Below are 113,877 nucleotides of genomic sequence, written 5' to 3'. Positions count from 1 at the left end.
CCACAACTCCTACCCATAATTGTTCATGCACACCCACGACTCCTTAGTCACCAAATCTACACCCACCCAAGCATGCCACCCCTACGAACTCTACCTGGCACCTGCACAGACTCACTCACACTAAGAGGGAAAGCAGCGACCACCTTCTCCCAGCTCCCCTTGCCACTGACCTGGAGTGGCGGGCTTACTGGCCAGACCATCTATAATTCAGAGGTTTGGCTCAAAATAGTTCAATTCAGGTTCAGCCTGTTGGGTAGGAGAGCAGGAGTAGCAAGAGTTAAGAAAGGGGTGGAGACAATGACCCCGAGGAAGAGTCTGGAGTCTGCCTCCCATCCTGGGCAGAGCCTCCTGGAGAGAGCGGGGAGCTTCAAGGGCTGCCTGTAATTTCCCTTCCCAAGGTGAGGGGCCCCTCTTCTCCCTTCCCCTCTCATACCCCCAAATCCTCCAACCTGGGGAGACAAGGTCCCCTGAGGGCCAGCAGAGAGCTTCACTGTCCACATCAGGCCATTCATACCTGCTGGGCCCTGGAGTCTCCACCTGTATGTCTCCCGCTCCCTGACACTGGGCCCAGGGTGAGAGGGACACTTCTTAGTTCTCAGGCATCTTTGTCCCAGGCCTCCTGTCTGACCACACCAATCAATCAGTTGATAAGTCCACAAATATTTACTGAGTCCTCAAGCAGGCAAGGCTGGGCCCTAGGACATCAGAGGGTATGTAGGCTGTGCACAGACAGGCTCACAACTTGCAGAGAAGGCAGGACATTCACAGAAGGAACAAGGGCAGGTCAGAGAGGGACAGGCCATTGGGATCAGGGGCAGGGCTACAGGAAGGTGACCGGCTGAAGGGCTGACATGAATCAAGGCCTCCTGGATGAAGGGTCAGATCTGCGGAGACAGGAAGGCAGAAGGCAGTAGTGTGAGCGGGATGAGGGGGTGGAAGGTACGAGGCTGTCTGGATGTTAATAAGAGGATTGGCTGATGGAACCGGGGTCTTGTGAGGACATCACAAGGCCAGCCTGGCGTGTCCTTCACCCTTCCGTAGTTCAGCAAGGACAGGGACCACACCAAGTACAATTTCTTGAGATTTTCGCCCAACATTCTGTCACATGGCATTAACCACTTTGCTCTGGAGTCAGCCTGCTTGCATTCAAATCCTGACACAGCTACTTCAGTGCCCCATGACCTTGAGTGAATGGCATAAATGTGCTTGTTTTCTCACCAGCGACAAGGGTAATAATAGGACTCACCTCCTGGCCTTGTTGAAGAGATAAATCAGAGATGCACAGATGGGACTTCCCTGGTGGCTCAGTGGTATGGAATCCGCCTGCCAATGCAGGGAACACAGGTTCAATCCCTGGTCCAAGAAGATTCCACATGCCGCGGAGCAACTAAGCCAATGGCCCACCATGATTGAGCCCGAGCTCTAGAGTCCATGCTCCACAACAAGAGAAGCCACTGTAATGAGAAGCCCAGGCACCACAACTAGAGAGGAGCCCCTACTTGCTACATCTAGAGAAAGCCAGCGCAGCAACAAAGACCCAGTGCAGCCAAAAGAAAACAAATAAATAAAAAATATTTTTTTAAAAAAGAAGAAATGTACAAATGGTGGTCATCTCCCATGCTTCCCCACCTGTCCAGAGTAGTGGTACAGAGTGCCTCCAGTACCCAAGTAGTTGACCAGGGGAGGGCACTATTACCCAAAGGTAAAGAGATGGTGAAAGTCAGTCGTGTGTGCGACTCTTTGTGACCCCATGGACTATGTACAGTCCATGGAATTCTCCAGGCCAGAATGCTGGAGTGGGTAGCCTTTCCCTTCTCCTGGGGATCTGGAAAGAAATGATGCTGCTGGACAGAAACCAAGAGGGCTTCCTGGCAGAGGAGGCCTTCACACTGTGATTTGATTTGAAGCGTCTGACTCCAGAACTCCTCTAGGCAAAGTGGAACTTTGAGACTTCACAGAAAAGATGGTGAAGAAATAAGGCCTCAAGCGCTCAGGAGCCATCTGTCTCAAGAGGACAAAGCCAGGTGGACTTCTGGCAGGAAGGGGGTCTGAACCCATCTGGCCATGGGGAGGTTGGTGGTCTTTCTGAAGGACCACACAGCTGAGATGCACGGGGAGGAGAGGCAGAAAGAGAAAGAAGGGAACCGGCACGTTCATGTTCACATCTTGTGTCTTACAACACTCCTTGGACAAGTGGGCTTAGCATTCTGGGGGTCCTGTTTTCCTTGGGACACAATGCTCTCCATGGCACAGTGAGAATCTTATGCAGCTCTGCATTGGATTTGCTGTGTTTTCTCCCAGAGGAAAGTCGAAGTGTGCGCTTTGGCCCTGGGTTCCAGAAGGCCCCTCCCTCCTCTCCACCTCAGTCTCCATCCATCTCTTGGGGCCTCTGGCTTGGTCTCTCCATCACTCTCTGCCCCTGCATCTCTGAGTCTCACTAATTTTGTCTTTCCTCCCGTCTCACCCTCCCTCCCTCGTGCCAAGTCTCTTCCATCTTCTCTACCTCTCCTCTGCTCTCCAGGGGCCTCCCCAAACTCCACACCCTCTCTCTGGGACTGGAGGCAGCTAGGGAGTGGGGAGGGGGGTTGCCTACCTCTGAGGGGCCCACCCCACGGCCAGCCCTATCGATTAGGGGTTTCTTCAGAGGAGGGGAGACATCAATGACTCCGCGACAAGCCTCGCTAGCGCTGCTAATATTAGCCCGGGAAGGCAGCTCACTGATGGATTAGGAGAAATTAAGAATTCAAATTCTGTAATTTGAATTGGAGGCCGCTGCTTGCTGACAGCTCATACTTCCCCAGAAATTAATGAGTGAAGGAGGGATGGCAGCGCCGGTTTTCCTCTTTGACAATATAATTTTCCCCTGTGATCTGCGCCTTTGAAACTCCATTCCTGAGCAGGAGGGTGGAGACCTGTTTGTCTCAGATCTCATTCCTTCAGCCTCCTGGATCCCAGAAGCTTCCGGGAGCCAGGTTTCTGATTTCCAACAGAGCGCTGGGCTTCTGCCTGCTGGTGCTCTCAGTGTGAGGGCAGCCCAGGGCACCACAGATAGACAGGCTGTGGGGCACAGGCAGACCTTGCTTCCTGTCCCTCATAGCTTTGCATGACCCCGGAAGTGTTTGAACCTGTTTTTCAGCTCAGGACCCTAGTCTGTAAAATGGAAATCATAAAATTCACCCCCTCCCCTGGGGTAGGGAGTTGTGAGGCACAAAATGCGAACATGAACATGATGCCTACCTTCTTTCTCTCTCTGCCCCTTCTCCCAGTGTGTCTCAGCTGGGTGGTCCCTCAGAAAGCCCACCAACCTCCCCACAGCCAAACCACACCCAAATGCATTTCCTGCAGGAAGTCCACCTGGCTTCATCCTGTTGAGACTGATGGCTCCTGAGTACCTGGGGCCTTTTTTCCCCACCATCTTCTCTGTGAAGTCGCAAAGCTCCAGGTTATTCTGGGAAGGGATGTCCTGCTCTCAGAAGCCTGTCAGCTTCCCCCAGGAGAACTGGTCCCACACCTAATAGCCAGTAGGTGATTAATAACTGGTGAACGAATTTAATGGACAGTTTCTATATCCTCTGCACCTGCCTCACCGTTCCTCCGCCTGTGCCCACCAAGTGCCCGGAGAATGCTTACTGATGACTGGCAGGTGTTGGGTTCCACCATGGCCTGGCCAGTCCTCACTGCATCCCAGGTGCCCACGTCTTGGGGGTGATGTGCAGGGGGGCACATTCACTCCTGCTGTGAGTAGCTCCCCAGGGCGCAGTCTCCAAAATGGCAGCTTGGAAGCAGTTTTTTTTAAAGTACCAACCTGTTGTTTGTTAAGGCAATGGGTAAAAGTTCCTCCTTGATACACATGGAGATGGAGTCAAAGGTGGACCTTCAGACTTCCCTGCTGGTCCAGTGACTGAGCATTTACCTGCCTGGCTTCCCTGGTGGCTCACCGATAAAGAATCTGCCGGCTAATGCGGGAGACCCGGGTTTCGTCACTGGTCTGGGAAGATCCCACAGTGCCATAGGCCAACAAAACACTACAACTGCTGAGCCTGCGCTCTAGAGCCCGTGAGCTGTAACTACTGAACCCACGTGCCACGACTACTGAAGCCCACAAGCCCTGGAGCCTGTGCTCCACAACCTGAGAGGCCACCACAGTGAGAAGCCTGCACACCAAAACTAGAGAGTGGCCCCTGCTCAGCACAACCAGAGAAAGCCTGCACACAGCACAAGACCCAGCACAGCAAGAATAAATAATAAATAAATCACTTTTTAACACGTGGACCTTCCCATGTCCCTCCTCGAGACCCCTCAACTGTGGGCACACCCATCCCTGTCCCCTGCTCTGACCCCAGGCTCCATCTCTCCCCTGGCACCTGGCTGAGCTCTGGCCCAGGGATGGAGAGGGACCTTATAGCTTCTGGGGAAGAAGGGCTCTGCAAAGCTTAGAGGAGCCCACATGTCCCCTTGGAATTGGCCGCCGAGTGTCTAGGGTTGGACTTCCCCAGCCTCATGGATGACACACACAGGGAATTAGTTGAAAGGGCTTCCCAGGTGGCGCTAGTGGTAAGAACCAACTTGCCAATGCAGGTAGACCTCAGAGATGCCAGTTCAATCCCTGGGTCAGGAAGAGCCCCTGGAGAAGGGCACGGCAGCGCATTCCAGTACTCCTGCTTGCAGAATCCCATGGACAGAGGAGCCTGGTGGGCTACAGTCCATGGGGTCGCAAAGAGTTGGACATAACTGAAGCGACTTAGCATAGCACACAACTTCAAGCTTCAGAGCTGGGAAGGCCACCTGGGACCAACTGTCTCTTTGACAAGCTGGGGAAATTGAGGCTCAGAAGGATTAGCTGGTAGTCAAATCTCAACTATTTAATAGGCGGAAAATCGGCCGAGTGATCCCTGGAGCAGATAATTCCAAATCCCACTAGAAGGCTCTGCAGGCTTCTGAAGAATCAGGTGTTCTTTCCAATTCTGCTTCCTCAGGGCTAGTACTGGAGCAAAAGTTTATCCCCAGGTGGACTGGAGCTGGAGGCAGAGAAAGAAGTTTGGCAGAAAAGCAGTTTTCTAAGAGACTCGGGGGGGGGGGGGGGGGGGGGGGGGTGGGGGGGGGGGGGTGGTGCTTTGAGCAGGAGATGGGGATGTGGGATCCTGTCTGCTCCCCCAGCATGCTTGCCTGGGAAGCCCCCCACTAACACTAGCACCAATGTCCCCTTTCCCGCTGAGGCTAACCCAGGATGCAGGGTGAGCATCAGGGAGAGGGTGGGGTCTGGGCACTGGCTGAGAAGCTGCTATGGCCACTCAAGGCTCAGGGGCAGGTGGGCTTGCTGCCTGACACCCCCAGTCTGCCGCTGCGTCCTTGCCTGCTCTCACATGGCCCCTCCGGTGCCCAAATCGCCTTTTCCCAGAACCAATTAAAACAGTGTTTGGAGCAAGGTTGAAATAATCACATAATCATTTTCTCCAGTAAAGTTACCGGCTGGAGGCCGATTTGAAAGGTGAACTGGTAACTGAACCTGAGGAGCGGCAACTGCAGAGGGGCTGGGGGCAGTGGAGGGGAGGGGCGCTCTTCCTGGGGATCAAAGGCTCCTGGTGGCGACCACCCCTCCCACCGCAGCAGCCGGGGTGTCACAAACCCCGCTCCTGTTGTCCCCCGCCATCTCACTCACTTCCTCTGGCCACTGATGTCTCTTGAGGCCCCAGGGCTCCCAGCCCACAACAAGAGGACAACAGGTCCGGAGACCACGTCATCAGACTTTCTCAGTTCACAGGCCACGTGGCCAAAAGCTACCAAGCGGCTTAGCAAAGCTAGGACTCCAACCAGGTCTTACTCTCCAGCCAGTGCTGTGTCTCCCCGCTAGGTCTCCTGTCTCCTCTGAAGGAGCCTCAGGACCCCAGAGCTGCATCCTCCCCACCCTCTCCTGCCCCGGCCCACCCCATCTCCCATGATTCCCTGGGCCAGTCCCGCCATATTCTCCCTGCAGAGGGAAGGGGAGGAGCTTACGCCTTTGCTCTCCAGTCCAATGGGCCATGCACACGGCGGATTGTCTGTTCACTCACCGCTGGAACTCCCACACTGGTCGCCTTGCTCTGTCCTTCCTCCCAGCCCTAGAATGGGGACCAGACTATCTCCCACTTGTCGTGGTTCATTCCTTTCTTTCTTCTTTCCTTCCTTCTGCACATGCTTATTATGTCCTTGCTGGGTGTGAAACCCTGAGCAGGACGCTGGGATGAGCAGCGATGGAGAGGGTGGCGCTGCCCTCATGGCCCAATGGCAAATATGAACAACTTAACACCAGTGACATGAGAGGAGGGCCCTTCCCTACAGCTGGGGAGGCAAGGGACTTCCTGGCTGAAGGGACCTCTAAGCGGAGGCCTCAAAGCTCCAAGAGGAAGTGTTTTCCCAAGATGAATTCAATGGCTGAGAAGCAAGGAAAAAAACCCAGTTGTCATGCAGGGCAAGCTGAAGTCTCCGTTTCCTCATTTCTAGGAATGAGTCCTGGCTCTGCCTTTCAAGATTCTGGAGAATATGGATATGGATGTACTTTATGAGATTCTGTTCCACTAATTATCATTATTAACGGAGGGCATTTGTCCCCGACACCAGACAAGGGGATAGAGTCTGGAGGAGGGGTGAGTCAGTGGTCAGGGTTGGTGGCAGAGGCTGGCAGTAGGGGGAACTGGTATTCTGCGGAGCCCTGTGGTTATTTGGGATTGAGAGCCAGCAACCAGGTCCAGGGGTAGTGCCTGGACCACATTCCTGGCTAGGAGTTCTGTGGGTGGGAGAAACCTCAGAATTGGCACTGCTGGGAAGGCTAAGCCTGGTTCCTATGGTCAGGTCTGGCTTCCACACAGCCTGCTGGGTCTTGGCAGGCCAAGGCCTGGGAGTCACAGTGAGACTCTGAGGGGGTCTAGTCCCTTTCCTGCACCTCTCAGCCAATCAATACCTCCTGCCCCCTACCCCCACCTTCAGCAGGTCAATGCTGTGTCATTCTGGAACTGACCCCCTGGCCCAGGGAGCCCCCGGGACATCCCTCACCCACCAGGGCTCTGGAGGAGACCTAGCCCTGGGCAAGGTTTGTGCCTCCCTTACCAGGGGCACCAAACACTGAGCTTCCTACCCCCTGGGCCCTCTTAAGCCCCTGCCCGTGGCCCTAGTACCTTTCCTGACACGACTGGCCTCCTGGTCAGCAGCTGCAGGGGTGAGTCACAGCTCTCATTAGAGCTTAATTAATCAATTGAGTTAATCAGACAGCTGAGATGTGCTGTGGTTGCAGATGGGAGCAGGCAGGAGAAAGAGCCAGAGCATGAAGGGCCGGGTCGGGTGAGCCGGGCTGGTAGGGCCAGGGTTGGCAGCGGAGGGAGCCTGGCCGGTTGGCAAGGGAGAAGGACGCGGCCACATCTGCACCTGAGGTCCCAGGGAAGGAGGATGAATGGGCTTAGGATGGGTGGCTCTGAAAGCTGCCCTTTGCTGGGTGCCAGAGGGTGTGCCTGGGGAAGGAGAAAGCAAGATTCTTCCATCCCCACTTCCTCTCTCATTGTGTATCTTGTCACGTGTGTCTCTGAGAGCTATTTGAAATCCTTATTTGAATGGAATGGGGAGAGAAAAGTAAGAAAAAAAAAAGAAAAAACAGAAAAGGTAGGTCCTCCCATTCTCAGTCAGATGGGGGAGGCTAGATGTCTACCGGGAACACAGACAAGATCCAGACTCAGAGACAGAGAGACACATGTCTCTCCCATCGAGCCACTCAGGCTCTGGACATCTGGACCTGGGGGGATGGGGAGGGAGCAGACAGATCAGAGCCAAGGTCGGGCGGGAGTCCAGGAAGAGTCTTAGGAGGAGGGGAGCACTTGAGCAGAGTATACATCGTGATTTGCAAAATGTGGCTTCATCTGTTTTTCTCTCTCACCCGACCTTGGTATTACCTTGGGGGCTGGGGGGAGGTGAGTGGGACGGGAAGTGTGATGGTGGGAGATGGATTCAGAGAGAATTCTCGGACACCACCCTGTAGGCCCCGCCCTCCAGGGGCTTACAGTTTTCACTGGGTGACAAGCTAAGTGCAGTCTGGTGACCCAGAGTCTGAGGTTGAGAGATGAGGGTCCAGGGCCCAAGACACACAAAAGACTATAGGAGATGGACTAGAGGAAGGTAGACACTCTAATGAGGCTGAGAAAGTCTTCATGAAGGAGGTGGCAATGTGAGCCAGGTCCTATAGGCCTTGAGATTCCAGTAAATGAGGGGGTGGGGAGCAGGGTGGAGAAGAAGGATGTCCCAGGAGGAGAAATGGCCAGGGCAGAGACGGGGGTGGGGGTGGGGTCAACTGTATATGGCCGTTTACTTGGAGCCATAAACTGGGCTGGAAACAAGATTCCTCTTTGTGGCAGGAAGAGAGGTCTAGATCATAGTGGAGCTCTTTGAATGTCAAAGCCAGGAGTCCACAGTTGAATTTGGTAGGCACTGGGCGTCATTGCTAGTCTCTAACTGGGAAGAATGGGCTAATAACAGTTGGGTTTTTGGGTTTTTTTTTTTTTCGGCCATACTGCATAGCATGCAGGATCTTAGTTCCCTAACCAGGGATAGAACCCGCACCCCTGCATTGACAGCGTGGAGTCCCAAGCACTGAACTATCAGAGAAGTCACTATAGCACTTTTGGAGAGAGGATGTCCATGGAGGGAGAACTGCACAGGATGGAGCCAAGGTGGAGGAGACCTGAAACAAGAAGAAGGAGTGTGTGTGTATGTGGGTATATATGTGTACATGTATGCATGTATGCATGTGTAGTTGTGTGTGTGCTTAGTCAGTCATGTCTGACTCTGCAACCCCATGGACTATAGACTGCCAGGCTCCTCTGTCCATGGGGATTCTCCAGGCAAGAATACTGGAGTGGGTTGCCATGCCCTCCTCCAGAGGATCTTCCCAACCCAGGGATCAAACCCAGGTCTCTTGCATTGCTGGTGGATTCTTTACCATCTAAGCCACCAGGGAAGCCTGTACATGTGGTATGTATATACATATTTGTGTGTATTTGAGTGTGTGTGTCTAGAGCAGTGGTTCTTACTCTTTCAGGAGTCACAGATGCCTCTAACCTTTGACAAAAGCTTAGACCCTTAGATTAGAAAAAAGCATAGACTCAAAGTTTTGCCTTCAGTAATGGGGACAGGAGATGTGTCCATACATCTCCTGAAGCTCGTTTGCTGGACCTCCTAGGATTCAGATCTGAAATCCCACCTCTTCCATTTGGTTGCAGAGTCTGCAAAAGCTGTCACTGAAGGCTCACTGCAGCACTTGGTCCCGGGGAGCCTGGCGCCTCTCCCCACATCTCTCCCCCGGCAGGACATTCTGCAGCCAGGACTTTGGGAATCGGTGGGTAATAGGGGCTGGGGCCACTTGGGCACAGGCTCTGGTGAGAGCTCCAGGCTGCCAGGCTCCCTTCTCCGGCTCCCAGCATCAGCAGACCCAGGAAGGCTGCCTCCCTGCCAGTGTTTGAGTTGCCCTGAAACATTCCTGTTCATTCAGTTCAGTTCAGTCGCTCAGTTGTGTCCGACTCTTTGCGACCCCATGAACCGCAGCGCGCCAGACCTCCCTGTCCATCACCAACCCCTGGAGTTCACCCAAACCCACGTCCATTGAGTCAGTGATGTCATCCAACCGTCTCATCCTCTGTCGTCCCCTTCTCCTCCTGCCCTCAATCTTTCCCAGCATCGGGGTCTTCTCCAGTGAGTCAGCTCTTCACATCAGGTGGCCAAAGTATTGGAGTTTCAGCTTCAACATCAGTCCTTCTAATGAACACCCAGGACTGATCTCCTTTAAGATGGACTGGTTGGATCTCCTTGCAGTCCAAGGGACTCTCAAGAGTCTTCTCCAACACCACAGTTCAAAAGCATCAATTCTTCGGCATTCAGCTATCTTTATGGTCCAACTCTCACATCCATACGTGACCACTGGAAAAACCATAGCCTTGACTAGATGGATCTTTGTTAGCAAAGTACTGTCACTGCTTTTTAATAGGCTGTCTAGGTTGGTCATAACTTTCCTTCCAAGGAGTAAGTGTCTTTTAATTTCATTGCTGCAATCACCATCTGCAGTGATTTTGGAGCCCAGAAAAAGTCAGCCATTGTTTCCACTGTTTCCCCATCTATTTGCCATGAAGTGATGGGACTGGATGCCATGATCTTAGTTTTCTGAATGTTGAGTTTTAAGCCAACTATTCCACTCTCCTCTTTCACTTTCATTGAGAGACTCTTTAGTTCTTCTTCACTTTCTGCCATAAGGGTGGTGTCATCTGCATATCTGAGGTTATTGTTATTTCTCCCAGCAATCTTGATTCCAGCTTGTGCTTCCTCCAGCCCAGCATTTCTCATGATGTACTATGCATATAAATTAAGTAAGCAGGGTGACAATACACAGCCTTATTGTACTCCTTTTCCTATTTGGAACCAGTCTGTTGTTCCATGTCCAGTTCTAACTGTTGCTTCCTGACCTGCATGCAGGTTTCTCAAGAGGCAGGTCAGGTGGTCTGGTATGCCCATCGCTTTCAGAATTTTCCACAGTTTATTGTGATCCACACAGTCAAAGGCTTTGGCATAGTCAATAAAGCAGAAATAGATGTTTTCCTGGAACACTCTTGCTTTTTCGATGATCAAGTGGATGTTGGCAATTTGATCCCTGGTTCCTCTGCCTTTTCTAAAACCAGCTTGAACATCTGGAAGTTCATGGTTCACGTATTGCTGAATCCTGGCTTGGAGAATTTTTAAGCATTAATTTACTAGCATGTGAGATGAGGGCAATTGTGCGGTAGTTTGAGCATTCTTTGACATTAACTTTCTTTGGAATTGGAATGAAAACTGACCTTTTCCAGTCCTGTGGCCACTGCTGAGTTTTCCAAATTTGCTGGCATATTGAGTGCAGCACTTTCACAGCATCGTCTTTCAGGATTTGAAATAGCTCAACTGGAATTCCATCACCTCTACTCCCTTTGTTCGTAGTGACGCTTCCTAAGGCCCACTTGACTTCACATTCCAGGATGTCTGGCTCTAGGTGAGAGATCACACAATCATGATTATCTGGGTCGTGAAGATCTTTTTTGTACAGTTCTTCTGTGTATTCTTGCCACCTCTTCTTAATATCTTCTGCTTCTGTTAGGTCCATACCATTTCTGTCCTTTACTGAGCCCATCTTTGCATGAAATGTTCCCTTGGTATCTCTAATTTTCTTGAAGAGATCGCTAGTCTTTCCCATTCTATTGTTTTCCTCTATTTCTTTGCATTGATCGCTGAGGAAGGCTTTCTTATCTCTCCTTGCCTGTTCATCCCTTTCCACAAATCCTAGTGCTGAGAGCAGCTGAGAAGCGGGACCCAGGTGTACTGGCCCCAAAGCAGGAAGCTCCCAGCTAAGCTGTTTCTGGGTTTGCTGGGTGACTCCTGGAGAATCACACCTTTCCTGGGCCTCCATCCTGACCATCTTCCTGCAGCAGAAGTTGGTCTCCCCCAGGAGTTAGGGTGGGCCCTGCAGACTCTGCGAACACACCCAGCAAAAGCCACCCAGGGTGGGGTGGCCTTGGAAGGGACTCCCCTGTCCTCCCTCCTTACATTCTCTTTCCCACACCCCATGCACACAGCTTCGGAAGCATTATGTAAGAAATTATCTTTCCACCCCTGATAAAATGACGTTGATCAAGACCATCCCTTTGCCTTAGATCTCACAGTCAGGAAGCAGAAGCACCAGGACTGAAGAGTTTCCAAGTCCAGCTGGCAGGTTCTTCCCTTCACCCCAGGCTGCTCCAAGGGCTGGGGTCGGGGTGGGGGGGTGGCCAGACAGGGAGTTCAGCATCCAGCCCAGCCCCGTCCTATCCAGGTCTGGGGACCTGCGGTGGGCTTACTGAGGGGAGGACCACTGCTGCCACTCTGCCTCCCCCAGGGAGCCTCCTGTGGGGGCCCATTTGCAGCCACAAAATTGCCTTTCTAAAAAGGGGTACTCTACCTTGCACTTCACAGGGCCTCTCTCCCCACCGTTAAGGAGACAGAAGCCCCTTGCCTGTGGGGTTTTTGTTCTAAATCTATGCTGGTCCAATATGTGGCCAGTGAAGGACAGGGAAGCCTGGCACGCTGCAATCTGTGCGTGCGTGCTAAGTCACTTCCATTGTGTCTCTTTGCAACACTATGGACTGTAGCCCATCAGGCTCTTCTGTCCATGGGATTCCCCAGGCAAGAATACTGGAGTCAGTTGCTGTGCCCTCCTCCAGGGGATCTTCCCAACCCAGGGATTGAACCTGTGTCTCTTTTGTCTACCTGAATTGGCAGGCAAGTTCTTTACCACTAGCGCCACCTAAGAAGTCCAGAAAGAACTCATTCGCGCCTGACTCTTTTCAACCCTATGGACTGCAGCCCACCAGGCCCCTCCATCCATGGGATTTTCCAGGCAAGAATACTGGAGTGGGTTGCCATTTTCTTTCTTTTCTTTTTTTTTGGGGGGGTTGCCATTTTCTTCTCCAGGGGATCTTCCCAACCCAGGGATCGAACTCAGGTTTCCTGCATTGCAGGCAGACTCTTTACTCTCTGAGCCACCAGAGAATCCCAAGAAGGCCATAGGGGTCACAAAGAGTTGGACACGATTTAGCGACTGAACAACAGTATGTGGCCACCCCTCACCTGTGGCCATTGAGCACTTGGAATGTAACTAGCATCACTTGTTGAAACAACAATGGTTTAGATAGACTGGGTTGATTTTTTAAAATATGGTTTAAATTAATTCCACCCATTTCTTTTTACTTTAAAAAATATTTATTTGGCTGCATCAGGTCTTGTGTTACGAGGAATCCTTTAGTTGCTCCATGGCAAGTGGAATCTTAGTTCCCTGACCAGGGATCAAACCCATGTCCCCTGCATTGCAAGGCAGATTCTTAACCATGGGACCACCAGGGATGTCCATCTTTGTACCCTTTTAATTTGGCTACTAGAATCTTCCCAACCATGTACATGCCTTATATTTCTATTGCACAGAGTTGCTCTAGGTAGTAATAACTCCTTACCACTTCAGGGTTGTGTAAAATCACATTAAAAATTCTGTGAAATGAGAAGAGCAGAGCCTACCTGCCTCATTTTACTGATAAGACAGGTGGGTCTCGGTGAGGTCGAATGACTTAGTCAAGGTCATATAGCCAGGAGGAGGTGGAGGCCAGATACAAAGGGGTGGAGGCCAGGTTTTCCTGTCTGTAGAACAGAGACCTGCTTTCCAAGACAATCCAGATTGGACTCATTGGAAAAGACCCTGATGCTGGGAAAGACTGAAGGCAGGAGGAGAAAGGGGATGACAAAGGTTGGGATGGTTGGATGGCATCACCGACTCAATGGACATGAGTTTGAGCAAATCCCGGGAGATGATGAAGGGCAGGGAAGCCTAGCATGCTGCAGTCCATGGGGTCGCAAAGAATCGGACAGGACTGAGCAACTGAACAACAACCAGAAAGATGCCTCTTTCTCTCCATGTTGGCGCTGACCACTCCTGGGCCACTTGCTCCTCCCATCCCCCACCGAAGCCACTCTCCCCTTCCATGCTCTGGAAAGCTCCTGCTAGAAATATCCCCCTGACAACCCCATTAAGACTAATGCCTCTTAGCCCTTCGTTGAAGCCAGAGTCTGATCTCATGTTAGACTCCATGGCCTATGATTCCCCCATCAAAGCTGGTGCCTTTGCCCTGTCATTAACGGGCTGACTCCTTTGTACCTGCTGCCACTCACATAAGTGCCCCAGGGTGAGAGAAGCAATGGCCACACCCCCTGGGATGCACCCACTGATGTTCCCCTCGCCCTCCCCACCTGGCTTCCACCCCTTTCGCCGCCTCCTTGGAGATGAGCATAGTCAATGAGGCTAGGGGACTGTTTCTTTAATTTCCCTCCCTGTCCGTCCTGGAACGTGATAAAAATACCCAGCATTGATCTTTTTTTCTTCTCCTTCTGCCGGGGATAATGTTTACCCAGGTGTCAATCAGGAGAAGAATTTGGCTTCCTAATTTCTCTTCTCCTCCCTGGGGGCCACGCGTCTCCCCGCCTCACATGGACACGGAGCTGGAATCAAGGTTACTAATAATCCCCCAGCACACACAGACGCCGAGAGCACATATATTAAAGTCACATATTGATTTATATTTTCGGGTCCCTCTGCCTTGCTGCCCAGCCTCAGCCTTTCTCTCTGCCAAGGAGGAAAAAGAATTACACAGCTATATTTATCGCCAAGATGTTTAGTGTAAAGAGCATTGTGTCCGAAGGTAATTCCCACCCCACACCCTCTTTGGAGGTATTTTTTAAAAAATAGTGTGGCATCACCTCTCCATGAGCATTTATCTTTTGTTGTTCGTTCTTTAACTTTTCCCTGAAGGAAGCAGTGAGACATTTAAGGTAGACCATCAGATGGACTTCCTGACTTGACAAATGGTGGTGGCCATCCCCAAGGAGGCTGGTGGGGTTCTTGCCAGCGGAGATAATCTTGTTGCAGGTGTGGGAAAGGAGCGGGTAGGAGGTGTGTGGACGGTAGGACAATGGATTCAGACGCTTTTAGAAGTCCCCTACCAGTCCAAAAGCCGCCTTGTAATTAATGGCTCACCATCTGTGGTCCATTTCACAGTTGGGAAAATTGAGAAGGTGAGGAGTGAGTTTACTTACCATGGGGGCTTTAGCCTTGACTTCCATCAGGACTTGATAGGAGAAAATTTTCCTCTAGGCATGGGTGACCCCAGTCCTGCGGTGGAGACATAGGTCTCTAGCTGAGGGGAAGTGGAGGTGGGAAGGAGGGACAGACAGCCCGGAGATTCTTTCTTTAAGGTGAGATGGGTGAAGGAAGGGCTCTCAGAGCAAGAAACCTGAGACTCATGCCCCCCCGCCCCCATTCCACTCAGAGCGCCTGTCACTTTGTTTGACTGGGCAGCCATTTAAAAATGCCAAACCATTTAACTCCAATTCCCTTAAGGAAGTTCTTGGAATGGAAGTGAGGCTGAGCATGGGAACTCGCACAGACTCAGCACCATTCCCTCCAAGTCCATCTGGGAGTTTCCTTGTCTCTCCCAGATATCATCTCCTTTATTCTTCACAAAGGCTCTGGGAGGGAGAGGGTGTCAACCCCATTTTACACATGGGAAAGCTGAGGTTAAATAACTGGCACAGGGTCACACAGCAAGAAAAAGGCAAGCCTCAACTGCAGCCCAGTTTTCCAATTCCCCTGTAGGGCTCGCCCCCATGCCCCCACCATGGGCACGGCCTCCTGGTACAGTTTTTGGTGCCCTTCCATCAGATTCCTCCAGCCTCCTTCTGAAACCATTTACCTCAGATTGGGACTCTAACCCACAGGTCTAGGACTCGAACCCCCAGCCAAAGCCCACAGTAATGAAGCGCAGGTTCTTGATGTCTCATTGCAGGAAGAATCCAGTGAGAGACAAAGGGATAGGTAAGAAGTGGATTGACTCACAGAGACGCACACTCCATAGCGTGGGCCGTTGCAGAGGGCAAGTGCAGCCCTGTGACGGTGTGGTCAGCTTTTATGGGCTGGATTACTTCATAGGTTAATGAGTGGGCGGATTACTTCAACAATTTGGGGAAGGGGTGGAGATTTCCAGGAACTGGGCCACTGCCCAATTTTTGGCCTTTTGATGGTGCCTTGGAACTGTCATGGTGCCTCTGGGTGTGTCATTTAGCTTGCTGATTGAGGATCAAGAGCTAGTTGAAGTTGGTTTGTCTGCCATCTTGGACCCATTTGATTCTAATCAGTTTATGCTGTGTCCCTGGGCTATGTCAGTTTTTCAAAAGTTGTGCCCTGCGCCCTTCCCTCCTGTTTCACTTCCTGGCCCACCTCTGAGGTCACGGCTCACCTTCAGGCCCAGTTAACTCTCAGTCCTTGGTACTGGAGAAGCACTTTCTCTTCTGATTGTGCCCTGATGCACCCGGGCTGTTGGTTAAAGCCTTCCCTGATGGAACCTGCCTCCACATGTCCTGGCCTGCCCAGCTTCTGCCAGGGACTCCAGGGGGCTGGCCGCCCCCCGCTCTCCCTTGGGTATTCACCAGTAGTTTGGTTGAAGTGCTTACAAACCCAAGGTCCCTCATTTCATTCTAGAAGAATGTTCACCCCCTAACAGAGCTAAGAAGTAGAGCCACGAAGTGCCAGCCCCGAGCCGGGCAAGGTCCCTCTGCAGTGTTGGCCCCCTCACAACAACTCCACGAGGTGAAGGTTGAGCCCCATATTACAGGTGGTGAAACTGAGGTTCAAGGAGCATAAGGCATCCTCCTGAGTCACTCAGAAGATACGAGGACTTACTAAGGTTGGGTCAATCCACGTGACCCAAAGTCCTTGCCTCGGACCTCCCTCTTTATCTCACTCTTCCCTCCCCGGCTGTTCCCATCTAATCTGACAGGCCGGCTGAGGGCGGGAGGGGTGGAGGGCAGACAGCACAGGGCGCGGCGGGAATCAGCAACGAGGACCCTCCCGGGGAACTTTCCCCATTGAAAATCTGTTCCCCTCGCGGCCACGGGTGATGTATGGCTGGAGCTGATGAGAAACGTGTAGCGGGATGGAGGCGGGCGGCGCGGGGGGCAGGGGGGGGGCAGCCCGGCATTGAGATTCCGCGGGGCGCTGGGGGCGGCACAGGCCCTGACACGGGCCGGGCAATTGATCTGGAGGTGCCAATTTGCAGCAACTAAATATTTGGTTTCTGCCTCTGCCCGCTCTGCACTCTGCTCAAACAAACTTCAATTAAAAGCGAAAAGCGAGGGGTGGAGGGGCGGTGCGCCCGGGTCCCCGAGGCCCGGTCGATGGCGCGGAGCCTGTGGGCGGCGGAGCGCTGCGCGCCCTGCCGGGGGCATCGAGGACGAGGGCGGGAGGGAGGGCGGGAGGGCCGCCCTCTTCCGGATCGCCGAGTACTGGGCCGTGGGCCCGCGAAAGGTAGCGCCCGAGGGAGGGCCCGCGAAGGGCGACTCTTCCAGGTCCGAGCCGCGGCTTGATCTCAATCTCGCAGAGCCGAGGGCGCCTGCCTTGTACAATCGGGCCAGTCCTGACACCCCCATTCCGGACGTCCAAGCCTGTGGACTCGGGCAGGGATCCTGGGGTAGGAGTGGCCCCAGGCCCCTGACCCTCCCTCTCAATGCACCCACCACTTTGATGCCGGCCTTGTCAGTCAACTGCATTCATTCAGCGTTTTTCCTGAGCACAGCTGCGTGCCTGGTGCACGGGGCGCAGAGATCTATCTTCTCTCCGGGGTGTCTGCCTGGCTGTGTACCCTGGCTGTGTACCTGGGATGACCAAGGTGGGGTGCGGGGTGGGGGGGGGGGGGAGCGGGAGGCGATGAATCTAACCCAGGCCCCACCTTTGATGGAGGTTTGAAGGAGAGAGTTTAGAATGCGGAGAAGGAGCAGAAAGATGCTGAGGGGAAGGGGGCTTCCGGGAGGTGGCTACAGCCTGGAGCAGGGGAAGGGATCACTGGGTCACCCCTAACTCATTTTGGGGTTCAAGACAAACAGAGCAACAGTAGTCAGTCGCTGGGTGGAGTTAGTCCCTGGAGAAATTCCTGTAAGTCAAGGATTTTTCACTACTTTGGCATAGAGCCCCAGCACCACTCAAGGGAGCTAATCATTGGTGCTGGGAATCAGGGGACCTCAGGGTCTGCTGGGTGGCAAGGCCAGGGGGTAGTTAAGGCAGTTCTGGGAAAGATGTGGTTAGGGATGCAGGTGGGAGCTGGGGGGGGGGGTGGGGACAAACAGCAACTGGCTCATCAAGGGAGGTAGGGATAGATTCAGATGGATGGAGAGAGGAGGGGAGGAGGGCCCTTTGAGAGGAGTAAAAGTTTCTTGAAGGCCAGGCAGAGGTGCTGGGAAGGTAAGCGGGGAAGACTTTGTCCCCTCCCATGTTTCTGTGTCCCACCTTCTGGAGTCTTGAAGGATGCTTCCAGACTTATGTGAGACTGTTGCTGGACCACTCAGCTGCAACCTGCAGCACCTTTCCTCCCTGCCTCTTCTTTAAACTCCTTCTCCTTGTCCCCCCAGGATCCCCTTGGGGGGATCTGGACCCCTTGGTCCCCATGGACCCTTTGGTCCATGGCTGGATGTGAAGCACAGGTCCTGCCCTTGTGAGCCCCACTTCCGGGTATTGGGATGATCCTTCAGAGTTCTGGGCCAGGGAGGCCTGGGTACCAACCTCATTCCCAAACACCGGACTCTGAAGGAGACTGATCTCACTATCTGCCCTTCTGCCCCCTTCTACTCCAATCAGACACTTTTCCTCCTGGCGCTCATCTTTGTGGCTTGGGGCATGAGAGCTCTGATGAGGAAGAACCCATGCTGGCCCACACCCCCCAGCCCCAGAAGCTTCCCTATCCACCCCAGCTCTGCTACCCCAGTCCCTCCCTGGGGACTGCATGCCCCACCTGAATCCAGAGCCCCTTCCCAGCCTGCAAACTGGGTGCCTGCTCCCTCACATCCCCTCCCTTCCTCCCTCTCCCTGGGCGCTGAGCTGTGGAGCAGAATGATTTCCTGTAATTGGCCAGCAATCCGGCTGCCCGACTTGTTCTATCGACATGCTGGTTAGTTGGAAATTGTATTGGAATCCGAGTGATGGGGAGGGGATGGTGGGGAGCAAAGGGAGGAGGCTCTTTGGGCCCCAGCTGGGTGCAGACTCAGTTCTGCCCGTGGGATGGAGGAGCTACCAGCCGTCTCCCCTTTCCAGGAAGGAGTCGGAGGGCCAGCCCACAGTGCTTCAGCACCTCCTGCGTTCTCCTCCGTTCTCATCCGCCATCTCTGGGGCCTCTCCTGTCCACCCCATGTGGCCTCGGGTCATCACTGCCACCCAGCTCCCTCTAGGACACCCAGAAGCCTCTAGGACAGGTTCCTCTTCATCTGGAGTGCCTTTGTCACAGCCGCCCTGGCTGTCCCCCTCCCATCCAATTTCTAGCCCTGGTGGCTCCTTAATGGAGGATCCTAAACCTTCCCCTGCCCCTCTCCAAGGACAGAGAGACTGAACATCTGAAGAAGAGTTGACAACTCCTATCTAAAGACCCGAGGCGTCATTAACCGAGACACTGCAAGTAGTGGGAAGGGCATTGAACTAGGGGTCCAGAGCGTGGGATTATGCCTGTTGGTTACGTGGGCCTCCGGGGCTCAATCTCTGAGCCTCAAATTCTAGCTCTGCCTCCTGTACTCTTTCTCAGAGTTGGGAGATTTCAGGAGAGAGCTGCGGGAGGTGCTTTGGACAGTAAGGCTCTGCGAAGCACCCTAGGGCCGGCTTGGGCCTGGGAATGGTTTTAGGGGCCTGCCTGTCCCCTTCATCCCGCGCCTTGAGACCGATATGCCTGCAGCCCTCGCCGGCGTCTTTATTGCTCCGCGCCGGGGTGGTGAGGCCGCAAGTGGGTTAACGGAGAGCAGCAGGGCCCGAGCGCACGACTGGAGGGTGGGAGGCCGGTCACCCTGGCACGGGGGTGGAATGGGGACACGTCCCTCCGCCCCGCGGCGCCCGGGTCCCGCAGCTCCAGCAGAGGACGCTGCGAGCCGCACGGCTTGTTAATTAGCGCCCCGGGCCCGACCGCGCGCCCGCGCCTCCGCTGCTGCCGGGGAATCTGACGCCGGCCGCGGCCCAGGAGGAGAGAAGGGAACGCCACCGGGAGAAAGTTAGTGATCGCTTGGCTAGCGCTGGCCGCCAAAGCCCGACCCCAATCCGGGCGGGTGCTGCCACCTGCCGGCCGGAACGGAGGGTGCCGCCGGGTCGCGGGACCAGGGCTTGTGAGGGCGGGGGACATGCTCTTGCTTTATGCAAGGGGCTCGGGAGCGACCTAGACACGCAGTGATGCCCCAGAGGAAGCAGGACTCCTGTAAGGCCGCCTTGGGCTACCAAGCCTGGGAAGAGGAGGCCGGGATGGCGTTTTCTCCACACCTTCCCGACTGGCCATCCTCTGACATTCTTGCATCCAATTCGGTATACTGGGGCAGGAAAGAAAATAACTCGAGCTTTACGGTTTGCAAAGGGTTTCTGTGGTCCTCCATATATTAGATTCCTTGACATAAACATCATGAAGACAGGAGGTCACACGGATAGGAGACAGAGCATAATGGGCCACAGGGATCCCAGGGTCTGCTCCCTCCCGGCAGGCCCTGAGACACAGCAGGCAGAGTTCTGAACCTTGGCTCTGACCCAAACCAGCTCATCCCACTGGGCCGAGAATCAGAATAATCACTATGTTACCTCCGGGTGTTACAATGCAGTGGTGTCAGCATGTCACAGGTCTTCACGAGGAGCCATCTTCTCCATGACTGGGGTAATGGTGCTGGGAGGGGTCCATACCTTCCCTTCTTTCCCTCCTCTTGCCGGGTCTCAAAGCGCAGAAGCAGCCACCCTCTGCCGTTCTCATCCAGCCCTGGACCCACTCTGCAGCTTCCTTGACGAGCCTCAGCCCCTTCTGGGTTTGCAGTGAGTTAATGAGCTGGTCTCTAAAGTGTGAGCAGCTCGGGGAAAGGGGGCACTGAATGTGGCCACCACAGCAGTCGCATTTGTCACACTCATTTCTGGCTTTAATAGGCTGCTGGCCGCAGGAGCAACACATCAGCAGGTCTGCTGGCTCGGGCAAGAGGAAGCTGATGTCCACACTGGTCTAATTGGGCTGGGGAAGGAAGATGGAGTACGTGGATGGGAGGCTGCCCCAGCACCTCCACTCCTCTCACAGGTACGTCTGGACCTGGCTGAGTCCTCCTGGATGAAGTCAAGAGGGCAACTGTACCTTCTGGGGCTGGGGGAGTGAGGGGCCCAGGTCTTGGTGTGGGAGGAGGCCACGCTTAAGCCCAAATGGTCTGAGCGGAGTCTGGGAACCTCAGTTGCTCAGTGATGCTGGGGGTACACTGGCAGCATGGGGCATTTCAGATCAACACACTTTATTCAGCACCAGCGGCAACTCAGGCTCTGCACCAGGAACAGAAATGAATAAGACACAGTTTCTGCCTACAAGGGGCTTACAGTCTAGGAGGAGAGACCAACCAGCTTTTGGTTGATTATACTGTGGATTCAGGTAAAACATGATGGTGGTGGCAGGGTGGTAACCCAGAGCACCTAACCCCACCTGGAGCTTCAGGTGGTGCCTGAGTTAGAAGGTAACCAGTTGTGGGGGGGGGGGGGGGCAGAAGGGTTATTTGAGATTGGGGAGCAACAAGGCAAAGGCACAGAGGCAAGAAACATCCAGGTGCACGGGGACCACCAAGAGCTCAGGGAGGTAGAGTGGTAGGGGGCAGGGAGCGGGCTGCAGGGAGTGCTGGGCAAATGCCACGGGGGGACGGTGGGTCATCTCAGAAGAGGCCTGGCCTCTGCCCGGATACAGCATCACCCACAAGGGAATCCTTCCTGTATCCTGGCTGAGGGCTTCAGTCTATGGGGGAATCCTGCATGAAGGTGGCAGCCTTTGGTCCAAACTGATTCCCCGATGTCCACTAAAAGGACACTTTGGCCATGATGGGGCACATGCTTGGAGATGGTTCAGGCCCAGGGACCCTCCCAGCTTTAAACACTGGTGACGGCCCCTGAGAGTGCTCCTCACCCCCACCCACAAGAAATTAACAACAGTCTCTCACTGTTACTGCCACACCCTCTCATGGACACTGTTCTGTGGGGGGTTCCAGAGGGAGGGGCTCTGGGGGAGGTGGAAAGGATCATCTGCTGACAGAGGGCTGTTTCCCTGCCTCGGACAGAATGCAGTATATGCTCAGATGAAAGGTAGGCCCAGGGCAGAGCTCCAGCCCAGATTCAGAGTGCGTGTGTTGAGGGGTTGGGAGGAAACCCGATGCATTTGTGACCTGGTTCCAGCCTCTGAGAAGACGGAGACCCAGCAGTTCCTGCCTTGGAGGGTCCAGCTAGGGGGCAGGCAGGAGGTAGTGGGTCAGCAGGTAGAGCAGACCGACGATGCCGGCCAGCCCCGTGAGGACCCCGAGCCGCAGTGGCAGGTACTCCAGGGAGTGCTCCAGCTCCGCGTGCAGCAGGACCACCTGGCGCCGGGTGACGCTCCACTCGCCCGAGTTGTCTAGAACGTGGCAGGCCATGTGCACCTTGTCTTTCAGGGGCAGCTGGGCCCTGATCCGGGCCTCCGCGTCCTCGTGGCTCAGACTGTTCCGCCGCCTCAGCCGGGCCAGCTGCGTGTCGTGGTCACTAAGGACCAGGCAGAGGGATGCTCAGGTGCTGCAGGCTCCGGCCTCCCTCGCCCCTCGTTATAGGGGTGGGCAGCCCTGGAAGCTTGGGCTCCCTCCACCTTACCCCACTTCGTGAGCACCCTAGCACCGCTGTGGGCTACCTAAGCCCCTTAGTATAAATGGGGAGAGGAAAGGGGGGCAGCAGCTGTTTTCTGCCACCTGGGGTCTCTCTGCTTGGCTACCAGGCCCGAGATTCCTTGGTTTTTAAGATGGGAGGATTTGGTCACCTGGAATCAGAGACATCCTGCATCCCTGAATGGATGACCTTTACTGAAAGGCCTGGGTCTGCAAGCTAAATGCTTCCTGCAGTTCCCCTGGGGACCAGGGCCTGCGGCATAAAAATCAGCTTCCTGGGCTTCCACAAAGAGCCCTCTCCTGGTCTCCCCACACCCACCCCGGCACATTCAGAGTACAAGGGCTGTGCTGAGACGGTGGCCGCTGGGCTGGATGCCACGGAGGAAGCGAGATGCCCCAACGTGCTTCCAACAGGAGCAAGGACTTGAGAACCAGATCCCCTTGGCCCTTGGGACAGGACTGAGCACTGCACAGGAGGCCGAGCAGCACCCAGTCTCCCAGCTCCAGAGGAACTAGAAAGAATGCCTCTCTTGCCTGCTCTGATGTTACCACCTGGGCCTTCCTCAGCTCCCTGTCCTGCTTTGGCTACACAGGCACTGTCTGGCTGTCCTCTGGAGCAGGAGCATCTCTAGCAGCCCCCTAGGTCTCTGACTGCCTAAGACCCTAGATGGGAACAAGGCGGGAAAAGGCTGCTGCAGCTGTTTTCTGCCATCTGGGGGTCTCTCTGCTTTGCCACTAGGCCAGTTTTTCCAGTTATAAGATGGGAAGATCTGATGACTACAGTTTAGTCCCTTTAGTCTACTTGTGGCCAAGACCTGAGGACCTCCTGGGATGTGAAGACAGAAAGGACAGATATAACCTGAACACTAGCCAGTTCCAAAACCACTGAGGACCAAATGCAGCAGAAAGTCATTTCTGGCTGACCAATCAGGGAAGACCTTATATAAAGATGGCGTTTGTACTGGCCTTGAAAAGTTGGTAGGACTTCTGACTTCCTTTGTTAGGAGGATAGCATGCTCTCAAGGTCATGGGGCCAGTTCCCACCTGGCTGAGAACAAGGACTATATGCAATCCTTGTCAGGGACTCTGCAGATCTGTGGCTGGTAAAGTCTGGCTGAGAGAATGGAGATGGCTTGGGGCCACCAGTGAGCACTCATCCTTCAGAGGGTGAGGCTGAGACCAGTGGGCCTCCCAGGATGTGAATGCGGAACTCGCCAACGGCCCTTCTGGAAGCTCAGCGAGAGTCCCATGTGATTAGTTTAAGGACTGATGTTGTTTGGGGTAAGGGAACTTTTGCCCAAACATTGACCCCACAATTGGCAAGCTCCTCAAAAAAGTGAATAATCACTTTTTGGTATAATCACACTTTGGTAAATCCCCCATATTAGCTCAAATGCCCAAGGGGTAGTTTGCCAGTTAAAGGAGTCCATGTGGGGATGGACTTATTTTTGTTGAGTGTAGATTTCTTTTATGAAAGACAAATAATCCTTCATTTATCTCCTGGGTATCTCTCAAGAGTCATACAACCACATGTGATAACAGTGGGGGATGTATGGTACCCAGGACCCTGGGAAGGCTCTGGCCAGTGAGTGGGCTGGAGGATCTCCCGGGAAGCTGGCAAATCCACAAAGCCCCATCTATCTGCCAGGAGCCACAGCTATCTCTGTTCTTGGCAAGAGGAAAGCACGGGAGGAGGAAGGTGGGAAACGTAGGCCTGAGTCACCTGGTGACTGCAGATGCAACCGGGTTTTAATTTGTTTACTCAGGACAAAGAATCTGCCTGCAAAGCAGGAGACCTGGGTTCAATCCCTGAGTTAGGAAGATACCCTGGAGGAGGGAATGGCAACCCACTCCAGTATTCTTGCCTGTAAAATGGAGAGAGGAGCCTGGCAGGCTGCAGTCCATGGAGTCACAAAGAGTCAGACACGACTAAGCGACTAACACTTTCACTTAAACATTATACTCTGAGGTGGTTTTTTTTCCCGATCCCTTGGTACGAAGTTTGGAATTATATTAAAACTCCAAGGCAAAGAGAACTCTGTCTTCATGGAGTCTGCTTGGCCTCAGTTGACAGTCTTTCCCAAACAGGGAACAAAGAACCCAGAGGCTACAGGTTTACATGGGTAGACACAGGCCAGCGGGGGAGAGAAGAGGATGCCCGAGTCCCTGCTCCAGGCTCAGTAGATTCAGGCTGCCTTTAAGTGACAGCCCAGGGCTGGGAGCTGGGAGGGCAGGGTGGTGCTGGGGGTGCTGAGTACTCCAGGCCCTGCCTCTGGTGTTCCAGAAGCCTCCCCTGCATTGGTCTCGAGAGCCACCCTGTGCCCAAAATACCTGCAGAGCCAAGGGCCCACCTCTGTGTCTGCTGTATCTGTGGGTGGCATCCCGGAAGTTTCTGGAAGGCAGAGACACCCTGAAGCCTCATCTACACTCACACCCCAGTGAGACTATGACTCATTTTCTCTGACAGTTTGATCCTCTTGTTTGCCAAACCTGGATACTGGTCTGCTCCATGTCCCGAGGGATTCTGAGAACAAAGCACCTTCTTTAGCTGAGTTCTGACAGCTCCCTCTCTGCAACTTTCAGTTCATACATATTGCCAGTGGGTGACCCTAGACAAATTCTGTAACTCCTGCCTTGAGTTTCCTATACCCCAGAAATATCAACTCCTGTCCTGACTACATTATGTTGAGAGGTAAACTGATGTGGGAGCTGTTTGGAAAATTGAGAAGCGTTACAGGAGGGAAAAGGAAACCACTGAATAAGAACACTGTCCCCCAGGGCAGGGCCCAGTATCTGGGCTGAAATGCCTCCAAGAGCCAGCAGGGGGAGCCCTTCCCAAGCACTAGAGAGACACCTGGGGGCCATCACTTCCCACATCCACCCCCAGGCATGTCTGGGCCTGGCTCTACAGAGGTCAGTTTCTACAGGCTCTGGACTCTGCTACCCAAACCCCCTGGCTCTCCTGGTCACCATGTGGGGAAAGGGTAAAATGCAATGGGCCATTTCACAGGTATGCGCCTTACCCAGGGGTGCTCCTTTCCAGCCTCAGTTAGGCCAGGCTGTGCCACACACTCACCAGTATACCACCACCGTGTGCTTCATGTACTTGAGCAGTTTCTTGGTCTCAAAAAGCAGGGGGATGTCCAGAATCACGTAGCGGTATCCTGGGGAGAAGCCAGGAAATGCACAAATTCAATTCTGTAAGCACACACAGGACTATGTGCTCAGCGTGGGAATGAGCCAAAAACAATGTCCCCCACCATCAGGAGCTCCCCGGCAGAGCGGGGAGACCTTCTAAGGAAAGGCATAACTTGAATGCTGCTGCTAAGTCGCTTCAGTCGTGTCTGATTCTGTGCGACCCCATAGATGGCAGGCCACCAGGCTCCCCTGTCCCTGGGATTCTCCAGACAAGAATACTGGAGTGGCTTGCCAATTCCTTCTCCAATAACCTGAATGTTAGCTGGTTCCAATGCCACTCAGGACAAAATGTTGCAGAAAGTCATTTTGGGGTGGATGATCCAGGAAGATCTCATAGAAGGGATGGCGTTTGTAGTGGCCTTGAAAAGCAGGTTGGACCTTCGAGACTTGAAAATGAGGTGGGCGGAGGTGAGGGTTCCAGGAATGGGAGTGGCTCTGGCTGAAGTGGGGGCCTGGAGCAGAGTGAGGCAAAGCTGACAGAGCAGTCACAAAGGGTTGAGTTCCCCTGATCTGAAACCCAAAGAGTTGCCATTTCTGAACAGGGAGATGACACAGCTGAATTATAGGAGACTGGAGAGAGTTCCTGGGAGTAGCTGGGTCCTTTCTGCCCTATTTCACCCACCTTTCCTCAAAAAAAGAGGAAAAAGGGCTTCCCTGGTGGCTCAGTGGTAAAGAACCCGCCTGCCAATGCAGGGGACATGGGTTTGATTCCTAGTCCCGGAAGATCCCACATGCCAAGGGGCAACTAAGCCAGTATGCCACGACTACTGACCGCATGCTCTGGAGCTTGAGAGCTACAGCTACTGAGCCCATGTGCTGCAACCACGGAAGCCCGCGCACCCTAGAGGCTGTGCTTTGCAACAAGAGAAGCCACCACAATGGGAAGCCTGGACACCGCAACTAGAGAGTAGCCCCCACGTGCCACAACTAGAGAAAGCCCAGCGCAAGCAACAACGAAGACCCAGCACAGCCAAACATAAATTAAAAAAAAAAAAAAAAAAAAAGGTTCTCCCCACCAGGAGCCAGGTCCAAGCCTGGCTCCCTGCTGAAGAGTCCTGTAAGGCTATCTATAGATTCTCCCCAAAAAACTCATACGTGGGCAGCAGGAGCTGCTCCAAAGGAAAGAGGCTGCTTCGTGGCATCAGAGGTAGAGCTCCAGCCAGGGAGCACACGTACTGGTTTGGAGGTGGTGGGGTGGTTATGACTGATACTACAGAACCAACTCCCATGGGGTAAAAGATGCTGTCTAGCCCGCCTACTGTTGTGTTGGCCAAAAGGTTCATTTGGGTTTTCCTGCAACATCCTATGAAAAAACCTGAATGAACTTTCTGGACAACCCAATACAAGCCAAGGCCGGTCAAGGGGTCGGCGCCCTCACCCACTGTGAGCAGACACGTCCCTGAGCTACTCACCCAGAAACACTTTGGGCTCCTAGTTCTCAACACCAGTGACCACTGTGTAAGTGTCAACAAGCTGGCACGGGTCCAGGAGCAGTGAGAAAGGGCTGGGCGCTGGCTCTGGCCCAGAGATGCCTGCCTGGCTTGGAAGATGCCCCGCTGCAAACGCTTCCAACCATATGTGGTACCATCTTGGGGGGTCATGGGGAAGCTGCACCCCAGGTGGTACAGGGGACACGGTGACTCAAGCCTCTGGGTTTCCTGTTTCTCAGGGCTCGAGGCTCAGGAAACCCAAGAGACGCCTTCAGATGAAGCCAAGCTTTGAGGGAACAGGCTCTGGGATGCGCCTTGGCGTGTGGCCCCCGCTGTTTCACCTCGGCCCCCTTACCAAGCCTTGCCTGTGTCGGCGGGTGAAAAGATGACCCGCCTCACAGGAAGACGGTAAGGACGAGAACAAGTTTGTAAACCACTCAGCTCCCCTCACCCAGACCCTTGCTTGAGGCTCCACAAATGATAGTTGCTATTACTTCCATTACCAGTGTTCCTAGAGGAAGGAGGCTGGCAGCGCAGGCTCCCCGCTCCTCTCCAGCCCAGAGCAGGAGCCGAGTCCAGATCCTCCCTGGGCCTTTTATCTCCCTTTTCTGCTCCGCTCCCGTCCCCTTCTCTCCTGTCACTGTCCTTTCTCCTCGGCCCCTCTCGGGAGCTCGCGGCCAGCTCTTTGGTTCGCTGGCAAAGGGCTATTCAGCTGTCACATCGTTCCTGCTTGATAAGCTCTGCAAACCATCCTCACTCTATTAAGACGTCCGTCTGCCTACGCGGAGACCTCCCAACAGCTGGTGATCTTATCTGACGTTTGATTATACCAACTCTGACAGTTGTATTTGTTATACTCATCAGGGGAAAACTGGGACTGAGGAAGCCACAGCTGTCGTCTCCATTTTTCACCTTATCGAGCTGAAAAGAGCTTTCTGGCTTTTATTTAAGTGGTGGTGGCTGGGGAGAGGGGAGGCTGAGTAGATGACACAGCAGGAGAACTTTGGAGCAGGTGACATTATCCGATGCGTAATTTCATGAGGGGAGAGTTGGTGCCTCCCTGAAGCCCTGCAGACGTACATACTCATGCCTGGCCTGGGAGAGATCTCAAAAGGGCAGGAATGAAAGGCAGAAGGCCCCACTCCCTGTTGGGAAATGGGGCGGGGGAGGACAGGAGGGGTCCTGGCATAAACACAAGAGGCAGGACAAAGGCAGCAAGAGTCCGGAGACTCTCCGTGAGGGAGGCGGTGGGGAAGGAGGCCTGCGACAAGGAGATGGGGAGCAAAGGCTGGTCTGGCAGGGAGGACACCCAGATCCGCTCCTGCCTGGCCAGGGCTCGGGGGCAGGGAAGGGAGTGTCAATGTCAAGGCTGTCTGTCAATTCATTCCTTCCCTTCGGCAGGGTGGTATTGGCTGGGGCGGTGGGGTCCGACGGGGGAGGTCCCCACTCTGTACATGAGAACCTGATGCATGAGAGAATTTGACCATGACCACAGTGCAAAAGTCTGGAAAAAAGCACGAAGGCTCCTCATAGCCTCCAGGAAGCAAAGTCTCAGCCTCATGACTGGTGACTGATGGCAGACAAGCAGGCAGGCCTTCAACTCAGAGCCTGGGCTGGAGGCTCCACATCCCAGAGACTGGCAGGCAGCTCTGCAGGGCCCCGGGCCAGCCTGTCGCCTGATCCTAAGCCACCGCTCTGGGCTCTCCCCCTTCTCCTGGGGGCTGACCCCATCCCGGACAGTAATGATCAGGCCACCCCTACCCCATGCCGCTCTGAGAACGGTGCCTGGACTGCGGTCTACGGCTTGGGAAAAAGGCTGCCACAGACCCTGCTTTACAAATACGCTCCCCTCCTCCAGACCTGCCCCATCACTTGGCTGGCCCTGCACATGTCCACTTTGCGGAGGAGGAAATAGGCAGAGGGGTGGGCTCACCCTGACAGTCATGCAGCTGGAAACCATGAGGGCTGGGACTTAAACTCTGGTCTTATGACTCCATTATTCGTCAGCTCTTATTATTCCCTGAAGCTTCTCAGGTGGCTCAACAGTAAAGAATCTGCGTGCAGTGTAGGAGATGCTGGTTTGATCCCTCTGTTGGGAAGATCCCCTGGAGAAGGGAATGGCAACCCACTCCAGTATTCTTGCCTGCAGAATTCCATGGACAGAGGAGCCTAACGGGCTACAGTCCATGGGGTCACAAGAGTTATACAGACTTAGTGACTAAACCACAACAACATCATTATTACTCCCACCCCTATGAGAAAAATCAGCTTCCTGGAGTTCAGTGCTCAAAAGCCTCAAGCGCCTCTTCTCGTTAAACTGTCCACTCCCTTAAGAGTTGAGGGACATCACTTCATCTTTCTGAGGCTAGTACCTGGCTGCACAGGGGATGCCAATGAGCAGAGTGAATTTGACAGCCTGCATGAAAACTAGTTCCTCCCTCCATGGACAATCTCTCTGCACAGAAGGGTTCGTGCCTGGAGGAACCGGCTCTGCCCTGCCTGATCCCAGGTCCAGGACTTACCCCGGAGGAAGTACTTGAAGGTCTCTTTCATCATTTTCTTGCAGATCTCAGGGTGGGTGATGCTGTTGAGCAGGTGCCGCCGGTCGGGCTGGTTAAAGATCAAGTCGCCCAGGACCTTGCGATCAATGTCACCGTTCTCCAACAGGACCTCGGTGCCGAAGGCCTCCACAATGCGCCGGTGGGCGGGGTATCCCGGCTGGACAACTGGGGCAGGAAGAGGAACCTGGGTCATTCTCTGGAGCCTCCAGGTCAACAAGGGGGCTCCCAGGGGCTACAAGCAAAATGATGGGGCAACCCAGGGGTGCTTCTTTTAGCTGGAGCAAAAACAACATCAGGGAGACTTCCTTGATGGTCCAGTGGTTAAGAATCCACCTGCCAATGCAGGAGACCTGGGTTCAATCCCTGGTTCGGGAAGATCCTGTATCCTGAGGGGGCCACTAAGCCCACATGCCGAAACTACTGAGCCCGTGTGTCTAGAGCCCGTGCTTCACAACAAGAGGAGTGCCGCAATAAGAAGCCTGTGCACCGCAGCCAGAGAGCAACCTTCTCTCGCTGCAACTAGAGAAAAGCCTGTGCAGCAATGAAGACCGAGTGTAGCCAGAAATAAGCAAATAATGTTTTAAAAATCAGAGGATGGAAAGCAGTTAGGGAGGGGACCAAAGCACCCAGAATCCCCTGTGTTGGTCATGGGGTGAGGGGAGGGGGAGGGACGAGTGAGCAGAAGAGAGGGGGCCACAGGGGGTGGGAGCAGGAGACCAGGCTGATGGGAAAGGCCTGTAAAAAGGTGAGGCCTGATGGAAGGAAGGAAGCAGAGAGGAGCTGCAGGGTACAGCTGTGCCCACAACTCACCGTGCCGGGCAATGACGTCCACATCGATCACCGCGCAGCCCAGCTGCTGGAACACCTGGATCACGGAGCTCTTGCCCGAAGCGATGCCCCCTGTCAGGCCCACCAGGAACATCTTCCCAGGAAGGAGGGCGGTCGGGGAGACCGAGAACCAGGAGCCCGGAGTCACTAGGGGCCAAGCTCCGCAGTGGTGAGGGTCCTCCACAGGAGCGCTGGAAGGACTTCCTGTGGGACAGAGCAGGCCTGGTCAGTGTGGGGCCAAGAGGCTGGGGAAGGTGAGGCAGAGGCAGGCAAAGCCAGGGAGTGCCGCAGCCTGAGCCTCAGGGGCTCCAGATCCACCTGAGACAGAAAACTCTCTAACTGAGGCCTCCAGTATTCTTTTAAAAACATTCACAGAGAAGGCAAACTAACACTATGTAAATTTAGCCATCAAAATGCTGAGCAGGCAGAGCAAGGTCAAGTGCTGTTAGGCAAAGAGAGCTTTCTGGAGGCGGTGATACCCCACTGAGGGCAAACTTCCCACAAGAAAGGGACAGCTGTCCCTCTGGGGTGAACCCAAGGCACCCTTCAGATGCCCCCAGCACGCCGCCAGCCCCACTTCCTCGTCTGGACTGGAGGCTCACGGGAGGAAACGGCCTGCCCGTGTGCCCCAGCGCTAGCACTGGGACAGCCTGGGCAGCTGGTCGGGACTAAGAGGAATAATCTCTCCTCCTCATCGAAGAAGTGACCCAGGTGGGGAGCCCAGCGGCAGGCAGGCTGGGTGGCCACTCAGCCCAAGGTTTGGAGAAGGATGGAGCGTGCCAAGAATAATGAGGAAAGGATGACAGGCTTGATGTGTAGACAGCCTTAAACCTGGCATCGTGACTTGTGGCTCTCAGACGAAGTTGCAATACACCCAGAGGCTAGAAGCATGGGTCCCTTCAAATTCAGCTCTTCCACTTACATGCCATGCAATCCAGGGCAAGTCACTTGCCTCTGAGAACCTCAGTTTTCTCATCCATAAAATGGGGTAAAATGGGGATGACAGAACCTGCCTCCTAAGGCCGTTGTGCAGAAACTCTGCAGATTGAGAAAATGCATCTATAGCCCTTAGCGCACTACCACTCACATGGTAAATGCCCAGGAAAAGAGGTGAGGGTGCTGGTGCAGGGTGGACGCTGGGGGTTATGCTCATGTGGCAAGGCATGGAAAGGAAAAGACTTTCATGAAATTAGGTCTCCATTCCTGCAACTGCAGACTCTCGCAGTGGATTTTAAGCCTATGTTGCATTTTCAGTAAACATGGTTACCATGTTCTGGACTTTGTTCCCAAGCTGGGAGAAATTATATCCAAGGCCAGGTCGCTCTCATCCTTCCTTCAAAAGTGTCAAAGGAAGGGTTTCCAGGACCTTGAAATCTGTCAGAGGACTTTTTTTTTTTTTTGTTAAACAGCAGATTTACTGTCCTGATTACACTTGGCTTGAGCTTATATTCCAGTAGTCATGTACAGATGTGAGAGTTGGACCATAAAGAAGGCTGAGTGCCAAAGAATTGATGCTTTCAAATTGTGGTGCTAGAGAAGACTCTTGAAAGTCCCTTGGACTGCAAGGAGATCAGAGCAGTCAATCCTAAAGGAAATCAACCCTAAATACTCATTGGAAGGACTGAAGCTGCTGAAGTTGAAGCTCTAATACTTAGGCCACCTGACACGAACAGCTAACTCACTGGAAAAGACCCTGATGTTGGGAAAGACTGAGGCAAAAGGAGAAGAGGGTGGCAGAGGATGAGATGGTTGGGTGGCATCACTGATTCAACAGACTTGAACTTGGGCAAACTCCAGAATGGCGAGGGACAGGGAGGCCTGGTGTGCTGCAGTCCATGGGGTCACAAACAGTCAAACACGACTTAGCGACTGAACAACAATACTGAAATGAGCCTGCCTCCCCTGAGGACACACCAATGATGGGGAGGCGGCCGCTCGGATGCGGGCTGGCTGGGTGCCTCGAGGTGACACCAACCTAGACATTGAAATCTGCCCGGGCTCATTCTCATTCAGGGGAGCCTGGGATGGAGAGAGGAAAATATCCACCAGTCACCACCCAAACGGAGTTCTGACTAAATTATTAAACCGTTTACAAAGTCTGTTCCTCAATCTCTGAGACTGGAGTTGCCCTCAGGTAGGTCTCCCCACAGCTTACAAAAGAGGAGTTAAGGATCGGATTCAGCTGTGAAAGAAATTTTTTTTTGCCCACTCAGCTGATGCTTTGAAATGGAATACCCAACAGCGGCATTCTTCATCTCAACTGTCTCCTGTTGTCCCTAAAGCCCTGGGTCTTCTCTTCTGCTGAAGACCTGCCTGGAGGCACGTCTGGAGAACTGGCCGCAGCTGAGGGAAAGGATGGGGCCTGCTTCTCCACAGGGGCCTGACACCTCATCAATGAGAACAAGTTTGCTGGGTTGAGTAAAGGGGCCGGAAGACCATGTGGCCGAGCTGACCTCACCTCCTGCCTGTATACAAGACAGGACCCTTCTGGAGACCTACTGCACCAGACCTCGGGGGAGAGAGGTGGAGGCACCCAGGTGGTTCTGTCGCGTCACAGGGCTTGGGACGGGCTCTTTGTTTACGATGGTTTAGGCTGAGCACCAGAGAAGACGGGACTTGCCCAGGACCACAGCTAAAAGCAGAGTCTGGATGGAAATCGGGGCTCCTAACTCTGTGTCCAGACATCTGCCTTCATGTACTCAGGGAATGGGAAATTAATTTACATTTAGATTAAGACGAAATGAGGAGGGTGGGTCTGTCTGCAGGGGCCAAAGAAAAATGATTTCTTGGCAATCACACTAGTTTTCCCTCTGCAGATCAGGGGCCCGAGTCTAACAGATGACCACTAGGGCACAGGCTCAGGTCTGCCCCTGGCTCCTGGGGTAACCTAGTGAGGATCTCCCTTTCCTGGGGCCCTGACTGACCAATTGTATAAACAGACTCACAGCGGCTTGGCCTCCACTGGGAAGGGCGAAGGGATGGAGGTGTGCATGCCTCAGGAGGCTGTGAGCCCCTGGCTTGAAGGGGCCAGACAAATACCAGCTGTTCCAGTCCCATAAGCCCCTCCATAGCTCGCTCCCTCACAGACTGCTGACTGAGCCCCTGTGGGCTTTGCAGCAACCAAAGCGAAACACAGGTCTTGCCCCTCAGGAAAGCTTGGCGAGACAGACAGTAACAAATGAAACCAGCCAAGAAGGGAACACTGACAGGTGACCGAGAGCTGTCACATGGTACTCACCCTGGGGCTAGGGAGCGCCGGTCTGCCCCCAGGAGCAGCCCTGACCCAAGGGCCCACTGGACCCTCAAGGCTCAGCAAGGAGGAAAGGTTTAGGTTCCAAACTGCCTGGAAGTCAGGCCCCTGGTCCCACCCAGACCTGCCCCATAGCTCCGCCCCAGGCACCTACTGGAGCAGCGACCACCTCCGACATCCTCTTCCTGGTGTGGCTCAAAAATCATCACTTCATAGAATCCACCTCAGTTCCCCTCACTGCACTGCCATCCTAAAGCTGGCTGTGATCTGAATTCCCTGTGAAACTTTAGAGAAAGTGCAGAAGAAACCCAGCCTTCACCCTAGCCCCCGTCTCTGAATCTAGGGCGGAAAATTGCGTCCCAGCCAATCAGACACCAGAACCCCGGTGAAAATGGAAGGCTGTGGACTGGAGTTGAGAGGTCTGGTCCCAGCCTCTGCACTCTGCCAGAAAACTAGTTGTGACTTTGGGAAGCCTCCTCAGCAGCCTGGCCCAAGGTGGGAAGCGCCCCGAAGAAAGAAACGGCGGAGCCCCAAATGCCTGATCTCCGTTGATCCTCTGTCTGATCCTCCATCTCCACACCTGTAAACGTGGGGCTGGACTTCCAGCAGGAAGAACAGCAGCGGCCCCGGGGTAGGCTGTGAGCCACGCTGCACGTCCTTCCTCCCCTCCTGTGGCCCAGAGGTCTTCCCAGAGCGACCAGATGGCACGCCGACTGGTGGCCGGCCGTCTTCCCTCCTGAGCGTTGGCTTAGCTGGAGAAGGAAGGACAACACCGGGGCCCACAACGACAAAGAGAAGCCAGTGAGTAGGAGCTGGATTCCAGAGCTGATCCCGGGCCTGGGATCCTGTGGGGAAGGAGCCACATCCAATCTTCTCTCCTCCCTCTGTCTCCACATCAATAGGAGGCAGCAGGGAGTAAAGAAAGGGTAAGGACTGGGGTCAGAGAGGGGGGTCTTCAGCCCTGCGAGGTGATGATGGAATTCTGTTGTGCGCCACTACCTCTGGGCCCTTTGGTTTTGACTTCTTGGGCCCCCATGATCCGGAGACAACAAAGAAAATACATTTGGGGAAGGTTGATCTCTCTTGGAATCTCCCCTGGCAGCGTTTCTTAGGGAAAAATGAGAGTGGACTGCTTCACGGGCCTCTAGACAACCCCCTGCTGTTTGGGGAATTCTCAGTCCACTATGCCCACCCTGCTAACTTAAGCCACCCGCACCCAGAGCCTAGACCCCTGCAGGAGCCTGAGACCTGGCACCCGCTCCCCCCCAGTCCCTGCCTTGCTCTCTCAAGGCGGCCAAGATCATGGCTTAATGTGAACATCTGCTCCTGTCATTCCCGTCTAAAACCTTCGCTGTGTTTCTCCTCCTCCTCCTCGACTTCAGAGGCCTCTGGGTCCTGTGATACCGCACAGTCCACCCCGCTCCCATCCCCTGCGTCACCCCTCGTCCACGCCTGTGCTCATCACATGCGCCTGATACCTGACCCTGAACACCAGGCTCTTTCCTACCTCGGAGCCTCCACGTCTGCGGTTCCCCTGTCCATTGCCCTCACCTCCAGGCGGACTCCTCAAGTCATCCCTTCACCAATCAGGCACCAGGCACTGTTCAGAACAAGGGGCCTGCCCCCACGGAGCTCACACTCACTGAAGGAGATAGCAGGGGAGGTATGGAAAGAGAAAGCTCACGATATGTGAAGCAGTGCTAAGCAGGGGATGGGATCAAGGATGGGGGTCCTTGCTTTGAGGGACCAGAGTGGTCACTCTGAGTCAGGACCTGACAGCAGGAGGGAGCAGGTCACCTCTCTCAGTGCAGCCTGTCCCCCCCAACCCAAATTGGGCTCCTCACACCTCTCACCACTTCATTTCCTCTCCTTCCCTTGTGCTCACCTGGCTTTGTGCTTCTGTCTGCATGAGGATGTGTTAGATAAAATAAGCTCCACAAGGCCACAAGCCGTGTCCAGCGCTGGACCCTTTTGTCCCTAGCATCTAGCCCAGGGTCCAGGGTCTGTCACTCACCAGGTGAGTGATATTGGTCACCTTATTTAACCTTTGAGTTATTTAACCTTCACCTGTAAAATGGAGCTAAGGAGCCCTACTCTGGTTGCCGTGAAAAGTAAATGAATTAATATATGTAAAGTGCTTAGAACAGTACCTAGCACACATGGAGCTCTCAACCAAAGCTCCCTTTTCATGCTGGTAGTGTTTGATGAGCACCGTAGAATGAATGAATGACCAACTCTATGAGCAGGGAAGGCGACCGGAAACACGTGGGGTCACATTCTCCCTTCATCGGCACAGAGGAGGCTCCCAGCGTGCTCCTCTATCCATGAGAACACACTGCTCACTGCTAGTAAATCCCTCCTGGAGAAAAGCGGAGACAAACAGAACACCCAGCAGCTTCAAGCAGAGTAAGGAACTGATAAGTGAATGGACACCCTCTGCTCCCTCAGGAGAGCTCGGGGCTTGGTTGGGAGCGAGTTCTATTGTTCGTGTCTCCCAACCGACAGCCCCACACCTGCTGGCTGGGGCCAGGAGTCTGCTCCCTCATTAACTTCAGCCTCCTCCCTCCTCTGCAGCCTCTCAGGATTTCACCCTGGGCCAGCCTAATCGGCCGTGAGCCTTTCCTTTGAATTACTTTCCAAAGCGGGTGCATCCACTTTGCTCCAATGATCAATATAATCATTCATGAAAACGAGTTGTTCCCTACCTTGGGACCCAATTAGTTTCTTGTGGAACCAGAGGTTGCAAAAATACATTGTTTTCCAGTTAACTAGTAAGTGCTATTTTTATCTACGCTTTCCCCACTCCTGATCTTTCATTATTGGTAAGAGGCTGCAGTTTAAACCTGAGTCCAAGTTCTCCTTGTCCGCTGGACCTATATTAAGTCAGCACCTCCTCCTCCAGGTTGCCAGGAGCTTGAGGGAGTCCCCAGAGCAGGTGTGGCGCTCAGCCTGCCTCTCCCTCTGCCCTGCCAACACCAAGGAAAGGCAGGTCTCTCTTCTAGAGCCCTTTCCAGGCACACATCACTGCTCCAGGGAGGTTTTATGGGTGGACAGGGAGGTTGTTTGGACCGGACAACTATGCTAGTGTTCACAAAGAAAAATGATCACAGGGAAAGCCAAACCTCAGGGGCTGTGAAGTCACAGGGCCTGGGCTGCGCGGTCATGTGGCCTCGGGCAATATACTTCAGGGCTGTGGGCTTCTGTTTCCTTACGTATAAAATGGGATTAATAATGACTACTTGGGACTTTCCTGGTGGTCCAGCGGTTAAGACTCCAGGCTCCCAATGCAGGGGACCTGGGTTCAATCCCTGAGGGGGAGCTAGGATTCTGAATGCTGCATGGCGCAGTCAATAACTACCCACAGGGGTTTCATCAGGACTGAATGGGGTACCATGCGCCACCATCACCTCATCTTTCCTAACTTAATGTGTGACACGCCGGTGACGGTGGTCTGCTCCGTTTCCCTGAAGGGCACCTCCGTCCCTTCTGTTGCCCACCCCCAAACCCTCAGCATCCTTCCAGTTCCTCTCACAAACATGCCTGGTCCCCCCAGCCTCCCCGCCACCGAGCCCCGCATCTAGCTCCCGGGTCACTGCAGTGACTTCTGAGTGATCTGCTGCCACCTTTGCTCCCTGACGGTCTGCTGGTCACACAGCAGCTAGGGTGATCCTAAGTCAGGTCACATCACCTCTCCGTCTCAGAGTTCCTGTGTGTCTCCGGACAGACTCAGCTCCAGCCTCCCTGGGTCCCTCCTCCCACTCTCCCCATCAAATGAGACCCTCCAGTCACCCTGGCCCCTTGCTGCCCCGTAACTGTTGGGCACCTCCCACCTCAGGCCTATGGACATGCTGGCTGTTCCCTCCACATGCAGGACCCTTTTCCCAAAGGTCACAAGGCCGCTTTCCCCTTCTCTGTCCCACTGCTACCCAATCAGACTGTCCTGAATATATAAAGTAGCACCCCTCCGTTCCCCTCATGTTCCACTTTTCTTCACTGTGCTTATTATCACCCCTCAAATATATCTACGTGATTATTTGATGTAATCTGCCTCTCCCCCTAGAATCTGAACACTTTGTATTTAAGGTGCTTAAAACAGGGCCCAATAAGTAGAAGGGCCTCAAAAAACATCTATTGAATACACAAAATGTAAGTGTTAGTCATTCAGTTTGCGACCCTATAGACTGGAGCCCTCCAGGCTCCTCTGGCCACGGAACTCTCCAGGCAAGAATATTGAAGTGGGTAGCCATTCCCTTCTCCAGAGGATTTTCTCGACCCAGGGATCGAACTTGGGTCTCCCGCATTTTGGGCATTCTTTACCATCTGAGCCACCAGGGAAGCCCCTGAATACACGAAGCACACAGCTAAATGCCCAGCTCATGGGTAAGCAGGCTTAGGGTTAGTTGCTCATTCTAAGGCAGGAGGCAGATGCCCCCACCCCCCAGGGTAAAAAAAATTGGGAGATTCATTCTCTATTGACCAAAAAACTCCAAGATGTTAATAGCGGGACAATTAAGGGAGGAGGCCGCACCCTGCAGAGACCACATATTTCTCATTCCTGAAGTCAGGAGATCTCCCTGAACACACATGGGCAGAAAAGGCTCCTAGGAGGCCAAAGAGGAATCATGTCAAGGGATGATCTACCCAGATGCCTTTTCGGTAGGATCCATCTTGGCTAAAAGATGCATATGCCCACATGGAAGGATCCTAAGATATAATGAATATGGACTGTGAACCAGGCAAATCATAATGACTGGCCAAAGGAAACTGGCCCATAAAAGTAACTCAAACTACCACGAGGGCAAGACTCAGCAACTCAGGGACTCTCCCTTTGAGTCTGCCACATGTACTGTACTCTTTTTCCTCCTAATAAATACTTCACTTGCTTCACTACTTTCCGTCTTTGTGGAAATTCTTTTCTGCAGAGCCCAAGGGCCAGTGCCTTTGTCACTGACCGCTGGTCTAGTGGCTAGGATCCAGTGCTTTCACTGCCGTGACCCAGCCTCAACCTCTGGCCGGGAACCCAAGCCCCACTCCAAGCCATTGCAGGCTGAGGTCACATGAGATCAATTCTAGCAAATATACAGGGATACATATATGAATTAAAAGAAAATGTTCCACTCAGCTTATTAAGAGAAGCATTTCAAAAAAGACTTAGGTTTAACAATGATCAAAACTAGTTGTTTTGGTCAGTTTTGTATTTTCAACTTTGGAACTCAATCTAAAAGAAAATATTTAATAGTATGACAACACAATTTTCAAAAATGTTTTAGTTTTTATACATATTTTGGTAGCACAGCAGAACAACAAAGACTTTCGAGTATAAAACTGATTTGACTAGAAAAAGAAATTCTGTGAAGGAAATTAAGTGGAAATAGGAGTTCAAGGAGGAAAAAGGAACATGTAAAATTTCAATTGTTCAACAAAAGCTGGTTCATGTAATCTCTTCCAAGAATGAAGGAAAATCAAATCACTATGGCATTTAAATTCCTTTGCAGACTTAAGTGCCTTGACAGTTTAATTTTTAAGATGTCAGTATTTACAGTTAACCAGAAATCACAGCCTTTGCAACTATCGAAACTTTCAGAGAAAAATTTTAGCAACCTAAAAATGTGAAGAGTTGGTAGTTTCCGAAAGGAAGCTGAGCTCAATCAATAGCTACTGCTGGCCTGCCTTCAGTCGTAAAGGCACAAGCACAGAGGTTCTGAACCCTTTGAACAGGCTTCCCATGAGAACAGATTCAGACCTTGCTCAAGAGACAGAAGAGGATTTGGTGGGAATTTAAGGCCCTCATAAGGGAAACTACCCCAGCCGGCCTGTCCACTTCCTATCATAGCCGGATCTCCATTATGTTACCGTGTCCCCAGGCTTGTCTGCACCCTGCCAAATCCATCTGACTTATTCAGGCAAACCTGCTCCCCCGGCCCCAAAGAAAAGACATTTCAAAGCCTTCCATTTCCTCAACTTTAAAACTAGGACTTAATGTCAAGGTTCATTCGGGTGAAAATTTCCCCATAACTAAGAGAGAGGAAATTTTTTGCAAACTTCGTAAACAAACTCAGCGCCAGAGGCGCCAACACCTCCATTTAGGAAGCGGGGAGTGGGGAGAGAAGTAGGCTGCCCTTTTCATCAACGCCAAGAGTTGGGAACTCCACGCCACCAATGTTTCGTGTGAGCAAAGAAGAGTCGGAGCGGTACCCACGGTCACACCACTGAAAATGGCAGAGGCTGGATTCAAAAGTCAAACTTAGATCTGACCACAAGGGTCTGAAGTGCAGGGGGTGGTGGTTGAGTCGCTAAGTCGAGTCTACTCTTGCGACTCCATTGACTGTAGCCGCCAAGCTCCTCTGTCCATGGAATTCTTCAAGCAAGAACCCTGGAGTGGGTTGCCATTTCCTTATCCAGGGGATCTTCCCGACCCAGGGATCGAACCCGCGTCTCCTGCACTCTGCAGGCAGATTCTTTACCGAGTGAGCTACGAGGGAAGCGGCTTTGGCCTGAACCTTGGTTTAAATTCCCTATTTCCACTGCTTTCTAGTTGTAAACCTTTCTCAGTTGCCACAGCTCTAAAATTGGTAAAACATCACCTTACTTAGTAAGGTTGTTGTCAAGGCAATGAGCCACGGAGGTAAAAGCGTTTGACCAAGAGCTGCTACATAGTATGTGCTCAATAAACTGTAATCGAGACTCAAAAGAAAGGCGCATATTCTACGCCAGCGCAACACGACTACTGAGCCGAGAATAAGGCGCTGGACACAATGCCTTCAGGCTGGCCGAAGCCCTACAGGCGCGGGGCCTCAATGCCAGAGTACACAAAGCAGCCCAAGGGGCCGCAACCCGGCCAGCCCCCTCCCACGGGTCCGGCCGCTCCCACTCGCCCCTGCGGCGCGCTACGTACCCTAGGACTCTGACCAGGCTAGGGCCGCCGCCGCTCGCCCAATCTCAGAGGCGCTTACTGGGTGGCTCTCCGAAGACAGGCGGGGCCTCGGGAGCGCGCGCACGTGGACCGGACGTCCGGCCAGCTGAAGGGGGGCGGGGCCGGCGACTGGGGGCGGGACCCGGAAGGCGCGCCTCCCTAGAGTGCTGGGCTGGTGGGTATCGCAGGATTACTCCGCCCTGGGCGCTAAAACATTTCCAAGCTGGAAGAAACCCGGGGCAGGGGAGCCTAACTTCAGTTCAGGACTGGCCACCAGTAGCTGTGCAGCCTCTGGCAATGGTAACAATAGCTATGGTAGTGGCTACTGCCAAGTCTTAACAGCACTCTGTAGGCATTCTCATTGAATCTTCACAGTCCTTGAGGTAGATACCATTACCATCCCCATTTTTTATTTATTTTGGCCTGGCTGGGCAGCTTGTGGGATCTTAGTTCCATGACCAGGAATTAAACTCCGCCCTCATCAGTGAAAGTGCAGAATCCTAACCACTGGACTTGTTGCAGGAAGGGAGACCCCTTCCAGGGCCTGAAATTGGGCTCTTGTCTAACACTTGGAAATGAATTGTCCAAGGAGACACATGTGCTGACAAAACAAGAGATTTTATTGGGAAAGGGCTCCCAGCCGGAGAGTAGCAGGGTAAAGGAACCCAGGAGAACTGCCCTGCCATGTGGCTTGCAGTCTCTGGTTTCATGGTGATGCGATTGTGTTGTCTTTAGCCAATCATTCTGACTCAGAAGTCCTTCCTGGTGGTGGACGCCTTGTTCAGCCAAGATGGATGCCAGTGAGAAGGATTCTGGGAGGTGGTCAGACATGTGGTGTCTCCTTTGGACCTTTCCTGAGCTCTTCTGGTTGATGATGGCTTATTAGTTCCGTGTTCCTTACCTGGACCTCCTATAGTAAAACAACTCATGCAAATGGTTACTATGGTGCCTGGCCAGGGTGGGCCGTTTCTGTCAGTGTGCTTCCCCTAACAGACTGCCAGGGAATTCCCAGAAACTGACGTTTTAAAATATATATTTTAATTTATTTGGCTGTGTAGGGTCTTAGTTGTGGCACGTATTATCCTTTGTTGTGGCACATGGCATAGATTCTCTAGTTGTGGTATGCGGGCTCAGTAGTTGTGGAAGCTGACATATAAAGGTTAATCCATTTACCATGTGCATTGGCTATGGAGCTCATTCCATGCTTACAACCCTAGCCAAGACACTTAGCCTCTCTGCTCTTTCGAAGTGCAAATATTGGCTACTGTGCTGCTTGTTGAAAGAATTGAAAATACATAAAAGCACCTAAGGGTGCTTCACATATAGTTCAGTCCAGTTCAGTCGCTCAGTCGTGTCCAACTCTTTGTGACCCCATGGATTGCAGCACACCAGGCTTCCCTGTCCATCACCAACTCCCAAAGCCTACTCAAACTCATGTCCATTGAGTTGGTGATGCCGTCCAACCATCTCATTCTTTGTCATCCCCTTCTCCTCCCGCCTTCAATTTCCCCCAGCATCAGGGTCTTTTCAAATGAGTAGGTGGTCCTTGACTCCTACCCTGCCTCCTTCTCCTTCTTTCTAAACTGTATCTCTGCTTTCAGCTTCAAGGCAGGAATCTTGTCTGTCTTCACCACTAGTGTCCTCAGTGCCTGGCCCAGTGTCCAGCTTACTCAGGATCCAGTAAATTGAAGGATGAAGTAAGCCAACATCTTTCTCTGATCACTCCAGTCCCTGAAACCTTTCCTCTTGAGGTCAGAAGCACCAACTGACATCACCCAAGCAGGATTGCATCTCATGATCAAAGGGGCCATTTGGTCCAAACACCTCTTCAGTGTCTGAATCTCCTCCACATCATCTCTGCTTACTTTACTTGAACAAGTCCAGTGTCAGTGAATGTACTGTCTTTCCAGACAGCTTCATGATGTCTCTGAAATTCAATCTTGGCCATTTTTCCTTAGGTAACATCTCTTCTATTCCACAGGGTCATATTAAAACAATTCTAATTCCTATTCTATAGAGCTAATGGTCCAGTCCTCTTCCTGGACTAAACAACTTTCAGATAACCTCACTTTGTGGTTCTCAACCTCTGGCCTACTTCTGTCCCGTCAGAAGGATACCCAGAGCACGCTGCCCCGACCCCATCCCCATCAGTAACAATGACTGACCACGGCAGTGATAGAAATAAGATGCCTTCGCCTCCCCCAGGGTATCAAGCTCTTCCTAGGGGCATATTGTTAGGCAATCCCTTCAGGATAATCCTTCCCCGACCCCATTCGGCCTTACTGTATTGTAAGCTAGCGATGTACAAGTAGGGGCTCTAATTAGGCATCTTTGTGGTCCAATCTGCCAACAGCAGCTGCATCTCTGCTCTGGGATGAACCTGGAGGAAGGGCTGAAGGGCAGCTTCAGGGGCTTCAACCCAGGAACTTCCTCTGAACTGAAGCTCTGTCTTTGCAGTTTTGAGGTGATGTCATCAAGGACTTTTTCAGCTCAAACACACATGCTCTGTAATTTTGGATGGCGGTAATAAACTTTGAGCAGGCTTGGACTGCTTACACAATCTCACTTCATCCTGATAATGACCTGTATCTCAGTCACCCCCGTGTCCTTAGCATCTAGCATGACACCTGGATCACAGAGCTACTTCAAGTTGTTCGGTGCCCTCTGAGTCCGGTAGAGATGACTCCTTTGACTCCTGGGCCTTTGACTCAGTTCTTAAAATTAAACTTACTTTCCGTATATTTATTTTAAATAAATATTAATATGCAATTAACTTTATACCATCCCTCACAAATATCATTAATATTTATTCTTTATTAAATAGCTTAAAAGTAAAAAAAAAAAAAAAAAAAAAAAAAAGACTTCCCAGCTGGGAGATAAAGTCCAAACTCTGAAGATGAGCCTGAAACTCAAGGCTTTCTGTGACCTGGCCCCTAATCATTCCTTCAAACATATGTTCTACCATATGTCTTACTGTATGTTCCCCCTTGGGATAGGCAAAGGAAGAAGGCAATTTAGTTACTGCACTAGACTTTGCATGAAAACAACAGGTTCAAGTCCAAACTCATCCTAAGAAGCGGTGAAACTTTGGACAAATCATTGAACTTCTGTTTTTCTCATCATAAAACAGGAATTATAGCAGCCCGGTTTACTGCACAGAGTCAAACAAAACAACTGATGGTAGGGATCAAACGAGACAGTACTGTGTGCGCTCATACTGTGAGTAATAAAGTGCTTTAGGCATGCGTGGTCACCATACCATGTGTTCTTGCCTCTGTCCCTTGTCTGCAACATTTCCACATCCTGAAGCCCTTGTCCCTTCTGTCTCACTATTCACTCATTCACCCAGTCATACATTAATTAATCCAACAAATATTAACTGAGGGCTTGGACTTCCCTGTGGCTTGATAGTAAAGAATCCCCCTGCAATGCAGGGGACATGGGTTGGATCCCTGGGTTGGGAAAGATCCCCTGGAGTAGGAAATGACAACCCACTCCAGTATTCTTGCCTGGGAAATCTCACAGACAGAGGAGTCTGGGGGGCAACAGTCCATGGAGTTGCACAAGAATTGGACATGACTTGTTCAACAACAACAAAAAACAACAAACTGTGTGCTGGCCCACGAACTGTGTGCTGGCCCAAATGATAAAGAAGTGAGGAAAATCCAACCCGTTCTGCCTTCATAGAACACAGGGTCTTCTAAGGGGAAAATGGGTGCAAATTGAACAACCACACAAACAAAAGTGAAACTGCAGGGAGACTTCTCTGGTGGTTCAGGGGCTAAGACTCGGCGCTTTCAATGCAGGGGGCCTGGTTCAATCCCTGGTCAGGGAACTAGATCCCTTGTGCCACAACTAAGAGTTTGCATGCAGCACTAAAACTTGGTGCAGCCAAATAAATAATTTTAAAAATTAATAAACTTAAAAAAGTAAAACTACGGCTGTGGCTCCAGCTCAGGAGTGGGTCCACAGGGCCCCCCAAAATGATCATGATGGGGGAATCCAGGGCTTAAGTTGCCTCCAAGGCCCAGTTTGAGTCCTGCTTTCTCCAGGAAGCCTTTTCTAACCACCCTGGCCCAGAGGTCTGCAGTGCCTGCCCCACCACCATCTTCAGTTAACTTATCTACCCAGTTCATTTAATCACACCCAGTCAGGCCTTGTTATTTTGGTTTCAAGTGTGCCTGGTTTTCCAGATTTCACTGGAAGTGCCTTCTGGGCAAGGAATGCTTGGCACTCTCTTAAATCCCAAAGCACCAAGCAGAAGCCTAGGCCCACTGCGGTCCAGGGACCTGGTATTTCAGAGACTGTCTCAGGGAGAAAGGATGCCCTTTCTGAGCGTGAGCTCTAGGGGGGACAGGGAGCTGTCAAAGACCATCTTTCCAGCCCCTATTTCACAATCGAGCCCACTAGCCCTGTTTTTCAGAGGAGAAAAGCTCTCTTCCCTAGGAGAGCCAGGATGTTGCCCAGTATGATCTTTCTCCAACAAAAATTGCATCATCTTTCTCCCCAGTTAAAATCCTTCTGTGGTTCCCAGTCTTCAGGGTAAAGTCCAAACTCCTCAGCATGGCAGCTGCATCCTTTCCCGGTCTGACTTCTGGCTGCCTCTCTGGTCTCAACTTCCAAAATGCTCCTCACACTCCAAGCTGGCCACATCATTCTCCTTTGTGATACCTCCAAAGGACCCACTTTCATACCTTCTGCCTAGGATGTCCACCCAGTCTGTCTGCTTCTGCTACCAAAACTCAGCTCAGCCATCTTCTCCAGAACCCCTTTCCCCAGGTTAAGGATTCCACCTCTAGGTTCCTGCTACATCCTGTGGCCACCCCTCGACTCTTTTCTGCACTGTGTTCTATCAGACCAGACACCTACCAACTGATGGAGGGGACCCAAGGAGGGGACTGTGGTGGTCCATCCCTAATTGTCTACCTTCTGCCACAGAGCCTGACATGTCAGGACATGAGTGCTCCAAGCCACTGGCTAAATGAATCATGAAGGTGACCTGGCTCATGCCTTCCCAGGCCCATCTGAAGAAAGGGATCTCTGATCTGCTGGGAGCACAGCAACGGCCTTGATCTGTGATGGACATCACGAGAAAGATTTTTTTGATCACCAGGAGTGATGCTGACTTTCTGGGAGGGGAAAACACTTTACTGCTATGTGTGCACTGTCTCAGATGAGGACACTGAGGCTCAGAAAGGCTAAGTGACTTGCCTAAGTGACTTGGTGGGTCACAGGCAGAGCCAGGACTTAGAAGCCAAGGAGTTAAGAGTCTGGAACCTACTCTTAATGACTATATTCTATTGTCTCCAGTAATAATCGAGAAGGAATAATGGAGGTATGCACACTAGGAGTAAATTCCAGAATCTGCAGAGGTTTATAGGGATATCCTTCAGCCATTCTTTGGGGCCTGCTATACCTCGCTCACTTGTATGAGGCTCTTGCCGGAATGGGTGGATAGGAAGAGCCAGAAGAGCTAGATGGGAAAATTGTGCCATTTTAGTGTGTTGTGGAGCTCAGAAAGCTGGGGATGTTTACCTCAGAGAAACAGGAACAAGATTTAATTGAAAAATATGTAAAAACTATCTAGAGGATCTCAAGTGCACTCCAGCTTGCATTCCATGTAAGACACAGATCTGAGCGACCAAAGCCACAAGCAAGATGCTAGTGGCCGTGGGTCCCTATGGACAGTCCCACCCAAGCTGCTTCGACCGCATAAAAATGGGCTTCGTGCTGGGTTGCTCCATGGACATGGCGGCAGGGGCACTCTTCGGGACCTTTTCCTGTCTCAGGATGGGAATGTGGGGTTGGGAGCTGATGGGCAGCGTCGGAAAAACCATGATGCAGAGTGACGGCACCTTTGGCACATTCATGGCCATCGGGATGGGCATTTGATGCTAATCAAGGCAGTGGTTGCCCATAACATCCACCCCCTCCCATCAGTTCCATCCCATGTGTACTATAATAAAGCAAGTCTTTGAGTATTTGGGGGGAAAAAAAACTATCTAGAATTACACAGGATTATATGCTTTTCTTTTTTTCCATTTTTAAAATTAATTATTTATTTTTGGCTGCAGTAGGTCTTTGTTGCAGAGCTCAGGCTTCTCACTGAAGTGGCTTCTCTTGTTGCAGAGCACAGGTTCTAGACTGCTCAGGCTTCAGTAGTTGTGGCACACAGGCTTAGTTACTTAGACATTTAAGTAAGCTCAGGCATTGAAATCACATGTGGCAAAATTCAGTCATTAAATGGACATTAAAAAAAAAGGTGATGGGGACTTCTCCGGTGGTCCAGTGGCTAAGACTCAGCACTCCCAATGCAGGGGGACTGGGTTTGATCCCTGGTCAGGGAACTAGATCCCACATGCTGCAACTAAGAGCCAGTACAACCAAATAAATATAAATTAAAAAAAAAGATATTTCTTAAAAAAATAATAATAAACATAAAGTTTTTAAAAAGGTGTTGGGAATTCCCTGGTGGTCCAGAGGTTAGGACTTGGTGCTTTCACTGCCAGGGTCAGGTTCAGTCCCTGGTTGGGGAACTAAGAATCTATAAGCCATGTGGTATGGCCAAAAAAAGAAAAAACAAACCAAGTGTCACATATACTCAATTTCTTTTTTTTTTTAATTTCTTTTTAAAAACATAAAAATTTACATTTTTACTATAGAGAAATCATGAATCCTACGAAATCTAAGATTTTAGAAGATTCTAACTTGGATTCCAGAAACTTGGACTCATACTTGCATTCTGAGCTTGGTCATCTCAGTCACATTGCTTGCCTATCTCCCAGAAAAGCTCTCCACTGAGCCAAAATTGCTTGGTTTGCAGTAAAATACCATGCAGAGTGTCTTACTTAAGCTTCAGATTGCAAGAATGGCAAGAGGCCACAGACACCAGCACCATCATCTTCCATAATCACTCTTCATGAGTCCCATTTCATTAGCCTTAATTCAGCCTCTGCAAATCTGTAGGAAAAGAAAATATAGGGCTGAGAATTAGAATACCAGAAATGAGTTCTGGTCCAAGGTCTGCAACTAGGTATCACTGTTTTTTTATATTTTTCCAAGCACAGGTTTCTTCAAGCCTCCTTCACAAAGTCACATGAGCTATTATAACTGAAATACTTAGAAAATTTAAATCCATCTAACACATGTAAGGCTTTATTATTATCTCTGACCGCCTCCTTTTGCCTGCATTGTATATAAGGCATCATGCTGACCACAGTCTTGGCCCCAGAGAGACAAAAAAGGGTAACAGTTCTCAGCCTGAACAAGAGTCTGCGTTCCAAAGTCAAATATAAATGATTGCAGGTTACCTGCTGCTTTGGATCATATTATTAACTTCTGCTCTTGCCACTGGTATAAGATCAAGCATTGACTATATTTAGCTCTCTTTTGTTTTGCTTTCCTGAATCAGAAGGGAAATACTTCTTCCCACTCTATTCCTCTTCCCACGCTGAAAGTATCCCAAAGGCAAGATCATTTCCCTTCTTGGCTGGATCATTTCATGCAGCTCTCTGATGATAAGAACTTGTTCTTCCCTCAACACCCACATAAGCCAAGCTGAACGGAAAATCTCTAGGAATGGTAACCATGTCTTTGGGCTCTGCCTCAACACTCCGGTGAGATTACTCAACCACAGGGGTGAGACCCAAAGGACTGGAGCATTCAGTCAAGGCTAAAAATAGCTTAAGATGTCAAAATTACCTTCTAATAACTGATTTCCTTGGGTAGATGTATAAGACGATGGGACTTTAGTGGTAAAGAACTTAAGAGAGTTTAAGTCATATCCATATGTGTATACTTCTCGCCTCCCCCCGCCCCCCACTCATTAGCTATTAGACTATCCAATTTACCCACGAATTTTGGGGCCAAGTTTCTTGTCTGTGAAAAACGGGAATAGTGCCCACCTTCTAGACTTGTTGAGAAGATGGCAGTAAGTGAGTAATTGTGGAGGGCTGCTGCGGAGAATGAAAGGGACTCTGTGTGGGAAAGAGCTTCAGGCCAAGAAGGGCTAAGGCCTGACAGAGCAGTCAGATGTCACTGGTCAGGATCAGTGCTCCGCACATCACAATCCACCGCCTTTCATGAGGCCTCGAGCTACCAACGACCAAGGGCCGCCCAGAATCCCGAGCGAGGAAAGGCGGCCAGGAGCAAACCTGGCTTCTTGCAGAAAGGCGCTCCAAGAAAATTCTAAGCATTTGGGCTTTCAGTGGGTCGCAGCCGCAGGCCTCAAGGCCTCTTACTTACCTGAGAATGGTAACGGTCCTTAACGGCAGCCAATAACGGCTCAGGGCCGGCTGAGGTCAAACCTAGGATTTTGGAGCCCACGCCCAAAACCCTATACTGCATCGAACTACAACTCCCAGCATGCGGCGCGACCGCCCGGTGGCGGAGCGTGGGCCTCGCCAACCTCGGGCCCTTCTTTCCTCCCGCGCGACCGAACTCCCAGAACTTCCGGATAGGGCTGGCTCCCCACCCACGACTGCCTCCTCTCTAGATTTCTGGGTATTGTAGTCCATCTTGTTCCGGTTTCCCGGGAATAACCTGCTCCTAGCTACGGCTACTTTAGCCACGAAAACTACAAAACCCAGAATATCGCGCAAGTTCCCCTTGTCCAATAGGAACCCCCCATGTAGCGAGGCGCGGAGGCCGGCTCTCGCAACTCAAGATGGCGGACGAGAGTGATACAGCAGTGAAGCCGCCGGCACCTCCGCTGCCGCAGATGATGGAAGGGAATGGAAACGGCCATGAGCACTGCAGCGATTGCGAGAACGAGGAGGACAACAGCTACAACCGGGGGTAACGAGATCCTCGGAGTCCAATTCCCATCCAGTCCGCCACAACCTGGGTCTCTGGGGTGCGGGGAAGTCACCAGGAGCTTAGTGTAGCCCTACCCCCACATTCCTATTGGCTGAGACATTGGAATCCTGTCTGTCGATTGGTTGCTTTCTTTGTCATTTATCAGGGGTGGGTGCTCAGTATGTTAAGGCCCAGAGACATTCAATACTTTTATTATATAAAAGTTCTTCTGTGTAATGTTCCCGTCATGTGGCTCATGCGCGTCCGGGGAAAAGAGCATGTTGGACGATGGCCTTCGATGGCACAACACAGGTCCATCTAACAGTACAGTTCAAAAGGAATGTTACAGTAGTGTTGTGTGAACAACGTGCTTAGCAGTAAATGAATAATAAAATGTTTCACTGCAGTTCAGTTCACCTTCAAGGAGGAAATTCATCAGGCTATACAAACCATAATTATGTTGTAAAAATATCACTACTAGAGAATCCCAAGATATAAACTCAACTTATAAACCCTATGTAATTACTGTATGATATTTTGATGTATATGGTGTCCGCTGCTCCAAATGATCCATAAGTTTCCCGAGCAATATACAATTAGTTCTTTCAGTATCTTTGCTCTATTAACTTTGTGAAGTAGCTTCGAGCTTCAAGAAATTGGGTGATGGTCCTTCCTTGGACAGTTTGGAAGTGGTTTAATACTGCGTCTCTTGTACTTTAGGGTCTTGCTTCCGGGTATTCCTCGGGTAGAAGGAACGCATCAAACGTTTGAGTGTTGAGCTTCCAAATTTAAGCCACACCCGATCATTTCTCTTTCCTCACATTGTTACAGTGGCTGGCGCAGAGGCTCACTCTCCTTATCTACATATATGTTTCCTAACGGAAAGTCATGAGAGACTCTTGGATGTATAACTTTGGCTGAGTCTTTGGTGGTCTGATTTTCGTGGCCATCTTGTCCTTTGCTGAATCAATCTGTTGGTAGTAGCCCTGGAGGTGAAAGGGTAAGGTTAAGGTCTTTGGATAAACTTTAAAGAGAGATTCTGTTACCTTGAAGTGATAGGAGAACAAAGGATTGTTTAAATGGCTTATAAGTGGCTTGTGATGAATGCTTAGGTTAAAAGATCTAGTTTTATGTTCTTAGTCGGCTTTAAAACCACAAGAAGGTGCAGGGGAAAAGGAAGCTTGTTAGATTTGGTTTTTATAGGACTGTGTCCTTTTGCACACAGATCTAATGTAATAAAAAAAACCTCTAGATTCCTGAGAAAGGAAGAGCTGAAAAAGAGGAACTAGGAACAGGAAGGAGGGAAAGTGGCCCTTCTGAGTAGAGACCCCAGTCACATGTGAGAGTTGTTGAATTCGAGATTCGTTTCAGAAGTGAAAGTACCACTTCATCTTTGCTGTGTGTGTAGTTGCTTTTGTTTTCAATGCCAAACTGTTGCCCTGACCAGTGTCTGTAGCTTATTAGTTGGTTTTGTTGCCTATAATCTATGAATCACTTTGCAGGATTGTTTGGCAAAAAGTTCTGTGTTTTATCTAGAGTACAACAAAGTGGTAACCTTCAAAAACTCTTTGCAAGTGCATGGTTATGGGCTGGATGGACAAATTAAGTTTATTGGTTTCCCAAATCTAAAGATCTGTATGAGTGAGCTTGGAGGTCGCAGGTGAAAAACAGAGGACCCAGCCTGAAGGGCAGAGTCTAGTTCTGGCACTTGGAATCTGGAATAGACTTGACATTTTTTCCATTAATTGTCAGAGGAAACGGTTTTGGGAAGAAGCTGTGTAGTACAATGGGAAAAGCATAGACTTCGGAATCATTCAAACATGTGTTCAAATCCTGGTTTGACACTTAATAGTCCTGTGTCCTTGGGAAAGTTACTTAACCTCCACTTGTCCAGATTACATAAGATAACATCTGAAGCAGCCTTCCCCCTTCTATTTCCTCAGATCTTCCCTGTCCTCCCCCCAACCCCCTCCCCCTTACGCCATCACATACTATATTTTTTTGTAGCTTTTCTCATGACAGGAATTAAGTAACATTTGTATCCAAGCCTTGTCTTACCTGACCATGAGGAGTTTCAGAACAGGAATCCTGTCTTGGAGATGGCTGGCAGTTAGTGGGTATTCATGAGTATTTGCTGGATGAATGAATGACGTGTTAAGTCTGTAGCCCAGTGTTACTGCAGGTTCCTTTCTCCTCGCTGAGGAGAAGGATATCAGATTTTTCTCACATGTACACTTAATTTTCCCCAAATAAGTCTCATAAGCCTTACTATAGTTACTGTGAAATACCCACAGAAATCAAGGATCCTTCAGTTTTGTATGGAAGTTTTCCACTGTTTTTTGGCTTTTTGAAATGTTGCTTGTCTTTACTTAATATTATTTTAAATGTGTTCAAAGTGATAGAAGAATCAAAATATCTCCTTTTGATGCTAACAGTTCTAACAGACAATATGCAATAAAAGTTAATGATAGTTCAAACCAACCCTTGTTCTCTTGGGCCCTTCTTTCAGGATGGGCTCAGTGCTTTACACTGATGAAATGAGCTGCGTTCATGCACTGGAATAATAGGAAGTGCATTGGTGCTGGGTCTTAATGTCTCTTCTTTATGTATTTTAGTTCTTGATTTTTCTAGTCCTGAGGTTTTTTCTTCCATAATTAAACATTTGGCGGGTATAAATTTCATGTATACATAAAAGCACACACATGTTCACAAGCATACATCTTTAGTATAGATGTGTGCATGTGAGTGTGTGTGTATCTCTTTATAGTTTTTCTATTTTTTAAAAAATCCACTCAACTGAGGAAAGAGAGGAGGGTAGCATTACCCCCAGCCCAACCCCCCCAGTTACCTGGCATAAGTTTCCTTGAGCAGTTAATTGAGTGGAGAGTCAAGCTAAAATAATCTTTATACTACATCCCCCTGTGGGTCATGATTCATCTATAGGATTTAATTTGCTTGCTTGTTTTTAGTAAGAGATTTATCACTGAAGAATAAACCTTATCAGCTGGCAGTAGATTTTAATTGTGAGATAACAAAGTTTATTTGGATGCTTTGGAACGGGAAAGAATTTTTACACTGTTTTGCTGTTAGGATTCTGTTGGAATTTATTTTGCAATGTCGTTAACACCACTGAGATGCTGGGAAGTCATTGGTCAAGAACACTTTGATCAGGGATGTCTGTTTCCCATTCTGTTTTCTTACTCCATGGGGACAGGTTAAAATGGGTTCTTATGAGTTTGTCTTAACTTCCTGATGATGCGATATTATTCCTTATGAAGAAACTTAAGAGAAAAGAAAGGTCTTTTTGAATGGAATTCCATAAAGCTATCCTTACTTGCTTCTGTTTTATTCTTCAGCTTCTCCAAGAGTGACTCTTTCCACATTTATTTGATGGCTTATAGCTGTATCTGGTCCTTAGAAGGAAGAAATCTTTTTAGTTCCTTTTTCTTAATTTCTCCCTTCAGCTTTTGGTTCTTCAAAACTAGATCAAAGCAGAAATGAAAAGAGAAGCCTCATCACTGATATCAAATAAGTGTTCTAATTTTATTTCCCAATTAAGTGGCAATTAAAAAGAAACTAATCAAGAGCTGCTTCAAAGAGAAAAGACTGGAAAGCAGAAGAAATGAAAAGTAAATGAGAGCCTATTTCTGGGAGACTGCTGCTCATGGCAAAGCAGTTTTGCTGATTTTTCACATTGTTTGACTAATGTGCTCACTCTAAAATGTCCCAGCTTTACTAAGTCTTCCCTTAACCCTTTCCCTGCAGAATCCATAAGTTTGGGGACCACAGATTCAGTAACTTTAGGAGGTGGCTGCTTCAGCTCTTCCTCTTTAACCTTTTGTCTGAAATCTCTGCCCTACAAGCCTCTCTTCCAGCTTCCCAAGGACGGGGCACTCTTGTGACAGTTGCATGTAACGCCCACAAAATACGGTGTTGTCTGTTAAAAGCACCAAAGCAAAAACAAAACTAATATTCTTCAACAGGGTCAGTACTTGCTGCAGATTTTTTTCCTCTGCTTCTGTCTTTGAGAGAGAGCTAAGGAGGCTTCACTATTGTTAAGTGGTCAGTAAATGTTATATATTGCTAACGTGACTGTGTGCTGAACCCTGTGCTTAAGCCCTTTACGTGGATTATCTCGTGTAGACTTCACTAATAAAGACTGATTTAGCTTTTGTAATGAGGCTTGGGATTTGCCAATCCACCTCTCCCTTTGACACCCAGGAGGATCCATTCTGAACTTGCTGGATTTCTTTTCCTTACTTGCATTGACTCCTTCCTCCGGACTCTGCAGCAGTGTGCGTTCTGTCTTTGAATGTGTTCAGTAACCCGTGGACTTTCCCAAACGAGAGAACCAGTGAGTGATGGAGGTGGCTGGCTCCTTTAAATTGTCCTTGATAGACTGGTATCTTTTTCAGAGTTCATTCCGATGTGTGAAATTGCTACCAGCATTGAGTCCCTACTCAGAAAATTACTGAAATGGTCTCTGAACTGCATCTTATTTGACCTTGGAATTGCCAGGTTACAGTCTAGCTCATCAAACCAACCCAGAGTATGTAGAATTTACATTTCCATCTCATTCTCATTTTGAACTACTTAGTGTATCAGAGCTCTTGTGACCCCTGAAAATACCAGCTTTCCTTCATGGCAGGATTGGCTGGTTCACCCTCAAACCTCTGGCTAACCCAGGGAGGGCGGAGGATGGCAGTATAAACAATCTTTGATAATCCTTTCCCATCCTGCTGTTCTTTTCACAGGCCTCCTGGGCACCTTGATGGCAGTAGTAAAGAGTTTTTATTTTTACAATCATTTAGGACTCAAAGGCAGTTTTTTGTGAGTGACTGACGGTGGGAGCTTGCAAAGTTTGGGGGATGGCATTAAGTGATTCTGCAGCCTCAGCAGTTCAGAGGATCGGCAGGCAGCTGTACTGATCCACACCATGTGATTTCCACCTGTGCCCTTGTAGACACCACCACATTCACCTGGGTTTGGGTCTTCTGAATATGCTACCAATAGGCTTGCTGGTGAATCACACCTCAGGAGTAAGTTGATTTGCAGAAGGGGAGTTTACTGGGAGTCTAGTAGTTAGGACTCAGAGCTTCCACTGCTGTGGCCCTGGGTACAATCCCTGGTTGGGGTACTAAAGTCCTGCAAGCTGCTGTGTGGCCAAAAAATAGAAAAAAATTGATTTGCAGAAGAATTTCCTACAAGTGGCATCAAAAGAATGTTAGAGGCTAGTTATTTATTTAGTAAGTTTCTCTGGAAATTTTTAATTTGAGCCTAAAAAATTAACTTCTAGATTAATTCTACTTCTAGGAGGTAGAAAACAGGTAACTGAAAGTTGTGAATTTCCTTTTCTGAACTCTTTTTTTTTTTTTTTTCTTTAAATCTCATAATCAAACCTAAACCCATGGTCTGTGTTTCAGACATTGGAACCACTGGAAATGGTTAAAATGGAGCTTTTTTTGTTTTAACTCTTGTAGGAATAGAACAGGTCCTAAGGAGGGAGGAGACAATAAGAGAGTTGAAAATTGAATGAGAAATTTGATCATTTAAAATCTCAAACAGTGGCTCAAAAGAGCCCCGCATCGCTACCACTGTCTTGCAACGTTAGCGCAGCTGTCCTCTGAAAATATTGCTGAAGATGTTTTGTTGCCCCTCTTTTGGGCTCTAGCTTCTCAGGGTTTTATTTTAGTCTATTACGCCTGGAAAGCATCAGTCAAGCACGTATTTGGTGAACTCTCAGTTGTGTGCTCAGCATAACTGGGGAGGCTGTGAGAAACAGCTGTGTAACATGGGCTCCCTAGACTCAGGAAAAATTGCTTTATCTCATTGGGAAGCCAGGCAGCAACCCATTATTATATGTGAAGTATTAAATTGTACGGGAGATCATAACCTTAAAAGAGACAGACCTCAAGGAGCATTGGAGCTGGAGTAGTCAGAGGAGGCTTCCTGGATAAAACGTGGCTCACTCTCCTTCTTGCCTTTAGTATCTGCTCATCTGTCACACATAAATTTATATTAGGGCTTTTGAAGGTTCTCAGATAAATTCTCACAGGGAATGAGACTTTAGTGTTTGGGAGTAGAGTGGGCCAGGTCCTTAGATTGGTGACTTGTCCCTGGGTTCCAGTCAGTTGGTTGATGCATCACGTCCCTGGGCCTTGGTTTTCTCTTCTGTAAACAACAGGTTAAGCCCGATGGCCCTGAGAGCTCCTTCCAGCCCCGGTGGTTTAGCTTCCATGATAACAGCTTTCTGTCCCACAGCCCCACACCTTTGCGTGGACTTTGGCATCAGCAGGATCAAGAGGAGGCCCAAGTCGTGGACCCACCCTGCTCCTGTTGTTTAGAGCTTCGCTGCTGTTCTTCTTGTCAGCTTGCCCTTCCCTCCCACCTCACTCACACTCTGATGCTGTGTTCTGCTTCTAGAAATAAGTACTGAGGTTCCTTTTCCATCTCCTCCCCCGCCCTGACTTTCTTCCAGAGCATCCATAGGATTTCTTACTTGTTTGAACTTAGAATATTTTGACCTTCCTTTAAAAATGACATTTCATGATTGCTTTTCTTCCTTGTTCCTGGTTTTGTCATTCTGTTCATTCATCCCGTACTTGCTAGGTTGGTCGCTAATGACTTGAGTTGATCAGCTTTACTTTCGAGTGTACATTCCAAAATTTTTATGTGAACTCCCGTCTCCTTTTCCATTGCAGGCAAACAGCCCCTTCTCCAAAAAAAAAAAAAAAAAAAGAGCTGGCAAGTTTCACTAATTCTCTGCTCATTCTTTTGGAACCAAATGAACCAAAGGTAGACTTTGATTTGCCGTATCCCAAGGCTCTGGCCCATCCCTTTGAAGTATGTTCGGGTGACTGACAGGTTTAGTAAGATCTTTGAGAGACTTTTTGTTTTCATTTGCAGAGTGCCAGCATGCCCAGGGATACCCACCCAGTGGGGATGGACTCCAGGTCCCTTTAAAAATGAAGCCAAATTCTTTTGAGGAGGACCAGCCTTGCTTCCATGGGGTCCTTTGGTTTCGTTCTTCCTAAATCTGAATTGAACCCATCCTTCTGTGAAATGGTGTTGGCTTCCTAAGATGCTTCCTAAGAAGCTACCCCTAATACTTCTTAAGACCTACTCTCAAGGCCTCTGAGCTTGTTTGGTTTCTTACAGATAATTAAAGTTACTATAGTCACCTAGAAAGCTCACCCTCCTGGGCTCCTTGGAAGTCTCTTCTCTGAGTCACTTGTCTTCCTGTTTGGCTTGTTAACTGAGAGATGGTGATGAGCTCATGATGTTCTTATGAAGGTGGCTCAGTACCTGGTCCCTCAGTGACTGACTTTTCTTTTAAACTTCCCTTTGTTCTTCAAGTGTCTCCTCTCTGTGTTCTTCATGTACAGGTTGAGACAGGATCGTTGCTCAGTAACTGCATGTGCAGATTCAAGCCAATGCAAGGAAAATGAAATTAGCTCTCTGGTTTTAGTTTAGGTCTTGGAGTTTGCCAGGCACTTGTATTAGTAATGCATAAAACAGAACAAGAGTTCAGCCCAAGGTCCTTCCCCAGAAATGGGGTCTGGGAAGAGATGACTACTTCCACTGGACAGCAAGAACAAAAGCAGGAAGGGAACTTTTTAGGGATTTCACCCACGTGAAAAGATGTCTACAGTTGGTGGAAGTAATTTCTTCTATTTTCCTTATGTGAAATTGTGTTTAGTAAGTGTCCAGCTGGTTAATATGCAGCAGTTCTTCACTTTAACCTTTTTGATGCTTTTTTTCCCCCATAAAAAACAGTTCTTATGGTAATTCACTTACAGGGACCAGAGAATTCATTCCATAAGCTGAAATGAGTAAGGACTTATAAATTGTATCAGCAATGGAACCCTGCTTTATCTCCTACCATCAACCAGCTTTTAAACCTTATAATCCTGAGACTGAAGTGAGAATGTCTCTGGAATCAGAAAACCACAGTAGAGTTGTCACAGACTGCAATCAGGCCTGTGCAAGATATCAAAATTGAGATAATAAGAGGAAAACTTTTGTCTTCAGTTTGTAAATGGCTTCAGAGTTCCTGTTCTTTGCCATGGCCTCTGGCGTTTCGCTGAGCTGCTAGTTTTACGGAGCTCGGCTTATCCCCCACTCAGTGGTATCAGCTTTCCTTCTGTGGTGTGCCTTCTGGGTCCCACTGATACCTGGGAAGTGCGTTTGCCTCTGCACCTCATGACCTTACGCTGGGAGTACAGTGACCTCCAGCGTTGATGTGATCTCTCTGACTTCAGTCTTTCTGCACCAGGGGCCTGATGAGAGGCCTGGCCCCACGGGTGCAGGCACACTTATTCCAGGGCAGGGGTGGTGAGGGTGGAAGAGCTAGATGGGAACTGAATGTGAGGGGCCACGGGGAAAGCTGGGTCGGATACCTTCTAGAGTAAGAAGCTGCTGTCACCGTAGACTTTCAAGCATGGGAGGGACTGGTGGAAAGCCATTTTCACAGAGCCGAGTCCCTCTGCTGAGTTTAGGATAAGGCAGAGCAGATGTGAGGTCAGGGAGATCCAGGAAAGGCTGGGGATTACTTTAGTCCAAGTGTAAGGTCATGAAGTGTGGATGGGAGTGCTTCTAGCCAGGACTAGGAAGACAGAAATCTGAAGGCATTCTACAACAGGAAATGGCAGCACGTTGCCTGCTCCCTGCACGACTTACTAGGAGATGAGAGTTAATATTCGTAATAACCCCCAGGCACTTTAAGACCATGAAGCCTTTCTGAATTATAAAATAAAGCTTAAATAGTACTTACCACGGTGGTATGTAAAATGTATTTTATACTATTTTAATTCTTTGAAAATTGGTTATCTAGCCTATACAGCTAAAACAATACCCTGCACTTAGCTGATCTGCAGAGTAGGGTTTACGGTACCCTTTGATTGGACTCCTAATTTTGACTTTCTTTAAAAAAAATTTTTTTTTTTTGGCTGTGCTGGGTCTTTGTTGCTGTTCGGACTTTTCTCTAGCAAGCTGGGGCTTGCTCTGTAGTGGTGGTGTGCCGGCTTCCCATTGCAGTGACTTCTCTTGTTGCAGAGCACGGGCTCTAGAGTCCCGGGGCTTCATTGTTTGCAGCGGGTGGGCTCAATAGTTGTGGCTCCTGGGGCTCCAGAGCACAGGCTGAATAGTGGTGTTGCACGGTCTTAGCTACTCCGAGGCATGTGGGATCTTCCTGGACCAGGGATTGAATCTGTCTCTCTTGCATTGGCAGGTGAACTCATTACCACTGAGCCACCAGAGAAGCCCTTTATTTTAACTTACTTAATGGAAAATTTCCAGAGAGAATGGCAGCGTGATAGCCCGGCATTACTCCTGGTCTGACAATGCCAAGATCACTGAAAGCATGGCAGGAACTTAATTTTGACAGTGATTAGGGAAGCAGGCTTCAAAGTGAACCTTAAAATTCATCAGTAAAATGAGGGAAACCCAGTATCAAAGCTAATATCCGAAACTCAACAAGAATTGGGAGAAAGCATTTGGGAGCAAATAAATGAAAAAAGATGTTAGCAAAACACAGTGTAATATGTGATTTGTGTCTCAGTAGAAATGTTGAGAGATGATACAGAGAACAGTTTTTTAAAAGCCTGTAGAAAACGGTTAAATGTGGCTAAGAAATTGTTTTTGCTTCCTTCGTTGGGTGAGTCATGCAGAAGGAAAGCAGCAGGAGGAAATCCCCGTTGCTGTGGTTCACACGCACACACATGTTGCATGTGTAAATCTCTTCTGAGCAGGGCTGGCTGGGTGTTCATTGTTGTTGTTTTCCCAAGATTCCTATTGCTGGGTTTTGCCGGTGGGGGTCACCCAGTCGAGCCAGCTGACAGTTGTCCTCTATCCTACAGGCCTGATTTAGGCATTTCTCATGATCGCTTGACTATTTTGGACACAGATCACAGCAACATTAAGCTGCCCTTTTCCTTGCTCCTTCCTCCCTTCCAGAGCTGCCTTGTGTCTTAGGTTCAGCTGGTGCAGCTCAGAGAACCCAGTGCAGCAGGATGGGGGAAGTGGAAGTGAGGAAGAGTTTCCAGAAGATCACTTTGGGCTGCCATCCCTTTAAATTCTGGACTCTAAGGAAGAGTTGGTAACATGAATGCCCTGTTAACAATTACATTTTCCTTTGATGTGAGCAACCCGACAATCTAAAGGAAATGAACCACTGGAATTCCCTGGTGGTCCAGGGGTTAGGACTCCACAGTTTCGCTGCTGAGGGCCCAGGTTCCATTCTTGGTCATGGAGATAGGATCCTTCAAGTCAATCGGCGCAGCCAAAAAAATAAAGAAAATAAACCACATAAAATAAAAGCAAGAACAGAAGAGGTCCTTTCAAACAAATAGGCTGTTCTTTGCACATGGCTCCCTCCCTGGGCACTCTCCCTCCCTGGTGGGAGTGGAGAGGAGAGCTGTGTCCGCTGGCATTCTCCAAATGCCCCTTCTGGGGCCTGGATTCTCTGGTCTGCTTCTGAAGCCTACAGGCTTGATTAAGAAAGGTCTGGTTCCACAGAAAGCTTCTTTGTCAGTGCAGCTCAAAACAGATGATTTTTTAAAAAGCCTGCATCAGTATTTACTTTGTCTTACAGTGGTTTGAGTCCAGCCAATGACACTGGAGCCAAAAAGAAGAAAAAGAAACAAAAAAAGAAGAAAGAGAAAGGCAGCGAGACAGATTCAGCCCAGGATCAGCCTGTGAAGGTAACAAGGAGGCTCTGTTTTCTTGGGCCTGAGAGTTGCTTTTTCAGAAGAGAGGCTTTGGGATAGATGCATGGGAACAATGTAATAGATTGCCAGTCTCCACTGGTATTACTTCAAGATGGAGGGGTAGGCTCCCCCTGCTGCCCTAGACCTAAGTGATGAAACTGCTGGTCTACCTTGAAAGGCACAGCAGGTTAGACGTTGACCCCCAAGCACAGTGCCCCCTCAGAATTTACGTGCATAACTGCATGTGGTGCTGTGCTAGGTGCTGGAGAGGATTCCCTCACGACAGCCTCCTGTGGGCTAGAGTAGTGGTTCTTGGCCTTTTCTTTCTCTGGTCCCCACCACTATGAAAATGAAGGTCTGTTCCTTTTAAGGCAGACCTTTATGTTTCTCAATCATTCTCTAGATGCCATCGTCACAGTACTGAGACCCCCACAGAGCCCATTTCTGAGTTCCATAGGTGAGAACCACTGGCCTAAAGCTTACGTCTAAGACTGACACACAGACACGAAACACAGAAGTGTGGGTAAGGATTGTTTTGTTTCGTAAATAAAACAAAATTAAGAAAAGAAAACCTTTTAGGTTTTCCCTGGTGGTCCAATGGGTAAGACTCTGAGCTCCTAATGCCGGAGGCATGGGTTTGATCCCTGGTCAGGGACTAAGATCCCATATGCATGCCATACACGGTCTGGTCTTAAGACATTAAATAAAGAAATAAAGATTAACGTTTCTTTTTAAAAAAAAACAAACCTTTTATTTCAGAGAAGTGCTATCCTCTTCAAAGCAGGTCCTGGAGGAAGCTCAAAACAGATCCATAATTCCTCTTGGTATTACTTCAGTTTACAAGCCTTACAAAAAATCTAGTCTCATCAATATACCCACACTTTGCTTTATGTCTCAAAAGTTAGACTCCGCCTCAAATCTCCTACCTTATTGAGATACGACTTCAAGCAGTTTTTTTAATATTTTCAATACCAAACCCACTATGAAAAAAAGTCACCACTGTTGACCACCATGTTGGCTAGCTAGGTTCTTGCCAGGCACATCGTTTAAATTAACGAGGTGCCTTCAACTTCTCTACATGGTAGGTGGGAGTCTTCCCATGTTAAAGATGTGAGGAAGTGGTTTACCCAGGTCTTTCAGTCAGGAACCCAAGCCCAAGCCCTACTTCCGCTTCAGGGATTCTTGTTTGTTTCTTTCTCTGGGGGTGGGTGTTTGGATGACTCCGGTGGGGGGTTTGAACTCAAACCTTTATCAAAATGGTTCACTTTGAAATTAGAACAGAACACCATTTGCATAGCCCTTCTGTTTTTCTCTTTATGAGAGTGATGCCATACATTATAGGGAATGTAGGAAAAAACCTAGCAACAGGAACAAAATGAAAATCACTTAAGAGTTCTGCCTTCCAGGAATGAGCAATATAAATATGTTGGTTTGTAGTCTCCCATTCCTTTACAATTTAAATGAAAAAAAGAAGTAGTAAAGTATTAGAGGAACCTAAAGGTGTTTATTTGTAACCAGACATAAGATCCAGAAGCCATAAAAGAAAAAGTAACAACTATTAAACTTCTCTGAAAAAGTCAAAAGATAACAAAGTGGGCAGTTACTTGCACTACATAAGTCAGTCAGTTTAAAATAATGAAATAAGCAAGCCATTCACAAAGAAATAGGTTTTTATATGAAAAGATGGTTCAACTTACAATGAAAATTAAAGCAACTATTTCCCCCCCCTAGATTGGCAGAATTTAAGATTTGGTAAATCTAATGATGAGAGTCTTGAGAAACATACTCTCATACACTGTTCGTTGTTTTATTAATTGATACTCTCTTCTTAAAGAGTAAGTCGATAATACATGTAATCTCAAATGTACATCCCCTTTGACCCAGCAGTCTTCCTTTCTTAAACTTTATCCTGCAGAAGGACCTGTTCAGTGAGCAAAAAATAGATGCAGAAGAAAGTTCATTACAGCACTGTCTGTAAAACTGAAGACCAAAATCACCAAATGCCCACTGGTAGGAGGCTGGCCAGATACATTGCGGTCTGTGCTCTTAGGGGAATCAGCTGTTGAATGGGCAGGTCTACGTGACCCCCTGGAATGGTCTGTAAGATACAGTGTTTAAAGAAGGTCAGTCAGTAAAATAATACTGTGCCATCCAGTTTGAATTTTTGAAAATAGTGTGTGTGTTTGGAACTTGCATGCAGAAAAGTCTGAGATCATATTTACCTTTTCCCACCCTACGTCCCAAATTTAAGACTGTTGATGACAAGGGTTATACCTGAGGGACAGGACTGTTGGGTTTTTTACCTTCTGTGTATATTTACATCGCCGCATTGTTTGAAATTTTACCCTGAGCCAGGTTTCGCCGTCAGACATCATAAGACTAAGAAGAGGAGAAAGCTGCGGGAAGCTCCTGCCCACCGCTCGGCTCGGCGTCAGCCACTCTCCAGTCGTCCTGCGGCAGTTGGCCTCTGAGTCGCCACACCCCTTCTTTGAATTGTACCCCCTTAACTGCTGAACTTGAATGAATCAAAAATGCTTATTAACATAATGGGCCTTTTCTCTCCCCAACTTTGTCTTGTTCAGATGAACTCTTTGCCAGCAGAGAGGATCCAGGAAATACAGAAGGCTATTGAACTTTTTTCAGTGGGTCAGGGACCTGCAAAAACCATGGAGGAGGCTAGCAAGCGAAGCTACCAGTTCTGGGACACGCAGCCCGTCCCCAAACTGGGTATGTATGTGCCTTCTTCCCGAGGAGAGGGCATGGGATGCGCCTGAACCATGCTAAGAGTTCACGCTGGATTGGGAGGCAGGACACGAGAGTCCTGTTGTTCCTTGGTGGCCATTTTTAGAGGGTAGTCTTTACAGTGCAGTTCAGAAAAGACTGTTGTTCAGGGACTTTATCATTTCACAGTAGCCCATATGGAGAACAAACAATGGTCCTTTTAGCCCATCATCATCCAGAATAAATCTGCAAAGAAAGACAGTGTCTAGGCACGTGATGAGTGGGGACGTGTGCCTGTGTATGTATTGTTTCACACTGAGTTTATAGAGAGACTGTCTTGTACATCTGGACAAGTGTTTAATCCGGAATGGGCCAGTCCCCCACCTCTTCCCTTTGTCCCTCAGACAGTGTGTGCTATGCTGACTGCAAAGTGACTTGACATTTTGATTAACGGTTATGGTTTAACACCTGGACTACCGTATACAGGTTTGGTTGGCACCTCTTCAGAAAGCTATGATGAACTCTCAGAGGGGTGGGACGGGCAGAAAATGAGAGCATTCCAGAAGGGACTGGTCGTAGCAGGTTAGAGATGCCTGCTGACACCCAGCCACAGCTCGCCTCCATGGTGACTGCATAGGGCGTTATTGCCAGGAAGTTTCTGTAGTGGTTGTGTCATGATTCTGGACCCATCGATAGCCCAATTTCTGTTTTCTATGTGACTAGCAAAGTACGTGTGTTTAAAAAAAAAAAAAGAAAAGTATGTGTGAACCACAAACCTAGGTGACCTTCAGGCTGTCCGTGTTACCACTCCCCTTCAGAGACATGGTGAAAGCTGACGGTGTGTGGTGGGGAGGGGCCGAGGGCAGAGCGGAAGGCTGGTGAGGGGAGGGGGCATCTGTGCCCTAGGAGAGTCGTCGACTCCAGAGCATGCCCCTCGGAACAGCAAGGTGGGCGGGCATTGCTGAAGAGCCAGTAGACACGCGGACGCTCAGTCCCTAGGCCTGCAGAATCAGAACCTGCAGCGGGTTTGCGTCCACTTTGAGAGTTTGAGAAGTTCTGCTCTGGAGCACATGGTTGGTGGGCAGCTTAGTCACAGTCCAGAAACAGGCTGAAATGTGCCCCTACGGGGTGGAGAGCAAAGCCGTGCCCGGGTGGTTATGGGTGTTGAACGGGCGACAGGCACTGTTGTATTGAAGTCTATCAACTGGAACCCCGCCCTGACCCATCCCCCGAGTCTGCCGGGCTGCCCAGGCTGTCCAGGTTCCAGGCCACTGGCCAAGCCCTCCAGCAAGGCGTCGGGTCACATGGACCTGAATCTGAGCAAACTCTGGGGGATAGTGAAGAGCAGGGAAGCCTGGCATGTTACAGTCCATGGGGTCACAAAGAGTCGGACACAACTGAGCGACTGAACAATGAATGCTGTTACTCCGGCATTACTATTAATGGGTCCCAGTGACCACTCCCCCAGGAAGAATCAAGAGCTACATGCTCCGCCTCTGAGTGGATTACACAGAGAGACATTCAGAGGGAGCTGACATGCGTCTTTACTGGGTTTTGGTTGTTGTTTTTTTTTAATATTTATTATTTATCTGTTTGTTTATTTGACTGGTCTGGGTCTTAGTTGCAGCATGTGGGATCTTTAGTTGTGGCGTTTGAACTCTCCTGAGTTGCCTCATGTGGGATCTTAATTCCCCAACCAAGGGTCAAACCAGGGACCCCTGCATTGGGAGCGTGGAGTCTTAGCCACTGGACTAACAGGGAAGCCTCCATCTTTGCTGTTTTCAGATGGAGTTTTGGTTCGATTTTATTTTTCGTTAAGAATTTGCAAATGGGTGACTCCATTCTTCATAGACATGGCACCTGGTCAAGAGGCAGGTTAGGATAATGGAGTTCACTTCTCTTCTGCTTCAGCTCATTTGCTCTTTGTTGTTTGCCAAAGTTTCTCCACCCGTAAATTAGAGGGTGTTCCAGTTTTATTCTCAGAAAGCTTTTGAAAAAGGCACAGTACTCCTCACTGGCACCTGGATGATCTCGGAAAGGGAGAATGAGGCTCAGTTTTTGGGGTTTTTTTACTATTTATTTATTTGGCTGCATTGGGCCTTGGCTGAGGCATGCATGATTGCTGACCTTCGTGGTCAGATGTGGGATCCAGCTCCCTCACCAGGGACTGAAGGCCGGCCCCCTACACGGGGAGTGTGAGTCCTAGCCATTGGACCGCCAGGGAGGTCCTGGCTCAGTTTTGTTTCCTCACCCCGTGCCTGTGGCAGTGTGTAGTGTGGGACTCGTTGGAAGAGGGATCACTGCGAGTGTCTGGCCAGTCTGCCTTTCAGGTCAGTCAAGTCCAAATAAAGGACTCCTCCTCTGTGTCTGAGTTAGCTGATAGAAGGTACCATATCACAGGCATTAGTCGGTCCTCATGGCTGAGGTGTCAGCCTAGTTCTGCTTCTGGGTGTCCTTTGGGTAGTGTCGTTTATAGCTTCTTGCTTTCATTTTTTCCACTTAAATGAGGGCTAGTAATTGTGAATCTCAAGCATATCAAGTTCCTGTGTTTGCTGCACTCCCCGACTTGTGAGGAGAGTTAGAATTAGATTGTATTCCACTCACGAGAGCTAGGGGCTTCCCTGATGGCTCAGATGGTAATGAATCTGGCTGTAATGCAGGAGACCCGGGTTTGATCCCTGGGTTGGAAAGATCCCCTGGAGAAGGGTATGGCTATGGACTCCTGTCTTCTTGCCTGGAGAATTCCATGGACAGAGAAGTTTGGCAGGCCCCAGCCCATGGGGTCGCAGAGGACACGGACACGACTGAGCAACTAACACTTTCAAGAGACCCAGAATTCTTTAAAATCATCCTCCTAATTTCAAGTTTACAATCATCCTAACTTCACCATTGAATGGCTTCTAAACAGCCAGTGTTTTCAGCTGTATAACAGTTCTCTTGTGTGCCCAAATCAACTTCTCATCCCCTTTTTCAGACCGTGTCATTCTCCTTTTTAAAAGTCACCCCTTTTCCCACACTAATGGAAGGCTGAGGAATCCTTTTTCTTGGCCTGACTTTAGTGGGTTGGAATCTGGCCACAGTTAGATTAGTTTAGAAAGTAACTCTACCAAAGAAAAGGAGAATGTGGACTTGGACTTGGTTGCCCTGGGCCCTGAAAGAGAGGTTTCCTCACTCAGTCCTTCCGTTGTCCTGCTTGTTTGGCTTAAGGTCTCCCAGAGCTCGCATTCTTTTCTCCTAAGTCCTTCACAGTTGCCCTGTGGTGCTTACTTTTGGATCTTGAGTATTAGAAGGCAGAGAGAGTGTTTAGGGGTAGAGTGTACAGAAAGGAACCGTTGGATGCCCAGGTTTGTCTTCCAAAGTTCCCAGTGTCTTCCACAGCTGGTTCATGGAGGCCCAGAGATAATTGGCTGCATTTCTGCCCCCTGAGAAACAGCCCCCCACCTTCTTGGCCAGAGGTGCTCGTGAGCCAGTAGAAGGTGGCGGGCAGGACCCCTGGGCCGCTCTAAGCATTGCCGGCACCCCAGACTGTGAGTCTGCTCTGAGTGGCTTCTGCTTTCTCAGTGTTTCCTCTCTGCTTTGTCAGCTGTGTCTTGCAGATGGTAAATAGCCTTGAGATAACCTATGAGAACCAATTTGTCAACACACAGATCAAGACTTACTAGTTGAATATTTTGTATACAAGTTTACTCAGTTGACAAGCACTTATTGAGTGCTCTTTGTACAGTTCAGCCCTCAGGATGTCACTGCTTCCTCCCATCCCCCTTAAAGACCCATTCAGGATGTCCCACAGCCCTCAGGATAAAGTCCAGCCTCTCGCAGCTTGCAGGGCCCTCCCCGATTGGCTCCTGCTCTTCTCTTCAGCCTTGTCTCCTAGTTTCTTTCCCCTCCTTTCATCTCCAGGTCTTGACTCTGTTCTTCCCGCAGTGTACCCACCACCCTCCCTGCCCCACCCAGTCTACCCCTGCCTAATTCCTAATTATTCTTGAAGTCACATCTTTTTTTTTCTTTTTATGCAGGAACTTAGTTCCCTGACCAGGGATCGAACCTGTGCCCACTGCAGTGGAAGCACGGAATCTTAACCACTGGACCACCAGGAACATCCCTGAGGTCACATCTTTAGATGTTTCTTCCGAGAGGCCTTTCCTCCATCTCCTCCTCATCCCCCCATACTTCACTATTGCAGACTTTCATTATGCTGAGTGGCAAATGCCCGCTTGCTTTGTTTCTTTGGACCCCATGATGACAAGGACCTGCATCCATGTCATTCACCAACTCCTGCCCCCAAGCAGGCACTGTCTAGGATTCCGAGAACAGATGGTGAAGGTGCAAATGGCAGTGCCTGGTGCAGGCAGGACCTGGTAGCCAGCCTGAATGAAATGATCTGGCCTTGAGACTATTTTCATCTGGTGGGGAGGATCACCTGTATCTTCTCAGTGAGATCATCTTGGGGAAAAATGATAAAAGGGTTCTGAAGTTTAAAAAAAAAAAAAGAGGGGTATAAACTCAAAACAAGATAGGGAAAATTGATTAGCACCTACTCAAGACTAGAGAGGGATCCCTGGTATTTCCCAGGGGTCTGGCCCTTGGCTTGTTAGGCTCAAAAAATTATTCGTGGCAAGGAAATGAAAGTGGATTGACTTCTAGTCAATTAATTCACAAGGGCTACTTTATGAATTAACTAAAAAGCCAGTTTCTAAACTCGGGGGGAAAAAATACAGCCTTTCTCCCAAGGAAACCTTCTCTTGAGAGCAGCTTATAAATAGGAGTCAACCGGATTCTTCCCTGCTGTGACCCCATTGTTGCCTGTTGTTTGCAGTCTTTGACCCTTAGCACATTGGTTACAACTTGTTTCTTGACAATTTCCCCAGAAGATGGTATGTCTTGTGAGGCCAGGGACCTTTTCCCAGCCCTGTCCTAGAGCATGATGTCCAACCGGTGTTCAGTGAATGTGCCAGGCGAGAGGTAGACGGTCAGTTCTGATGGTGGTGTCCTTGGCTCACGGCCAGATGCAGCCGTTGCCACTACACCTGCCCCACGGATCCATCCCTGGGAGGGTCCACAGTTGCCTGTTACAGGTTAGAGTGGTGTGCTTGGATGAGGAGTCTGACCATCAGTAAAAGCTTGAGCTGAATGACAAGAATGTGCAAAGCCCTGTGCTGGGAGCCGTGGACTCCGTGGGTCCTCTGTAAAGGCTCCTTATTTTTTAAAAATTTTTGTGGTTTTCTCTTTGTTGCTTTTAATTGGAGAATAATTGCTTTACAATGTTGTGTTGGTTTCTGCCATACAGCAGCTCGAACCAGCCGTAAGAACTGTGTATATCGCCTCCCTCTTAAGCCTCCCTCCGCCACCCCCATCCCACCTCTGCAGGTTGTCACAGAGCTCCGAGCAGGGCTCCCCGTGTTACACAGCGGCCTCCCACCAGCTCGATGTCTGTTTTACACATGGTAGTGTACATACGTCAGTGCTGCTCGCTCTCTTCAAAGACTCTATTTTTTTTTTTTTCCAAAATTTTGTTTATTTATTGCTGTGCTGAGTCTTCGTTGCTGCGCGAGGGCTTTCTCTAGTTGCAGCGAGCCAGGGCTAGTCTCTAGGTGTGGTGTGCAGGCTTCTCATCGCAGCGGCTTCTCTTGTTGCAGAGCACGGGCTCTAGAGTGTGGGCTCAGTAGTTGTGGCGCACAGGCTTAATTGCTCCCAAGCGTGTGGAATCTTCCCAGACCAGTGATGGGACACATGTTCCCTGCATTGGCAGGTGAACTCTTAACCACTGGACCACCAGGGACGTCCTGAAGACTCCATTTTTAAAGTGTACTAAACATTGCCTTCTTCTGAGTTGTGAACATGAATGAATACGCTCTGAACTGTAGAAACTACCAGGGCCAAATAATTCCAGGCTGAAATGATGTGGCTGATGTGTCCAAGTTCTGTCAGATAGGCTTGGTTTGGCTGGGGTTAGGAATTGGGGCTCTGTCTTCTCAGCATCCCCTGCACCCCATCTCTATCTTGGGTGGGGATGTCGTGTCAGGGGGTGTGGTGTAGACTCAGTGATTCAGCCTAGAGGCGCTCACAGGGCTCTGTAAACACCGTGGGCCCGAGTTGGCAGCTGCAGTTAACTGGCCTCTGTCAGTGAAGGCCCAGGCTGGCAGGGCCCAGAGAGAGCCCAGCGCCTGGATGCCCTTGTCCAGCTCAGGAATGGGCCCGGTACACTGTCACTACTGTTGACACAAAAGCTGCCTTGTTGCAACTCCTTATAAATCCATCCAGGTCTATGGGCCTGGGCCAGAGCCATGACAACACTCTATACCAGCTGGGAGGCAGGAAGCCAAGTTAGTCAAGATACATGTTTGTCATTTAGTAACCGAAGGGAGATTTAAAAGAAGGTCCAAGACACCAACCACCTTGGCTCCCAGGATTATTCTGAAGTTTGGCCAAGAATTGGCCCTCAGTTAGGGGCCAAGGGTAGCCAGAGAGACGGTCTGCCGTTGCCAAGAAGAGAGTGTTCTTCGGATGGAGGGCTCCCGGGGACAGGAGGAATTTGCTGAGGTCAGTTTTTGAGCTGAGTCCCTTCCCTCCCCAAAAAGCAAGGGTGAAGCTCATGGCTGTGCTCTACTTGCAGGAGAGGTTGTGAACACGCACGGACCCGTGGAGCCTGACAAAGACAACATCCGCCAGGAGCCCTACACGCTACCTCAGGGCTTCACCTGGGACGCCTTGGACCTGGGGGACCGTGGTGTGGTGAGTAGGCCTGGGCTGACCACCAGCATGGACGGGGCGCCACGTTCACTCAGAGCCCGGCTGAGATGGCTTCTCCTCGGGCCTTCCTCGAGGACTCTTCTAAGAAGAGCTGAGCCAAGCAGGGCTAGCAGATCCCTCCCGTCTGTTGCCTCTGGGATCTGCCCACGACTCTGCCTGCATAGCACACAGCGTCTCTGGCGCGTTGAGAGTTAACCCCTGCCGCTAGCTCCCCAAGGTGGATACCTTTTCTTCTTGCTTTCCCTTTCCTTGTTCTCCGCTCATTCAGTCCCTTGTCTTACCAGTGGAGTGGTCTCTTACTTGGGTGCCATTCTCGGCCTGCCCCACTTCCTGTGTTTAAGTCTGCTCCTCTGCTCCTGCTGACTCAGTTTCCTCTTAAGCACTAGATTGCTTGTTCCAGGAGTCCCTGCTGTGCCCAGATGAAAAGGATTTGTGGGATTAGATAGAGTTTTCGGTAGTTTGCCTTGTCCCAAACAGCTTGGAGCCCCAGGGTATTGGCGTTGGTGTCCGCCCCCCACCCCCGGCCCTAGCAGAATACTTCTAAGGCGGCCCCTCTTCTCTCTGCAGCTGAAAGAACTCTACACTCTCTTGAATGAGAACTATGTGGAAGATGATGACAACATGTTCCGATTTGATTATTCTCCAGAATTTCTTTTGTGGTGAGTTGTAAGGACTTTCCTACAGTTCTGAAGCCACAGAGCAGAAAAACAAGGCACCAGATTGCTCATCCCTTCTAAGTGCCAACCTTTTAATGGCAAATCGGTGTGTGATTTTTGAGACTTGTTTCCAGTGGAGCTCAGAATTGAAACCTTATTTAAGGCATAGTGACTGGGTGAGAAATTCCTTTATGGAATCGGTACCCAGAAGAAAAAATCGTCTGTTGTATAATGACTTCAGGTAAGAAGGGAAGGAGGGATGAGACCTGCTTAAGATTTAAAAGAATAGAGGGTCATTTTCATCCTATTTCCTGAGCATGCTCGGTTGTATGAAAATGGCCTTGCCTGGCTGAGCAAGGTCCCCTTCCCGGCCTCGTTTAATATCCAGGGAGGTAGGGCATGAGGCTGGCGAAGAGGGGACCTGTCTGAAGGGCGAGGGAAAGGAAGACTGCCCGAGCGCACGGCGGGGAGGAGATGGAGCCCAGAGCTCCAGAGGCTCCACAGCCGGCTCCTGACCACGGGACCCACTGGATTTGGAGCCAAGGAGGCCGGGGCTCCGGCTCAGGCTGTCAGAGTGAGTGAGCACAAAGAAACTGGATCAGTGTGAAGTCTTCAGTGTGACAGCCCTGGGTTGGGTAAATAGGCCAAATGTACTGAGCAGCAAAAAAGGGCTATGACTTGGTCCCACTGGTGTCCAGGAGGGTTTGGCCTGAAAGCAGATTTCAGAGAATTGAGCTGTTCCCTCCCCAGGGACGTGGTAGCATGAGGTTAGAGCCAGACTCGGTGGTGGGGCCAGACAGTCTGCCCAGCCTGCTGGCAGGCAGCCCCGTGCCCACAGCTCCTGTCTCTCTTCCAGGGCTCTCCGGCCGCCTGGCTGGCTCCCCCAGTGGCACTGTGGGGTTCGAGTGGTCTCGAGTCGGAAACTGGTTGGGTTCATCAGTGCCATCCCGGCAAACATCCATATCTATGACACGTAAGCACCAGCGCCACCCCCACCCCATGTCCCCACTGTCCTGCTTGGTCTTGGAAGGTGGGGGAAAACATACACATACCTTCCATAGAAGCAGGAGGGTAGTTCCCCTGAAGGGAGGGAACTTGGGTCCTGGGAATAGAAATTCATAATAGGAACTGCCTGTCTTGCTCTGAATTGTTGCTGGGGCTCTCGTCTGTGACCTGGGCTGGAAGGGGTCCACCCTGAGGGTCCACTCCCTGACCAGCTCCATGTTGGCACTTGTGCCAGTCACGCGTTGCCATGCTCGAGCCACTGAGAAGTGGGCTGGTGTGACTCATATCCACAGTCACGGGGCCTTCCAGCTCTGCTCTTCGTGTCTTTGGAAATGTCAAAACCATCTATCTACCACAACCTTCTGGGCTTGGGGGAGTCAGAGCTCCTGAAATCATAGAATAGCCCTTGACTTCTGTGGGGTTCCTAATGGCTGAAGATGGGGCTCCCTCAGCCTGCTCTGCGGGTTTCACCAGGAAGATGCTGGTGGTGCCTTAAATAAGGGCGTTTACTTGAGTCCCACTTACCTTTGGAAGTCTATGTTGAGGAGAGAGCAGGCTCCTTGCCTGGTGCAACAGAGCAGGGTGGCGGGAGGGCATTCCAGTCCTGGCTGCTGAGCGCAGGTGGGGCCAGAACACGAACCTGTGCTGAGGGCCCCGCTCCCTACACGGGGCTCCATGCTTGAAGGGATGGCCTCGCCTGTTAAAAGCCTCGACCCTGGGTTTTCTTCTGACTCTGCAGAGAGAAGAAGATGGTAGAGATCAACTTCCTGTGTGTCCACAAGAAGCTGCGCTCCAAGAGAGTGGCTCCAGTCCTGATCCGTGAGATAACCCGGCGGGTTCACCTGGAGGGCATCTTCCAAGCTGTTTACACTGCCGGGGTGGTGTTACCAAAGCCTGTCGGCACCTGCAGGTAAAAACCTCTTCTTGGAAAGGTTCTCGAAATGGTGGCGTGCCCGCTCTCGTTGGGGAGCTTGTGTCACCGTGAGTCACAGCTCAGCCTCTCAACTCAGTGCATGGCCGAGAGCACCCGCTGCTCTGGTGTCTGAAAAGGTGGGTGGTGGTGCCCACAAGAGCCAGGTGGGGCACATGGGGAGTGAAGGGGAGCCTAGGAACGACGGCCTGCACAGTGCAGGCCCTGTCCAAAGGGGTCAGGCTTTCTTAGCTCCCTCTGATTCCTGCCATGTCGAAATGGCAGAGAGTCAGTCTGCTGGGGTTTTGTTTTAAAGGATGAGCCCAAATCTGGTTCTTTATGGTAAGTGTCCTATAGTTTTAAATGATTGGCTCAGTTCTGAATATTATGTGGGCCAAAGAGAGCATGTCTCATCTCTGTGTGAACCAAGCAAAACCTCTGCCTTTGAAAGTTCTTTGGAACAACTGAGTATGCTCTGCCTTAAGAACTTCTAAAGTGAAAACATCAGTTAGGTGCCAAAGAGGAGGGAGGCAGAGGCTGGATGTTCGGAGAACCTCAGGTCTTTTCCACTGACTTGATTCCCCGAGTGAGGACTACTGTCTCAAGACAACTGCTGGTACGGAGGAGGGACTTGTGAACTTGAGAAAGAAATTATGAGAAGAGCTGTGACCGCTCTGCACTCACTGTGGCGGGGTGGTAGAGCTCCGGGGTGAGGCCGGCTCAAGTGGGGCCTGGCGGCTCTCTCACGCCACCTGCCGGCCATCTGGAGAGGTCCTCTTAGTGTGACTTGCCACGGCCCTCTGAGGACAGGAGGTCTGTGTCCCTGCAGGTACTGGCATCGGTCCCTAAATCCCCGGAAGCTGATTGAAGTCAAGTTCTCCCACTTGAGCAGAAATATGACCATGCAGCGCACCATGAAGCTCTACCGACTGCCAGAGGCCAGTGGGGCCCCGGGTTCTGGGCAGGAGCCGGAGGGAGGGAGGGAGGGAGGGAGGCCGGCCGGGAGAGCCTGGCAGGGCCTGGGGCAGGAGCAGGGGTCTCTCTTACCAGAAAAGCAGCCCAGCTCACAGTTTCCGGATTCCTAGCCTTTCCCTTTCTGTCCTTCTCTTATCTGTAGCGAGAGTTTTACTTCAGTGGGACTCTGTTTTCCTGAGCCTGCACCTGGACTCTTCTCTGGCATCTGTTGGCAGACTCAGAGAGCACCTAGTCTGTAATCTCAGCCTAAGGGAAGCACAGTGGAGAGAGGAATCCACTTGCTGTACTGCAGCCCATCCCAGGACCAGTGTAAACGAGCCACAGAGTGTCTGTTGCTGCCTCAGCCGAGCCAGGTGGAGGGTGGGTGACTGAGCCTGCGAGGGGAGCTGAGATTTCCAGGCTCCGTCCTCCTGCCCAGATTTTGCTGCTGAAGGACTGGGCAGCTTCAGTGAGCTGGTTTTCAACTCTGGGCCTTGGTTTGCCTTGCCAGTGAGATGGATGCTCCTGGGTCTAAAGTCCTTTCTGTTCCCTCAGAGCCCCTCCAGGCAGGGTCAGCACAGTCAGTGGGTGCCCACTGACCTGAGGGCTGACCCACCCCTGGACGGGGGCCATCAGTGTCTAGTTGGGAGGGCCCACTGCAGCACAGTTAGGCACTGCCCAAGAAAGCAGACTAGGGAGCCACGGTGAGTGTCCCCTCCTTTCTGCTCTCATGATAGACTGGTCCCGCCTGCTAGGCAGACAGAGAGGGTTCTTTTCAGTGGTGTTGCAGCCAGGAGAATGTCTCTGGATCTCTGCCTATGGGGAAGAACCCCAGCAGGGCTGCTTTTTCAGTCCAGGATTTGAGGTGTCACTGCGAGAGGTGCCATATAGAAATAAGGTCAGTGAGTGTTCCCCAGCGACATCAGGTTTAGCAAGGAATTTTAACAGCTGGAGTTTCTGGAGCTGCAGTTTTAAAAGCAATTCCTGTTCCCCTGAAACTAACACAACCTTGTTACTCAACTGTACTCCAGTATAAGCTTAAAAATAAAGCAGGTCTTACACTGGGAAGCGGTTGTGTCAGGCAGTGGCTGAGGTATATAAACCTGTTATTATTTAGTCAAGAAGTTGTGTCCCAACTCTTTTCTGACTCCATGGATTATAGCGTGCCAGGCTCCTCTGTCCATGAGATTTCCCAGGCAAGAATATTGGAGTGGGTTGCCATTTTCTTCTCCAGGGGTCAGCATTGAACCCTGTCTCCTGCATTGGCAGGCGGATTCTTTACCACTGAGCCACCAGGGAGCCCCATATAAACCTACTCCACCCCATTTTCAGATTTGGCTGACCTCACTTCAGATGGTAAAGAATATGCCTGCAATGCAGGAGACCCAGTTTCCATCCCTGGGTTGGGAAGATCCACTGGAGAAAGGAATGGCCACTCACTCAGTATTCTTGCTTGGAGAATGGGCAGAAGGGTTGCAAAGAGTTGGACACTATTGAGTGACTAACACTTTGATTTTTTTCACCTTTGTGTATTAAGCCCTTGGGGATGTTCCCTCAGCCACAGTATTTATTCCCAAGCATCACGTGGCTTCTTTTCCACTGAAGCATTTTCTAAGGAGAAGCAGCTGTGGAGTGGGATTCTGGCAGGAGATTAAGTCCTGGGGATTTAATGCTTTTCTTCTGAATTTCACTGGCATCCTTGTCCTGCGAGGCGTGCTACTGGTACAGCAGTGTCCTAGTAGACATGCCTGAGTGGGCATCCAGTGTAGACTCTGCTGGGCCCCCAGGGTTCCACGGTGCCTGTGGCTGGGTGCTGTCTCTGAAGTGCTCTAAGTCAGTAGGAGATGGAGCAGTGCAGAAAGAGATGAGCTGCAGTTGAGTGGGAGAAGGTTGTGAGGCTGGAAGGTGGGGAGCTAAGAAAGCCTTTGGGAGGCCCAGGAGCAGCTCTGGGCTGAACCCACCTCAGCAAATCCATGCATTGGCCAGGGCTTCTCCATCACGGCACCATTGACACTTCGGGTTGGGTAATTGTTGGTCAAGGAGACCGTCCTGTATATTGCAGAATGTTTACCAGCATCCGTGGTTTCTCCATGCCAGTAGCCACCCTCCCCCTAGTGTGACAACCAAAAATATCTCCAAATATGGTCAGAGGTCCCCAGGGAGGCAAAATCGCTCCTGTTGAGCGCTCCTGGGCTAGAGAGACAGCCGATCACAGCTGCAGCAGCCACTGGTTCCGAGGGTGGCTGGGCTTGGGCTCTGTGCTGGGGCGTTTGGAGCAGGCAGGGCTGTGATGGGCTGTGTTTTCTTAGGAAGCCAGCCTGGGCCATGTGGATAAGAGATTGGTGTGACAGCCTTAGCCAAGGATGGCAGCCTTAACCAGCAGGGAAAGGGCCAGATTCACTGTGAGGGCGGGACTTGTGCTTGCGGACGTGGACGGGGTGAGAGGGAGCTGCCTGAGATGATCGAGGAGGCTCTCTTGAGGGCCTGCGGGGATAGACTCAGGGTCAGGGTAGGAAGGGAGACAGCATGAGGTTTTCGGTTCGTGGAGGACTTGAAAGGGAACCAGGGCGCTCATGGTCAGCACATCTCATGCTCTCTGGTTTCTTTCTTCCAGACTCCCAAGACAGCTGGGCTGCGACCAATGGAAAAAAAGGACATTCCAGTAGTGCACCAGCTCCTCAGCCGGTACCTGAAGCAGTTCCACCTCACGCCTGTCATGAGCCAGGAGGAGGTGGAACACTGGTTCTACCCCCAGGAGAATATCATCGACACTTTTGTGGTGGAGGTGAGTGGGGGCGCGTGTTCTGGGCCTTTGCCCCGTGGCCAGGGAGGCGTTCTCCCTCAGTGATGGGTACCCCCAGGCTCAGCAACTGAAGAGCAGTTGACCGGAGAGATGGCACCCTAGACTTCCCGGACCACCTGTGCTTGGTCTACACTAAAGGCAGGAAGTTGTAGCGTGCATTTGCTAAAAAGAGCTCTTCTGGACCTGGCGTGAGCCCTTCATCTCTCCTTCCCCGCTGGTGACCCTGAGCAGAGAGAGCTGAGCCCTGCTTGGTCTGGAGCTGTGGGCATTGGAGGGGTCATGAGCTGTGAGCAGGCCCTGGAGCTGCAGGTGGGGAAGGAGTGCGGCAGAGTCAGCCCCTGGCCCAGCCTGAGTTTTCCTCCCAGCTCTGTCCTCAGGTTCCCTCTTGATGTGCTTTCTCTCTGCATATCCTATTTCAGTATCCACCCATTCATCTGGAGGGGCAGAGCTGCCCGAGGGTGGCGGAGGGCAACGGGAACACTGTGTTCCCAGGCTGCACGGTCCGTGTGCCGGTGTGACCCTGCCTTCTTCATTGTCTTCCCATCAGAATGCAAACGGGGAGGTGACCGATTTCCTGAGCTTTTATACACTTCCGTCCACCATCATGAACCACCCGACCCATAAGAGTCTGAAGGCTGCTTACTCTTTCTACAATGTTCACACTCAGACCCCTCTTCTAGACCTCATGAGCGACGCCCTCGTTCTCGCCAAAATGGTGAGGAGCCAACCAGAGGGGTGGGGCGGTGCTGAGCACGGCTTGCAGTAGCTGCTTCTGGGCGGGGAGCTTCAATGCCTCCTTGCCCTCCTGCTTCACTCTGGGAGCAGCCCAGTAGTTTCCAGCCAGCAGCTCAAAAACTAGGAGGGAGCAAGGAGTGTCCACACCAGGTGAAGGCGTTGAACTCCTGATTTATTTCAATGAGTTTTATTCTCACGGGAGATGCTGCCAAGGAGCATGAATTGCCAGACCTGCAGGGGAGATGAGGGGTTCTCCTTACAACCTCCCCAGCCTGGGAATGGGGAGATTGGTGGTGTCTATTGTGGTGAGTCACCAGAGCCGCTGGCTGGAGAGCATGGCGGGGAGGGGCCCAGGTTTCTCTTTCACCTGAGAGGTTACCCGGCAGCCCTGCCCCATGGGGTCTACCTGCGCTTGGCCTGGCCCACTGTGTGCCGGCCGCCAGTGACCATCTAGTCCCTGATCGGGTCTGTCACAGCCTCAGAGAAGCATGTCACATGTCATAAAGTCCCTCGGTGCACCAAGGCCTGGGACTTGGGGCGTCAGGTGGTGAGGGAACAGTGAGGCTTGTGGGAGTCACCTTCTCTCAGGAAAAGGTTCGGGGCTTGGTTTCCAGTGAGGACTATGAAAGTTACAAGCATATGTCAGGGAAGCGTAGCTAGAAGCAGTGGGAGCGGCAGCCTGGACACCGGGTGCACACATGTGTCCTCTGGGGGACGCTGCGGAGAGGCCAGGGAGGGTGACACTGGTGTGTCCTGAGACCTGCCACCAGAGAGCAGGGCGCTGCCTGGAGTCTGGGTGTCACAGAAGCATCAGGCGCCTCTGAAGGCAGATCGCTGCCCTGGCCGCCTGCCCGCGGGGCGGTTCTGATAGGACAGAAGAAAGCGGGCAGGAAGGTGAGGCAGTGTCCACCCGTCCTCACCTCTCCTTGTTTCTCCCTGCTGCCCCGCAGAAAGGGTTTGACGTTTTCAATGCACTGGATCTCATGGAGAACAAAACCTTCCTGGAGAAGCTCAAGTTCGGCATTGGGGATGGCAACCTACAGTATTACCTGTACAATTGGAAGTGCCCCAGCATGGGCGCGGAGAAGGTATGTACGTTCTGGGCAGCACCCCCACCGCGCTCCCTGGCAGCTGGGCCCACAGGGGGCTGGCCTGGGTCAGGTGTTGGCATCTGTAATAGAAGCAGGGCCTCGGGTCTGGGACCCAGCCTCAGTCTGGGTCCTGGAAGAGTCCCCTCCCTCTGGTGGCCCCGTGAGCAGGGGCAGTGTTCCCCTTTCAGCAGCAGGCGTGAGGGTGGCAGAGGGCACAGGCCCTTGAGCCACACGGAAGTGGGACGGTTGTTTCCAGCCTCTCCTCCCAGCTGGTGAGCAGCCTCATCCAGTGGGACAGGGCTTTGGGACTGTCCCAGGACACTGGCCAGTCACATGCCCGTGGTCTGCCAGGAAGGGAAAGTCTGATTTGAGGGGCTGCTGCCCTTGCCCCAGCATGGCCCTTCTTCCACCAGCTCCAGGGGGCAGCTCAGGGCCAGGGGAATCCGACACTTAGAGGGTACCTGAGGGATGAACTGGAGTGTGGCCTGGTGCCCACCCAGTATTCCTCAGGGTGCCGCAGATAAAGGCTCTGATGTCTGAAGCATCAGGTAGAGGTCGAGTGAGCCCAGGGCTCACCGGAGTCTGCTCAGTCCACACAGCGGTGCTCTGCGGACTCTGTCACTGGACCTTCAGGACTGGATGGGGAGTGGGGGAGTCCAGACAGCCGTTCCCTCAACTCTGCCTCTCCCCCTTGGCTCTCCTAGGTTGGGCTGGTGTTACAGTAACCAACTGCCAGTGAGATTCTGGATAAAGCCACTGAGAATTACCAGGAAATGGAGCCCCACCACTTGTTGGTCCAATTTTCACAAACGTGAGAATCCCTGGCAAGGGGAGAGGAACTGAACCGGCTTTACAGACCGCCACTGAACTTGATGATTGCATTGCAATGGCGTAGGCTGCGAGATGTCATCTCTGGCCGTGTCTGGTCTCCCTGTTTTCCAATTAATAGCATCGTTATGCAGCCGCGATCAAGGGAATGTAACTGCTGAAAACTAGCTCGTGATTGGCATATTATGGAGTTAACGGGTGAATAATAAAAGTATATATATATATTATATATATATATATAAATATTTTAAATATCTTTCATGTTCCAAATGTACAAGGATGTTTGGTCTCTAATGAAAAACTGAATCTAGATCATTCCTCAAAATTCGACTCTTAAGGCCAGTGCCCGACAAACACATATCAGTACAATTGAATTGTTTCCTTCTGAAAGCAGGCATGGACTTTTCTCAGGGGAGCAGGAGAAAGAGGATGTGGGAGGCTTACCCAGTCCCCCTTCTAAATCAGCTGGGTTGATTGGCTTGGTGATAGCAGCGTGGGTGGAGGGGCTCTGCAGGGCTTTGGGGAGGGCTTGGCACTCTGGGAAGAGAAGGTGGAATCCTGGCTGGGGCAGACCCGACTCCGAGGTGCTCCTGCAGGGACCACACCTTTTCTGCGTCCTGAACCTGCGCAGCAGGGGTGACCTGTGAAAGCGCATTTCATGAATCCAGTTCCCTCTTCTCGTCCTCTTGGCCTGCTCCCTGTAGGAAGTCATCCTGCCAACAACTGACTTTTACATCCAGGCTCTCTAGCCAACTGTTGCCAATCTTATATGACAGGGATAAGTCCTGTGAGATTGTTTTTCCACTGCCTAGGGTGACTGGCAATATGAAGGGGACCTTTGACCTGCTTGTATAGCATCGGGGACCTTGTGGAGACTATGTCAGTGCAGGTCCTGCCTAGCTCATCTTAGAACAAAGAACCAGGACCCTGATGCCCCCAGGATTGGTTGGGCAAGGATGGCGTGGGGCTGATACCCAGACCTCGGCCTCCAGCCCTGGGCCGGTGCCTTCCAGCCCATTAGCCATCTCTGCTCCTTTCCAAGACACACAGCCTGCAGGTCATGGCAGGGAGTGGTGGTGAGATGCCAGTCTGCATTTGGCAACAGACATGATTTCCTGTTGCCATTGTCGGAGTCTGATTTCCACTGATTATGTGTTGTGGATTTTTGCAGTGATGATGGTGACTGATGCTGCCTGTGGCCCTCCAAATAATGGAGGCTCCAGTCCTGTGACTGTCACGTAGACATTCCTCCGTTGCGCTCAGCCAAGTGGTTTGGGGAGGGTTGGGCTATGAATTGTCAGCAGCAGCAACTCACATCCAGACTTGTGTGTAACTTTTGCTCTAGGAGAAGGTCAATGGGTGGACGGTGTGACGTGCAGGGTGGGGGGTTTCCTGGCTGCTTTTACCTCTACTTGTAGAGGGAAGGAAGCCTTAGCCAGCAGGCCAGGCTCAGCCCAGCTGTGGGAGCTGAAACCGTGTTCTGCGGGCCAGGAGGGCTATGTTACAGGCTGTGGGCTCTGGTGAGGTTTGCCAGAGACTGATTCTGCAGAGTGCCCAGAGCTGGAGGGGATCGCATGCTTAGTTGGGATGGGGCCATGCTGCCCCTGCCCAAGCAGGGCTGCTGGCCAGGCTTTCTGCAGACGGAGCCCCCAGCTCCACTGATCACACTTTCATCAGAGGCCTCTAGGGGGCCTCCTTTTCCCCCGTTGTCCGTGTGCTGCAAACTGTAGGCCCCCATCGTGGCTGACCTTTGACTCCAAGATACCCAGACCAAAGAAGCTGCTGTTCTCAGCAAGATGTGCACTGCATTCCACAGACAGCAGGAGTCGGAGAGGCAGGGGCTTGCCCACACAGCCTCACAGACATCAGACACATGGCATCCCACGGCCCAGAGCAGCCCACCCTGTGCGTGCTTCTAAAGATGTCAGAGAACAAAGTTCCCAACTCTTCCACTTCAGGCAGGACTGGAACTTGGACAGGCTCCCTGTCACAGGCTTGCTTAGCTCTGGGCCAGGTCCCGGCCTGAGCTGCCTCTGAAATTTGGGGTGCCTGACGGCCTCAGGAGTGAGCTTTGCCTTGGTGACTGAAGTCATGGGATGGAAACTGTGAGGCCCGTGCCCGCTCTGGAAGAAACCGATCGCCTGGGGAGGTCCCAGTGTCTCCCTCCGAAGCCCTGCAATCTCTCCTTGGACTCTGCTGTGCCCTCTGTAGGGACCCTGCCCGCCTTCAGCACCACCCACAGGTCTGCAGGAGTCGGCTCCGTGGCTGCTCTTAGTCTCCTTTTTGCCCAAGCACTCCCTGGGTTCTTCACTTGACCCATTCCAGGACTTCTGGTCAGAGAGCTCAGAGAGAACCATTGCTTGGGGTTTGGGGCCTTGGAGGATGGTGGAGCTGTGACTGGCTTAAACCAAACAAAGGGAAGACCCCAGGGCCTCCAAGCTCATCAGCTGGGACTTGCCTCGGGCCGCCACTCATAGTGCACCTCGGGGGTGTGGCCTCGCCCTCTGCCTCCAGTGCTGGGCTTTCAGACTCTGTGTTCCTGATGTTTACCTCCGGCCTTTGGAATGACCCCGCAGCACAGCCTCCTGTCTCCATATGGAGAGAGCTGGGGAGAAAGGAGGCCTCAGCTCTGGACTGAGGTCTGCACTGTGCTCGTGTCCCCCACGCACGCCTACTTCCGAAGATTCTGCTGTCTTGTTTGAAGGCCGGCCCACATCAAGCCACTGCAATACCTAGGTTTATGGAAAATTTCAGGCCTTGCCTGCAACTCCATTCTAACTGCTGTCACCCACTTGCTGGCTCACTTGAAGCCCAGGGTGGGTGTCCCAGTGCTCTTGAATTCTTTGCCCAAAGATGACCAGCATTTAACCAACTGAAGGGATGGCCCAAAGGCCTGGATAGCTTCACAGCTTCAGCCTGGGAGAGGGTGGCTGCTGGGCCAGGGGATGGGGCGGGGCGTATCTCTGGCCAGGGCCTTTCCACCCCGGGCTGCCTTCTTCAGGCCTGGCTGTCAGCCCTGGAACCAGAGGAGACCCAGGGCTTTGGGTTATTACTGTCAGGGGAAGGCAGGCCTGCAAACAGACTGTTCCTAGGGAGGCTGTGGGGGAAGATTTCGTTTACTTCAGTTCAAAAATACTGATTGACCGCCAGCCGGGCACCCGCATCCAGGAACAGGGAACAGGGAAAGGGGAGGCTTCACCTATGTGTCTTGGCTTTGCTCCGGGCTGTGGGAGGGGCATCCATTTCCGGGGTGGGGGAAGAAATACCAAATGCATTGTTGTTGTGCTTGGTACATCTCACTTGTTTCTAATAAAGGAAGCAGCTGAACACACCCTCCTGCCCTCTTGGTATTCCTCTGGTCAGCAGGTGGCAGTGGAACCCGAGTCCCCAGTCTGGGCCAGAGCCCTCTCGCCCTGCAACGAAGGCCCTCGTGACCAGAGACGCTTCTGAATACTTTCCTTTGAGACTACCCTTTGAGGGCCAGCTTGGCTCTTTTTCCCCTAACCTCTCCCACCTGTCAGCAAGGAGCCGGTACTGACTCGGGTTTACTCTGTGTAAGAGGAGCAGCTAGGCTCTGGGCCAGCACCCAGAGCCTTGGCAGAGCCGGCCCCTCGGTCCAGGTCAGCGTGGCTCCTCTGACAGAGGGCATGGGCACCACCCCTCCCACTGTCCAGATGTCACACCTCCCTTTGCAGGGCAGGAGCCAGGTGGTTCTTTTGAGCCACCTGGGGTGTTTTAATTATTATTTTCTTGACACACAGCATGTGGGATCTTAGTTCCCAGACTAGGGATCTAACCCGAACCCTCTGCATTGGAAACGCAGAGTCCTAACCACTGGACCGCCACGGAAGTCCCCTCCAGGGGTGCTTAACACTGCAAGCTGTCAGGTCCCACTGAACCCAGAAAATTTCCCAGGAAGGGCCTGAGGAACCATGTCTAAACTCCTCCCCACCCTGACCCCTGTTCTCTTCCTGTGGACCTTTTCATTCACTCCCCCCGCCCGTGGCTGGTGCCTCCAAGCCCCTTTCCAGGGAACCTGGGCCCTGAGCAGCAGCCTGAGAGGTCCTACCTCTGGGATCATCCCTGAAGCCTTTCCCTGACCCTCCCAGACCTACAGTTTATGTCTCTCCCCCAGCCAGGACCAGCTCACTCCACGCCTTCAGGGCTGGGGTAAAAAAAACAGCCCTGTGGGTGCTGTCCACCCAGCAATCTTCAGAATTACCAGCTGTGTTTCTTATTTGCCTTCACCTCCCATAATCAGTTCCTGTCAATTTTGTTGCCTTAAAGACTTCCCAGCTTTGGGGCTCTACTAGCCATAAACCCTTCCTCTTGCTGCATCAAACCAGAGATGAGAGGCAGGATGGGGGACTCAGTCTGGTGGCCAGGGTTCACCTAACACAGGAACCCCAGCCCAGATCCCAACCAGACCTGGCCCTGTGGGGGCAGGACACCTTTATTAGTTGCTCTTGACAGCCTCACACTGGACCTGGGGCCTCGCCCTGCCCCACCGTGGGGCTGCAGTTTGGCCACCTGGCTCTTCCGACAGCCCTAAGACTGTGCACCCAGGCTACTGGCCCATTCCTTCATGGTTCCTGGATGGCGGGGGGGAGGGGGGCCTCTGGGCCCCTTCAGGGTCTAGTTGTCTTCTTTCAGATGCACAGATTCTTCAGAACCAAAGGCCCTCCTCAGTGTAAACAGAGTAGGGTGAGGCCATCACACTCTGCATCAGGTCCTGGGATGGCAGGAAGGTGGAGACGGCCCAGCCCTGGGTTCTGCGGAGCAGCTTCCAGCCCAACCCAGCCCCAGGCCGCCCTCCGGGAAACGGGCACCAAGCTCTGTGCTTGTTGATTGTTGGTCCTGCTGCTTCAAGGAACCCCAGACGTCAGGGCTCCACACTTCATACCAGAAATTCACTTTGTGATGGATTTCCTCCAGATTCTGTCATCTGTGGTGTGGGCACGCTCTCCCAGCATCTCTAGGGGCGCCTGAGCAGCCCCCTGCTTCTCAGGCCTTTGTCTAAAAAAGGCTGCTCGGCTGGTGGAAGGAGAGTCCCAGGTCTCTGGGATTCGTCTACTGAAGAGACAGGGGCCTCGAACCCAGCTGAGCCTGGAAAGGGGGGACTCTGAAGTCCCTCAGAGTCCTGTCCCCACCCTCTTTAGGGCTACCACACTTGCACCCTGGCAGAAGCCCTCCTCGCCCGCCCTCACCATTCCAGATCCCCGGTGTGTTTCTCGGGGGGTGGCCTTGTGAACTGTTGTCCTCACAGTCTTGTGATGCTGGCAGCAGCTCTGAGCCAAGAGAGGTCAGGGCTATTTTGAGCTGTGGCAGCCCCTCCAGTGCCCTGTCCATCTTAGACAAATGGCCCAGATGTGGGAAGAGGCCCAAGGGACACTCCCTCTGCCCCAGCCCTCCCCGAGGCCTGTGGATGTGGCCTCAGTGGTACTCAGCGGGTGGCAGTGATAAAATAAACTTCCTTCTTTATTTTGTTCTACTGACCTCTCCAGGGCTCTTCTAAGACACAAGTTAGAAACCGACTCCTAGGTCTCCCCAGAGCTGAGCCTCCCTCTCCCTCCTGGCTTTAACAGGGGAAGGGAGCTCAGGTTCAAGAGCTGGAGAGGGAAGGAGGGCCTTAGCGGGCGGCTAATGCCGAGGGAGGGGACGGGGGTTGGCTGGACTCCTTGTGGGAAGGAGGCTGCGATGGCCCCGCTGGGGGGCAGAGAGTGGTCGAGGGCTCACGAGTCCTGCTCCCCAAGTCTCCTGGCAGCACCAGGCCTGGCTCTTCATAAGCGACGACAACCAGGTGGGCTTAGGCCATCTCACAGCCCGGAGCAAGGAGCAACTGCCCGTTCTTCAAGGCAGTCCCCAGCACCAGTTGCGACCAGAGCCTGGCAGCCTCAGCAGGAGGCTGGAGGGGATGGTCCTCCATCACCTCGTCCACTCTGGAGGGCGTGGGACGCAGACTGGCACCTGCAGAACCCAGGGTGGCTCGGCCGCGCCGTCAGGAGCCCCGGATGCAGATGTGGACAAAGAGAGTGGCCGGTGACAGTGAGGCCCCGTCCTTGGAAAGCAGGTGGATGTGGCGGTACCCTGCAGGGAGGGGAGCCCCACGTCAGCTTCTTTGTCCACGGCCCCACATGGCCAGGCATGTATAGGGTGCAGACCGCAGCCCACCCCCGGGATGGCCTGGCTCAGGGCAGGCTCTCGGAAGAAATGGGCAGCCCCAATGAACAGGGTCTTGGAGGCCTGGACACCCCATCCCTTTCCACCCCCACCAACCTTGCTTCAGACTGCTGAGAGGCAGCGTGAACTGGCCCACGAAGTCATTGGGGGAGGTGACATCATAATCCTCTACCACGAACCGGACCAACGCCAGCTCTGGAACCCGCAACTGGAACTGCAGGGTCTGCCCCCAGCGGGGGTTGAAGCCTAGGGTGCAGGCCTGGCAGTCAAGAGCCCGAAGGGCCAGCCCCGCCCAGCACCTCCCTCCGCTCTCTGCGGTCCGCCCCGTACTCCCCCGACCCCAGCAGAGTCCCCACGCACCGTTGTTAAGCACATAGTTGGTCTCCTTGCGAGCACAGTCCGCGGGCACCCCGTGGATCTCAATGCGCACCAGCGGGTCCACAATGGAATTGGGCTTCTCGGCATTCAGCTTGGGCAGCTGCTGCGCCGTCAGCACCTGTGTGGGGAGAAGGGGGTGGGGGCTGCAGCCTAGCCAGAGGTGCTCACACCACCCTCCTGGGCCTTCCCCAGGCCTTCGTTGTCCTCGGGCTGGTGCCACCCCCGCAGAGGGGACCCCGAGCAGGGCATGGCCCAGGCCTCTGACCTGGATGGTGAGAGTCGTTCTGGGGGGCCCAGGACACTCAGGGTCAAAGGTTGTGTTGGGCTGCCGCAGACATGCGGGTTTCAGGACATAGCCGCACTGCCCGTTGATGAGGAAGCGCCCGGCATTGAGGTCCATCTCGTAACCTGGTGTCTGGAAGTTCAGGGCCACTGTGGACACAGCAGGGGTGGGCAGGGCCTCTTAGTGGCCCTCTCATCACTGCTCAGTCTCAGGGGCTCATTGCTCTCCCGGCAGACAGACTTTGTAAGGAGAGGACTTGGTTCTCTCCAGAGAGGGTCCCCCTGCCTGGGTGGGAGTACCACCCCACAATGGCTTGGGGGCATCATGGCAGCCAGGGACCCAGCCCCACTATCACCTGTACTTCATGGCTGGAATCCCTCAAGGCCAGAGAGAGGTTTCCCTGGCTTCCCCAAGGAGCACACTCCTCTCCTTTGGCCATGCTCATTGTCCTTCAGAGCCCACTCTCGTCAGTGTGGGCTTAGTAGGGACTGCTTCTGTGTGTATATGTGTGTGTGTTTATATTAAGGGCACAAGGGAGTGGAAGTGTTTTTCTGTCCTCAGCTGTGTCCAACTCTTCGCGACCCTATGGATGGCAGCCTTCCAGGTTCCTGTGTCCATGGGATTCTCCAGGCAAGCAGACTGGAATGGGTTGCCATTTCCTTTTCTGGGGGCTCTTCCCGACCCAGGGATGGAACCTGCATCGTCTCTTGTGTCTCTGCATTGGCAGGCGGCTCCTTTACCACTAAGCCACCTGGGAAGCCCTTTTAATTTCTACCTTCATAAAGAAAATTGAGATTTTACACTGGCAAGAACCAACGACCCTGATTTGTGTTTCCCCACCTACCCTGTTGACAAACCTTTTAATAATCGTTATCTATGAGACTCATGTTTCCGACTTCTGGAAAGCCCCGTGGCCCCACCACTGCCGGGAACTCCATGGCTCCCAGAGCTGCACCCCCACAAAGTGGCCCCCCACCCCCTCTTCTGCTGCCCCACTCACCCAGCTGACAGCCCGAGTTCCACATCTCCTGGGGGCTGTAGTTGGCCGAGTTCATCCGCAGCCCCAGCGGGTAGACACGGGTCAGATGGCGGGCATTGTGCCTGACGAAGCTGTTCCCTGGGGGAGAGGTGGGGTGGGACTGTGGTGGCCGCTGGGGTATCACTCGCTCACTGGGTGCCAGAGCCTGTCAGCCACCTTGCCCGCCCCCCACCACCTCCAGAGACCATCTGGGCACAGGCAGAACTCCCAATGCCAGCACCCGCTGCCCCCTTTCCTCATTCTCTCTGATGAGAGGGCGGGGGTCCTCATGAGGAGGCTGCTGAAGTCCAGAGAGGTGCAGGGACCCCCTCCCGCAGCCTGGCACTGCATCCCCCCCAGAGTCCCCACATTTCCGACTCCGTGGGTGGAGCCCCTGGCCCCAGGCTGCAATCCGTCTTTCATTGTTCAATCCACAAACACTCCTCCAGCCCCGCCTTGGGTTCCAGGAACCCTTCCGTGTAAGTCATACCTCCAGGCCTTGGGACAACCTGCTTCTCCAGTCTGGAAGTCCCCTCCCCCTCTTCATCTGGCTGCTTCCTCCACCCGCTACAGGACTCCCCCAGCCTCTGTCAGACCCAGTGGATCACACCGCACCGCAGTTATCTGTCTGTGTCTGGCCCCAGACTAAGCTGTGAGTCCGTGAAGGCAGACATCAGTCTCCCTCGCCCCAGTGCCGTCTTCCTGCATGTACAGCTAGCCCGGTGCTGGACACTCATTCCCTAAGCCCCTCTCTTCACTGCACCCAAAGCCCTGTCACTCTCCTTTCCAGATCAACATCAGCATCTCCCACCCACCCGGAGTCTCCGGGACCCGGACTGCCGGTCCCCACCTCCCTCCTGCCTCAGATGCCCCGCATCCTGGCTCCCACCTGCCTCTCGGCTGAGCTTCTTGGCCTGGCGCTCGCTGAGGGAGCTGACGTGGCAGGGCTGGGGTGGAACCGGGGCAGGGCGCAGGGTCCGCAGGCGCGTGGCACAGCAGTACACGGCCAGCGCCGACAGCTCCGGGGAGATCTGCTTGGCCTGGGAGACACGCCTCAGCGAGGCTCTGCCCCCACCCACCAGCTCCAGCCCCTGGTCCTCCCACCTCCCTTCTCGCGGCCACCTGTCCCCAAGCCCCACAGGGCCTGCCCAGCCTGCACTGGCCCACCCAGGCGGGCCCACTCACCCGCCGCCTCTGCTCTATGGCCCCCGCTCCCTCCTCTTCATCTTCCTCTTCATCCTCCTCCTCCCGGTCTGATAGGATTCGACTGTCCTCACTCTTCTTCCCCTTCACCAGGATCCGGCCTTTCAGCCTCTGTAGATCCAACATGGAAGAATGAAGTTCTCCTGCCCGTATATCATTCTATGTGTCAGTCTATCATTCAGACACCACTGTGTGAGGGGCTGGCTTGGGGTGGTGAGCAGGAAAAGAGACACATGAGTGATGTTTCTAACAGGAAGAAAACCTATGAGGGAAACAGCCTATGGGACTATCCACAGGGAACTGGCTAATGAGATGCCTCCAAGCCTCTGAATACTGCAAGGCAGCCAATAAAATGAATGAGGCGGCTCAGGGTTGAAAGAGAAGGCGTTTCTCTTCAAAAAAGATCTCACATGAAAGAAGTGCGGATAGCACATGTGTTCACATGATCTTCTTTGTCTATCACTTGAAAGAGATCACTATGCACAGGTATATAGGTATACAGACGCATGGAAAGTTCTGGAAGAATATATAAGACACCATTGAAGGTGATCACTTCTTCAGAAATGGGACAGGGGGAGCAGGAGTGGAAGAAAGTCCATTTTTCATGGTGTGTGCTCTATTTTTTCTTTTACCACATGTATGTTTTTTTCATACTAATAAAAAAAAGTCAAATCACACACAAAGGTGAACCCAGATTCCCTGTGTAATTTGGGATTGGGAGTAGGAGGAGAGTTTTCTCCAAGAACACCAAAAGGATAAATGTCCTGAAGAGGCAGATAAAATGCTCTGGGGTGTGGGAGAGAGGAAGATGGACCACTTGTGGCCAGAGCGCTGAGGAAGTTGCTAAGGCCACAGGAAGAGGCCCTTTACTGAGCTAGACTCTAAGCAGGTGGCGCTTGGTGAGCCCAGGTGGCTGGGACGGGAGCTCCAGGTGGAGAAGGCAGTGTCAGACAAGGGGACAGCCAAGCCCGCGGGGACTCTGTGGGCAGGAGGCAGGGTGGGGAGGTCAGGCCAGGTCGTGGAGGGCCTTGCATGCCAGGGGCAAGGGTGGGAGGCATCTAGTCAAAATGGAAGGGAGACAAGTGACAAGACCACAGGGTGGCAGATGTCAGATGAACGGTGACACAGGAGAAGGTTAGGGCAGAGAGGACTTTCCTGTCAGTCCAGTGGTTAAGACTCCGCACTTCCACTACAAGGGGCGTGGGTTCGATCTCTGGTCTGGGAACTAAGAACCCATATGCCACAAAAGGCGGCCAAAAACAACCCCAGAAGTTTAAGACAGAGGAGAAGGGTCCTGAACAAAGCTGGATGGTCAACCTTGGAGCCAGACCCTCCCCCCACCCAGGCTGGGGGTCTGAGAGCCTTACCTCTGGGGACGGCAGCTCCTCAGGATTCTGGGAGTCCAGTGTCTGCGTCACCAGCATGTCCCCCAGGATGGTGTGCAGGTGGCGGGCCATCGCAGCCTGCTGCTCCAGCCCGCAGTGGTTCTCAAGGGATAGGATGACAGGGTACGGGGACACCTGTGAGGGGGAGGGGCAGCAGCTCAGAGACACTCGCCCTCCCCGCCAGGACCACTGCTACACCCAGCCCCCCACCCCCTCCAGGACAGGCAGGTGGATGTCTGGAGAACCCACTCTAGGGGAGACTGAGAGGGTGGATGTGGGACACACTGGGGTCAGTGTGTCCATGGAGGGGCAGAGGTCAGATCTGGGGCCACGGGGAGGGGGGTGGACTGGGGAGTTGAGAGTGCCTGCAGGATGTTTTTTTTTAATAAATGTTATTTATATGTTAATGACACTGACCATGCCATTTAGGTTGCACACTTTTCGTCCCAGCCCATTATTTGTTGACGGAAAGATTCCTATAGCTTGACACATGTGGCAATTTTATGCAGGTGCAACGTTGAGCTTCTCTTTTATGATTTCCTCTTTGTGAGTCACAATTAAAATGTCCTTCCCTACCCACACGGTTTCCTTCTGGAAATTTTATGATTTTCATACAATTACTAAACGTAAGGGTAGGAGAAGGGAGCCTCTCGTCCAGCTTTATTCCACCCCGCTAGCTAGCTGTCCCAGCAGCACTTGGTGAAAGTGAGTCTCTGGGAAGGGGTTTCTTTTGTTTTTTGTCTTGGCCACACTGCACAGCATGCAGGATCTTAGTTCCCCGGCCAGGAATTGAACTCATGCCCCTTGAAGTGAAAGCCTGGAGTCCTAACCACTGGACCACCAGGGAAGTCCCAGGGGATTCTTTTGGAAGGACCAAGATCAGCTGGGGTTGCCGGCAAGGCTCTGGGGCTGAGTGTGGGGGTCCCGGGGCTCACCGTGAAGGCGTGCTCTCGCACTGCCTGGATCACATCTCGGAAGAGGATCTTGGAGGTGAGGGTGTGGCCGTGATAGATGACCGGCTCACCTCCTGGCCCCTCCCAGCAGTCCAGCTCCACACAGCGGCATCCCTGGGCGAAGGCCCTGCGGACAGGCGGATGGACAAAGTATCTTGTGGGTGGCACAGAGCAGGGCAACGGACAGGCCTTCAGGTAGGCCCCAGGAAGCCCACGGTGGGAGCTGAGCCCCTTACCACCCCTAAACCGGCTCCCAGACCTGCTCACCTCCGCCACCCCCGCATCGTGGTACCTGACGTAGGCCTCGGTGCTGCTGGGTCCCCCGATCTGAGAGTCGGTCAGGTAGGTGTTGTGGGAGGAGGAGACGAAGTAGTGGGCCAGGGGCTGGTCCATGTCCTGGAACACGCGTGTGTGGGCTGGGTCCAGGGCAGCCCCCCCAGGGGACAGCAGGTACATCATGAAGCCATCCAGTGTCATCAGCTCATGCTGCTTGGCTGCAGAAAATGGGCAGAAGAGAGCATCAGGCTCTGCAGGGACCCCTGTGTCTGGCCCCCAGAATCTCAAAGCTCACTCCACTTAGTAATAATGAGCACTTGTCTACTGACTGGACTCTACATAAGTTATGCCTTTTTATTTTTTTTTTTTCTGGCTATGCCACACAGCTTCTGGGATCTCAGTTTCCTGACCAGGGATTGAACCCGGGCCCCACAGCAGTGAAACCCCAGAATCTTAACCACTAGACCACCACTAGACTTGGGGACTCCCGAGCTATGCCATTTAATTTCAACCCAACCCTGTGAGGAGGAAGACACATTACTATGCCAATTTACAGAGATGGTGGCTGAGTCTCAAAGAGGTGAAGTGAGCTGCCCAAGTTGGCACCCAAGGTCAGGAACGGCAGAGCCCACTTAGTTGGGAAGCTAGACCTGTCAGACGCCAAGCCCCGGGCTGCGTTGGTCCCCAACCCCATCTGTCAGAGCCTTCTTCACCTGTCTCGTTGAGCTCATAGGTGTGGATGAGCTGCTGGGCGTGGGCCAGCGTGGCCTCACGCTCGCCCTGGTCCTCCAGGAACTCCAGCAGTTCAGGGGCGCTCAGCACGCGGTCCTCTCCCGAGTACCGATGGAAGATCTCCTCCAACTCAGGGCGTTTCAGCAGCCGCCGCAGAAACTCCTCGATCTCGGGCCCTTCCAGCCGCTCATTTTTGGAGTGGTCACACTCCTAGAAGGCAGCAGGGAGAGGCTCAGGGGAGGACGACGCCCTGGGAGAGGCGGGTGCTCTCACACCCATGCTCTGTACACACCCCCGTCATCCACCATGGCTGGGAAGGGAGGTGACATCTCCCATTTCACAGGTGGAAAAACTGAGAGCTGGCGAGGCCGCAGGTCTCACTCAGACTCACGCAGCTGTTAAATCGCAGGGCTGGGGTTCTAAAGATGGTCTCTTGGGTTCAGGGCTTATCCCTCTGCCTACCCCAAGAATCAAGATGGGGGAGGAAAAACTGTGAGCTTCAGGCAGGGCTGAGCCTCTGTGCCGGAGGCCCCGCTCTGGTGTGTATGCGGTACTGTTCTCACACGTTCGCCCCAAGGTCAACAAGCAACGCACAGCTGAGACGGCACGTGGTGCAGTCCCCGCGGCGCTGTCCGTCCAGGAGCATAGCGGCCGTGGCCCTCCCGTCCTCCAGGGTCACACAGTCCGTGTGCTCCAACTGGGCCATGGATGCAGAGCCCACCCCTGTGGGCCCCTCCCACACGTAGGGTGTACACGGTCACGTGTGGAGGTGCCACACATGCCACAATGGAGGGGGTGCGCTCACGTGTGTGCCCATGAGCCCGGGGTCCTCCCTACCTGGGCTCTGCCTGAGGGTGAGGAAGGGGCTCTGGGCCCAGGCTCCCAACCTGGCTCAGAGGCTTCCCTGGGTGAAAGGGTAGGGTAAGGCCCAGATGCAGCCTTTCTGCAGAAAGAGTCCACTCTCCACAAAAGCCTGGGATGGGGGTGGGGCGGGGGAACTGAGGACTCCTACGGCTGGGGGGGGGCAGAGATCAGAGTGGTAGCAGGTGCCCACCTTGAAGAGGCGGTAGGCGTACATGTCGTTCATGTCCACATTGACCATGCGGAGCAGGTTCTTGATTTCCTTGAAGCTCATCTGACTGTCCTGGTTGGAGTCTGCCCGGTGCAGATAGGAGTGGATCCAGGTGTGGGTGCTCAGGAAATACTGGCAAGAGGCTGGGCCCCGCCCCCAGCTGACAGGTAACTGACAGATAGCAATCTCCCCCGACTACATGCACACTCACCCCCTCCAGCCTGGGGGCTCCCAGTTTGGGAACTGTGCGTTCCCCTCAGTCTGTGAACTGCCTGAACACCGAAGGAGCGCATCCTTTGTGGGACCCGGGCTCCCCAGAGGACGCCTGGTCGCCACCCTCAGTTCTGAAGACAAGGGCTCGGTCTCAAATCTAAAGGCCCCTAAGAGTGGAGCCACGCCTCCCCTGGGGCTGGGAGTCCTCCCGGCATGGGGCTGGCCCCCGTCCATGCCAGCCTGCCACACTCCCCGGGAGGATATTGGTCAAGGCGCTCGCGTTGGCTCATGGCTTCGAGGCGCGTGCGCAGCTTGGCCAGACCACGCACCCAGCGCTGAGCCTCCTCGGCCGTGGGCGCCACCAGGTCCAAGTTCTTGCGGCGCCCCTTGAAGGCGATGGTGAGGCAGCGTGCCGGCTCGAAGGCGCCCCCGAAGTGCCGCAGGCCCTCGGACTGGTGGCCCTCGCGGATGGCCTCGATGTGCTGGACGAAGACTGTGGAGAGGAACGGGCCGCGCGTGGCCGGGTCAGGGCGACGAGGCCAGGCCGCCCACTGTCCCCAGCCCGCCCATGCCCTCCCCGGTCCCGCTCACAGATGTGCTGCGAAGGCGCACGCGGGATGCGCCGCTGGAACCACACGCTCATGCCGTCCTCCTGCAGCCGGTACAGCCGCTCCTTCTGCCAGGTCCGAGAGCGGATCTTGCAGAGACGGGAGCCCCGCAGCATGGCCCGCACGTCCTCATCCTCCGACAGGCCTGCGGGGATGGGAGACCATGGGCACCCCGGCCTCCGGCCCCGCCCTCACGTTCTCCTTCAACCCACTCCGCAGCAGGGAGAAGCATCCTCCGGCCTCAAGTCTGGGCGGACTTTTTCCCAGGCGGCTCCTCCTCTCCAGGTCACGGAACTGGCTTTGGCTCTAGGCTTTTTGGCCCCAAGGCCTGTGTTTGATGTATCCCCCTGGAACAGCTGCCAGTAACAGCCTGGCCCTCCTCCCAAGCCTCCCCTGGAGGCCTTGAAGTGAAGAAGTGAAGTCACTCAGTCATGTCCGACTCTTTGCGACCCTGTGGACTGTAGCCTACCAGGCTCCTCCGTCCATGGGATTCTCCAGGCAAGGATACTGGAGTGGGTTGCCATTTCCTTCTCCAGGGATCTTCCCCACCCAGGGATCGAACCCAGGTCGATTGCGGGCAGACCCGCATTGCGGGCAGACGCTTTACCATCTGAGCCACCAGGGAAGACACTGACTGGGGCTCCAGCCTGTTAAAGGTCACCTTTTCTGCCACTGCCCTCCAGGCTTCAAGCCTAGAATCTGCCATCAAGAGCCTTTTCCCTTGAGACAAAACTCTGACCATCAAGAGGGTTGTTTTTGTTCGATTGCTCAATCGTGTCCGACTCTTTACAACCCCATGGACTGCAGCATATGCCAGGCGTTCCTGTCCTTCACTATCTCCTGGAATTTGCTCAGACTCATTCCATCCAACCATCATCAAGAGGGTAGTCTCACTATCCAACCTAAATCTTTCTTACTGCAACCCAACCTCCTCACCTCTGCTTTCTCAAGGACAAGGAGGTCACTCTGGCTCCAGAGTCTCAGACCAAGCAGGCCAGGCCCAGCCCTGCTTTGGCCAGCCTGGGGCTGACCTCCAGATGCCCTGGTGAGGTCCAGCAGAAAGCATGATCTCTTGTGACACTGGGTATCCCCCTTGTCCAGACACTGTCACAACCCCACGGGCTCTCCAGTCATAGCGTCCCTCTTCCTTAATATGACAAAATATGACAAAATGCTTATAAGGCACCTACTACATGCCAGACTCCACACATGTATTAACACACAGGAAAACAAGTGCAGAGATGCTTCGGGAACTTGCCAGAATTCCTTGGCTGGGGAGTGGTGGAAACAGGCTTTAAACCCTGGAGGTCAGGCTTCAGCATCTTCACCCTTGGCCAGCACACTGACCCCTCTGCTCCTTCTTCTATCCTCTTTGCCCCGACCTGCAACCACCCTGGGCCTGGGGACCTAGGGCAGAGCGGGATTCAGGGAGTCAAATCCCAGCTCTGTCACTTCTGTCACTTACACGCCATGGTGGCATTACCCTGTGACTGCTCTAAGCCTCCAGTTCTCCATTCATAAAGTGGCGACCATAATAGTAGCTGCTGCAAAATCCAAAATTCAGTCCAGCTGCTGCCTGCTCTGTGGGGCCACTCCCTTTGCTTGGATGGGTCTCAGCAGGGGTCAAAATCAAAAGTCTGTGAGTCAGGGGACAATAGAATGGGTGGGAACCAGTCAAACTGTAGAGTCCACGCCCTTTGGAAAGGATGGGGACAGCCAGGGGTGGATGTGGGCCCAGAGATTCCAGAGAACTGGAATCTGAATTTGTATGTGATGCCTCCAAATTTTTCAGTGTTGGCAATTAAATCAAATTGAAGTAAAAATCCCAAAACACCACTGTGTGTGCCAAAGGAAACAGGACAGTGGGCCTCTCTTCCTCCTTTTATTTTAACAAGCTCCCAGCACTGGGCTTGGCTTTAGGCTTTGTGCCCCATCCCTCAAGGACCCTGCTTGCCTGATCGCAAACTCTGACCTGAGGAATCAAGTCTAAATCCCTGCAACTGCCTCTCCCTCTCTCTGGGAGCCTTTGTAGGATCCTTCTCCATCTCTTTTTCATATCAGAGTCCTTCAAGGACCAGCTCAGATACCACCTCCTCTAGGAAGCCTTCTCTGATTAATCCTCAAATGGGAGTTCCCCTTCCCTGACCACCAATGACACTTTTTACTTTAATTGAATCACCCCACCTAAAGTGTAATTTCAGTGGATTTTTAATAAACTGAAGCACTGGGATGTCCTCACCCCAGGGCTTGTCCCAGAGCCAGGCTTGCAGTCGGTGTTTTCTGAAAGGGGAGGCAGATGGAGAGACAGCTGGGGGACTAAGTGCATTCTAGTCCCAGCCCTGAGCCATCTGTCCCGACTTCTGAGCAGCAGCCTGGTGAGTCAGGGTTTCTCAACCCTGACTGTGCGTCAGAATCACCTGGAAAGGTTGCAAAACCCATGACCCAGAGATTCTTGTTCAACAGGTGCAGGTTGGGGATTGGGTATTGGTACATTGGGTATCTGTTCTACCTTGTGGGACTTTCTTCATGGTCCAGTGGTTAAGAATCCATCTGCCAATGCAAGGGACACAGGTTCGATCCCTGGTTGGGGAACTAAGATCCCACATGCTGTGGAGCCTGTGCACTCTGGAGCAGCTAAATGCAACTTCGAAGCCCTTGTGCTGCACCTAGAGAGTCTGTGTGTGGCCAGGAGAGATCAGCATGATGCAACATTCCCCCATGCCATCACTAAGACCTGATGCAGCTGAATAAATATATAAAAAATAAATAAATAGAAGAGGCTATGGTCCCCCTTGGGGCCAATGTGTGACCCTAATGGCTCGAAGGGGTCTCCCTTTAAAATAAAGGAAGGAAGAGAAGCCCATTGTCCTGGGGACTGCAGCCTTCCGGAAGGGTCAATGGCCACTCAGTGCCACCTAGCCAGAAAGGGGAGGTGGAACCCTCCTGCTTCCAGACAAAGAGCTAGAACATGGCGTGTGACAGGCCAAGAGACTCACCAGACTCTCAGCCCCCTATCTTCATATCTGGACAACCTCTGCATTCTCTCCTCCTGAGGGTGGGGGGCAGGGCAGTCAGGGGGCCCTGCAGTGCCACCGGGGCTGAGCCCACCCCTTCTCGACCTTCTCAGCTGTGGGAAAGGGGACTTCTCATTTCCATGGCAACCAAGCTCTCTAGCTGGAGCCACCTCCCCTGACCCGGCCAGCCCTGTGATGCCAAGCCCAGAGTTGGGGGGCGGGGAGGAGGGGCGATGGTGAATGACTAAGGCCGGAAATGGAGGTGAGTCACCGTCACCGAGGGCCTGTTTTGTCCAGAGTTTTCTGGACAAAGGCAGAGAAAGGCAGCCTGAACTCCTGACTGGCCCCCCAGAGGGACAGATTCCCACGTTGAGGTGGGCCCTGCTCCTGGCCCTCACCCCAGCTCCCCAAGAGCCTGTTTCAGGAAGGGGTGATATTCCATTCTGCACGCCCTCCCAGCAAGGGCCCCCAGATCACACTGCCCCTTGGACCACACTGTCCTCCAACCACACTGCCAGTGGAAAGGCTTCACAGAATGAGGGTGAAGGGCCAGGCTGGGCCAGGTGCTGAGCAATTTTTCCATTGCTTGAGCTTCTGAACCCTGGGATAATGAGAGGTAGGGGGTGTCAGATAAGGAGGGCAGAGGTAAGGAGGTGAGGTCAAGAGGAGGGTCCAAGCTCTGCACAGTGATCCTGGGAGGGGCCTGTCCCTCTGCCTAGCCGCCCAGTGAACATTTTTCAGTCCTGCCAGACCCAAACCCAACAGATGTTTCCTGGACCTCATTCCTATTCACTTGGAGCAGGTTCACAAGGAGCCTACTTCCTGCAGTTTCCGTGGGTTCTTTATCTATCCATTTCTGCCTATCTATCCATTTCTGGAGTGGGACTGGGCCAGCACCATGGCCACCTTGACCGAGCAGGTTGGGGAACAATCATGAAATAATAGTAGTGAAAATGAGAACAATCAGCAGCCAAAAGGTGGAATGAACTCAAGTGTCTATCAGCAGATAAATGGACAAGTGAAATGTGGTCTTCCATTCGGTGGGATATCATTCAGCCGTATAAAGAGTGAAGTCTGATCTCTGCAAAGTGCGACATGGATGAACTTTGACATTATGCTAAGTGAAATAAGCCAGACCCAGAAGGACAAACATATGATTCCATTTACGTGAGGGACCTAGAACAGTCAAATCCATAGAAACGTTTTATATCATTATACCTCAATTTAAAAAATTCAGAGACAGAAAGTAAATTAGAGGTTACCAGGGATTTCAGAAAGGGACAAACAGGGAATTATGGCCCAATGGTTACAGAGCTTCTGCTTAAGGTGATGGGGAAGTTTTGGAAATAGCACAACATTGTCAATGTAATTAATGCCACTCAATTATCTGCTTCAAAATGGTTTACATGGCCAATTTTATGTTATATATATTTGAGAACAATTTTTAGAAATAAAGGGACTTCCCTGGTGGTCCAGTGGTTAGCATTCCGTGCTCCCAATGCAGGGGGCACGAGTTCGATCCCTGGTGGGGAAACTAAGATCTCACATGCCACATGGCACAGCCAAAAATAACGTTAATAATAATGTAATATGCCAGGAGGGGCTTCCCAGGTGGCTCAGTGTGTGAAGAATCCACCTGCAGTGCAGGAGATGCAGGTTCAGTCCCTGGGTAGGGAAGATCCCTTGGAGGAGGGCATGGAAACCCACTCAAGTTTTCTTGTCTGGAGAACCCCATGGGCAGAGGAGCCTGGTGGGCTACAGTCCATAGGGTTGCAAAGAGCTGGACAAGACTGAAGCGACTGAGCACGCATGCCAGAAACCACCATGCACTTTAAATGGCTGAATTAATTCTCAATAAAGCTGTTAAAGGGGCAGCTAATGAATTCGTTCAGGGTTGCAGGGTCGGTAAGTGGTGGAGCTGGAGTGTGTTGAGAACTGGGGAGGAAGCTCACCCAAAGGGCTCTATGGGGCTGAGCCCTGATCCACCTGGAGCCCGTCCACAGGGAGCTTGAAATAAATGATATAAAGAAGAAGGAAACTGAGGCAACGCCTGGGAAAGAAGATGGTTAATTTGCTCCATCCCTGCTCCTCAGTCTCACAGACTCCAGCTGGTTCTGTCTCCTGTTCAGCTCACTGTCATCAGCTCGGGCCCAGACATCTTCCCTGAGCTGAAGGCTCACCTCTGCCCCCAGGGAGGGACCGGAAGATGGTGGGAAACGGGCAGCCCCAGTTTCCCAGCGACCAGCTTCGGCCTGGGCAGTTCAGGCTGTGTATGGTCGGGGGGCCAGAGGGGTTCTGGGGCCAAGGCTGGGGTAGGGCAGAAATCTGCCTCAGCGACAGAGTTGGAAGAGGCTGTGGGAGGCCAAGTTCATCTCCGGCCCTTAAATCCCACCCTTCTGGACTTCCCCGGTGGCTCAGTGGAAGAGAATCCACCTGCCAATGCAGGAGACACAGGTTCAATCCCTGATCTGGTAAGATCCCACACGCAGCAGAGCAACTAAGCCCGTGAGCCACAAAACTACTGAGCCTGTGGTCTGGAGCACGGGAGCTGCAACTACGGCGCCCACACGCCCTGGAGCCCGTGCTCCGAAACGAGATGACACTGCAATGAGAAGCCTGCACACCACAAATAGAGAGTAGCCCCTTCTTGACACTTCTAGAGAAAGCCCTTGCACAGCAACCAAGACCCAGCGCAGCCAAAAACAAATACTTTTTTTTTCTTTTTTAAAAATGAATACATTTTGTTTAATGCTAAAAAAAAAAAACATTCCACCCTTCTCATAGATGGGCCACTGAAGGTCAGAGAGGACAAGCCATGTATGCTGAACAGTGTGGGTGGCCCAAGGCAGGGGCGGATGGAAGCACTGTGTAGGGGGCAGGGGTGAGAGGCGCTGTGTGGTCACGGGCTGTATATGCAGAGGCCAGGGTGTGTAAGGACTGAAGGTGTGTGTAGGGTGGTGTATGCATATATGGTGTGTGCACCTGTCGAGGGGCGGGCAGGGGCGGTCGGCGGGTGGGAGGAAGGTGATTCGCTTGGTATGGAAACTAGGCAGTGTGTGTGTGTGTGCGCACGCGCACACACGCACCCGTGCACACTCAGGAAGGGCGCACAGGACTCCAGCAGGAATGTGAGACATGCAGGCAAGAGCGACAGACAGCCGGCAGCTTCACGCCAACAGGGGCAGGGAGGAGAGCAGCTTTTCATGGTGACTGAGGCCATGAGGCTCTGGGAGGGGACAGGCAACAGTGAGGGGTCTCAAACGCCTTCCCACCCAAATCCCCGAGCCAGCAGGCAGCCCCACACCTTGGGTACCAAGCGAGTCCCCCTCACCCAGGCTGGCTGCCACACCCAAGGCAAGAACTCAGTGGAGCTCAGCGCCAGAAACCATAATGTTCCCTGAAACATCAACAAAGTCAGGGAAGGGTGGCGGGGCTCCCCTGCTCCAGGCGGACACAGTGCTGTGAAGGTGTCATCACCTTTCTCAGCCAGACCTGGGGTGAAGGCTGTTTGGGGGCTGAGATGGGAGAGAGGGGCTCCCCAGAGCTGAAGAAGGAGAAGAGGTGAGGGGGCCACAGTGCAGGAAAGAGCCAGCCCCTCAGCCCTGCCTGGCACACCCCAGCCCTCCCCACCACCCAGGCCAGGCATCTGCCTGGACCAGGGGCTTCTCGGAAGACCCCCCACCAGCTGCCAACCTTGCCCCTGGGAGCCCCACTCACCCTGCAGGACATGTTCTGGGCAGACCGTGGGGACAGCACGCTTGCCCTGTGGCATTTGGTGGTGTTTGCAGACTGGGGAGGGAAGGGAGCAACTTCTGCCCACTCAGTGCTCTGCTCCGGGGGATTAGGCGTGGGGGTGGAGCAACTGGGGCTCTGGGGTGGTAGGGCTGCCAGGCAAAACTCCGTATGCCCAGTTAAATGGGGATTTCAGATAACAACAAATAATAATTTAGTATCAGTATGTCCCAAATTATGTGTGGTTTATCTGAAAAGTGCATTTAACTGGACATCCTGTATTTTGGGGGGCAGCCCTATGAGGACACCCCCTGGAGGTTAGCAGAGCCAATATAGGGGAGAGGTGTAGCAGGTCCCTCCCCACCAGGCTTAAATCACTCATCCATTCATTGTGTTAGGAGCTGGGACTCTGGGCAGACTTCCTGGGTTCAAATCCTCAAATCCTCTCTTAGCTATAAATACTTCCGAGCTTTGAATCCTGGGCCAACTTACTGAACCTCTCTAAATCTCAGATTTCTCACTTGAAAAATGAGGTTAGGGATTTCCCCAGTGGTCCAGTGGCTAAGACTTTGTGCTTCCAATGCAGGGGGTGCAGATTCGATCCCTGGTCAGGGAACTAGACCCCACATGGCACAGCTAAGAGGTCTCATGGCACAACTAAAGATCCCGCATGCCACAACTAAGACCTGGTGCAAATAAATAAACACTTTAAAATAAAATACAATGAAGCTAATGGTTACACCTACTTCATATGGTTGTGACATTAAATGAGCTAGTATGTGAAAAGCACTCCCCCTCCACCTCGAGCCTCTCATGTCACATGGGGACAGCTCAGCACCTTCCCCGGGATGGAGAGGATTAAACAGGATCAGGGCTGCTGTGTGCTCAGCACTGCACGGTGCTCCCGTCTCCTCTTTGGCTCAGCTCTTCCCTGGCTTCCCAGGAACAGGTTGGGCCAGCAGCCCAGCCCAGGGGCAGGGGGCTGGAGCAGGCTGGACCCCATGCTCCACAAATGACTCCCACTCAACATGGGGGCTGCCTCCCTCCCCCTTCATCTTAGTTCCTCCCAGTATGGCCCTCCAAGCCCTTCCTTTTCCTTGAGCCCCTCTGAGCCTTTGACTCTGAGCCACTCCCTGCCCTGGCCTCTTGACCGGATTTGAAAGAAAATCTGTTCTGTTGGACTAAGGGGTGGGGCTTCCCTGGTGGCTCAGTTGATAAAGAATCTACCGCAGTCAAGAGACCGCCTATGATGCAGGAGACCCAGGTTTTATCCCTGAGTCATGAAGATACCCTGGAGAAGAAAATGGCGAACCACTCCAATATTTCTGCCCTGGAAATTCCATGGACAGAGGCTCCGAATGGGCTACAGTCCATGTCACAAGAGTCGGACACAACTGAGCGACTCAACCACCACCAAGGGGTATGACGAAGGTGGTGACCAGGCCTGGCCCTGAGGATCATTCTGGGAGAGGCAGCAGCCACAGGGGTCACATTGAAAGCTATGTGGGTGGTTGACATAGGCCTTGGCCTTGTGGGCCTGAGCAGCTGGGCCCCAGGACACCTGGGTTTCGCCTCCACCCTGTTCCTGGACTCAGCGAGGCCTGGGGAAGGGGCATTCCCCATGGAGTTGACATTCCTCTCTGAGAAGGCAGTCACTCAACAGGATGGTGCAGCAGCCAAGGCGAGGGAGGGTGCCCAGGTGACATTCTGACACCCACATAGTTCCCAACAGTGTCACTGTCCACAGGGTGCCCGGAGCTCCCGTGCAGCCTTACTCAGCCACAGGGCACTGAGTCTTGGGCTCAGCGCTAATTACTTGTCTACAAGTGTTTCCTAGACTGTCCTCTCCCCCAGGGCTAGGTATTCTCCATCTCTGAAGCCCCAGCCCTGGCACAACACCCTGGCACCCCGATGTGAAGACACTCAGTTGTGTCCAACTCTTTGCGACCTCATGGACTGTAGCCTGCCAGGCTCCTACATCCAGGGGACTTTCCAGGTCAGAATACTGGAGTGGGTTGCCATTTCCTTCTTCAGGGGATCTTCCCAACACAGGGATTGAAACTGGGTCTCATGCATTGCAAGCAGATCCTTAGAATCTGAGCCACGGGGCTTGGCAAATGTGTGCTGAATGAGGAGACAGGCAGGTGGGCAGGATCGTCACCTCGACCCTCCCATGGCAAACGTAACCCTCGAGGGCGGCTGACTCCAGGGACTGCTTCTCAGGCCTAACGCCAGCCCTTGGCTGTCTCCGCAGCACCTCAGCTCCCCATGAGCATCGTCCTCTCCACCACTGCCCTGTAAACCAGAGGACGACGAGAGACATCTCCCAGATCCTGTCGACAGCAGAGCCCAGCTCAGTCCACCTCCTCGTCGTCCTGGAATCCATTCTGGCTCCACAGCTCACATCTGAGCCTCCCCCCACCACTTTGCCCAACTGACCCCTCAGCCTCCCTCCCGTGCGGCTCCCTGTTTTACCCTTGTGTTCATCCAACCCACCCTTACCCTACACAGTTCCTGCTCTCCTCTTGTCTAAGACCTTTCCTGAGCTCCTGACACCCTCCAGAGAAAGAGGGGCCTCGAGGATCCAGCCTCCCCCTGCCTCTCCCCTTTGGCCTCACTCTAGCCTCCCTCCAGCTCCGGGGTGCAGTCAGGGCTCCCAGCCTCTTGCTCTATCCTTCAGAGCCTTGTTTCTTGGTTTCGTTGTCTGACACCCTTGCTGGTGCTTCAGCTCTCTGAGGGCCAGGGCTGTGTCTGTCTTGTTTGTTGCTGAATCCCTAGGGCAGAGCATACTACAGGCACTCAATAAATGTTGGTTGAATGCATGTGTAATTGATGAAGCGAAGGGCAGAGAGCACGTCTTCTGTGTTTATAAGGAGAGTGCCAGTCACAGTGATCAGAACGCAGCACTCAACAAATTCAGGTCAAATGAAAGGCGGTAGAAATAAGAACAAAAACAATGGAGGACAGAAAAAGTAAGACCAGAAGGACTGCCCTGGTGGGCCATTGGTTAAGACTCCACACTTCCAATGCAGGGCACATGGGTTCAACTCCTGGTTTGGGAACTAGATCTTACATGCCCTGTGGCTGTAAGAGAAGGTAAGACTGGCAAGTGAGACCTCTGCATTTTACCCCAAGATTCACACAGGTCTTTAGGCAACCCTGTCCTTCTATTCCCTCAGTCCCACCTCTAGCCTCTCCATCATTAACTATTCTACTGACCATAGTTCTCCTACACCACTTCAGTTTTACAGTACTTTACATTGTATAAAATACTCTCAGAGGGATGTCCCTGGTGGTCCAGTGGTAAGACTCTGTAAGACTCTGGCCCCTTTGTAGGGGCCAGGGTTTGATCTCTGGTCAGAGAACTAGATCCTATGTGTCACAACTAAAGATTTCACACGCCACAACTAAAGCGCCTGTGTGCCACAAACTAAGGCTTGGTGCTGCCAAATAAATAATAAGATAAATAAAAATAAATACTAAACAATAACTTTCACACACACGCCCCCTCATTCAAGCCCTCAACCCCCACTCAGTCCCACTTTGCCCAGATTCTGAGAGGGTACCAGGGGCAGTGTGGGGGTACACGCCAACCTTTGCCCTCTCCTAGATCTATGGTCATGGGCAAATTCCTTACTTTCTCTTCCTCATCTGTGAAATGGTGAATACCTCATCTGTGAATACCACCTACCTCTCAGGAAGGTGAAGAAGACTGACTGGCACCACATCCCTAGCCACCCAGTGCTGGCCTGCATCTAGGAGATGCTTGATAAACCACAATTGCATTCCGTTCCCCCACGACTTCCCTCAAATCTAAGACGGCAACTTTGGCTTTCTGACCCAAAGGTCAGTGTTCTCACCAGTTAGACCAGTTCTACCAGTGCTCTAATCCCAGTGGGGGCTGTAGGGTTGGAAGATCGGCATGAGATGCCAGCCTCTTCTACAACTCTCATGCCCTAAGGGGCCCAAGAATCCAGGATGCTCTGAGCGCTCAAAAACCCTAGAAGGTACAGGGTGTCCGGGAAGGGGTGACGGGCATCCGAAGCCTGTCTCTCCCTTTCTACTCCCCCAACCTTCTCGGACCCCAGTCCGCAGCCCTCGTCCAAACTCCCACTCCATACTCCCAGAAGTCGTCCTGGGAGCCTCGCTCACACCCGGGACCTCGGGTGACCCCAGGTGTGACACTCCACCCCGTCCCCCGCTGGAACTGCGCTGGCCTTCCATCCCTCGCCAAACTCCCCACATCCCTATTGGGAAGCCCACGAACGGCTCGCCGGAACACCCCGATCTTCCCAAGATGCGCCCCCCGGGGCGCGTCCGCGCCCACCCGGAGCCACCCCGGCCGTTCACTGACCCATCTTCTTCAGCGCCCGCAGCCCGGGCCTCTTGGTGCTGGCGTCTTGGGATGCGGGTGGGGACGGGTGCCCTACGGGCGTTGCGACCTGGGCCGGGACCAGGGGCTCCTCGGGCTGCCGCCCGCGGCTCCTCCAACTACCGCACAGCATGGTCGGGGGGCCGGGGCCCAGGTCGGGCCCGGGGTCAGCGCGCGCGGTGCGGAGCGGAGAAACTTAGCGGCGCCGGGAGCGAGTCTGGAGGAGGAGGTGTCGGGAGGAGGGAGAAAGGGAGGGACGAGGATCAAGGAAGGAGGGACCTAGAGGGAGAGGGCGGGGCCGAGAACGGCGCGGGGGCGGCGCGAGGCGGCGGCAAGGGGGGCGGTGACCCTCGGCTGGGAGCGGGGCACTGGTGCACAAGTAGGAAGGCGACCTGGCCCGCGCCCCCGAGTCTCCGCGTTCGCCCTCTGCTCCTGAGTCCTTCTCCCTGTTCTCCGAGCGCTCCTGGGATCCCGGCCCTATGCGGAGCCCCCATGGTGCTGGGGGAGGCTTCGAAGTGGGGCGAGGACTGCCGTCTCGCGGACACCCTCTTCCTTCCCCGGACCTGGGCTCAGTGCAGACTCAGGACCCCTTTCACCTCCCCCTCCCCGTCCTGCCCGAGGTCTCAGAAGGGAGCCAGACAGGGAATCGGGTCCGCGGCCGGCTAGTCCTGGGTCTTGGAGCTGAGCGGGGAGGCAGGGAAGCCCGAACCAGAGGGTTAAGGGAGGGCGGGAACTGACTGAAGGCAGGGAAGGAGGAAGGCTCTGGCTATGACGTCACAGGATTAACCCTCTCAGCGCCCGGCCAGTTGCCGCCCCCAAAGGGGTAGAAGACTCGAAGCTGACTGGTTCTGCCGGGGATGAGTCCCCGGCAGAACCTGGGAGTGGACGCTTGGGTCGGTTGATAGCCCCCACCGGGCGTTTGATCGTCCCGGGACGGCCACCGCACGTCGCGTGGATGTCCTTGACATCAACGTGTGGGTGAGCGTCGAGTACGGGTTCTGGTGACCGTGTCATGCGTGCGCTTACTACATAAGAAACCACCAGCGTATTTGTGCGCAAGGGGTGTGATGTGATCTGCCTCTTCTGCAGCAAGTGACCTGGGTCGGGGGCGGAGAGCTGGGTGCACACCGCCACTCGGCGGCGGCCGGGAGCATGGCATCCCAAAGATAAAAGTTTATCAGGACTTCGATTTGCTACCTACTGCTTTACTCCATTTTCAGGTAGCCCTGACCTGGAGATTGAGTCCATACTGGCTTGCGTCTCCAAGAATATCCTCTCTGGATACCTCTGTACTTTCGATTTTGCAATTCCTCCCTCCAGGAATGACCTTCCTCGTTCTTCTCCTGGCTTACTCTTAAGCCTTCCAAAACTCTGCTCCAATGTCCCATCTGCAGAACCCTTGATCTCAAGACCTGATTGCCGTTTTATCCCCACGGTCTGGTAAGTGAAGGGCTTAACAGAGTGACTCGAATCTGCGGGGCCTGGGTTCAGCTGACTACGCGGTTTCCACCAGGGGGCGCAAGAGACAGCTTATTTCACGACGTCCACCAGGGGGCGCTTTCTCCCGCCTCTGGCCGTCCGGGATTGGGGGGCCGTCCGGGATTGGGGAGCCAACCCGCGGATTCGCCCCGCCTGATCTGGAGAGGCACCACTAAACTATTTGCATAATCTTGAAAGGGCCGCGCTGAGTGGTTATAGTATAGAAGAGATTTGAAACGGGTTCTCTGATTGGCGTAAATTTTCCCTCTTGCCTCGCGTCCCCATCCCTGCCCGGAGGTCGGTAAGAAGCCTCCGACTAGTGACGAGAGGGAACCTAGGTGTCCGGGCAGTGGGCCCTGAGGGTGAGTGCCGGGCGCCGAGAGGCTGAGCCGGGGTATGGGAGGCTGGGGTGGGAGACTGCTCGCCCCACCCTGACTCCTCTCGGCTTGCCGGTTCGCCTGTCTAGGAGTTGAAGATGTGCATCTAGAGACACCGCGACCCTTGCCACCTGACCCACACACCGAGGCTCTCTCTGCCACCCTGGTCACACCCACGCTGCCTTGGGGTAGGAAAAGGAGCCTCTTCAGTCGCAGCTTCTGACCTCCCGGGGCTTCTCACTCAGGCCTCTAAAGAGCTTAGTTTGCCCCTCTGGAAAATGGACCAGTGGCTTACAGAGGCGTGTGCCAGGGAGGGGGGGTGGAGGAACCTGGAAACTGCTCACCCACAGCCTCGTTCTTGCAGAGTCGCCCATAAGTAGGGCCCCAGGGCTGGAGATGGGTACTGAAAATGAAAGTCCGGAAGCGGACTGTCAGAAACAGTTCCAGGCCGCCGTCAGCGTCATTCAGAACCTGCCTAAGGACGGTGAGGTCACGGGGACCCACATTTGGGGACCAGAGGACCAGGGTCTGCTTCCCAGGCAGCTTCTGATCCTGGCAGCTTTTGCAGACAAGCCCCTGCATGTGTTGTCCTGGGGTTCCCCTCTGCCACCTGCCCCTGTCTATCTTTCCTGAGTGAGACCCTTGACCATCTCTGCCCCCACCAGGGGAGACCCTTCACCACCCCGCCAAGGGTGGTTCTCCCGCCTCTGTCCTCCTGCAGCTGGGAGTGATACTGTCCTCCTCCGCTTCTCAACTCCTGCCCAGGCTCCTACCGCCCCTCCTACGAAGAGATGCTGCGGTTCTACAGCTACTACAAGCAGGCCACCATGGGGCCCTGCCTCATCCCCCAGCCTGGGTTCTGGGACCCTATCGGACGTTACAAATGGTGAGCCTCCCATCAGCTGGGCAAACAAGCCTCAGCTGTCAATCAGCCTTTCACAGCCCTCCACGCCCCCCCCCACCCCCATCCCCAGGGAAGCCTGGAACAGCCTGGGCCAGATGAGCAGGGAGGAGGCCATGTCCGCCTACATTACCGAGATGAAGCTGGTGGCACAGAAGGTAGGGAGAGGCTGCAGGCTCCTCCCTGTGCCCAAGCTCTCAGCCAGGTGACCTGCGCCCCCTTCCCCCATTATGTTTCCTGCACACTGATACATCTATGGAATTCCACCTTCATGTTGTTCCCCTGCCCCTGCTTGGCTCTGGTCCCTGACTGGGCACAAGGTGGAGGGATATGATGGCAGCAGCAGGGCGGGGGTGGCCCAGCTCAAGGGGGTAGGAGGGCAGTGGTGGGAGGGGCCAGCTTTTCCCCATTAGACCCCCTCCCGCACAGGTGATCGACACAGTGCCCCTGGGCGAGGTGGCAGAGGACGTGTTTGGTTACTTCGAGCCCCTGTATCAGGTGATCCCTGACATGCCGAGGCCCCCAGAGACGTTCCTGAGAAGGGTCACAGGTCAGGCCCCCAGGCTGGGAGCTCCACAAAGATTGATGGAACTGTCTTAGGGGGCTGCTCAACTGGAGGGGAGCCTGGAGGCAGGAGGCTCTAGAGATGTTTCTGTAAGGACCTCAGGTAGTGCCCCGTTGGGGTGGGTCTCAGACAGAGTCCCTGGCTAAATGGGGAAGGGGAGCAGGGGCCTGATCTCTTCCCAGCCCCACCTCTGGGTGCTGTGTCTCCACAGGTTGGAAAGAGCAGGTACTGAATGGAGATGCTGAGGCTGCCCCAGAGCCTCGCTGCCTCCCCAAGGAACCAGCACCCCCAAGCCCAGGTTAGTGTCTGGGTGGGAAGGGCAGAGGGCCAGGCCAGAGGTGGGAGGCAGCGTGGAGGGGAGCAGGCTAGATGCCGCGCTGTGCCTGTCACACCTCATGCCCACAGACACTGAGACCCCTGTGCTCCCAAAGGCCAGAGGCAGGTTCTGGGATCCCTGTCCTCTCAGGGACCCATCGGTGCCTCTTGTGGTAGCATCTTGAGGGTCCCCTGAACAGGTGCCTCTGCCCAGGTGCACACCCTTCCCCTCCTTCCATGGCTTCCCTCCTGCCACTCGCCCTACTTCCCTCCTCCTCAGAGTCCCAGCCACCCAGGGACCAGGACTCTGAGGTTTTCTGTGATTCTGTGGAGCAGCTGGAGCCTGAGCTGGTGAGACCCACTCCCATCCCCTCCCTCTCCCCACCCCACTGGGCCCTGGCTGCTCCCACCACCACCCTCCCCTCCGTGGACCTTGTGACTCTTCTCTGCAGGTTGGGGAAGAGCAAAGGGGCGCCGTGGGAGGAGAAATGGACACCAGAAACAGCCCCGAGCCTCCTGCAGAGAGAGGTGAGCCTCTATCTGACCCTTTGCCCCATGGTTCCAGTGCCTGGGGCCTTCCCCTGGCTGCCTTCATGGGCAGAGGTGAAAGTCCAGCGCTGGGCACTAGAGAGCGCAGCCTCTGCCTGGGAAGGGTTGCCAAAAGCCAGACACTGGCCTGGAGGAACAAAGTCCCTGCCTGGCTTCTTCTCCAAGGGCCACCAGGAGTCTCCGTGCCCTTGGCTGGCACTGAGTCAGGGCAGCTGGGGTAGAACTCCTAGACCAGTTCCCTCATCTACACCTGCGTGGCCTTGGGAGTCATCCTCTCTCTCGGGGTCTCTCATTTGGGACTCTCCAAGGACGACGAGCTGAGTTCTGCCTTATCTCTTCCTAGAACTTCCAGTGTGCCGCGTCCCGTTAGAGGCACTTTCATAAATATTATCTCCTTCATTCTTCAGAACGAGCAGCCCTGTGAGGGAGAGGACATGATTTTCAGATGACAGACAAGGCTTAGAGAAGTTACTGACTTGCCCAGAGCCACAGAGCTAAGTGGTAGTGCTGGGGTTCGAACCCCTGGCAGTCCATTAGCTGTATGCATGGACTTTGTAAGACTCATACTGGGCACAAGGGATGGCATTCTACTGACTCCTCCCCGGCCTGCCCCAGCCTGCCTCCACCCTGCGCCGAGCTGAGTTGCTTCCTGCATCCCCTCCCTGTGCGTCTGTACTCTGCAGGGAGATTGGAAGGCCCTCTGCTGGGGCCCCAGGAATTGGACTCGTGGCTGGTGGGGACAGTCCGTGCGCTGCAGGAGAGCATGCGGGACGTCCAGGGGAGGCTGCAGAGCCTGGAGAGCATGCCTGTGCCCCCCGAGCAGGTGAGCCCCCTCCGAAGGTCCAGGGCAAGATTGGGGCAGAATTTTGAGGGTCTCTATGCTGGACTCCTCGGCCAGCCACTTCTGTCTTTGTCCCCCCATCTCTACCTGCCCACAATTCTGCCTTCTCCAGAGAATGGTGTGGCTTATGGGTCAGGCCAAGAAGTCAGGGGGTCTAAAGTGCTTCCAACCTGGAAGGGAGAGTGGGAAAAGACCTCCTTTCCTGCTCTTACACCCACCCCGTGCCAGAAGGGAAACTGAGGACAGAGGGTATTCCAACAGTTGGAGGGGCTAGAACCTGTCTGCTCTTTGCATTGGGGCTGGGAGGAGGTCCCTATTGCCCCTCCATCAGGACTTCTGTTCCCAGACTTACTGTCTTCCCCTCACCTCACATTCAGCCCTTGCACCCCTCACTCCCTCCTCCCGACTCGCAGATCTGCTTGCCCCTGACACCTCTGCTTCTGCAAAATAAATAAGAGCAGCCATTTCTGGAGCCCCGCTGTGCGCCAAACTTGTTACCTGCATTACCTCACTGTACACACACACACACACACACACACACATACACACACACACCACACACACACACCACACACACACCACACACACACACACACACACACACACACACACACACACACACACCACACCACACACACACACACACACACACACACACACACACCACACACACACACACACACACACACACACACACACACACACCACACACACACACACACACACACACACACACACACACACACACACACACACACACCACACACACACACACACACACACACACCACACACACACACACACACACACCACACACACACACACACACCACACACACACACACCACACACACACCACACACCACACACACACACACACACACACACACACACACACACACACACCACACACACACACACACCACACACACCACACACACACACACACACACACACACACACACACCACACACACACACACACACACACACACACACACACACACACACACACACACCACACACACACACCACACACCACACACACACCACACACACACACACACACACCACACACACACACACACACACACACCACACACACACCACACACACACACACACACCCACACACACACACCACACACCACACACACACACACACACACACACACACACACACACCAATGAAACAGGTTTTCTTTTCATTCCCCTTTTACAAATGAGGAAACTAAAGCTCTGAGAGGTTGAATAACTTACCTCAGGGCCTGGAAGCAACTCACACAGCCTGGAAGAACCCCACAGAGCTGCTGTGAGGATTTGATGAGATAATGCATGTAGGTGCTTCCAAATGGGGCTCATTGTTACTATTAGCATTATTATTAAGTGATGGAGCTGGGAGTGGTCCCACTTGTATCTCCCTCCAAAGCTGGCATCCACCATTAACTATGAATGAGTCTGTTCTTGTGAAGCCTGGAGCTGTGGGGGCAGGGGATGGCTAAAGTCCTGGATATGGAGGAATCTTCAGGTGATCCTTTGTCCCCTTGGCACAGAGGAATTCATAGGAATTTCCTCAGATCCACAGTGGCTAACATTTCAACACTCACCCCTGCCTCGCTGAGGTTTTACTAATATTTTTTGTTTACCTTTTACTAATTTTATATGCTGAATATTTCCACCCTGAGATACCTGGATTTACATCTCTGAAAATAAGAACACTCTACTACCTAGCAAAAACATTTTATCGCACACCACAATTCCTTCGTATCATCAAAAACACAAAATGAAGTTGCTCAGTCGTGTCCAACTCTTTGCGACCCCACGGACTGTACCCTGCCAGGCTCCTCCATCCATGGGATTTTCCAGGCAAGAATACTGGAGTGGGTTGCCATTTCCTTCTCCAGGAGATCTTCCCGACCCAGGGGTCGAACCCAGGTGTCCTGCATTGTAGGCAGACACTTTACCATCTGAGCCAACAGTCAAATACACAGTCCAGATTCAAATTGCCTTTTCCAGCTTCCCTGTCTGTCCAGGCCAGGAGCCTCTGTCCTTAAGACTCTGTTAGTCTAGACAAGTCCCTCTTTCTTGCTACTGACTTGCTGATGAGACTGGACAGTAGTCCTGTAGACTGTAATACTTCTGGAGTCTCACAACAGCCCCGTGGCTAGATTACATGACCAGATTACATCAGAGGTGATATTCTTTCTTCACATCAAAAGACACAAAACTGGATGTCCTACCATGAATATTCCTAGTGAGGATCACAGCAGGGATGAAGGGGTGACAGTCTGATTCCACCACTTGGAGCCAGGGAATGTCCCAGTTCCCTGTCAGCCCTATTTGACACACAGCTTTTGATAAGTGATAGATAATCCCTGCTTGGATCAATAATTTAGTTAATGGTTTAAAAAATGTGGACTTTTCTATGATTCTTTAACATTTATTAGCCGGCATTTTTCTGTAGAGTTTCCCTGACCATCTAGGATTTCCCTGAAATATGGTGACTTATGGCAGGACAGAATAAGTGCCTAATTCTTTCTCTTTAATTATCTATTTTTAAAGTAAGGAGTTGATTTAACAGCCACCTCAATGGTGATAAATTTCCAACTTACTCTTTTATGAATTTATGGACTTTAAAGACTCAGTATTTCAGTCAACTGCAATCATTCTTTCTGATGCCCAGACTGTCACAGTTTTGGTAAGACCCTCCCTTTCTAGCTGGGTCCTATGTTCTTGTAATATAATCTCATTAATCCTTAACAGCTTCCTTACTTCCTGGTATAAGACATCCCACATTTAATTCCACCTTCCCTGCTCCAGACCTGAAATCTGCCACTTCTCCAAGGAGCCTTGCTTCCTTTCAACAGATAATGGGATTTAGAAACTAAAATCTGAACACCCTGGGTCTTCATTGGAAATGTGGCACACCCTTTACGATATGGGGTCTTGAGGCCCTTTCAGGCTTTGTGGCCCAGAGGAGATGACCTCCGAGTCAGTTCCTCCACTCTTTTTGGCACCTTGAATTGCCCTGGTAGGAAGATAGGGGAGGCAGTTGGGGCTCAATGTTTCAGGGACAAACTGGGAGCCCCAATCTTCAGACTGGGGAGAGGGAGGTAGCAGCTCCCACTTGAGTTCTGGAAGCAGGTCCCTAAGGAGGGCCTAGCCTGAGCTGAGGCCTGGGCTGGTGCCTGACTCTCTCCTCTTGGCAGCAGATGCCCCCACCCAGTGCCAGGCCTTGGCCCCTCAGGCTTTCCGGCCCCACGCTGATCTTCTTCCTCCTGTGGCCCTTCATCGTCCAGTGGCTCTTCCGACAGTTTCGGACTCAGAAGAGATGACTCTCGATGGAGGAGTCTGCAGCCAACAGGAGGCTATGAGCCCTGTGTTCTGCTGTGCCGAGCCTTCCTAGGGTTTAGTAGAGCAGCATTAATCCCCGCTCTCACCCCGCTTCCCGCCCCAAATAGTGTTCGCCTTGACACCCCTCTCTAAGACCCTTCTCTTTCTGCAGCTCCACAGGGACTGTCCCTCCCGTCCCCCTCGACCGCCTCAGGCTCCCTGGGGAGACTGCCCTTGTGGAGCAAGTCCCCAGTTCGGGGTGGGCGGGTGATCCAGGGGCAGAACTACCGGGTCTCAGCTTCTGCCCTTCCCACCCTCTGAGTCACCTGACTCCTCTCCCAACCCAGCCTCTCCCCAAGAGGCTCAGCTCTTGGGCAAGTTGGGACTTTGGCCGGGCCCTGGAAGAGTGATTGGCTGGCGGGCTGTGGGAGGGAGGCCAGGAGGCTCGACCGAGTTGGGGAAAGGCGGAGGGAGCTGGCCCCGGGGGAGGGCAGTCAGCTCCTTTTGGCTGGCCTCCCTATCCGCAGAAATACTCAGGACGTCCTCACTAAAGATGCACTTACAAAAGAGTGTTTCACTAAATAAAATAAAACGTTCATCTTTTGCCGTCTGGGCTGCCACGGAGTGAGGCGGAAAGCGCATCCGGGACGCGCGAGGTTCAGGTCCCTTCTGTGGCCGCTCCCCTGCTGCCGTGGACAACCTCGAGACGCCAGCGGTCTGCGTTCCATAGGGAGCGTTTCCCCCCTCCCGGGGCTAGTGGAGGGAACACAGCCCCGGGTCTGCACGGGAGGCGGAGCGGGTGCTGGGGGCGCCCTGGGCGAGGCCCCCAGCAGCCGCTGGGGGTGGGGCCACGGTCAGAGCCCCGCCCCCTGCCCTGTCGTGAGTCGGGATCGCGCGGGGGAAAGCTGCGAGCTAGGGGCGGCGGGAGAAGAGTCCGGCGGGCTCGGGCCCAGGCTCCATTCCCGCCCGAAGGGAAGGGCGGCCACTCCCTGCTCCGCGCGCCCGGCGTAGGGTCGGGGGCCGAGATCCGGGCCCCGGAAGTGCCCGTTGCCCGCTTCCCCCTCCTCAGCTGCTCTCTCCCTGTGACCTCTGCGGTCTGGCTTTTCCAGGGAACTTTCTGGAAGGCCAAAGACGGCGGGAGCGTCGTCCCCGCGGCCCCCGTCGGGGTGGGTCCAGTGCCAAACTGAGCAGAGACCTCTGGGAGCCGCTAGCTGCTGCAAGCTGTTGGGGCTACGAAATCTTTGAGTTAATCCCTGTGTTAAGGATGAAGAACTGGAGGGCAATGGAAGAGGGGCCAAACTGGTGCTGGGGATGCAAGCGCAAGCCAGCGCCACCATTTGCGCATACTAGCAGTGTGACTTGGGCAGGATTCTTTGCTCATCCTGGGTGCCTTGATTGTGAAATAGCGATGAAGACATTTTCACCATAAGGCAGTCCTGGGGATTAATGACCAGGACATTAATAACAAAATGCCTAGCTAATATCAACGTGTGTGGCCTCTTGTTTCATAGAATTCTGGAATTCCACAACCTGTCAAGTCTGACCACTCCCCCCACCCCCAATAGAACAAATGTGCCCATACAGCTGAACCAGGTTCAACAGACTGAGGCTGGGCTCAGTTGTACCTTCCAAATCCCCTGACTGAGGGTACCCAGGAGTCCTCTGGAGTCTGAAAATGTAGTAATTTGGAGGTCTCTGACTCCCAG

At 52.6% G+C, this 113,877-nt stretch overlaps 4 protein-coding genes and 1 pseudogene across 15 annotated transcripts; 3 read left to right on the top strand and 2 right to left on the bottom strand.

Moving 5' to 3' along the window:
- Positions 1-19,984: 19,984 nt before the first annotated feature.
- On the bottom strand, positions 19,985-48,864 carry DCAKD (dephospho-CoA kinase domain containing). Of its 3 annotated transcripts, none has more exons than XM_020873502.2 (6): positions 48,685-48,864; positions 47,289-47,400; positions 30,260-30,481; positions 29,411-29,614; positions 25,337-25,424; positions 19,985-22,144 (listed from the first exon to the last, which is right to left on the bottom strand). In XM_020873502.2, the coding sequence occupies exons 3-6, from the start codon at positions 30,369-30,371 to the stop codon at positions 21,853-21,855; spliced, it is 696 nt and encodes a 231-aa protein (XP_020729161.2). In that variant the 5' UTR covers positions 30,372-30,481; positions 47,289-47,400; positions 48,685-48,864; the 3' UTR covers positions 19,985-21,852. The 3 variants fall into 3 exon arrangements, with proteins under 3 accessions (XP_020729161.2, XP_020729159.2, XP_020729162.2); XM_020873500.2 differs by lacking the exon at positions 48,685-48,864 and adding an exon at positions 48,345-48,665; XM_020873503.2 differs by lacking the exons at positions 47,289-47,400; positions 48,685-48,864 and adding an exon at positions 40,423-40,528.
- LOC110124800 (reactive oxygen species modulator 1 pseudogene) lies at positions 46,099-46,332 on the top strand (annotated as a pseudogene).
- Positions 48,865-48,992: 128 nt separating the features above from the next.
- Positions 48,993-81,726, top strand: NMT1 (N-myristoyltransferase 1). Its single transcript, XM_020873498.2, has 12 exons — positions 48,993-49,236; positions 59,828-59,936; positions 62,525-62,669; positions 69,277-69,395; positions 69,981-70,072; positions 70,926-71,042; positions 71,814-71,984; positions 72,814-72,922; positions 75,553-75,723; positions 76,289-76,456; positions 77,427-77,564; positions 78,272-81,726. The coding sequence occupies exons 1-12, from the start codon at positions 49,106-49,108 to the stop codon at positions 78,290-78,292; spliced, it is 1,491 nt and encodes a 496-aa protein (XP_020729157.1). The 5' UTR covers positions 48,993-49,105; the 3' UTR covers positions 78,293-81,726.
- Positions 81,727-83,855: 2,129 nt separating this feature from the next.
- On the bottom strand, positions 83,856-104,094 carry PLCD3 (phospholipase C delta 3). The gene is made up of 15 exons (XM_070479632.1): positions 103,797-104,094; positions 92,680-92,841; positions 92,353-92,581; positions 91,858-91,987; positions 90,785-91,013; positions 90,088-90,289; positions 89,778-89,922; positions 88,825-88,977; positions 87,440-87,568; positions 87,144-87,294; positions 86,237-86,353; positions 85,219-85,385; positions 84,936-85,071; positions 84,672-84,821; positions 83,856-84,482 (listed from the first exon to the last, which is right to left on the bottom strand). The coding sequence occupies exons 1-15, from the start codon at positions 103,945-103,947 to the stop codon at positions 84,394-84,396; spliced, it is 2,340 nt and encodes a 779-aa protein (XP_070335733.1). The 5' UTR covers positions 103,948-104,094; the 3' UTR covers positions 83,856-84,393.
- Positions 104,095-104,182: 88 nt separating this feature from the next.
- On the top strand, positions 104,183-113,654 carry ACBD4 (acyl-CoA binding domain containing 4). 10 transcript variants are annotated; one of them, XM_070479635.1, is made up of 11 exons: positions 104,193-105,254; positions 105,760-105,858; positions 106,035-106,154; positions 106,436-106,556; positions 106,645-106,729; positions 107,001-107,121; positions 107,348-107,434; positions 107,732-107,802; positions 107,904-107,979; positions 108,684-108,823; positions 113,281-113,654. In XM_070479635.1, exons 3-11 carry the CDS (start codon positions 106,067-106,069, stop codon positions 113,356-113,358), a joined length of 867 nt encoding a protein of 288 aa, XP_070335736.1. In that variant the 5' UTR covers positions 104,193-105,254; positions 105,760-105,858; positions 106,035-106,066; the 3' UTR covers positions 113,359-113,654. The 10 variants fall into 10 exon arrangements, with proteins under 10 accessions (XP_070335742.1, XP_070335737.1, XP_070335738.1 ...); XM_070479633.1 differs by lacking the exon at positions 113,281-113,654 and adding an exon at positions 112,048-112,777 and having other exon boundaries at positions 104,195-105,254; XM_070479634.1 differs by lacking the exon at positions 113,281-113,654 and adding an exon at positions 112,051-112,777 and having other exon boundaries at positions 104,198-105,254.
- Positions 113,655-113,877: the final 223 nt, after the last annotated feature.

This window comes from Odocoileus virginianus, chromosome 17, assembly GCF_023699985.2.
Source record: "Odocoileus virginianus isolate 20LAN1187 ecotype Illinois chromosome 17, Ovbor_1.2, whole genome shotgun sequence".
NCBI classification, from domain to species: Eukaryota; Metazoa; Chordata; class Mammalia; order Artiodactyla; family Cervidae; genus Odocoileus; species Odocoileus virginianus.
The sequence above is the reverse complement of the archived record's forward strand: the minus strand, read 5'-3'. Positions and strand labels throughout refer to the sequence as shown.

What these genes read in the sequence shown, in the direction of transcription:
- DCAKD (XM_020873502.2), bottom strand. Translation starts at nt 30,371, where the DNA reads ATGTTCCTGGTGGGCCTGACAGGGGGCATCGCTTCGGGCAAGAGCTCC. An exon ending in GGACGTCATTGCCCGGCACG is followed by an intron (nt 29,615 to 30,259) that starts GTGAGTTGTGGG and finishes TTCCTGCCCCAG; the next exon opens with TTGTCCAGCCGGGATACCCC. An exon ending in CTTCAAGTACTTCCTCCGGG is followed by an intron (nt 25,425 to 29,410) that starts GTAAGTCCTGGA and finishes GCTTCTCCCCAG; the next exon opens with GATACCGCTACGTGATTCTG.
- NMT1 (XM_020873498.2), top strand. Translation starts at nt 49,106, where the DNA reads ATGGCGGACGAGAGTGATACAGCAGTGAAGCCGCCGGCACCTCCGCTG. An exon ending in GACAACAGCTACAACCGGGG is followed by an intron (nt 49,237 to 59,827) that starts GTAACGAGATCC and finishes TTTGTCTTACAG; the next exon opens with TGGTTTGAGTCCAGCCAATG. An exon ending in ACCTGGGGGACCGTGGTGTG is followed by an intron (nt 69,396 to 69,980) that starts GTGAGTAGGCCT and finishes TTCTCTCTGCAG; the next exon opens with CTGAAAGAACTCTACACTCT.
- PLCD3 (XM_070479632.1), bottom strand. Translation starts at nt 103,947, where the DNA reads ATGCTGTGCGGTAGTTGGAGGAGCCGCGGGCGGCAGCCCGAGGAGCCC. An exon ending in CCATAGAGCAGAGGCGGCGG is followed by an intron (nt 87,295 to 87,439) that starts GTGAGTGGGCCC and finishes CGTGTCTCCCAG; the next exon opens with GCCAAGCAGATCTCCCCGGA. An exon ending in CAACTATGTGCTTAACAACG is followed by an intron (nt 84,822 to 84,935) that starts GTGCGTGGGGAC and finishes CCTGCACCCTAG; the next exon opens with GCTTCAACCCCCGCTGGGGG.
- ACBD4 (XM_070479633.1), top strand. Translation starts at nt 106,067, where the DNA reads ATGGGTACTGAAAATGAAAGTCCGGAAGCGGACTGTCAGAAACAGTTC. An exon ending in CCTATCGGACGTTACAAATG is followed by an intron (nt 106,557 to 106,644) that starts GTGAGCCTCCCA and finishes CCCCATCCCCAG; the next exon opens with GGAAGCCTGGAACAGCCTGG. An exon ending in TGCCTGTGCCCCCCGAGCAG is followed by an intron (nt 108,824 to 112,047) that starts GTGAGCCCCCTC and finishes TCCTCTTGGCAG; the next exon opens with CAGATGCCCCCACCCAGTGC.